We start from the raw sequence: 142,038 nt of genomic DNA on the forward strand, positions 1-142,038 counted from the left end.
CATGGTCCTGTACAGGTGTAACCGCCACCCATGTAAACCATGGTCCTGTACAGGTGTAACCGCCACCCATGTAAACCATGGTCCTGTACAGGTGTAACCGCCACCCATGTAAACCATGGTCCTGTACAGGTGTAACCGCCACCCATGTTAACCATGGTCCTGTACAGGTGTAACCGCCACCCATGTAAACCATGGTCCTGTACAGGTGTAACCGCCACCCATGTTAACCATGGCCAGGAGTCAAACGCGGGTTTCCAAGTTCACAGTGTGGTGCGATAACCACTGCACAACCACACCACCACCGCTCCCGCACCTCCCCAGCCAAGGCCACTGTTGGGAACACATCCTCTCAAGCCTGCATCCAGGAGCAGATATCTGCAAATTCATTCCCCTTGCGGCTGATTTAAACCATTAGGTTAGACTATTAATAGGTGCTGTTCTCCGGCTTGTCATGGCCAAATTGAGTTTTTCAGCTCGGAGCATGAGATGCTAAATTAATAAAGCGTGGTTACCATTCAATCGAGTCCCTGGCCAGTATATTAAAGCATGCATATTTACAAGCCAACATTAAATGTGGCACTGTGCATGAATTACCCACGTGGCGATAATATCGCACGGCACAGCTTTCCCAAGATGCAATGTCTTTCTGTGAATTACAACACCGCGGGGAAGGCTCCCAGACCTTCGCACGCGATAGGGGTTATCTGCAACAGATGTATTGGATACAAATCCCGTGTTATTCATTCAAACAAAGGCACACGCTGCCCTCCTATCTCTGATGTGCTCCCAGACCAATCTTCATCACAAGGGTGCAAGATTCTGCTTGTTTTTTTGTTTTGTTCGCATAGCATGACAGGGAATTACAATGGCATGTTCTTAGCTGATTCGGTTTCCTGATTGAAGAAAGAAAAATGGTAAATGTCCCTACCAGTTGGGGCTAATCCAAGCAAGTCATCTAATTTGTAAATCCTATTCAAACGACTCCATTTGTCATCTTTGATAATGGGTTTATGTTGAAATGTATACGTTCTGAAAAAAAGTTGTTCCACTACATATAGAAAAAAGAGGCATTCGTGAAATATCTCTATACACGTTTTTTTTTATGGCAGGGTCAATTCAAGAGGATGTTTGAATAATAAAACAAATTTACACTGCGGAAAATGCAATGTTATTGCGACAAATATTCAACGGCTGTATAATGTAGGAATGGCTATAAAAACAGATGATGACTTTTCCAAAACGAATCCTCGAGTGACCGCACAACGAGCAGTGCCACTGGAACCCTGCGTCTAATACATGTCCTCTTTCACCTGTGGCATTAAAATCCACCTTTTGAAACCATTGATCCGTTCAATGACACACTGCCGGTTTTAACCGTCAGGTTCGCATCATACGATGCTTTTGCTCAAAGCCACTTAAAAAAAAGTGACTCCACGCATCTTACCAAGTCGCTTGCCCTTTAAACGCCCGCTGAGGGGCCATGGGTGTTTTGAAGACAATAGCGACACCCCCATCAGTACCTGTTCTCAACTATGAAAGAGATAATTACATGCTCCCAGTGGGCAACACGCTGTAACTGCATGCAGCGCGTCCTCTGCTGCCAGACCGAGCTGTGGGACGTGTGTTATTGCAAGACGAAGCTGTCGAGGTGTGTTTGTCGAGTGGGGAGTGGCGTCTCTGTGGTTAGTACACTGCCCTGTGATGGTTCAATTATCGGACAATGCTGAAAACCAGTTCCCAAATGTTACCTGAACCCGGAACACACTCTCTCTGGCTCTGCATCTCTATCGTACCTTCGTCAACCCACCGCTGGATGAGAACCTATCCACGCCGTGCAGCTTTGTGGGGATTCATCTTCTTGGTTCTTTCGGTAAAGTCACGTAGAAGGGAAGTAATAAAATAATAAAAATAAAACATAATATTAATTTTTTTGTATTACTTCCCTTCTACGTGACTTTACCGAAAGAACCAAGAAGATGAATCCCTGCAGTCACGAAAGCTTTAAATCGAAATTTGTCGGGATTATCTCACCATACTTCACCACAACTGGCCATAAGATGGGGGGAGGCAAGACGCGTAGATTTGGGAGCATAAAATGCTGTTCGACAAATGCCTTTCCTGCACGTCCCTCTGCTGGCTGCCACGTGGCTCCACGACTTGTCGAGCATGGGAGTCGCCCCAATCATCACGCTGCACCCCCCCCCCCCCCACAGGCTGCATGCTGCTGAGCTTCCAAGATCTCGTGACTTCGGGCGCATTCTGGGCATCATGTGGGCATGGCCCTCATGGGTCTATTCAGCCTGCAATGAGTGTCCAATGCAGTATTTAAAATATAAATATCAGTCCGTGGGACGGGCGGGGGGGGGGGCTGCTCAAGTTGGTGTAAGGCTGAGCTGACGTGGGTTCAATGGGGACCCACTCACAGCACCAGTCCCAAGCAAGCGGCACGTGCAGGTCACGAAGATGTGTTCCCATTGTAACAGGACACACACCGAGACACAAACTTGCAGCCGTCCCTTTTGATGTCACCGCATTGACTAAAGCATGCAAGTCTGCACTTTGTAATTGTAATAAAGTGGCTGTGTCGTGAACAAACGTCCACACACAAACACGTACCCCTCTCACCCTCTGGATGTTTAAAAGCTGCGCCCTCTGAGGCCCAGAATCCATATCCAGCATGGCAGTGAAACGACCAAGGGAATGTTAAGGAGTTGCACAGGAACATCGATTATATCCGCTACAAACTGGCACCTTTTGCTTGTGATGGAAATGCAATGGCAGAGCTAAAAGGGTTTATGATAGAAAAAAAGCACGCTTGAGACATGTGATATATGTATCCGTCAGTTACATAGTATTGCGTCAGAGGACCGTATTACTGCACCGTACTCTCATCTTTACCAACCTACGCTGTCCAGCCTGGGGAAGTATGGTCAAAAAAGCCTCATTGACCGACACGGCGTGGGCAACAGGCTTTCATCCAGCAGTGGATTGACAAATGTTTGAGTTATTGTTTCTATTTCTGACCGTCTAGTGGCTCAGCGGTAGCGAGTTCAACTTTGGTTGATGGGTTGGCTTAGCCCATCATCCGTCCGCTGAGATGTTAACTCCCTCGCCTGATTGCAGGAGGACGCCTGCTGCTGTATAATTGGAGTTTGCGTGTCTCTATCCCCGTGGTTGTGTGGATTTTTCTCCGGGTCCTCCAGCTGCGAAACATTTCCACGTGATAAGCCACTTCGTTGAGCTATCGTGGTTTTGAAAGAAAAAAACCTACATAGCTCAGTGGGCCTTACCTGGTAAAATAATAAAAAATAGTTTCGTTTAGTTCACAATGGGTTCCACTTTGTGGGGAAGTTAAAAATTGTTGTGATTTGGACAGACCGACCCACGCCATAGGAATGTTGAATTGTCGACACTGTATTAGGTTGTCAACATAATAGCGCTGCTTCGATGCTCACTGCAAGAGGAAATCACTGACTTTGTTTCATTACTTCAACATGTGTATGATGTTCATTGAGTTCAGCTGAACATTGGGTTGAGCTGAATGCATCATCTGGGAATATTACTTGCATTTAAAGGAATCTAATGCACTGGAATGGTTTCTTGTATAACACATTTCAGAACACATTGCATTTTTGTTTCTGTTTTGGTATGAAGTTGTGGAGCGCGCATAATACGTATTTGAGTGTAATTATTCACAGTATATGAGTAACTAGCAAACAATCTGATTAGTGGGCACTTCTGGTAGTCACATTCTTGGCGGGTCACATGCGTGCACTGTTCAAACATATCTGTTCGAGTTGGCCTGGCCCAGCCGTGATAGCCTGTTGTTCACCATGTTTGTTCACCAGATTTTGTGTAGTGGAGTATGCTCCCAGGTCTCGATAATCTGTACTGTACTAAGATGTCCTTATCTATAGCCGACCCATGCAGTCGCACACGCACGCCAAACTCTAAAGGACGAGAATTGAAATGGAGCTGTTCAAACAATGGGTTCCGCAAATGCCAGATTCTTTTTGAATATTAGCGCCAAACAACAACAATGTGTTTGGCGCTTTCTGGCACGGCACCTTCCCAATGATGCCACGTCGCAGGGCCACCTGTAGTGCCAGTGGCAGGTGGTGAAGGCTACTTGTGTAGTGGTGGCAGGTGCCTTAATCATTAGCATATGCGATGATATCAACGCTCACGCGATTCATGGTCACCGGGCCAACTTGGGCATCATCAGTGTGTCTGAATTTCCACACTACACGACCCAGTGGTAATCAAATGTACCGTTTTGGCTCAGTAACTGGTGCAATGAGTACGCATGTTTGACATAATATATCTATTTAAATGACAAGTCCTCTTGTAAGGTCTTGTGCTTGGGAACATCGTTGATGATTACCATATTTTTTTCTACAAAGGTACGGGTTTGTTTGCAAGTCCAACGTACAATGTTGTTGTTTTCACTATTAAAATATTTCAGTGGAAATTTCACTTGAGGCGGAGCATCTCGTCTGCAAGGGTGTCCAGGACGGCTGTTGATTGACGTGTGTAGCAAATATAAAATTTCAATCTATAAATTGTACACTATGCATACGAATGATCAATCTGATTGTTACACATTTGTTTCAACCTTGGTTAAACCTTTACATGTACACTAATCGCCCAGGCTTAATACATTTTTTTACTGAACACTTACATGACAAAGGAAATCAAAGGGGAAGTCCGTGAAGGGAGAAGTGGTTATCATGGATGTACAGTGGTTTTGACACTCGGACGCCTTCAAAATCAGATGGCGCAATTTGCTGGTCATGCAGAATGCTTCTCAGAAACAGACTTGGACAAAAGGCGAAAAATGCCTCACTCGTGAGGAGCTTTTAATGGTTTTCATCACAAGTGCCTGTGAATGGGGTCATAATTGGTGACTTCATAGCACCCACCCCCCCTGCCATAATTTCCAAAATTGCAGGCTTGCTCCTTGTCTGACATGCCATGGAATATAAACAACGCCAGGAACGCCACGAGGTGGGCAGGAAATAGCAGTACAGCACCAGATTCGTACATCTGTCTGAATGGAGTATTTATCTCGAAGTGTTATCCCCTCCTAGCATTCATATCTAAGGGGCACTCCAGTTTCCTTCCACGTGTCATGTACAGCCCTCTTGTCACTCCGCTGCTGGACGAAGGCCTTTCCATAACTCCGCTGCTCTACGAGTGCTGATTCATACCGGTAGGAACCCACTGGTTCCACCAGCCCACAGGGGATTATTGTGTCCGTCCGTCGTGCAGGGAGGGGCTGGGTGGGGAGGGGCTGGGTGGAGAGGGGCTGGGTGGGGAGGGACGGGGAGGGTGGGGAGGGGCTGGGTGGGGAGGGTGGGGCTGGGTGGGGAGTGGGAGGGGTGGGGCTGGGTGGGGCTGGGAGGGGCTGGGTGGGGAGGGTGGAGAGGGGCTGGGTGGGAGGGGTGGGCTGGGTGGGGGGTGGGAGGGGTGGGGCTGGGTGGGGAGGGGCTGGTCACCCCGTGGTGCCCTTATAAAACTCAACGTTTAACCTACTCACGCCGGCTTGTGCCCGCCCTCACAGTCGGGAATATTTGCGGAATACACCACGCCGCCGTTGACCTTGGCCATTGACCGAGCAACCCAACGTTCCTACCAGCTCCCTCCGCAGGAGGAATGTTTAAATGCTGATTGTTAAAGGAACCGGTTGACACCCATCGAGGTACTGGTTTGAGTCATCAGCAGCCCACGTGTTGATATATCCACCTCATCGCGTCGCCAGCCCTCACGGACCTGAGACGCCACAATCCCGTGGTGTGAGCTGTTCTTGTCGCTCCGTCTCTCGCTGGAGGTCTTCCTCCTCCTCCCAGGCCACGTTTCCTCCTTCCACCGACAGTTCATCGCCGGCCTTGCCCAGTCCCCATTGTCCTTTCGAGCGGCGAGTCGCGCTCGAAATCACTTCGTTTTCTCAAGTCGGCGTTGTGTTTACTTTGCGATGTGTTCTCGGGCCCACGCGTCTCTCCGTCTCGGTGTAAATCACCGCCACTCATCTCCACGTGAGACCTTTCAGCTTTCACTCCATATTCTGCATCCACGTCTTGTGTGTTTTCATCACCACGTTGCATTTCCAAGAAGCACTGCATCACGCTTTCCTTTGCCCATTTATTTAACCATCTTGATGCCGGTCCCCCTTCACTTATAATTACACTAAATACGCAGCGCACGAGACGGGACAAAGACCCCCCCTCCCTGTGCAGCCTGTAACTGACTTGGGGTCAAGTGCTGTTAGCGAGCGCCTATAAAGGGCCGGCAGGGCACGATGGTGGGTGACCAGCCCCACGACGGGCCGACCGCCTTTGTCTCCCCTAGTGGCGATGTGCACGCACCACGTACTCGTTTGAGGCCGAGTCGACCTAGGGGCGGTTCAGGACACGGTTCGGATAATCGTCACTCGGTGTTGGCCGTGAGCTGGAAACGAACTTTGGTGGCCGTGTCGGTCGCTCAGCGCCACGCTCACCACTCGACACATCCACACACCACATACACACCACACCCACACACCACACACACCACCCACACACCACACACCAAATACACACCACAAACACACATCCACACCCACCACACACACCATCACACACACCCCACCTACCCCCACACCACACTCACACCACCCACACACACCACCACACACCACCTACACCACCCACACACCCCACCCACACACACACCACAAACACACCACCCACACTCACACACCACACACCACCTACACCACCCACACACCCCACCCACACACACACCACAAACACACCACCCACACTCACACACCACACACCACCCACACACACCACCCACACCACACACACTCCATTCACACACCACCCACACACCACCCACACACCACCTACACTCACCCACTCACTCACCACACACCATCCACACACCACCCACACACCACCTACACACCATCCACACACCACCTACACTCACCCACTCACCACCCACACACCACTCACCACCCACACACACCACACACTCACCACACACCACCCACTCACCACCCACACACACCACACACACACAACCACCCACACACCACTCACCACCCACACACACCACACACTCACCACACACCACCCACTCACCACCCACACACACACACCACCCACACACCGCTCTTGTCCCGGTGTGTCCGCTCCACGCCGTTCTCCCACTGCTTCAGTGACATTGTTGCACGCGACTTCATGATGATGTTGTTGTTGTTGCACGCGACTTGATGTTGTTGTTGCAGCGTCGTCGTCGTAGTTGAAAGTTGTATTTTGCTGAACCAGGTGGGCTGCTCTAGAGCAGTAGCGAGTGGCCCAGCTCACAGCCGCGAACAAAGTCAATAATCATGTTTAACACGTTGGCTGTCGCCACCAATATCATCCATGATAATAAGCCAACAATAATAACAACATTAAGGAACACAATTATGCACATATAAATCATAGCATAAAACAATAAGTGCGTGACATGTTTTCTCACAATCCCTTTTTTTAAACGACGGCACAATGTATGTACATGCAATAACAGACTCGTTACTGTAACCAACCCATTGATTGTGTTTCTAACCACAGTCGCGGTGACCGCGGCGTCTCGGAGGTGTTGACCACCTCGCCTGCTGTGCAGGGGCTCGTGGGTTCGATCACCACCCTGACAACGCCTGGTGGCTGCCGCTGCTGCTGCTGTTTGTCGTTTGCGGTATCTCTCTCGCTCTGTCTGTGTCGCCTCGTGGGTTTATCTCCGAGTTTCCCCCCCCCCCCTCCACGTCTAGACTCGACATCACGCGTTTAGAGGACTACTTGGCTGCTTAGACATTGCCACACGGTGATGATGACGTAGTGCACTAGAGGTGATGACGTAGTGCACTAGTGATAATGACGTAGTGCACTAGTGGTGATGACGTAGTGCACTAGTGATGGTGATGACGTAGTGCACTAGTGATGGTGATGACGTAGTGCACTAGTGATGGTGATGACGTAGTGCACTAGTGATGACATAGTGCACTAGTGGTGATGACGTAGTGCACTAGTGATGACGTGGTGGACTAGTGATGATGACGTAGTGCACTAGTGATGGTGATGACGTAGTGCACTAGTGATGATGACGTAGTGCACTAGTGATGATGACGTAGTGCACAAGTGATGACGTAGTGCACTAGTGATGGTGATGACGTAGTGCACTAGTGATGGTGATGACGTAGTGCACTAGTGATGACGTAGTGCACTAGTGATGATGACGTAGTGCACTAGTGATGATGACGTAGTGCACTAGTGATGATGACGTAGTGCACAAGTGATGACGTAGTGCACTAGTGATGGTGATGACGTAGTGGACTAGTGATGGTGATGACGTAGTGCACTAGTGATGATGACGTAGTGCACTAGTGATGGTGATGACGTGGTGCACTAGTGATGACGTGGTGCACTAATGATGATGACGTAGTGCACTAGTGATGGTGATGACGTAGTGCACTAGTGATGACGTGGTGCACTAATGATGATGACGTAGTGCACTAGTGATGGTGATGACGTAGTGCACTAGTGATGACGTGGTGCACTAATGATGATGACGTAGTGCACTAGTGATGGTGATGACGTAGTGCACTAGTGATGACGTGGTGCACTAATGATGATGACGTAGTGCACCAGTGATGGTGATGACGTAGTGCACTAGTGATGACGTGGTGCACTAATGATGATGACGTAGTGCACTAGTGATGGTGATGACGTAGTGCACTAGTGATGACGTGGTGCACTAATGATGATGACGTAGTGCACTAGTGATGGTGATGACGTAGTGCACTAGTGATGACGTGGTGCACTAATGATGATGACGTAGTGCACCAGTGATGGTGATGACGTAGTGCACTAGTGATGACGTGGTGCACTAATGATGATGACGTAGTGCACTAGTGATGGTGATGACGTAGTGCACAAGTGGTGATGATGAGTTATCGTTTGTGGCCGGGTCGCTTCTAAACCCTTTATCATTAGTGTAGTGTTTTAACAAGTGTAGTGTTTTAACAAGTGTAGAGTTATAACAAGTTGTTATAACAAGTTATAACAAGTGTAGTGTTATAACTAGTGTATAACAATAACAAGTTATAACTATAACAAGTTATAACAAGTTATAACTAGTGTATAACAATAACTAGTGTATAACAATAACTAGTGTATAACTAGTGTAGTGTATAACTATAACAAGTTATAACAAGTTATAGTTATAACTAGTGTATAACAAGTTATAACTAGTGTATAACAATAACAAGTTATAACTATAACAAGTTATAACAAGTTATAGTTATAACTAGTGTATAACAAGTTATAACTAGTGTATAACAATAACTAGTGTATAACTCGTGTAGTGTATAACTATAGCTAGTTATAGTTATAACTAGTGTATAACTAGAACTAGTTATATGTATATAACTATAACGAGTGTATAACAACTTATAACTATATAACTAGTGTAGTGTACAACTATATAACAAGTTATAACTATATAACTATAACGAGTGTTAGTGCCAATCACCGCCCAGGTTCAGCTCCTACCCCGGGCGGTGAGGTCGGCACTCGCCTCGCGCGCTGATTGGCCACGCGGCGGTCAACAAACGGTGACGTCACCGCGCGCGTAGCAACGCGGGTTCGTCCACCTTGGCCCTCTCCGCAGACATCCAAGGGGTGCTCAATCACAACGCGACTAAAAAACTAATTACCTACAGTAACTTTCACTGAGATGTCTAAATCCATATAGTTATAATCCGATTTAAATTCATGATTGTTGCGTAGTTCATATCGTACCACGTATTAGGATTACTTTTATTAATTAGTTTGACCACACCACCCCTACTGGAGTGAGTGGAGGTGAGGCAGGGGGGGGGGGCGCCACTTGGTATGGTCCGCCCTGGCCAGGATGGCTGTAAAGTAGTCCCGGGTCGTGCGGGCGGAGCGTTCCGCGGGGCGGCGCGGAGGGAAGCAGCGACGGAGACGTGAGCCGCCCCGGCGGCGGCAGCAGCAAAGCAACCGGCGGAGGTGGCGGCAATAACAACAAGAACCATCATCATCATCGTTGTTATTATTTGAATCCTAACAACAAAAACAACGACGACGTCGGCAACAATAGGAGACTAACGAAGGCGGTGAGGGGCGGTGAGGGGAAACCCTCGAGCCGGCCCGGTTTGGCGGCGAGCGGACCGTGAAAGGGGGGCTCTGGTGAGGGGGGCCGAGGGCTGTAACCCCGGGGGCAGCTGCGGCGGGAGCTGATCGGAGTCTCTGTCTGGCGCCGAGGGTGTCTGTCCGTGCCTCCTCCTCTGCTGCTGCTGCTTGTCGTCTTCACGGTGGGGGGGGGACACGGGCCGGCAGAGCGCCGCCGCGGACCTGGCCTCGGGCAGCTGGAGGGGACGCGGCGGCGGCGGCGGCGTGTGATGGAGTGAGGGCGGCGCGGAGCTCAGCATGGCTTCGTGCTCAAGGTAGCGTCGGGGTCGTGGTGGTGGTGGTCGTGGTGAATGTGGTGGTGATGGTGGTGGTGCTGGAGGCCGTGATTGTGTTTTGCTGGCGGTGTTTGTGGTGCTGGTGCGATGGGTGACGGTCACCTATGGTCGTGGTTATTGTGGCGGTGTGAGGGTGGTGGTGGGAGGTGAGCGTGGTTTGGTGGTGATGTGGAGGTGGTGTTGATGGATGTGGTTGATGTGAGATTGTAGTCCGTGGCACGAGAAAGTGGAGGCGACATGGTGGTGGTCAGATGATGCCGTGGAGGTAAGATGGTGGTGAAGATCGTGGTTATAAAAGGTGGAGTTATAGTGATGGTTGATAGATGGTGGTTGATGGCACTGATAATTGTAATGAAGGTGGGAGGATGGTGATGAATGATGTTAGATGGTGTTGGTTTTATTATTGGAGACAGCGGGGTGAAATGCTGGTGGTGGTTAATACTGAGGTGGTGTTTAATGGTGGATGTGGGCGTTCGAGGTACAGAGGTAATGGTCGTGAAGGCAAGGTGGTGGTGGAATTCAGATGATGGTTGTTGGTGGATGCAATATGATGGAACTGTTGGAGGTCATGTTGATGAGAGTGGAGGTGACATGGTGGAGGATAGATGTTGAACGTCGGTGGTGGAAGTCGTGGTGGTTCTTGTGATGCCAAGAGAAGATGGTACTTTTGGAGGTCCTAATGAGGAATTATGAGGTGGTGAGGGCAATTATTTTTTCATTGGCAGAAGAGTCGAGGTAGTTTTTAGGATGGTAGTGTAGGAGGCTTGCTGGTCGTGCTGATGACTGTATGGATACCATGTCAACGAGGTGGTGGCAATAATGTCAGGAGTCTTGGTTGAGGTGATAAGTGAGGTAACAGCGGTGGTGTGGAGGTTATTTAGAGGCATTGCTTTTATGATCTTCATTTCTTGTGTTGGAACTGATGTTCCTGGTGGCTATGAAATTGTGATGGTAGGTATCATGGTGGTGATGCAAACAGAAGACATTTAACAGTTCATCCTCCCTGCAATTAGATTAACTGTCACCATTTGGGGTTGCTATTCAATTTCAGAATCACATTTTTCATTTAATTGTTACTGACTTGTTGGTATTGTTTCTCACTGTTATGACCCTATAATACAGTGTTCACTCAGTTAGCCTAAATATAACGTCATAACCTTTGCAGAGCATTTGCATGAATCGGTACATGATCAATTCGAGGATAACAATCGGTTATAATCTAATTCTTTGGTAAAAGTACTTTGACAGTGGCGCGCAACACATCAACACATTCTGGCAATAACACTGCCTTGAAAGTAAACCTACACAATAGGCGACGTTTCGGACAATGGGCCATACTAGCACTATGAAGGATGTGCTATGAAGAAGCGCCATTGCCCGAAACGTCGCCTATTATGAATGTGTCCCGTTTAATCGATGCATTTGTGTATTATTAAATGCCATGTAAACCGTCTCCTTAATATAATTTTCATGCCCATGCCATTGGTATGCAATTTTTCAGAGCAGGAATTGGTACCACCAAAGGTATCAAACTTAAATTGTACCGATTAATTTACGTCTAAAAAGGTGAATTATGTTATAACACACTCATTTCAAATGGTTATAATTAACTTTTATTGGCCATATAAATAAATTGGAAAACAGCAAACTTTTGCCACCTCCAGGTGGTAACAAGTGAAATATCTTGTTTGGGGCCCATGGACTATGGGGGGTGGTGGTGTGGATAACGTTTCTACCCCTTGTGGACAAGTGTTCCTTCCTTGGCAGGGCTTTCTTTTACAAGCTTTTGGATACAATGTTAGTCCCAGCCCTGTCGAGATGGGTCAGGTGGTGGACGCCAGGCAGGTGGCACAGATGGATTGGCAACAAATAGCGGGAAGAGAGGAAGGGCCCAATAGGTGACATTAAGAGGATTGTGTGAGGGTATCCTGTTTGTTGATGTGATTGTGGGTGACTTGGCTTGTGTATACTGAGTGCGGTTGTGAAAAAGTCAACGGCAAGGGAGCCACGCATGTTGAACGCGGATGTGATGAGTGATTCGGAGAAGTGTGAAGGATTCAGAGAAGTGTGAAGGATTCAGAGAAGTGTGATGGGTGGACGGAGATGGCTTTGGTGCTCTGGCCCAAAGGTGAAGTGGTGGATTGCAAATTGAAGATTTGATGGTTGTGACAAGCCACAAGCCCCAGGATTGTAATGGGTTAGTAAGAAGAGATGAAGGGAAAGAACAATAAATGATCTGTCAGACTGGTGGTGATTGAGAGAACTGGGGTTGGTAGTAGGGGTGGGGGCTAGTTAGGACTTGTGAGACCAGGCAGAGTCATGGGAGCAATTGGATGGTGGAGGAGTTGAAAGGAAGTGGCAAAGCAGGGGGATGAGGGTGGTATGAAAGGGAAGATGGATGATGAGTGGGAGGTGAATGAGTGGAAAAGAGGAGGTTTGTGGTTAGGATGGAAGATGTCTTTGTTGGATGCTCGTAATTCTGTACATGTCTGCGGTATTCATGACAATGTTGTAGGCACATTCATGGATTTGGAAAAGCAGCCAGTGTAAGGAAGGGCACACAAAGGATTCAGATTCAATTCATGCTGTAATTCACAAATAGCAGCTTGTTGAATCGAGTTTCATCATTCTACGTTGTGCATAATAAAATAATAGCACGCGATTGTGTGTTTTCTCACCATTAGTTGAAAGCAAAGATACAAAAAACGTCGACTATCATAAATACACAATAATAGAGCCTGTTGCTCATTTGAAATACCATTGCATCTTTAATGGATTGCAACTTTTAATATGATTTCATCAGTAGTTTGAGCCATCAACTAAATGGCAGCATCCATTTTATAATTGTTATCTTGGGGACAAGGGTGCAGTGCGTTTTTTGCATTATTCTGGAAGTCCCATACATAATCTGTGACGTATCTACATAAACGTGTTGACAGCTTCTTTCTCATCGCTGTGTTCGCGTTTAATGGCTGTATATGTTGTCAAGAGAGGCTGTGCATTTTTATGTAAACTGATGTATATCCATTGGAGATGAATTTCATTTACCTCCCTTATGTGGTGGGTATTTACTGTAGAAACAGTTTTATTTCGTTGGTTTCCGATCATTGTGCTTAATTTCCAAAGGTGAGGCGTAACAGTAGATGTGTGCTTTGTGCCGGAGCTGCGTTGTGCGGTTTTCCGATCGTTGTGATCGCAGCAGAGTGTCCTGAACGGTTTGGTACGAGTTGGCTTCATTCCAACCAAAACAGAGAACATTGTTAATGTGAGAGAGTCTACTACCCATTACTTCTGGTTTTAGAGGCCAATGGACGTGAGAACTTGCTTACATACAACCACATTTTACGCAACACTCTTATAAACACAGGCCTTGCTCATTTTACATGGTTGATGTCGTATGTGCTGCTGGGGTTTTCTATCAGCTATCTGCGGTCCTTGATTTTCACATTCCCAAAAGCATTTCGACGGGAGCCAGGAGCTGCTTTGTTGCTGCTGCTGCTTTCAGCATTAAACAGTGAGATACCGGATGTGTCTGTAGGACACGCCTGCAGGAAAGAGGCCGAAGGTGACGTGACACACTGAGATATGGCCTGTGTATGTGTCCATAAAAAAACAAGAAGCAGTTCCATTCCCAGCATTGCCCTGGGAATACCGCAGGAATTCTCAAGAAAACAATATTCCCAAAATCCAAACACTGGGCTCAAAGCCAGGACAAAGTCTTCATTAATAATCCAGATTACTGCTCGACATTTAATTGTCTTAAATTATTCTGTTTTTTTCTGCATATAAGTTTGAGCCGTGCCAGAGTAAGCCAGTCTGCTTCTCTTTATTTAAACTGCCAAGAATCAATTTTCTAGATTAGTAATTCTATGTTGACTGGTGGCCTTACAGCTCCTATTGTGTAGAGTATTAATAACAATATATCTTCCACAATGTCCACCATACTGTAGTGTCTTACGCGAGGGTTATGAAAAAGGGCATATTTGTCATGTTGCTTTCTCAGTCATTGATTTAAAATAATTGTGCTATTACAAGCAACCGAGTGACTGCATGTCAGTCATGCACATGTTCTGACCATCATACAGGGTCACTTAATTCACTGAATGTTGATTGGACAAATAGCATGAATGTATGTAACTACGTTGTTATCAATTGACTTTCATGATTTTCCCAGTATAAGCAAGTCGGTAGCAATAAAACAACAATGCACATTTTTGCTTGTACATTCGTTACATTTCTGAAGCGACACGCTTTTATGTGGACAGGTGCGTTACATTTGAACTACACATTTACACTGGACACAGAAGGGTATTTTTTCCGTGTGGCAGTGCTTGCGTAACAACTGTTTACCTTAAACACTTTGACCTATAATCATTTTCTAGAAATGAAACAAAATGGCTGCTATTGCCATTGCTTTCGTTTCCCCGGCCTGCTGGATTTTCAGTACTTAAGTGCATCAAGTGTCTCCATGAAATACACGAAGAGAGGAAAAAACACACATTTTGATGATACACACAATTTACTTTGTGCAGAACGCTGTCCACTTTAGTGTAGGAATGATGAATTGCACTGCATTCATAGGACCGTAATTTTTTCCCCAAGAGCTGTGGACAAATATGTGGCGCTAATGCCAGTAATTGGATCTGGGTGTCAGGGTATCAAACCGAATACTTAAGAAGGGCTTGCCGCCAAAATGCAGTGGGTTGTTCAAAATGTCTCTCCAGGGTGCAAGTAGTGGGGTGATTGCAGTGTGGTTTCTTGGCCCCAAAAAAACGGCCGCAAAGACCTCAAGCTGCGGGGCTGCGGCTGAATGTGTAATTGCAAGATGACACCGCTGCTGTTTGAGATGCGGTAGATATTTAAACTCGGGCGCTCCGATGCTGTGGATCAGCCAGAGTCCTGGAGGTTTCACGGATGAACAGCTTGGTGTTCTTGGTGAACTTTTATGGTTTGTAAAGCTCTGTCAAGAGACTGGGAAATGCATGTGTTGTTTTTACTTGGAGGCAAGGATTTCGAGCCTAAACCCTGGCCTCTGTTCTTTTGTACTTCCAGTTGGCTACGTTTGAGGATAAACTTTTAAAACGTCACACAATACAGTGACTAACACTTTCCGGAATAATATAAACAGGCCGAGTAGCCGAGAGAACCAGTTGAGCGGTGTTTTTTTCCTCTCTGTTTGAGAATGCGCATATTGAATTTTGGTCCCCAGATTTGTGTTAGTTGCATTATCATTAATTCATTTTAAAATCCTCTTGCCCGTAGGGGCCTTTGGGCATAAACAACTCATTTACATGTCCAGTCTGGTATCAAGCTCCGCGAGACTGTGAGCTCGTCGTTACATAATCTCATTTGCATTAGAACATGGACATAAAGCCGCGGCGGAGTGATCAATCATTGAGTGTTGCGTGTCGCTCAGTGCGAGCCACTGCAAGCCAGGAGCGCTGCCGTTTGCTCTCTGGGTTGGAGTTCAGTTTCATCTTCGTCTTCGCAGTGATCACGAGGATGTGAAAGAGAAAAGAGGCCACTTACAGTAGAGTCACAATCAGGGGTGTGTTTTTCGCCTTCTCTTCTTTATTTATTTAGTTTTTCAGGCCGGACAACCCTCCCCCTTGACTGTGAAACACACACACAGATCATCAAAACAAACGGGGCAAGGCAGCCCAACAAAAAGACCTTTGTGCAATAATTGTTATAGCTGTGGAACAAGTTTGAAACCCATTTAAAAACCATTTGCATCTCATAATCAATGTTGACACATTTAAACCTTACCGTATGAAACATCTTCCACGGTCTTTATTGTTTTCTTATTCCGCGGACGTTTTTATTGTTGCACATTTTTGTCTATTGGCAGACGTAAAATAGTTGTTTACCCCAAAACACGAGTTTTGAAACCGATCCATGATGCACTTGCAAGCTTGGTGTTTGGTGGGCGGGAACCGCAGTAGGTCTCAATCGGTGGACAACAATATCCATGTCCTTGGTTCATGACAAAATAATCCCATGCGTCCTACAACGCCTCCTAAGTGGCCAGACGCGCATGGGAGATATCAGGCGAAGAACGTGTTGTTCATTGCTTCTTCTTCGTCTGTTGTTTGGGCGGCTGGCTGGCTGCATTTACAAGATGTCCAGGTGAATGCCGTAAAACAATGAAATAATTGCTCGAGTGCTCGCGGAGATTTTGGGTAAATGCTGCGTACTGTGTTTAGTCTCTTAGCCCCCCACCACCACCCAGCACACCTCTTCTGCACGCCGAAAAGTTGGCTTCAGTTGCTGCTGCTGCCACCGACTGGATGAAAATGGAGGGCAGTGAAACGAAAGTGGGGGGTGGGGAGCGATGGGAATGACACCGCCCTTAAGCCGCCTGGAGGCATCAGCGCCGTGTGCTTTATATACACGCAAGCTGCACGGTTTGGATATGACCCAGAACACAACTTCTGCAGGCTCCCCGTTGATTTCGGATACATCTTTATCATAATCGCAGCACCGAAAAGGCATGTCAACAGCAATGCATTAGTTTGAATGCATTCCGCTCAACCGTCTTATTTACGCTTGCCGCTATTTATCGACGGTCTTCTCTTTTTTTATTGAGGTTTAACCGCCGTGTGTTGTTGAGGAAGTGCAACGTGATGTCGCGAAATAAAGGTGTATGAAAGGGAAATACTTGAAATAAAATATTATTGGGTCTAATAATGGCATCATGATAAATAATGGCCTCTGAATTTGGTTGGGTTTTTCAATGCTCCGTAAAACGCTTGCCGCACGGTTAAGTGTGCTATAAATACATGACGTGAAAACATATTAAACTCAAGAATAAAACAGATTGGGTAGAGTTTGCCTTCTACAGCACAGCGCATGGCTGCTAACAGCCTTTGGAATGCGAATATGATTGGTCAAGGGCTCTTGGCAGTGCTTTTTATTGAGGTCAGTTGGGCACACAGGAACATGCTTGCACAAACCATAACAGGCCACTTATGCAGAACATTCTGTACACGTGTGTGTGTCTGTGCGAGTTGTTTTATAAAAGCCTGCCATGAAAAATACTACCCTTCGGGAATGCTTGTTCGTGGTTGCCTAGCCAATCCACGCATGCAGGGTACGTGGTAGTACAAAATAAAATGTATTAAAGAAGGCCGAGCGTCAACATCAATGGACCCTACCAATAACAGCTTGGTGTACATTTTGACAATGGCATGTTGCCGTGGTGGAATGGTCCCACCCCACTGGACTTGCAATCTCGAGGTTTGCCAGTTTGATCCGCTGGTGCAGCAGTTAAAATTAAGCGAAATTGTCCTAAATCCCACCACCACCACCACCCGGCTCGCCTCTTTCCACCCAGCAACGTAAATGTACAGCTACGGTTCGTCGATTAGCAGGGCGCGTGCGGTGGGATAAAGTGAGGGTACTCCCACTTCCAAAAGTTTGCCCAGACCCTTTGCACCAGCAGTGCTCCGAGCAAGAAATTGCAGGGCTGCACCTTTACCACCACCAAAATATAGGCAAAAATATAAGTACAAATTTTCTCCCCCAAAAAAGATTATTTTGTATTATAATGTATTTGTATTAATTTCATTCGTTTGATTAGCTGCAGCGGTTGAGTTTGCCATGTACAGTGCTGATGTATTATCTGTGGATATGTACGTAACGGCCCAAACTGATTTCCCCAGTAGTATTAGCATGTATTCGTGTGAAAGGCATTCTTTACTTATCAACAATTATGTTCACACCATACTGGTGCGGCTATTACATCTCGGCTCTTAAAGTTATTCTCCAAACTGCAACTCATGCAATTATTATACTACTTAGCCTTTAAATCATTTTAACTTTTCTTCTTGCTATGTTGGCCCCAACATTAGAAGTTGTTGTTTTACAATAATGCGGCTTTATGCTGTACAGTAACACGCAGAGGAAGTATGTTCCTCCCCCAAGCCTCTCATTTTATTCCAGCCACATCGGATAGAGCGATGCGTTTCATTAATTGATCCGTGCTAGCATGCCAACTCTTTCACTATACAACCTTAGAGCCAATGCCATGACACCACCGACATAAATATCCCTCTGCAGTCTGGCACACAAGTGGTGGGAGGGAGGGGAGGGAGAGCTCGGTGGGTGGCCAGCTACCACTCCTGCTCTCTCGCATTAGCCAAGCTCTATTTTTATTTACCTCTTCAGACTTAGCTGACCTGCAGGAAACCCTCGCCGGGTGACAGGCTGAGCCGCCACACGAGGCCATACAGCGACGGGCATAGCCTCTCCGTCACCTCCTTGACCCCTACCGTCCTCAAAAGTGTAAAGTTTACTGGTGAAATTTACTGCACAGTAAACGGCATGCCTTACGGGGCCCTGGGTAGTTTATGAAGCACTTGTTGATTGCCTGCTCTGTGCCCTTCGAGTTGTTCTTTGTGCATCCAAGCGGTGAACACCATTCCATTATCCAAGGCTAGCACATGACTGTCCTACTCAAAGGTTAAGAGGTCACTGTGGCCCAATGTTGCTGTTGATGCGAAAAAACAACGCGTCATCTCTTTCTGCTGCCGCTTCCCGCAGCTGTTGCGCAGTCGACACCCAACCTCCAAAGTCCGCTCTTAATCTCATCGGCATCACCATTTGGCTTTAGGTCTTTCCCCCTTGGTTGCCGAGCTGTTGACGCGACCTCCAATGGTGGTTGTCCTCAGTAGCCTGCCCTCCCCGTCCTGAACACGTTCCTCTTCCTGAATGCGGTCCATAGCTTCGTGTTAATTGTGATCTGTCAAGCCCGATCGGTGTAACGGGCACATGCCAATTGATATCACAAATATCCTGAATCCACTTCCGCGATGATCGGCTATGAAAGTGTAATTTATTTATTAGCTTTTCCACCCCCACTGGAGCAGTGACTTGGGGATGGTTAGAGCCCTAATTTTAAGAGCGAGAGAGCCGTTGTAAGTACTGCATTTTATGAGGTAGTGTTGTAATTTCCAGCATGGGGTTTAATTAGCCTTTACCCTGGCATCTTGTGGTGAGTGCTTGTGTTCTGCTGTCGCACCTACACGAGCAAGTCTGACAACGGACTGGGGCTCATTCCTTTCGCAAAAAAATTCATGCTGGTGGGGGTTGGCAGCGATGGTGGTGCTAAAAATAACGTCAATCCTGCCCGATGGTGTTACTTTGGTCCTCAACAAGTTCTCCGCATCAACCCTCTGGAATGATGACATCGAGGTTTAAACATATCCACCACGGCAGTGCCCTGTGACACAAAATAAAGATGCTTGAGTCGTCAAGGACATAATGTTTCAACAATTAATATTAGTTCTTACGCTCCTGATGCACGCATTAAATCACGCTTTTGGGGCAGCAGTTGGGGGCCTCAAATTTTAATGGACCCCCAAAAATAGATTATGATGCTTAGACGCAATACTTTGGCACTATAATGAATCCTACAGTGGTAATCGATATCACAACAAAACTGTGTTTTACCAGCAGTTACAGGCCAAAATTAAACTTGTATATTCATCTTGGCATTCAAATTCCTATATCACATAAAAAACTGAAAATAACCAAGGTGAATAGCAATGAGATGTTTGACATTGAGGATGGGTGGTGGTATAAAGACAGTACATGGTAAGAACTGAATATTTAAAGAGGTGCCCCAAAAACTTTAAAGTTCTGTTCACCCATCACACTTATACACCCATCACACTTATACAGCCCTGCATCTAACAATTGTTTGATAATTATAATTTACGGGAATTATGCAAACGCTACCTTTGCATTCGTGGAACGACCGAAGAGGAAAAAAAGACATGAAATATTCTTTATTAGAATCGTGAATCCGAGTCATGACGGCGAATTGAGTCACTAGTAGGGGGGGGGGGGGCGTGGGGACACATTTTTAAATTCCTGATAATTAGAAATGTGCCGTGTTATGGACTGCTGCTGTGGTGGGGGGGGGGGGTGCGCGCCAAGGCCGGCGTGCCTAGGCTGGTGTCACAAAGCAGTGCAGTGCGCGCAGAATTCGGGGCACTTCCAGCAGGGGTTAGGCTGGCGTGAGTGCCTGTGTTGGTACAGGTATGCGGGCACCGCTAATGTAACTACAGGTGCCTGCAATAGCACGCCGCGGCCAAGTGACCCTGGCGCGGCAGAGTTTGGCGTCTACGTGTACAGTTTGCCACAGGCCCTTTAGCCCGGCGATCACCGGGGTAGCTTTGCCCGCCCACCGCCTGCCTTGCCCGCCCTGCCCGCCTTGCCCTGGCCAAGCAACGTGGTGGTGGGGGGGGCATCAGTCCCGCTATGTACAGCACGACGGTGCAGTCGGATGTGCCATTGTTAGTTGCATGCCGCCATGAGCACGGCACTGTGACGTCATGCGGCGTGGCGGCCTCAATGGTCGGTGATGTAACTTTGTGATGACAACCAGAGTCGTGCTTTAGACACTCGCCTATGTTTGTTGTTTTAGCTGGTCTCAGCTGGTGGATGATACCTGTGAAATAGCATTGTTTAGTCCCTCGCACCTGCTCCACACATCTTAGCGTGGTGAAGGTGAAGGGAATTTTTAAATTTTTTAATCTGTAGCTACTTTATTGTGTAAAAACGTGCAACCATTGTATTCGGCGCATGATCATTGTTCTCTGACATCATTCTCAAGCCCACGTGGCGTCACGCGCAAGCTAATCACAAGTGCCGGCAGATGGATGGATAATTGGAGAGTTTATATATTCATGCGCATACAGCTAAACACACAGTGTGGTGATTTAAACCACGATGCAATGCAGGTGCCTATAACAATGTAAATGAAATGGATCATCTTCGGTGCCATCGCGAACGAGACGCTGTTGAAAGTCTCTCCTGGCAGTGTCGGCGCAGTCTCGTGGCCACTTTCGGACCCCAGGGAAGTCTTGACGCGGCAAAATGTAATTGCTAAGCCTCGGCCTTGATGAAGTAATAAGTAATGATACAGTGTTGCAACAATAGCAAGACTGTGATGTCATGCGTCTTCAATTGCCGTTGGCGGTGACATTGTTTAGATCGTTACGTGGTTAATTGGTTTAATGAAGGCATTGAAGTTCGCATTTGGTGCACTCGTCAAAACCACCTTGCCATCGTGGTTGTATACAGTGTGTACTGTATCAGTACAGTGTGCACTCAGTATACAGTGTGTACTGTACCAGTAGTGTGTACTGTCTGTATACAGTGTGTACTGTATCAGTACAGTGTATATCGTTTTGTATACAGTGTTTAATGTACCCGTACAGTGCATCGCGTATGTATACAGTGCGTACTGTATCAGTAGTGTGTATCTTTTTGTATACAGTGCGTACTGTATCAGTACAGTGTGTATCGTGCCTGTATACAGTGTGCACTGTATCGGTACCGCGCGTATCGTGTTTGCGTACAGTGTGTACTGTATCAGTATACACTGTATCGTGACAATAGGTTTTTTCCCCTTTTTTGGCAACAAAACAGCTGTGTTGAGATGTTAAAACACCAAACTGAGACCTTTTACAAGTAATCACGTGTGCATTCACCACAATACTTGTGGTCAGAATGCAAACAAAAAACGTACTCTGATAATAAATGCGTTGTCCTTGAAACTGATTGGTCCACACCAATGTGTGTACAGTGTCGGTGTACAGTGTGTACAGTGCGCACAGTGCCGGTGTACAGTGTGCACCTATCGGTGTACAGTGTATCGTCATTAAGCTGGCCAATCGCGAGGTAATAAACGTAGAGCGGTACTGAGTGTTCTGGTTGATGCGTAATAAACGTAGAGCAGTACTTAGTGTTCTGGTTGATGCGTAGCAGCATGCTGCAGAGTTGTGCGTGCCAGCTGGGAGCGGTATTAATAGTTATGTTTGCTTGACGCGAGGTGAGGTCAACGTATAAAGGTGCAGATGCACACACACGACAGGACGGGACGTTTGGCATCCGATCAGCGCGGTTGACTACGTATGGTGCTAAAGAAGTTCAACATCCGTACATTGTAAAATTCGACACAATTACTTTTCATTTGCATTCTTTTTTCCTGTTGGGGTTAATCTTAATTTCTGGGGTTAATCTCAATTTCTGGGGTTAGTATCTGAATACATCATTCTTACACTGTAACACAAAGATTTTACTTTGCAATCCAAAAGTAAGGCATGGAGAATGGATCCTCTGCTTGTAAAATGCATATCACCCCCTGCACAGAGCACGCTCTTTGTTATCTGTTTGCTGTGATCTTCTGTAGCACATGCAGCATAGTGTGGCTGGTGCCGTGCCACATACAGCAACTTCTAGGCAGGTGGGTTTCTTTGGGTGCTTCTCTATCACCAGCTGGTTTCAAATTATCAAAAGCACTGCCCGTGCATTCCCCTTAATCAAGAAGTTTGGTGGCCCCGTGATCCTTTTAATCTTCAATATCGGCCTCTAAGCCCGTGCTCCGTTTTATTGGCTGCAGAACGATCGTACCAAACTGCAGCATTTCTGCCGCTTAATCTTTAAATGGTGACCAGCAGTGATACAGGGGAGAATGCTTATCAATGCCATCTGGTTTGCCATTCCTTCTGCACAGTCTACGACGAACGAAGCACAGCACATCTGTTGCAGGGCCAGGTGTGCCACAGTCTGACTCGGACTCATTTTACCGTCACTGGGGATTTGAGACAATGGCATCTCCCGTGTCCCCCCCGCCACCGCCCCCCTGGCACGGTTCAACAGTTGTTGCAGCAGCGTGTGTGTGGGTCAGGTGAAAAAGATGCGCTGAGCTTCACCCCCTGAGAACAGAAGGGATGGGGCTGTTATCACGGGGCACTTTCTGTGGCCCCCCCCTTTAAATACGAGGGTGTGCGAAGTAGATTGACACTCAAAAGACAGACACGTCCTAAAACTGACGTTTGGTAACACGGAACTCCCGCGTCATGGAGCAGCGGTACCAGAATGGACTCGGACGTGCCAATGCTTTGACTGTTAAGCAGGGATACATGGCGAAATTCTGTTGGCAAGGTGCTTTCGGTAGAATGTGTATCCCTGATCACCTGGTCGTGCGTTTATATTGGCACTCCGTTCTGTTTTTGGAGTACGTTTTCGCCACAGGGTGTACGAAATCGTTGTGCAATGTTGCATTTATTTTCAGCTGCATTTTTAGATTGTTGTAAGGCTCAACATGTTTGCCAAACACCGTCTATTTGGCGGGGATTATGTTTTTAGAGTATACACTTTATATTGTTTTTTTCCAAAGCTGTAAGCTTGATAGCTTCATTAAACCACACACCGCTTGTTGTTTACACGTCGGGGGTGGGGAGGGGAGGAGTCCCGTTTGCTTTGGTTGAATATTTTCTACACGTGATTGAATTTCACTCAGCCAAACCACATCATGTTTGTAAGGCAAGTCTGCAAACAGCTTCATAGCAAAGACGCTATTGTGTCTTTATGTGGAGCCTTATTCATTGCGAATGCCTACCATGTCCACGACAGCGGCACATGACCCGCTTGACTTATCCAAAGTCACCGAAGGATTTCGTAGAGATGCATCTTATCGGCGGTTGTATGTGCGGCACATTGGGATCGCTCGGCCACTTAAGCCGAGAAACTGGCACTTTAATTTCGGGTGGCAAGTGCTTCGGGTCTCGTCCGTCGTGCCAGCTCTCAGACTTGCGTGTGCGATTTTTCTGGACCCTTTGGGATATTCAGGTTATAGCATACAGCTGTCATGTCAAGGCTGCCAGCCAATCGAAATAGTAGTACTTATATCATCTTCCCAAGGGATAAGAACCTTAAATGGAATGATGTTTCGTGTCAGACATTGTTTTGTTATGTAACATTGTCTAGCCAATCCCTTCGTTAGTTTGCCTTTCCAACTCTCCTGTTGCCTAGTTGTGTGCGAGTCGGCCACCAATTAGTCTAAGGACCCCCGCCCCCCGTGCACAATGAAGCAGTGCAGGCAGCCGTATTGCTTCCACGATGTCGACATTAAATAAATACCCCGACGGTGCACCGGAGACGGTCATTGCGAATAAAGCAAAAAGATCTGCAGTGCTGCTCGCTTTCTCGCTTGCTTCACGTTTTCAGTGATTTTATGCTGTGGAGTTTGCTTGAAAAGACTGTGAATAGGATAAATAGGTGCTACAAATGTAAGTAATAAATGTAGCATTTTAAACAACATAACCATAGCCACCTTTGATAAAAACAAAAGCATTATAGTAATAAATGTACTTAAATATTTTTTCGAATAGTAATCCGACCACGGGGCTCGGTGGTAAAGTGAGGAGTTGTTCGGAATCTGAAAGTTGTGAGTTTAAATCCTGGTTGGGGGGTTCTCTTGTGCTGAACGGTGTGACATCTTGTAAGCTCTGAAAACGCACTTAGTAATAGTCAGAGTACTAATAACTACTTATAAGAGCACTAACAATTGCAACAGCAGAGCAATTTAGGAGTGCTGGGGTATGTAGATGTCTAATATTCTTGCAGTGTATAAGCTGGTCGTTCATCCCTGAGCGACTGAACCTGGAAACACATGCAACGCACCCCCCCCAACAGGGATGGACGCGAATGGTTTGTTTATGCTGTGAGTGGAGCCACACCTGGTATGGCCCAAAGGTGTCTCACACACACAGCGTGCCCAATTGATTTAGCGTGCTTCGCCTCCGAACTCATCAATCATGCGGTGGCTGCAGTTCACTAGTGGTCATAGCAGCCAGGTGATGGACAAGTCCTGCACCTGGACATCATTGATTCATGACTCGTTCAATGTGCAGTGCCCCCTCCCGTTCCCCACCCACCCACTTTCCCCAGAACTTTCCTAACATGCTCCTGAAATATAAACAGAGGGAAGGGAGTTCACATGCTCCTTTCACCTTTGGCCCAAGTCAGCCTTTGTCAGATATTTGTAGGAGTTTTAAATATCTTTATTAGTGCATCTTTTCTCATGGAGAATATTGTCTGGCGAGGAAAGGCACGATTAAGCCAAATTAACGGTTAAACCAGTGGAAATTCCAGATTAGCATGACAGGGGAAAGTTTGTCTATAGGGGCCACTGTTGATTGAAAACACAAGTGCGGAATAATGATCCAAAACTGTCGGTGAAGTGTGGGCGTTGTGGAGTAAGCAAGGCGTGCAAAATGTACTCCCCTGCTAATTTCTGTTCTAAAAACTCCTTTAAAGTGTTGCTTTTCATGTCTCTCGCCTGCATTCGAACTGTACGTACACATGTGATAATTAAATGCAGATTCATGAGCGAGCCTGTAAATTAATAGCTTGTGCAAGTCGCAATGGACAGTGTCGCAGCACGGCTGTCTGACGCTATAATTTCGGGTTGCACGTGGAACGCATTGCAGACGTCAGTACGAGCACCGAAACGAGTTCATTATTTAAAAAAACTGAAACTTTAGTAAAGTCGAAAGCCCATGAACACTGGTGGCAGAATATTGTGAAATGAGTTGTGTGTGTTTTTAAAGCTCTCCAACGAGGCAAGGTATTGTGCCACATGATTTAAATAATGCAGTGTGCTGCCTATTACCACCGTCATGTTATTGTGAAATCTACGTGTGCGCTCTGGGGATTTGAACAATTAGATCCTTACTGCCTCTGCTAGGGTTGCGTGAATCCAAGTGAGCATAATCCTAATTCCTTACAGATTTGTTTTTGAATTCCTTGTGTGGTGTTGATGATTTACTGCCCACAGGAAAAGCTCTGCAAATTATAATTTTACTTGGCAGGGCCTCCAAGTCTACACCATCATGGCAGTTCATGTTGGCTGCAGGGCCACCAGTGGTTAGTGGCACGGTGGGGTGTTTTTGGCTCCAGGGACCCACATTTGTATAGCCCCGTAGGATGTAGATAGGCCCTTGTGCAGGGAAATGGCTTCTGAGTTTTCATTTTTCTCCAGAGCCCAGATTTTTATCTCTGCCTTCTTCCTTTGTTCACCTGGAAAGTGTTTACTTACGGTTGGCGGGCTGCTGTGTGATGGACGTACGGTGCTCATTTTGAGGTACAGATATCCATGACAGGCCACTTTGCTTATAGCCAGAATATTTAACATGAAATTCGTAAACATGAATACTAATATGAGGATAGGTTTTCCCCCTTTTTTTCTGGCAACAAAACAGGTGTTAAGATGTTAAAACACCAAACTGAAACCTTTTACAAGGAATCATGTCTGCATTAACCACATATACTTGTGGTGAAAATACAAACAAAAACATGCTCTGACAGTATATGCATTGTCTTTGAAACTGATTGGTCCACACTAATTTTCAAGTGTTTGTGCATTAATATGTGCATTCATATATGGTGTGCATGTTAAGACAAGTCAAAATTGTCTTTGCTGAAATGAGCAATGGGGTTTTCCTCATCTCTGTTGACAGTCCTCAGCTGGTGGTGACCACTGATGAATAAACAACAGTGTACTGTATATATTATGTGTTTATGTACTGGAAATGTGTAGCTGGTGTGCGTGTTTGTCAAATGTGGTCAAATATAATAGACACGATCTAATCACCATAGCCTCCTGTGTGTCATTTTAATTTAACGGGGACGGAAAGCATCAGGATGCGTGGTGAGTGAAAGTCCACGTGCACTGTATGCGAGCGTGGCCACATCTTGTTCTAACACGTGCCCTTTTGGACGCTATCTTTCTCGCCGTGGGGAAACGCACGCACGCTGGACTTGCTGGCACTTACACCAAGCGTACAATGATTATACATGAGTCATACGACACAACCACATTGACTCGAATCGTAGAGGTAAAGTGAGTTGCTAAACAATTGGAGAATGGTGTTTTGAAATTTGCGTTCTCTGAATTAGTTCACACAGCCGATGGAGCTTGTATATATGTTGTTAATGCAATGAGGTGTTTTTTGTGCTATTTATTCATGTATTTTATAAACGTATGGCTTCCTGGTCATGTATGACTTAATGTTGCCATTGTCGCTGCCTGCCTGCCTGCCTTGCAGTGAAGTGGTGTTTTGAGTAACTGTTGTGAGATTTTCTTTTTTTACATCACGTTTTTGACTTGCACGGCACCAATCTTTCGGCAGGGGTGGTCGGGTTTTGTTAACAGCGTGGTTTAAAGACGCTTGCCGGTTTGTTGCAAGGCCATGTGGGTGTGCGCTTCAGTGGGCATTGTTGTTGAAGCACTTGGAAGATAACTTCTAGACCTTTCCGTGACTTCACATTACAGAACTTGGAAGGGGCGTGCCATGGAGCCCCCCATGTCAATGTTTTCCAAATGTGTTCTGCAGTGTGCATGGTCAAGCCGTGCCACTTGGAGCTCTGGATCGACATTATAGCAACAATTATAGTTAAATACCTGCGTCAAACCTCATAATCATGCTCATTACCTGTCAAGCAAAACCTCACTTGGCAGTATGCTAATAAATTGTATACCAACTCTGCCACTCCAATCTCATATGCTTGGTTCTTTCGGTAAAGTCACGTAGATAGAAAGCAAAAATACATTTAAAATAATAAAAGCAAAAAAACGCAATAAAAATAGTAAACTAAAATAAAAAGAATTTACAAATATTAATAAATTGGTGGGCTTTTTTTATTTTTTTATTTTTTTACTGTTTTTATTGTGTTTCTTTTGATTTTATTATTTTCTATTATTTTTAGTTTTCATTATTTTTATATATATTTTATCTACGTGACTTTACCGAAAGAACCAAGCATATGAATCCCTGCAGTCACGAAAGTTTAAAGTAAAGAACGCTCCCATCTCAGTTTGTCACTGTTGACTGGGTTCATTGTTTTATGGGAAACTAATTTTAGGTCCAAACTTTTTTTGCACCCAGAGCTAAGACACAAGCATCTGTAGAGCTGATACCAGCATTCTCCAAGTCATTTTGGACAGGAGCCACCAATATAGTATTTATATTATTTTAATAGGGCCCTTGTCTCCACTACTCTACGGTGTGGTGTGCCGGTTTAGAGTTATCTGTTATTAAATATAAAAACATGTGTTTGCCATTGGAACAAGTGTTGAAGGATGATGCAGATAACCTTCATATTCTTCCCCTCCATTATTAAATGAAAATTTGACTCATCTGAGACAGATTCATTATTGACAACAGAGATAAGTGTTACTTTGCTTTGGCGTGTTGGCTACGTACGGTGCGAAAGAAGTTCATTATACGTACAACCCTTGACCGAATTTTTAAATTACTTATATGGAATCTAGCTTTGGACATAGTTAGAATTCACAAGGTGACAGGTTCAATTCCTGATCAGACGTTGACTCAATGCTTTATCCCTATGTGGATGATAAAATGAGGACCTCTTTATGGGAAGTCAACATTTTGGTTTTCTTATAGCCTGGCCCCCTTGACAGTAATGCACAATTTCCACCACTGCCTCAAGGCTGTAAGCCAATAAGCACTGCCACATGCTCTTTTTAGTCGGGGAAACATTTACTTTTTTTTGATAAATCCAAATATTTAGCAAGAGAAAATAGGTAGATATTTAGTCTACAATTATGTGTCTGCAGTATGCGTATAGCAGATGGTTAGGATAGAAATTAAAGGAACCTGATTATGGTTAAGCACAGTTTTTGTTCCACCTCATTACACGTGATTAATTAACGAAGCGCTAAAGCACACGCAACATACCTGTAAAAAAAAAAATCTAAATTGATTCTCGTTGCAATCCTGAGCCAAACGAGTACAGATGTTTCACGGTCACGCTGACCTGCCCACACACCCTGCCTCGCTGCACGAACATCGCCGTCAATGGACAATGATTGCCGCAGTCTCCCTCGCGTTAGAACGCTGGCTCCCCTTGATCCCGGCTCTCGAATGTTCTCTGGGTTTCAGACGACGATGGGTTGTGGTTCGGTTACCGAGAAAGTCCTCCGTCTTCGTAGTAATCACAAGGGTGTTTCATCGGTCATGCCATTTTTCACAAGACTTGCGCATTCTTCGTTTTTTTAAGTCTTCAAACGTAGCTGTGTTTAAGAGGGGATCTGCACCTGGGCCGTGCAGGATCAAAAGCCTCGATAGATAGGTAGGAGACACGTGACGTGTCAATCTGGTATGTTGTCATAGCCGACCTCATCGCTCTGCAAACTGCAAAGCGCGCATCCCCCATATGAGCCAGCTGCCTGTACCGATTAGCGTAAGCGGAGCCTTGGGCACGTCCCACCACGTCCGAGCACACAGGAAGGCTTCCGTGTGCACAGGGGCTCATCCATGCACTGGTTTTGGTCCTCGCATTAAAAGCTGAATTACTGACAAGCATATTTTAGTGCATCTATAGTAATATGATGTTTTGACAAATATTGTAATTCAGGCTTATGTCAATTCGTGTTTATAGCAAGCTGTCACAACCAACCAAAGCATTGAATGTGTTTTTCATGCTCTGAAGGTCAGGTTATCCTTTCAAGAAACAAACAAAATTATGAAAAGGAAATTTTCGTGCAGATTGTTGGTGTATTTCTCATCCTTTAACTTTTTTTGTTATGAAGCTCATGAAATTGACAAACATCTTCAGAAATCGATTGTATTAAATCGTCAATGTAGAATTTTTTTGTCACAACAGATCCACTAATCGTCACTGGACAATTATGTAATGCAGTGTAGATCACTCTGCTGGTGTGTACTCTACAGGGTTTATTTTGCACCATTTCGTGCTCAGCTTTGTTGTTATTTTTATATTTTCTAATCGCGCGTAAAGGTCGCGGCATCAGAGCTCGTGCCATTGGCCGATCTCCGTGATCGCCCAGAGAAGCTGCTTTATTTATTCATGAGCAAAGCCTTGCATTTCTGGCCAGTTTGCAGCAGAGTTGATGTCTCCTTAACATACCAGAGTGACATCCCACGGAGATTTTTCCTTAACTACTTCAGGTACTCTAAGCCTCACGTAATAGTGCATGGGTATAAAAGAACGAACAATGGAGCACAGGGTCAGCTGTTGACTGCTCATCCGAGCCCATTGAATGATGGCAGGGCCAAAGCAATTAATCAGCTTACAGCCAAGGCCCCTGAATGGCTTAAAAACCTAGACGTCAATTTGTAACGTTAATTTCTGTTACCAAAATCAGTTTCTTAACTCTGCGATACACCGTGCGAAAGAAGAAGTTGTACGTTGGTATGCAAAAACAGTGCTCTGGAGGAGGCTGTACATATGCTCGGTGCAGTTAGGATGAATAGCTCACCTTGCTGCATCTGCGATGGAAGACATTGCATGTCGCGCTGCCAAATAACACTCGTACCTTTTTTTATTGCAATCCAGTAGGACTGATTTAAAAATGATACATCACCAAATACACTGCACTTATTGAGAGCGTTTTTAAACGCTACGCATACAGAACAATCTACGAAGGTATTTCTGATACAATTTGACAGTTGTAATTTTATGTGGACTGAAGCCTTAAAGTCAATGTAATTGTACCTTTGAAAGGTTAATTGACAGGATTGATAGGTTATTTAAACTCAAATGGAATATTAAATTGTCAAATTCGAATTTTAGGAAGTCACATTGGCTGGAACATTTCCTTGATGTAATGCTGTTACACCTGACAGCCAAAATGTTTCATATTTGATATTCCTCTCCACATCTTTTTTTGGGCAATTTTACATTCATGTATGGGTGCGATAATGTTACATATATCTTGCATTAACTGCCAAAGCTGCTTGTAACAAGTCATACACAGGTCACTTAACCTATACTCAGTTGTTCTTCATAGGTACATAAGCAGTTGTTCCAAATTGATATCATCAGTTGCCTGCGATGAAAAGCAGTGTCGTACAATAATTGTGTTGATAATGCCCTCAATCCGTTTCATGCCTCTATAAACCTTTCGCAAAGTGGAATGCATTTCTGCGTTTTTACATAGCAATGCTTAGATACCACAGTGCTAAGTTTATTTGGGCCGTTAGTTTAACGCATTAAGTTTTTAGTAATTTTTGTATTTTGCTAGTTGTGTAAGTGCAATTTCCATGCTCATGCAAGCAATGGAGTGGCGCTCATCTCCATTGGTGGCCCTGAGACTGTGATGGAAATTCCACATTCCTCTGGTGGAAGGCGGCGAGTAAAGATTGGGGGTAAGATGGCCGCCTTGCAGCTGTGGCTGTTTCCCGCTCACAACCTCCTTGTGTTTCAGTGCTGTGGTTGCCACTGACCAACCCAAACTTTCCCTGTCATCCCCTCTTCCTCCCTGCCGCTCTTATTTATTTTTCTCCCTGACCTCATTTGTTTTTGTTGCACCCCCCACCCCTTGCTATCTCCTGACCCTTGCCTGACCTTTCTTGCACGTCCTCGCCGGTCCTCGACACCACCTCATCCCATTGTTATCTCCAAAATATTCTGCCCTCAGGGCTGCAAAGAAACTCGTCTGTGCTGCCCTGGCTGCCCCTGGGATTTGTTAGTGAAGTAACCTGGCCCTCTGAGACTGCCCTAGGACTCTTTGGTGAAGGGTCGAGGCCTTCTCAAGATCCTCGGGGACTCGTTGATGTTGCCCTGGCTGCCCCCGTGGCTTCGATGTTGATGCAGGGCACTGGTAGCTTCAACTCAGGCTGTGCCCCAATCTTGCTCTGCCTCTCTGTCCTCTCTAATCATGTTCCTCTACTCTGACTCCTCCCCCTACCCCCAACCAACTTCTACACAAATATAATATTTCCATCGTTACTTTTGTAACGAGTCTTGAGATGCGTTTGTATTTATACACTATATACATCAACATTGTTGTTGTATTCTTTATAGTAATTGTTCAATAAGGGATAAAGCTTAAGTGTGGAGCACACTCAGTCATTCTCCTTATAAGGGCTACGACACAGGACACGCAAGGCAGGTGCGTGTCATACAGGTAACGCCAGTTTTGCATGACGGTGACTCGCACGTTACTGGAATCGCTCCAGAAGGGCACGCGTGTGACGTACGCTGTCCAGAAAGGCCGGGTTGGCTCATTGCAGTTTTTTTTCTTCCCCCAACTCCGCCCTCAGAAGACGCAGTGAACCCTGGACTTGCGGATTTATTTATTTTTACAGAAGTCATAAGCAACTCTGCGTGAATTAATCTTTGTTGATTGTACTTCATAAACCGAGGTTAGAACAAGTGCTCCGTGCCAGCACAATGTTCCCAACCTGTTAAACGGTGCAGGTGTGTAAAATAAAAACTGTGCCGAGTGGGGTTTTTGAAGTTGTGCTGTTGGGTAGCTCTCGCTCCGATGTGTGTGTGTGTTTAGGTCGTACAGTGTGGGGTTGGGAAAGGATTCTGACGTTTTGCTGCACGTTGCTGCCACGAGCTTCTAAAGTGCAGTTGCTTCAGAAGCTCCCCCCAGCACTTGAAGTGAAATGCTCTCAGCATGAAAACAAAACCTGTACAATTTTTGGTCAATGGAACCTTGCCAAAGACCGAAGAGCCTTTTGCCAAATGATAGTGATGTGTGAGCCGCCTGCTTGTGACATGACTCACAGATACGTACGTTTGTTTTACGTGCACATTCGTTACCGAGTAGGAAACTATTTAAGGAAGCATCAGACACTGTACTTATCCATACATAGAACAGCAATAGTTATGGGCAAATTACAAGACACCCTTGATGCAGTTATTCATTTTATTACCCTTCAAACAAAGATTGCACATTACTTGGATTATAAGATATCTTTTACTTATCAGTAGTGACCGTGATTTTTTTTCCTAGCCCTCTCATGTGACGAGTTGGAGTGGAGAAAATGGTTTAAAATCCATTTCATGGCCAACTCAGTCTGTGCAAATGTTTCTGAATGCAATTTTGGGAGGCAGCCAATCTTTTGTGTTTATGATGTGTAGAATTGATAATGGTAGTTATTTTGTATTTGTTTTGATGGCACAAATAGGGTATTAGAGCAGCGTGTGTTTGAGTTTGTGGTTGTCTCCGACTGTAATTGTGCCCATGTATGCAGTGCTCCTTGCTTCTTGTACATTGATTACACTTTTGTAACCTCCTTTGCCAGTAGCAAAATATGATAATTGTTTTTTTTTTGCATTCTGACCGCAGGTATTGTGGTCAATGCAAACATGACTCCTTGTAAAAAACGTGTTAGTTTTGTTGCCAGATAAAAGGGTAAAAAAACAATTATTGATTACACTTGTGTTTTTTTTGTAGTCACCTCGTTTGCTTTGTCTGCCGCTCGCTGAACTCTGCACCCAGACCAAGCTAACCGGGACCCCGTTGTCTCTTGGTGCCCCTCGCAGTGTTGACAAAAAGGACCGAGCAGCCCTTCGCAGGAGAGAGTGGGAGCGTCGCAATCAAGAAACCTTGCAGGAGGAGGAGGCCCTGACGGGCTCGGAGCACCTCTTCAAGGAGCCATACAAGGTCTGTTGTCACGTCCATTTCGATGAAATCTTAGCTTGTTCCGCACAGAAAGGTTCACCCGCCCCCCTCCCACGATTCACTGAAATGTCAAGATTCCATTAAATAGTAAGTTTATAATTTTTTTTAACAAATTTTATTTTACAAAGTAAGGTGCACTGAGCTACATAGTTCTTTTATAGAAGTATCCTGGCCACAGTGAAGTTGTTTATGTGGAAATTTCTAGCACCCAAATACTCTGGATGCGCATTTCTAAATGTGGAGGGAAAAAATGGAGGACCCGGAGAAAAATCCACGTGACCACATGGAGAAAATGCAAACTCCAAATATACAGGCATCATCAGGGTCGGATCGAACCCACAACCTCCTGTATAGTTGGTAAGAATTAAGAATTAATGAATAGTGGTGAAAGTTTCTTCACTTCCAAATAAAGTATTTTACTGTTCCATTTACGAAACTTTTAAGTCTGTATTTTCCATTTCTTTTTATGCCTTGGGAATTTGGTGGTTGTTTCCTGTGTAATTGAGCCTAAGTATTTTTAAGACGATGTGGTGTCAACCCGTAGAGTAAACCTGTATTGTTCAGAAATAATTGGTGACTCAAATGATACCGTGTGTGTGTGTGTGCGCGCCCGCGTTTGTGTTGCAGACGAACAGAGGGGATGAGCTTTCGAGTCGTATTCAGAGCACACTTGGCAGCTACGACGAAATGAAAGACATCCTGAGCAACAGGTCAACCCAGAGCCGATTTGTTGGCATCCCAGCAATGTCCGTCCCCCAGACACCAAGTGAGAAAACCGAGCAGAGCTTTTTTCCCGACCAGAGAACGGCTGTGATGCAGCCGTACCAAGGGAGCAGCGGCACTGGCCGATCGTCGGGTCCCTCGTCCGCCTCCACTAGTTCGGCCACGGCCTCGGGTTCCAGCGCGGCCACGGGGTACGGCGGACCGTCGTTCAACCAGCCCAGCGGAAGCGGCAGCAAAAAGCCCGGGGCAGAGCGGTCGCGAGGAAGCGGCAGCGGCGGCGCCGGCGGTGGCGGTGGCGGACACAGTAGCTCCAGCAAGAGCCGCCACTCGTCGTCTCACGGCTACAGCCACGGGGATCACCGGCGCGGGGAGCATGGTGGCGGTGTGGACGCTCGCTCCAAGCAGCAGTCGATAAGCCCGGCGCCGACCGCGTCGTCCTCGCACTCGGGCCGCCACTCCTACTCCCGGAGCAGCGCGACCGGCGGTGAACACCACGGCGGCACGCGGGCGTCCGCAACAACTTCGTCGGCTGCCGTCGAGCAGCACCACGGACGCGACCGGCATCGCTCCAAGTCTCCGCGAGAGCCGCCCGAATTCTCTTCAAATTCGCCGGGGCCGAGCTCCTCTTCGTCTGCATCTGCGGCGGCGGCATCGTCCTCACAGATGTCCAGCCAGGCCTTCCCTTCATCGCTGCCTGTCTCGAGCAAGCAGTCGTCGCTGCAGCAGAAGCCCACGGCGTACGTGCGGCCGATGGATGGGCAGGACCAGCAGCTGTCGAGCGACTGCTCCGAGCTGCCCTCATCGTCGGGCCCTGCGGCCGTGACGGGAGACGTGGTCTACTCCTCGGGGCCGTCTGCTTACGGCGGTGCCGTGCCGGACCCCAAAGGATCGGCTGCAGCCGCCAAGGCCAAGCTAACAAAAATAACAATCCCGCCCCAGCCCTTGGAGGTGAGTGCTGCAGAAAGTTGCTGTTCATCGCTTCACTTGCAGGCAGTGCTGTTCCCCAAAATGTACAGTACAGTTGGTATCTGCAGAGAGTTCACATTGTTGGGCGATGACAAATTCCATTTTGTGGTTGACTCGGCCCATCATCTGTTTGGATTCGATAAAAAAAAGTAGCACTTTGTTATAAATTAGAACAACACACAGTGGCTGTCCGATGGAAAGACTCATCCCAACCATGAGAGTGTAGAATGTCTAACACAGGTTCGAGACCTTCAGTGTAGATGAGTTTGAACGATGCTCATTGGGTATGGGTGGGTTGGGGTGTGTTATTTAAAACACCACACCTGTTTAAATTGCACAAGTTTAATTCGTATGGCATTAAATAATTCTGGGGAAACCATCACACCAGTTGAAATCTTGTTTAAGTTTCATTGCTTTGTTTACGACAGTGCGCGTCACTGCCACGACTTTGACGGCACGACGCTTGAGTTGCAGCTGCCATGGCTCGCCAGCACGCACGCACATGTGTGATCTTGGCCACATGCGCCACGAACCCAACGTCGCGCCCACCAGCTCGCACACATTCATACTGTGGGAATGTTCCCCTAACCCGCCCACTGAACCATTTGGCTGGCATATTCTTGGTGCGCTTTGCTTGGGCAGGCGGGGAGGGGGGTGGTGTGTACACAGCAGCACCCTCCGCCCACCATACAGACCTTCCCCTCCCATTTCCTCTCCTCCTCCTCTTGGTCTTTGTTTTTTTTAAATAAGAGTGAAGGCAGCGTCACTGCCCCCACAGGCGGAATGCCTTTAAAAGGCCTGCTGTCTCGGCGAATACCAGAAAGTCACGCAGTTGCGTTTTGCGTTGGAGACCGGTGATTTCCTTATCTTTCATAACTACGTTATGAGACAGTTTGACTATGTAGAATATAAGTGTAACTGCATCTCAAGACATGGTCGCAGAATAGAGGGGCCCACACCAAGGAATTTAGTTTTGGGGCAGATTTGAGGAGGTGTGATGGGAAACGCAAATACTCAAAGGCAGTAGGAAAAGAGGGAGACCTTGTGCCTACACTGATACGGTCTCCATTGTAAATATATATATATATACTTGGTTCTCATTAGGCTGTTACCTGGTTATATCCTAAATAAAATGTATATATATGGCTTTCAAGATGAGGGAGTTGACAAAGATCCAGATGGCTGAGGTGACGGAGGAGAAAGAGCAACCACCCACTGGGCACAATCTGACTGGGGGAGTTTTGCAAAGAGGCCTTGGTTGCTGGGGCAAAGTGTACAAGTGAGGGAGTAGGGAGCGATGAGGTGGTGGGGGGGAACACACGAGCAAGACCATGGTAGGATCTTAATAAAAGATAGGTGGCAACAATCTTATAATTGAGGCTAGACGCAAAGGGGAGAAAGTGGATCGATGTGAGGATTGGGCTGCTGTAGACTACCCTGCAAGATGCTTGAAGATCATGAGTGTGTGTAGGCTACAATACAATGTGTGCATGTTGGGCCGTGGGTGTGTGTAGGCCATCATGAACTCCATTTGATTGATACGTATGACCACAATCCCTAATGCTACGACCCTTCTGGCAATTTCCATGGTTGAATTTGCCTTGAATGTTGCGGAAATGAGCTGCGGCGGAAGGAATAAATACCTGCCAGCTTAGCCGTGGCTCTCGAGTCAAGAGCAAATGGTCTTGACTGAATTGCATGGACATTATCACATTCCAAGATATTGATTCCATCCTTGAAAATTTCATTCATAATTTTGGCGCAGTTCAGACACCAATGCTTTCCGGTCTCATTTTATACACGTAGATATCTACTTTCCCATTTATTTTAACCCAGCCTAAAAAAGAGTTATTTAGATCAAATTGCATGTGCTTATCCTTGATCCATTTGGATTGTCCTCAATCTCCACTGTATTCAAATAGATGGTATCTTCATATTTACACGTTTCTTTTATGAACCATTTATTTTAGTGTTATTTGAAGTATGATTTTTAAAAATCGAGTTTACTATAAGGAGGAGGAGGGGGGGTGTGACACAGTGTGTAACGCAACCATGGCCAACATCGATTCCCAACCATGGCCAACATCAGTAGCGAATTATATCTCTACAGGTCCTTGATTTCCCCCCCCAAAAACCCTTCACCAACCAGCACGGTGTAGTATGGTCAAACAAACACCCAACAAATGGCATAACAGGGTTTACATCCGCTCGTGGATTGACAAAGGACGGTGCATTATTTTGCATTATTAGTGCGGTCCTGAAAACCTGGTGCGTGCTTTTTTCATGACACGCGCTTTTTTCATGACACGCGCACACAGCTTGTTTTCCTCATTGCTGCTTCTGCTCAGGTTTCGGCCTGGTTGGTACGCTTTTAAAGTGTGGCCCCCTTTGACACACTTAGGGCCACTGTGCCCAAGAGAGGTAGGCAACAACTCGAAGCCGCAGTTTGATGCTCTTGTTTACCATTTTCAGGATTTTCAGCTCTGCCACCACATGCCAGGTTTGAGGCCACTCCAAGAGACGCTTCGTGATGAATCGGGTTAAATTGGCAGGGCTTCCTTGATGTGATTATTCTCAATCCTGAATTGACAGTGAGGTGAGGGTGGGAGGTGGAGTATTTACATTCCATTGTTTCTATATAATGCGCGATTCGCAGTGCACTGAAATCTGCTGGAAAATTTCAGGAAAAGCCTGGGCACGTCTCGACAAGGCGTGGCACGCGTGTGCACTCGCTCACACCGTTATTATGATGCTGGAAACGATTGGCACACAGGGCAGTTTGCAGAAACATATGTTTGTGTTTAAACATGTTTAACCATATCCACTACTTACTTACCTTTTGCACTTATGTGTGTAGCTCATTGCACACACGATGTCAAAATTAAGTTATTGTGGTGAATCCATTAAAGTACCTGAAGTAGATAAACAATGTTACCCCATGTTTTGCTGGTAAGATTGTTTTCACCACAACAAGACACGTTTTGATAGTGGACGTTGCATTTTCAAATCGGACGTGCTTGTGCCGTGCTAAAAAGGTGCCTGCACACACAACTTGAATCTAATGCCTTGCCTGCGAGTGTTGAAGGCTGCGCCTGGAACGTTTATGAGCCAAACATTGATCGGTATTTTTTTAAATCTGCAAATGAGCATCTTCCAAAGTGATGTTCTGCAAAAATATGCCAAGGTATAAAGTATTTCAAGAGATTTGTTTTATATTTGGTCACCAGCATATCCATCTTTTTCTTTACTCCGGCTACTTGACAATTTCCTCCACATTGGCCTACCCTTAAAAGAGGTCATGCATCTTTTCAGACAGGAATTCGACTTTAAATCCCACAAACAACAGCAGCAGCGTTGCCTCCCGTTGGAAGGATGATGGGGGGGATTTGCGTTCGGGAACAACAGCAGTGAAGGCTTGCACGAGTGCACCACAGTTTTAAGAATCCTAATTAAAGTCGATGGCTCTTACTGCAGAAGCTGGACTGCATGTGCTTTTGTCTCGCATGAACTGAAGACCCCCCCCCTACATGCTTGCACGACGCCTGTTTTTATTTATTTTATAGCAACCGCTTGCTTCTACTCTGGTTTTGGGATTATTGCCAACAGTTAATGAACCGTAGGCCAGATTGCAGGTCACCAAGGAATACTATATGAAGATGCTATCCTGGTCTATGGGCATCCTGAACAACCAAAGGGCTAATGGTAAGGGGAACTGAGGGCAGAGCCGATAATAAGACACCGTGTATTGGCCTACTGCGCTGAAATTAAAGGAAATGTGTTAATTAGTAGCATTACTCCAAGTGATGTTAGGACAAGGAGGGGTTTACGATCTGGGGGTTGTGCAGAAGTGTGTGTTTAATCATTTGTAAACTGAATGTAAGGAATGCAAGCCAGCACGCCCTCACAAATGAATAGATTATATTTGTGAGCATGTATGATGTATAACGTGAGTGATGTAACGGCGAGCGCAATATGGTCTTGTTGCAGTGTTACTGGGTTAATTTAAAGGCAAGCATTGGAATCCCTGGGCAAGTTCCATCGTCCACCTTTGCCAGTGTCCATAAAAGTAGTGAAAACGAGCAACTTGCAGTTGCGTATTTCTCCCACTTCAGATCACCGTCGGAAGTCACAGGCTAAATTCCCACTTGGCCTGCAGCGCGGTGACCTTTGTGTGCATGGCACACCTTCGTCTTTTGTACAGTGCACGTGTACCGCTGCTGGTACGCTTTGTGCAGAGATGAGTCTGTCGGCGTGCCGCATTTTAACGAGAGGCGAGCGCGTTGAGTGATTGCAGAGCCGTGCCACAAACCCGTGACCTGCTTCTCTCTCTCTCCCCCGTCTGCCCCAGGCTGGCAACAACAATGATGGCAACTGCGTGGAGGAGATTCTGAGGGTGGGTGCAGCTGCACTCACTGTCTGTAACCCTGGCGTCTGGCGCACCACGTCTTGTTCTTGTGCAAAACACACAAGCGTAGGCAACGGCGAAGCAAAATAAAATGAACGCTGTAAATCCCGAGTGCCCCAAGGCGCGCTGGTTGCCACATGGTTGGGGGTGGGGTGATGCAGCTGTTAGCGGTGAAATAGATGCAAGTGCCCTCCCTTTAAGTTGCAGTAAAACACAATTCCATGACGTCACTTCTTTAGTGGGAGGCTATGTGCACAGTGCCCTCTTTAGGACAGTATGAAGATAACATGACAGCGCTAAGCCCATTGGCTCGTGAGTGTAAGACATGTTGTGTGTGTGTTTTTTTTCACAGGAAATGGCCTATCCCTGGCCCTCCCCTCTGACAGCAATACAGACCCCAGTTACCGCCAAACCATCCAAGTTCCCATTTCCTGGAAAGGCGCGTTAACGCACCACACACACACACGCTTGGGCTGCCGAAGCCACTTGTTGACGTAAATGCGGCCACGCACTGTCTCGCGCAAAACCACATCTACGTAGATTTCCACAAGGAAGGCTTTGACCTTTATGCTTGCATTGAACACAGCCGGTACAAGCACATGTCTAAATAATTCAGCGGAAAATTCGTTTTTTTTCTCTGAGCCTTAAATAAAGTACCTTTTAAATTATGCATTGGAAAATTAACAGCAGTGGACTTTGTATTGTAGCTTGTATTGTAGCTCTTGGTATGGTATGCCATGAGTGAAGGTAGGATTTCATCTACTCAAGTGAACATTTGCTTTAATTGCTTGATGAATTGTGTCTGTGCCTTTAATACGACGTAATTTTACTCATGGACGTTGTATTCGTGCTTTACAGGACTCCCAGCATGTGAACACGTCGTTTCCAGGGACAAGTAAGTTTTAAGTGGTCCCCTTTTTGTTGTGTGTTTCTGCTTGTGTACTGTAATTTATATCCAGAAAGGTCGTAAAGAGTGTAGGTGCATGCCACCTTGTTGGCGCCACCTGCATCAATGTGCCCCACACAGGTGTATCGTGCTCGTGCGGGACTTGAAAGGGAACCGCGTGCGTTGTGAAAGCGCACTGATAACGCGTCTGCCATCCGTGCAGAAATCACGCGTGCCAGCAAAGATTTGTTTTTTTAAAACCTCTTAATGGACTTTGGCTTTTGCCAATGTCAATAGCAATTTATAAAGTTTTAACAGCTCTCTCTGCACAAAGAGACTGTGGATTGTACAATGTGATGTCCTGCCTCCATACGATTGTCTGCGTTAATCGCAGACCTTGGGTGAAAAGCGTCGCCTATCGCGTTTTGCTCACGGAGACCATTACACGTTGCCTGGTGTGCGAGCGTTGGTCATGACAGAGCTAGTAACAGTGAAGGCTGGACCTTGACTGCTTTAAACCCGTGGATACTGCCTTCGACCGCATTGGATAAAGCTCGCGTAGTGAACTGAACTTTGTCCTTTTCTACCTCGCCCTTGTCAGAGCGCGGTGATGCCTCTTCAAAGAGCGCCACAAACACCTTGGCGGATAATTCGTAAGTATTTACTTTTGTTACGTTTTTTTTCGTGTTTAAATCGACTCTGGTATGACATGTCAGCAACAAGGCCAACACCTCTTATTCAGCAGCTGTTTGATGCAGGTTTTACATAAATGAAGGCGTTAACATGTGTACGTGCCCAAAGGGCTCTGTTAAACTTTATTGGCAGCAGTGTAAGATGACAATCTCCGTTTCTGATTTGATACAATCGGGCAAGATGCTGGTGCTGCACGGTAGGGCTGTTTCAATGTCAATGCTTTATGTTCTGCAGAAGAACGCATAACGATTGACGAGATGAGAATATTGATTATTTAATGCGTTAATCGCGCTATGTTCCTGCGTCTCAGTGAGGTTACGCGAGGGTGATAGCGCCAGGGGTTTGTAGCAAAGGAGTTCACTGTTAAGTGCAGTCTTTGCATCGTTGTTTTGTGCATCTGTGAATACTTGAGCAGGAAAGGTAAATATTTAGACCCTGTAAACGCTACTTGTGTGGTGGGCCACATTAGAATTTAGCAAACATAGCTTACTAAAATATGAATGTCTTGCCATCGCTAATAAAGGATGACAATTTCCTAAAATCACAACAAATGCCCGGGATAGACTAGTAAACGCAACAGAAAGTTACGGAAGGTTGCAAAACGCATTGGAAGGCATTGTGAAGGATGGGAAAGAATTGAGAGGTCTTAGAATACCTAGGAAAGACTAGAGAGACACTTGCGGGCTATGGAAGCCGGGAACGGTTACAAAAGGCTATATAAATCTGGCAAAATGATGGGCCATTCGAGTGGTTGAGGAATGGAAAATGTTGTGGTAAGTGATTATAATGGGGGGGGGGGGGGGGCGGCATGCATTTGCTGAAGCAGGCTGGGAAGTGCTGGGAACGACTGGGAGAAGGCTAGGGTCCTTCAAACAACTCCAACCTCCCTTCCACACAAAGCAAAGCAATTTTAAAACTGCAAGTTCCATGACCTTCACAACCTCACTCACCACGTGTATCCACAATGCTTTGTCGTCTAGGATGCTGGAAGATGACCTGAAATTGAGCAGTGATGAGAGCGATGTTGAACTGGTAAACTACGCATTAAGATCTCCATTTTAATTGTTTGTAGTTCTTTCTAGATGACATTAATTAGAATCCGCTGTTACAGTCACACCATTTTGCCATGTAATAATTCACAGCTTAACACATTTACTCCATGTCGGTAATGTGTGTACTGTCTGCAGTGCATCACAGTTAAAAGTGACTGAGAACATGAATAATAATTTTTAGGTTAATTATAAATGGCTTGTATTGCAATGAATCCATTTACATACATTAACAATTTACATTTTAACCAGCGTCGGCTCCAGACTTCGTTTATATGGCAATGGAGTGATCTATGGCAGGTCTTTAAAATCCCTGCACCACGTGTGGCCAATAAAGGGAAGTGATGACGGGTCTTGTACCTGTGCATTCAATTACATCTGTTAGCCCCCTGGGCAAGGCATTTTAAAAACCTGTAGTGGATCACACTCTTGCTGGCAGTCTTAAGGCTGGGGCTGCAAGTGTCTCATTGGAGCCAATTAAGCAAATTATACAGTAGTGTGTTATTTTCCATACAGCAAGACTGTCCTGTCATGCCTCATGAATGCACCCAATGTGTTTCCCCAGTTTGCGGATAAGTCTGTCCTGAACAAGGCCATAATTCCTGTCAGGTATGTACACTCACAATAACATGTCACAGGTTTTCTCTCTGTGATGGCACACTTCCCTCTAGTCCACCATTGGTGTTGTTGCATCACATGGATTTGTGAAACTATAAACAACCTGCTCTGAGGTGGCGGCTAAATCTCAGGACAGCAAATACTTTCTTGAACCTGACCGTACGGACCTTTTTTAAAGCGTTATTCCCTCGTTCATGGGTTTTCGTTGGCTAATCTGGCCATTCCTATATGCAATCAAACTCCTTACAAATATAATGGCCAAACATCCCAATGCAGAACACTCCTTAAAACATATTGTGACTCTTCCCTGAATTAATAATTGGCAGTAGTTCTATTTATATGAACCATTGTATTTTACTTTACCGCCATTAATAATTAATATCCTTATAATTCAATTTGAATAATGTTATACAGCTAAGAATGACCATTTCATAACTCGAGAATCACATCATCTCAATGAATGGCCCCAGAAGATGATGCCAATAGATATAATTTCCCGCCGCTTCATTATGTAGCTCAGGTCAAACTGGACGGTGAACCATAATGCTTTGTACATAAAACAATGTTTGTTTTTATACTACGAAGGGAGTGGCGCATAAGGACAAATAACAACAGAACTCAACACATTTGTCAACTAGCTTGTTAGCCCGTCGTCGGAAGGAAGCTGTAATATTTAACACGGTCATAAAAATAAAAGATGTATAATAGGTGACGTTCCTGGCAATGTCCCTTCACAACACAATGAGACACCAGAGAGGTCGAGTGTTATTGATGCGTACAGTTTTTTTTTTCACGATAGTCATGCTTTGTATGGCAATTCTTTACCGCTGGTGGGTGATAAAACTTCATTCTCATGGCTGGTCCAGACCAAATAATGTGGAAAATCAAATTTACAACAGGTGCCTGCGTTTGTGTACAGCCGATGATAACTTGGCTGAGAAACAACAAGATTGTTTATTCTCCTGGTGTCCTGCCACCGCGGTCATTAGTTTCTTCATTATCAGGCACGTGATGGCATAGTCGTGTGTTCAGCCGGATCGCAGGTTCAAAGAATCTGACCGGGCCGTGACGTCAACACTCGTGCCACAGCCCCCGGCGCGATGACCTTGATCTGGTTTCATCATCATTGGCCTTTCAAATTCAAACTCGGCATCTCATTAATGCTGGCTCGGTGTTCTGCCACATATTCGTCCCTGGATAGAGATGGGTTATGGAACCTATCTGTGCTGAGCTTTGAGCTTTACCCTGTTGCATTTGTGAGATTTATCCAAGTTCTTTGTGGTTTCTCACACATGCCAAATACTCATGAAATTGGTCAAAGAGCCCAATTCAGAGATGTATCTCTATCCTAATGTTAGGTTTCACGATGTTAAATGCCTTGATTGTATTGTCTATATATGTATGGGGTGGAGGATGGTACTGCAGCGTAGTAATTAGCTGCAGCTAATGTAGTAGCAAATATCTGAACTGGTCAAGGGCCTCCTTTAATTTAACACCGTCTTAAATGAGTACGTGGTGCAGTGTATAAACATCAGCACTGGGGAGACCACCACCTCATGTACTGTTCCAGCCTGAATAGATACTGGCTCACTGCCACTTGCCCCAGCAACCCCTCTAGGCTATACAGGAGCTGTTGGTCTGTATACATCGATATAAATGTACACAGGATGTGAAATTAAAAACAACTGTTTCTTTTCTTTCCGGTCACTGAAGAAGGTCAGTCTGCTGAAACAGTCTTATTTTTAACGTACCCGTTAATCTGTTAACATTTGTGTAATTTCACCGAACCAGCAGCTTTAAGACATGTAGTTATTAGTTCATCTCATCGTCGGTGTTGCTCCTGTGTGTCCTCCGTGTGTGCAGCGTGCCGGTGGCAGAGAGCGGGGATGCCCCTCGCTCCAGCGCCGAGTCGGGCTCCTCCAGCGAGTCGGAGAGCAGTTCTGAGTCGGACTCTGAGAGCGAGACGAGCTCCAGCGACAGCGAGGCCCAAAACCAGTCCGTCAACGCCGCCTCTCCCCAGGTGAGGCGCTCACTCGTCTGCGTTAGCCATGGGTCCAGCCCGGCTATTACTTGAATGGGAGACTGCTTTGTAAACTCCAGGTGTTGTAGGCTTGGGCTGCAAACATGGCCAGGAGGAAGCATTACAACGATGGGTTATTGAATCGATCTGTGCTGAGATTTGAGCTCTACCCTGTTGCATTTGTGAGATTTATTCAAGTTCTTTTTGGTTTCTCACACATGCCAAATACTCATGAAATTGGTCAAAGAGCCCAATTCAGGACCCTTCTGAAAAGTGTTATCGCTCAGTGAGGCTTTCTTGAGTAAAGTACATTATTATTATTGTTGTTGTTGTGGGAGCTGTGCCCCAGAGCTTAGTGGACTCCACGATTAACCTCGCCACCCGAGTTTGATTCTTGGCCAAAACGAACATGAGTGGCGAGTGATATCTGAATCGGTCTTGGATCCCCATCCACCTTCACCAACGTGCAGTGACAATCCTAGCAAAGTATGGTCAAACAACCCCCATGACTGACAATACATGGGGAGGCCTTCATCTAGCAGTGGATTGACAAAGGGCTACAAGTTATGCTTTTAAAAATGTATTATTGTGTGCCCGTGCGGCTGAGTGCTATTGGTGGCTTGTGGTCAGTCAGCGTCTTCAAAGGCAGCGCCCTAGCATCTTGCTATGTATCAACGGCTAACGCCATTCAACAACAAGGCCAGAACACATGACCCCATAGCATTAGTCACTTGCACATCCCCCAGTAAGCAGTACATCCACAATAAGTTCAGCCACAATGTGCCCGTCAATCTCTTTAGGACAGTGCATTCCTACTCGGTCAATAACTGATACAGTTGTGTGTATTTACTGTATTCTGCTCTTTCCTTATCAAAGACTTTGGAGACTTGAGTACATAGAGTCAAGAGTCAATGCTGCCCTGCTCAAATGGGCATGGGGATAACACTGTCCTGAGCCAGTGGTGCAGGCCAGCCTTTCCACATGACAACTGAACGGGACACTATATACAGAATAGGAATCTTGCACTGCGCATTGGTTTGTCTTAGTTAAAGTTTAACTTTTTATTGGAGCCTCAAGGTAGTTTTTCAAGCCGACATTGATTGGGTTGTTTGGCTAGTTCCTATATTTGAGGTTATTTCTGGGTGGGATGAAACTGAAGTGCTGGGAGAATACCCACGCATGTTAGGGGATAACACTCTTAACCCCCATCACACAGATGGGGTGACATTCTCACTTTATGAATAACGTGATCTAGGCTCTGCTTCCAAGTTCACCTACGCATCGCTATTTGCTCACTTTGCGTGCATTTCTTTACTCTTGCAGCCCGAGCCACCGCCCACCAACAAGTGGAAGCTAGACAACTGGCTGCCCAAGGTGAACCTGAACACCAACAAGTCGGCAACTCCGCAGGCTGACACGGGAAACGCAAAGGTGCAAGGGCACGAGTACCCGCGCGGCGGCGATGGTGGCGCTGGCGGCAGCGGTGTTGGTGGAGGCGGCGGTGGAAGCGGCGGGGCCCAGGACAAGGAGCGGCCGAATGTCGCTGCCAGTCAGGCCGACGCCAAGGAGAAGCTGCGGAGCCCCGCGCGAGAGCGGGGCAAGGGTCGCAGCGGGCAGCGGCATGCGGAGAGCAAGGGCGGCGGTGGGCGGCAGAAGTCGCCGGCGCAGCCCGACGTTTTGTCTCAGCGTCGCAGCATCGGCCGCAAGCAACCCAAAAAGCTGGAGAAGCCGGCGCCAAGCCCCGAAGAGCCGGACTATGGGTACGAGCCCCCGAAGGCATCGCCCACGGTGGTGGAGAGTAGTGGCGGCGGTGGAGGCAGCGGCGTGGCTGCAGTGCGGCGTAGCGTCGGCAGGAAGCAGCCCAAGCGGACCGAGAAGCCGTTGAGCCCAGAGGATCCTGACTGGACCAAGCCGGAGTACGCGTTTGGTGTCCACAAGTCACCGGCCCAACCTGAAGTCTCAGTGCAGCAGCAGCAGCAGCAGCCACAACGTAGGAGTGTTGGCCGCAAGCAGCCACGCAGGATAGAGAAGCCAGCTAGCCCTGATGTGGAAAACTGTCCCAAGTCAGAGTTCACACTAGCACAAGAGAGTTCGCAGAAGCACAAGGCAGGTACGGGCGCTCTGTCGGGCACCAACCACGAGCAGCCAAAGAGCAAGCCCAAAGGCGGCACCGGCCGGAAGCCTGCCGTAAAGAAGGAGACGCAGCCGGCACCACAGTGCACGGCCGAGGCCAAGAAGCAGCGTGTGCCAGGCAAGTCGATGCGCAAGGGCCGCGAGAAGGTGTACTCAGACACCTCCTCGTCCTCGTCGTCACCTTCGTCCGACTCTGAGTCGGAGCCGGACGAGAGCCCGGCGGGCAAAGCGGACTCGCCGGCTCCGTCCGGCGCCGCCAAGTCGTCCGGCTCGGACGCGCCCTGCGACTCGCCGCAGCACTCTGACGAGGGCGCTCCCGGCTCCGCGCCGCCCGCGCCGCCCGCGCCGCAGCCGCCGCTGCTGAGCCGCAAGGAGCAGATACTGTCGCCGCTGCACGTGGCGGGCGGTGAGCTGCTGTCGCCCATCCACGACTACGACGAGGTGCGATCGCTCGTGGTGAAGATCGACCTGAGCCTTCTTGCCCGCGTGCCGGGCCGCGGCGAGACTCGGGGCGGCGGAGGCCAGGGACAGCAGCAGCAGCAGCCACCGTCGGTGTCCGAGAGGGCGGGCTCTCACCGGCAGCAGAGCACATCCAGAGAAAGATCACCACCGCCTCCAACCACAGCGTTAGGAGAGAAATCCAAACGCAAGCGGCAGGTAAGCGGAGCGCACGTGGGCACAATCGGCACAAACAGCGCAGACGGTGGTGCGTGGCCCGAGAAGCTTGTGATTCTGGCCATGTCAGAACTGTCGCAATAACTAAGCGGGGCAATTTGATGGGTTTACCGGAGTGCCATTTGGTTTGCTGACACAATTTGGATTCTGTTCACTTGGTTGACAATACAGCAAAGTAATATTGTTAACATTATACATCATGGTGTAGTTGTAAATGGGCTGTTCCATAATTACTATGTACATGTTCGTCGTGCAACCTGTACTTTTTAGAGCAGTGCGGATTACATTGTTACTCACCTCCATATGTAAATAGACGCACGCCGTATTATTTATAATGCTCCGTAACCTACTGTGCTAATTAATTACGTTTAATCTAATGTTAAACCAATAATTGCAATGATGCGTAATATTGTCAACATAAAACCTGGTGCCTTTTGCATTGCCTTGTTTGTACGCAAAACATTTGGCTGCCGGGTTAAAAATTAACAAATGAATTAAACATGAGTTCGATGTTCCATTACATGGGTGCGCATGTACCTAAATCCTCCAGCCCGTGATGTTAATTGATTAACTCGCCTGTTGGTTGTTAAAGACCCCTGGCCATGTTTGTCAGTGCAATTAAGGGGCCGCGCTTCGCATTAACATTTCCAGCAGACAGATCCGGCGTTTTGTCTCGGCCCGTAGCCGTGCACTGCCGGTGCACGCAATTTCCCATCGGTGTGTACAATGAATGCGCGGTGCTGGAGAGAAATTATAAAAAACTACTTAGGCACCATGAACATGAACTCATAGCATAGATGCATTATCTGCGTTATCGATCTTGGTCGACAAACAGAGCTTACCCGACGCTTTCACTTGCACCGTCGATATGGGGTCACAAGCAAGGCGCCACTGCACCCGAGCATTCAGATGAGGCAAGGCCAGGACTTCCACGTGCTCATTGTGGACGATTGTCGTGGATTTCTGCTTTGTTCTCGTGGGAAGGATCGAGCTATTTCTTTCATTTGTTGGCCACCGCTTTACTTTAGACTTTTGCAAGGGTGCACTTCAAATATCTCTTAACAAAATAAATAAGCAGATAATGCACCTCCCACACATCGGTCCCTGCAAAGTCTTTCTTTACAATTACTGTCAGCCACATGGACTTTTGGGGGTGCATAATTTCAGCAATTTTAATTCAATACTAGCAGTTGCAACTCTGTCTCATCAGCAGTCATGCTTAGTTGATAGCTGGCTCACTTGAATATTACCAATCCATGTGCACAGTGTGCCAAGGAAATGTTTGAAAAGTTCAGGCGTGGTACAAGCCTGTGAGCATTGTTTATGTTAGTGGCTGCTTCCACATGGAAAGAAATGATTCGCAACATCCACTCTCCTCCCCCACAGCGATATGGCGAATTTAATTGATTATTTTTTACAACACATTTTTTTTATCATGGCAGTGAACAGCAGCGTCATGAGTGACACAAACTCATTACACGCATACACACATAAAAACATTGATCTCTACTTTTTGTGTCATCCATCTCTACTTTCCGTGTTATTTTTCACGACTGTGGTCGAGAGAACAAGACACACAGGCACACACACAAACAAAGAGTACTGCTTGGGTTATTGCCGGCAAACACTACACCTTGGTGTAAAGGCATTGGATGCGGCAGTGGTGAGTGTGAGCGGGGCAGTGTAGATGCAGTGAGGGCTGCCAGCCAGTGAGGAATGTGAGCTCTGGCTACTCGTGGTTGACCCTCGGGAGACATGGCCGACCAGTGTGTGCCAACATTCCTGCACCCAGCCCCTCGCAATGTGGCGCAACCTTCTGACCAACTCATTGGCTGTGGCGTTTAATTATTTATATTTGCCATGTCAACTCCAATAGGTTCGCATTGATCTGAAATGAGTGAACGAATAAGGAGTTTGTGTTGTGATGGTTTAAAAAAAAAAGTGATTTCCCCCCTCCCCCCCTAATTTGCAAACGCATTGCACATTTAATGCAGCTGGGCTTAGGGAAAGTTGTGTCCAAGCGAGGTGACAGAATTCTTGCTTATGTAAAATTACTGCTTTGGAAACCAACAGCATGTGACTTACTAATGAATACGAAATAAGCAGTATTTTTTTTCGTGGGCAAATGTAGCGTTGTTCGTTATCTATCATGGGTGTGTCGAACTTCCACGAGATGACACACTATGCAGTGGACGGCGTGAAATGTGAGCCAGTCGGTGTGCTATTTATAAAATGCTAAAATGACACCCAGAGGTAACCCATCACTCTTGCCCTACTGTCAGTTTGAAATGAAAATGGAGTGTGAAATAAATAGAACACTCTGTCCAAACTTTGTATCATGACTAATCCTGTACAGTATTGCAGCAATGCATATCTGTTTTGAAGCGATGTACAGATAGTGCTTTTATCTAAGTCGGCGATGATAAAAGTGGGCCATGTTGTTCACCAAGGGCATGTGGTGAAGTGCGCTCAGTGGTTTAGGGAGATTCTGGTAAGAATGCCTCTGTGGTTTAGTTCAGGGGTCGGAAACCTACGGCTCCAGAGCCGCATGCGGCGCTTTAAGGACTGCTTTGTGACCTTACTTATTTAAGGACCGTCACATTAACATGCATTGCGGCTCTTGAATTGTTGAGTTTTATTACCGAATTTGTTATTGTTGCCAACCGCTGGTTTAGTTAGACTGAGCTTGTGCTGTTTGGCAAGGGTCTGCGGTAAATGCGTGCAACGTGGGGGTTGGGTAAGCGTTCGTGGTAAGGAGTGCTCATATTCGGTTCGGTAACGATGTGTTTCCCAGTGGTTTGGTAAGGGTATGGCTGTAAGTGTTTACCCGTGTGGTTCACCAGGGCGACAGCGAGGACATTCACAGCGAGAGGAAGAGGGGGAAGGTGGAGAAGGACGCTACGCCACACTCTGCGCACAAGGCAGCCGCCACCAAAGAGTGAGTTGTCGCAGCTGCTGTGCGGGGCATGGTACAGTCACTGCACCACGGCTTTCCCATTGCCCCCCCCCCCCCCGGTAATGCTCAGCAGCACCTGCAGTTGTCCTCTTCAGAGGTTTACAGAGGTGCTAGAAGGGGAGGTGAGAGAAGGCCTTGTAAACATTTAAATGCAGAATCCTTTAAATGTAATTAAAGCCTTTTATTTATTTAACAGACTTTAAATTCTCCGGTAAAACAACATTGTTTTGTATGCAGTAATCGGAAGTTAGAATTTGAGTGAAGATTGGAAAATTATTTATTTATTAAAGCCTCGTTGACACTTTTTGAGGACTGAGATGGTTGCAAATTAGTTTGTTTCGCATGTCGAATTAAACTGGGTAAACCATTGAAAAAAGTTTACACTCAAATCTATACAAATAAGTCATTGGGCGTATTTATTGTACTGCCATTCACTGGCCCACTTGGCCCTATTGAGAGTTTTGTGTACACAAGTTGTATTTGCTTTAAGTAAAAAGATAGCATTGGACATGAGTCAGCAGTCAGTGGTGTATTATTTGTTCACAAGGGTAGAGAGCAGCATCTTATGGGCTGTTGAAGAATTGCAGAGTGATTTTGCCAACAAACCACCACCTAGTTTTCTGAACACTACGTAAAATAATTTACTTTATTTAACTTCTGAATTTAGCGTACGCTTTGGCACTCTCTCTGTTGTTAGCACGCTCATTCCTCGCGAGTGACAGCCCTTAACATCGTAGTGTTCCGCTGTGACTGATGGGCAGCAGAGCCTGGCGTCGTCGTACCGACATTACCCAGTGACCGCATCGCACCCCTCCCCCCCCATCCTAACTTCTCGCCCTTTGCCTCTCTGTCGCTCTCACTTGCACTCGCAGCGATCGCAAAAAGATCAAGGTCAAGACAGAGACCCCATCTCATTCCAGCTACAAGCCCCCTGTCAACAAGGAGTAAGTCGAACGTGCAAACACACGGTGCACTCAACGGGGCTCCCAAGAGCAAGTCCGCAGCTGCTGCTGCTGCTGCCGCCGCGTAGCCCGGGTCACGTAGAGGCGGGTGCCAGGCCAAGGCTGCTGGCGGGTCCCGCCAGAGCCTCTGCAAACACGACGAAGCTGAAGGAAGGGTCGGCCCGGTGCGCGCTCGGCTCCTCCGCCGACAAGACGGCGGAAGGCTTCGTCGTGTCAGCGGACTAACTAAATTGCTTGTTGTCCTCCTCCCCCCCCCCCGCCCCGCACCTACCGATTGGCACGGTTAGCTACGTACGGTTCGAAAGAAGTTCAACATTTACACGTGTCAACACACAATGGTCGGGTCACTGTTATTCGCCCCCCCCCCCCCCCACAGACGCGTCACTGCGTAGTTTTAAAAATGCCTCAATTTATTTTATTCTTTAGGTGGCGTTTGACCACATGGCTTGATAATAAATGCCATTGGGAGTCTGTGCCGATTTCTGCCGTTTGGTTTGCCGGGTTCTCTTCTGAAAGTTGATATATTCGTGTATGTTTTACACAAATGTTAAAATAGCGATTTACTTAGATTTACTGTATGTACTTATCGCTGTCTATTAAACTACCAAGTGATGCCTTGCTGCAGTTTTCACTTATTGATCAACCTAAATGGAGAGAGTGTGTGTGTTTGGCAAGTATTCAATCAGAGGAAAATGGGGCACGTAATAATTGTTAGTTATTTACTGATGTAAAATTCAGTCGAACATTACCCACAACACTGCAATGTCAGCAAGAGCATCCTTTGAAGACGCTGTTATAGGAGGTCACATGACTGGTGCGACTGTTCTTTTCTGACTATTTAGTCATGGTTAGTTCTGTTGTCGCCAACTAAAAATGCCATTTTTATATCTCTTTTATACGCTCTAGCAACATTTTTCTAAAATTCATTACCATTTTAAGTCTGGAAAATTTGATTATACCTCAATACAATCAATAAAAAATAAATCCAAACACAACCGGACGCATACGTAAAACAACAAAAGGAACATTTCAATATCCATATATATCAGCCTTATACAGAACCTATATAAAACCAAAATAAAATCAATCCTCATTTATTTTTTCCAAAATGTTCTTGGCAATTTGGAAAAAAAAATCTTCCTTGTTAGCTAATGCATGAGTGCATCTGCATTTAGTATTTTCCAAAGTGTTAGGTTGTTAGGTTTCTGTTTGTGAAACCAGTAAATACCCTCACTTGTTCAGTGCACTGATTAGCTGAGCGCTCAGGATTTATCCATCTAAACACTGCGCCGCTCATAAAAGTGAGTCAGGCAGAACCGGTTAACTGGGATTATGGTAATTTATTTTCACGAGTACCCTTAATGAAATGGGAAAGGTCTCCTCCACGCATGGCGTGGCTCCAAGGAGCATGTGTTAAACCAGAGCAAAGTGACACTTGCCACATGACATTAAACCCGAACTAGACGAATGGAGCCTTTAATCATGCCGGTTCGTCGTTCAGTCCCTGCCCGGCCACAGCGCCGTTACGTGGACGCTTGCGAGTGGCGTGCGGGAACACGCGCGTGACTGCGCTGCCGACCTGTTTGCCTGCCTTTGCGCGAGGCTGTGTCTCACGGTTCAGATGTCAAGCGGCTCAAAGGAGGAATGAGCTTGTTGGCATAGATCTCGTTGGATCACGTAAAACCATAAAAGCTGAACTTTAAGAGCGATGCACCTCGAAGCAAAGCACTCGCAAAGGGCCCTGCAAGCAGCCCCCAGGCAAAAATGGGCAGAAATGGGCACTGAAATCATAGATTACTCGGATTATTTGTAATGTACATTCAGATTACCAATTCACCGTGTCTCCTGCAATTTACATACAAATTACCAATTTGAGGTGTGCAACATGGCAATTACAAATGCCATCTCGTTGATGACATGTGCTCGCGTCCCTTCCATGCTACCCCCCCCCCACTCCCGCCCAGGTCGGGCAAGCACACGGTGGATAATAAGAAGAAGGTCGCCCCGCCAGCGTCGCCGCTCTCCAAGTCGACGGCTGCGCCTGAGCGCAAGCGGCGCAACAGCGAGAGCAGCACGTCGAGCCGCGTGTCGACCGTGAGCGAGGCCGGCAAGTCGAGCAAGAAAGGGAATCCAGCGGGAGGCGCCGCTGCCTCCCAGTCCTCGGGCAAACACCGCAAACTGGATGGCAAGACGGCAGGCAGCGCCAAAATGGCGAACCGGGTACGGCTCCGCACTGTGACCGAGCGTCGCGCGCCGCCATGCCTACAGATCGGACGGCACTCACGGGGGACTACTTCCTCCTGCTGCTGTTGATTCTAAACTAAATTCATTTTATTTTTCCAGGTAAGGCCCACTGAGCTGTATAGCGCTTCTTCAGAGGCGACCTAGCTACAAATGATACCTCAACGAAGTGGCTTATCGTGTGGGAAGTTATAGCCGCCAAATACTCTAAACGCACGTTTCTAAATGTGGAGGGAGAAACCGGAGGACCCGGATAAAAATCCACGCAACCACGGGGTAACCATGCAAACTCCAAATATACAGGCGTCAGGGTTGGGATCTAACCCATGAGCTGTGTACCAGGCGAGGTAGTTAACATCTCGCCACTCCGGCGACTGGGTGCCACTGCACCGAGGCCAGGAAGCCTTCATCGCATTGATCGGCACTGTGCGTGCACTGCTGGCTTTCATCGTAATTTGGAAATATGAGTTGATGTCAAGAATACTGTTGAAATATAGAAAGTCAAATGACCTGTGTCCTGGAGAAAGTGGTGGGGTAGGTAGCCAACTGGCTTAGGAGGTTAGGATGGTATCACAAGAGCATTGAGCCAGCACTGTTGAGACGTTGGGTACAAATTCTGGGCATCCGCACAGGATTAAACTGGGGACTCTCCATTGCAGAAAGTTGATGGTCTCCGCCCAATCACTCACAACTGCACAAACTGTCAATAAATGTGGTCTTTCATATAATTGTAATTATACATCACTGTGTGATTGGCATGTGATTAACTTTTCTTTGAAGGACACGTAAAGAGTATGCCCTGATTATAGATACATTCCTCTTGAAGTGATATCAGAATGTAGTTCTTTTGGAACTGATCTCTGACGCATGGTACCATGCTGTAAGACTTATGAATCAAAATCCCGTCACTTCGTGGCAAGGTGCACAAGTTATATAGTGGTAGGTGGGGGAAAAGTTATGGGAATTTCTAATGCAATGAATAAGTCCATTCAAAGAAGCACAAAGTAGTGCTCATTTAACCATAATGCATTGACATTGCCGAGACAAGTGTCAACTGAAGGACAGCGTGGATTTTTTCTCACGATTCCTTGGTGAGACACTTGCCAACTCCCAAACATGATTGGTCCGCTTGTTGTAGTCGCGCCAGGCTGCTGGAGCTTCACGCCCGTGGCTGTGTGTGTGTGTTTTAGGAGGAAAGCGTCGCGGACGACAGACAGGTGTCCGAGGCCCTCTTCACCAAGCCTGGGCTGTGCGCCGTCTCTCCCACCCTACTGAGGCCCCGGCTTGTGTTCGACGACAAGTGAGTGCGCGCTATTTCAGTGTGTGGGCGTGGCGTTTTAAGCCTGGGTTGAGGGTGCCGATCCCGCGCACAACCCAGATGTGTTTAGGAAACCTGAGTAGCGGTGGCTCTTAGATGATGATAAATAGCCACGGTCAAGAGGTCGTATTTGCCAGTGCTGCTGATGCCATCACATCTTGCCATTGATTTCTTTCGTCAAATCGGCAACTGTTGCACAGTTGACATCTGACCTTGGAGGTTTACTTTTAGACCATCCAACCATCTGGCTTTAGGTACACGTACAAAACACAGTGCAGGACCCTGCTGAGAGAGTCCTGCGTATCATCAAGCCTTTCTTTGATAAATAAATTACATTATTATCATCATCCATTTCCCCTTTGGTTGGCAACCTCTGGTTTGCCCGAACTAATGTCTTCCGTTATATATCGGGGTCAGGAAAACAAATTTGCGACGGACATGAGTTGGAATGCTCCTGATGTCGCCTGCTATGCATCCGTGTCTTCAATGCTCGTACGCGCTCCCCTTTGTTCACTGCTTGCCCCGCTCTCTATTCCACGTGAACTGTCGTGTGCTCAGACCCCAGTCGGTGGATTTCCACATGCAAGAGGCCAAGAAGCTGAAACACATGGCAGATGGCATGGTAAGGCTGCGTCCAGCACAGAAATACCATTCTAGCAATGGTGTTGAACCTCAAAAAGTTGGAAATAATCACTGCCCTGAAGGACCATTACTCAAAATTGTTATCTTGGTCAAAATAATATAAACATATATTGCACATATGATGGTAAGAAACTACATTACTGTAATTACATCTTTGATTGATTTGACATTGTTAGGACCCATGCCCTCAGCATTACTGCAATCATTTAACATTCCTATACAACGTGCACAATTTTTTCCATTTCCTATGACTGAAACTATATGCATACTTAAAAAAGTGGGCCTTTTTGCAAGCCAGTTTCAATGAACTTCCTCATCTAACTTATGCAACTACATTAGCAGAAGTGTCGCGTCAATTCAAAGGCTGCAAAGTCACCTCTGCCCTGTGTGGTCAGTAGCAGCACTGTACACGGCCGTGTAATTGAATGTATAGTGTGCGTCAGAAGCCAGGAACCGTGCATCTATACAGAAAATCATAGCAGATGCTCGCTCTCTACACCGTTTATTTGGACACGCATCTCAGTCCATTTGACACGGGGTGCCTGAACATTCCTCAACACATCCACGTTGATCTTGGCGCACTCGGCTCGCATTTTCGACGAGGGCAGCGCCAATATCGTTCTGGTTCCTGGCCTTTTGCCGCACCCTTCCAGTAACGAGTTTACGTTTCTCTCTCAACGGCCCTTCTCAGCAACGGGCCCCTGCAGAGGTGCAGGGCGATCCATTTATAGAGTCCCTGCTCACTTCTCGTGACTCTTACTTCTCAACACGTGATTTAATTGTTGTGAAAGCGACGGCGCCATATTTGACGGTGGTGAAATATCTCGTAAGTGAATTAGAGATTGGTAGTCTGAGACGTGTGGAGGTGATGGAAATTATGTAGGTTTTTTTAATTCTCTTCTACAATTTATTCACGTAATTTTAGTGGGTATCTATAACCTGGTGCCATTGTGAAGTACAAATAAAACGACCGTGCCATGTTGCTGTATTTGTCTGTATTGTATTGATTCTGATTCTAAATATTGTGTTGCTGCCACCACTCGCAGTCGGACAAGCTGGGAAAGGCGATCAACTACACAGACGCAGGCCTCTCCTTCATCGAGTGCGGCAACGCCATGGAGCAGAACCCTCTCGAGGCCAAGTCCCCGTACACCATGTACTCGGAGACCACCGACCTCGTCAAGTGAGTTTTGCCGCCATGCTGCCCCGGCTCCGGCCATCGACAGTAAGGACCACCGGCAGGCCACTGGGCGACCCACGAGAAGCGCAGCCTCTAACCCCTTGTTGATAATAATTTACACTTGGCTTGTAAGGCGCCTTCCACCGATGTCTCAAGGCCTCTTGAAGATTTACATCCAACGTTTGAGGTGGCCCGGTAGCTCAGAGGTCAGAGCACTCGGCTGGCACTGCTGAGTACCCGGCGACTTTGAATCCATGCATTTGCCGGTGATTAAAGTGTCGTGAGTTGATGGTCTCAACCTAGTTATGAATCACTGCACGACAAAAAAAATCCTTATCGCATTTCACGTACGTTCTGCATTTAATGGAGCCAAATTCCATCTCGGAGAATATTACATTTCAATTTCACTCTCCTGTGGTGAACGTTCATTTCAAATGCAGCGCATGAGGAAAAGTTCTGCCCTCTACCGCGTGGACCAGCAGGGGTCTCAGAGGTAGCTCCGTGATATCTACTTTCATCGGCTGTTTTCAAATTAACGCGAAGAAGGGTTGCACTGATCTGCGAGAATTTCGAATGGATACTTTGCGTCTCTTGACATTGTACAATTTGTTGAATATAATACATTCGAATTTATACGTTTTCTAAATTTGCATCTCAAGATGTTGTACACTGGGAGAACATGTACATCATAAGATTTTGGGGAGGATACATTTTATTGTTAGGGAGAATTGGAATTTGAGGAGAGTATAGATGGAAGAGGAATTCTAATATAAGTCACTTGAATAGCCATCGACAGAGAAGATGAAAGGCTTAAGCTTGAACAGGGAGACAGTCCCCCCCCCCAGCGAATAACCAGAGAGAGGACATTCTAGACCAGCAGCAGAAGCGGAACCAACCTCCCATTGAGCCAGGCTATCTGGGGATTTTGATCAGTGTCCTGGTTGCTGAAACAAAGGGTATGTTAACCTTCAGGATTGTTCTTTTCTATTTAGTCTAACATAAAAATGGAAACAAGGAACACACAACTGTTTAATATATTTTCACTACCAGCAAATATATGAAAGAACTGCATCATTAACAGGTGAATGAAATGTGCCGTCAAGCACTCACGTGTGCTTGTTCAGTGTTTGAGTTGAATACCTTAAAAGTTTCAAGCATGAACAGAGCCAACACGCGGTTAAGTAAAGGCGCTTCTTTGATACGGCAGGTACGCCATGAAGTTGAAAAGCCACTCTGCTCCAGATTCGACCCCGGCCGACAAAAAGCTTGGGGTGTTCAGGTACTCACTCAATGCACTCCTTACATAACCGCTGTATGCTCGTTAAACTATGTACACGTGCTCATGCCACACTAACAACGCTGTTGGTTTTAAAAGTCTCCCCCTGTGCATACTTCCCACAACGCTGACGGTGCGGGTCTCTACTCTTTCCAGGAACATTTGGCCTCAAATGTTTCCACATTGGCCAGTCGTATGGAAAGTGTCTTGTGGCATGTCCGACAGCCTGTGGAAATCTGTGGCTCGGTGGTTAGCGCCACTGCGTTACAAACATGGCTACGTGGGTTTGATTTGCTGGCCATGAATAACATCAGTGGTATCGGAACCTTGGCATCTAAAAAGCTGGCTAAAGCCTTAAATTAGTATATTTAGCAGTTTGTGAACATCAGCACTTGAGAGACAGGCAACCAAGTGTGGCGTTGCCCACATCTACCCGCTTGTGCCATTGTCATCCTTAATCATGTATCCTATTCGTCAGTGATGAGGGCTAAATCCATTTTCACCACGTATCTCTAGCTAGTATTACCGCCTCATTCGATCTCACTCCCTGTATTCAAGATTTCCTACTCCATCTTTGCATCTGGCTCTGTCTGCATCTTCATTTGCTCCCGTTTCCTTCTGCTTGTGTGTGTGTAGCATCGCTAAGTTTGGGATTCTGTTCTTGTAATGTGTCCGAGCCACTGTAGTCTCCTTTCCTTAACTTTGTCTAATAAGTTGTCCATCCAGAATAGGTCCCCACTAGCAGCAGTCAGAATAACAATGCAGAAGGTCAATTGATTCTGACTTCCTGGATGGAGTGTGACGTTGACTTTCTGGATCCTGTCCTGATGATGTTTGACAATTTCAAACTCCGCTTCATATATCTAAATCTTGACTTAAAGCTTTCGTGACTGCAGGAATTCATATTCTTTGGGTCTTTCGGTAAAGTTATGTAGATAGGTTCAAAGAAAATAACCAGAAACTACTACGTTTCGATCGCAACACAAGCGGTCGTCATCAGGAAAAGGGGGTTAGCTTCTAAAGGCAGTTGCCGCCCACCACTGCCATTCACATTCGCTGCCCCGCCCATGCTGCTGACACTTGGGCTACCCCCATTTCAAACCTTTATAAACAGTTTGCCTTTAGAAGCTAGCCCCCTTTTCCTGATGACGAACGCTTGTGTTGCGATTGAAACATCGTAGTTTTTTGTTATTTTCTTTGAACCTATCTACGTGACTTTACTGAAAGACCCAAAGAATATTCATGTATCTAATTTCTACATTTGGTTGTGAGGATTGCTCGTCATCTTACCGGTGAGCTGAAACAATTATTGACACGATAAGCGCCTCTACACATGACAATTTGTTTGGCCGTGTCGGGTGGTGTAGGGTTCCTAATGGCAGATTTGGTGAGGTCATTAAATGGTCTAACCTAAAAATATTATTACGAATCATATTGGTTGCAAAAACCGACGTGTTAAGTTTGTAATTTCTCCGTGACAGCCTCCGCTGCCTGGCGCTGCTCTACCTGAGGATGTTCAAGCTGAAAAAGGACAGCGCCATGAAATATTCCAAGTCTCTCCTGGAGCATTTCAAGGTATTGCCAGTTGTTGGCATTGTTAAGTGTTTCATCATGACGATAATTGTCACGTAAATCACATTGATCGTGCTTGTAATTACTTAGAAAGGAGAGACGATATATATTGTGTTAGAGGATTGATGTTTGAAATGAAGTTGCCATGATATGGCGAAGCTATGATCAATTGTACAATGTAAGGGCCACGATAATTGTATTGCTTTTTGCACTATATCGTCAGTGTTTGTTGTTAATCATTTAATTTTACTTAACATGTCTTACTTCCCGACAAAATATATTCACAAAATTACTGAATAATCACAATTCTATATAAATAGCCATTATTCATCAAGTGAATGCTTTGCGAAAAAAATTAATTGAGCCATTAACAGCATGGCAATTTTAAGATTTAATTTTTGTAATTCAAGTAACGTATTTTTCGTGTGACAACAGCAAATGTTACAGATGTCAGAGTTCTAAAGATTAGAATAGTAATGCTAGGCTCATTTTGAGTGAACTGCCGTTGAACAACATTACAGGATTTTATTTATTCATCATAGACGTACAGCACATTACAGAGAAGATGTGATTTACAATATTACGTGAAACTGATATGAACTGAAACTGATTACTATTCGTATTGTATCGTGAAAAGTTCTATCGCGGCAACTATTGTGAAACCCCAAACACAAGTGGACTTGAGCGGGGCCATGTCACCAACAGAGATGGCAAACTGGATGCATCTGTCAGTAGGGAATGCTCACAAGGGAATGACCAAAGTGCAGATGGAGAAATTAAATGAGAGCACAGTTGGGAGTCAAATGGATTGCATCTGTGCAGGTTGAGTGTTTTCGCCATCATCTAACAGCGGATTGAGAGTGGACGAAAACGTAAATGATGGCAGCTATGTTAGTGACCTAATTTAATAAGTCAGATTTATATTGCATGGCAAGACTTGTAGTCCATATGCCCCCTTGTGCCTAACACATGATGAACACATGAATACATTTAAATACCCAGAACAAGTATGTGACGAAAGAGAAGAGAAAAACAAATCTGATATAAATAAACGTAAAGAGTGAGCAGCTGAAATTCCCGCTACAGAGAACGGGGGGAGGGCGGGGGGCGGACAGATGGCTGGGCCATATGGTCAGCAATGAAAGGCAGCGAATTCTCCAAAAAGCCTCTCCGCTGCTCAGCACGGAATCCGAAACTCCGGCCCGCCGGCCTTGATGCAAGTGCAGCTGAATTGGCGTGTTCACGCAAAGCGTTGGGACAGGTCGGGCTAAATGACAGGTTAGCGTGTGGATTAATCATGTGCTGTAATGGAGAATGGTGCACAGTGGGGCTAGCGCATAAACAGCAGCCCGCCGTTCACGCTGGTGTTTGCTCGCAAGCGCCGAGTGCGTTAAATAAATAAATAACACCAGATGGCTCCTTTATGCAAGGGGTGATTTGAATATGGTAAGCGAGGCTGCCTTTTGCAAACACGGGCGGCCTCTGAGGTCGAAGACCCCCATTTTGAGGTTGGCCGAGAGACTTTGTGAAAACTATAAAGGCAGATTTACATTTTGTGTAAGATTGGATGCCAAATGACGAAAAAAGTGACTACCATCATGGTAGTTTATGATTCACACAAGTACTGCTGCCATCCCAAGAGGTCCATTGTTGCTAAACGGCACACATGCCATTACACAACATGCCACACCAACATTCCTGCATGTCAGAGACTTTTTAAAATTGTGCTTTAGGATTTTGGCACATTTTCACTACCGACATCCAAAAAACTTAAACTGCACCAACATTTTTTTAACTTTGATTAACTGGCAGTCACTCATTCTATTTGATTCGTAGTGCGTCAATATTTATGAGCGCTGAGCGCCATGAGTCTTACTTAGGCGCACTGCAAGCGTGATTAGAGAAGTTGTTAATGCTGTGGGGTTTTTTTTGACTAATGGTTATTCGTTCATAATTAGATTTTTTTTTGCTTAGATTGCAAAAGAAGCTCGTACGGAATATTGGTCGTAGAAACCTAACGTGTAAAACTAATGGTTTTTAGTGTCTACTGCCGACATTGCAAGGTGTGTTTGTGCTTTGTGTTTCTTTTTCAGAATGCCTCAAAGATGTCGCAGACACCACCTTGGACCGGAAGGTATGTCTATACGTCTTTATATGTGTACACACAAGTGAACTCACAAGTAAACACGTGTCTCAGGACATACCCCATGCACTCCATGTACTGAGACACAAGTAAACACACGGATTTGCATGAGCCCAACAGGTTTTGGCTTTGAGAGTAGTTCCTCACACATTATTTGCTGGTTAACTATTATTTTTATTTCAAGGTCAGAGTTTGCTAAATATGATGGTGATAAAATATATTGGTAATTGTGCCTTTACACCAGTGCAGCAGCCTCATTTTTATATTTCTAACTGAAATCCTGTAATCACAACTAATAAATCAATCTTCTATTACAATTGGATGACATAGACACAGTCATTTGGTTTATGCTGCAACAACTTGATGTGCTATGAAAATCCAGTTCACAGACATTGGTCTGTTCTCAGTTTGTTTAATCTTACCAGCCAATGTCCACGTGCTTAAACACATCTATAAAAAAAATTCTTATAACGTTTCAATTTTGCTCGTGCTGCTTGGACAAGCTTTATAAACACACTTTAAACAATGTTTAAAAAAAAAAATTAAGCATCTTAATCGCCGCACTTGGACATGGGAGGAGAGAGTGACCCAAACCTTCGGAGGGGCGGGGGGGGGGAGAGGGCAGCTTTGTGCATTGTAAGACTGTGCCACAGTCTAGCCCTGAACACTTGCACAAAAACGGACAAAGATCCAACCCACATACAGCCCTGCTGCAGGCTGTTGGGGCAAGTGCTATATTCGCGAGCGCATATTAAGGCAGGTACGGCACACAAGGGGGTCGTGTGGCCTGCACCACATCTGGCCGCCTTTGTCTCCCCAGTGCTGATGTTTACACATCGCACCAGGTACTTGTTTAAGACTTAGTCGACCTAAGACTGGTTTTAGATTTTCGCCTCCAGTGTCAACCGTGGCAGGGAATCAAATGCGGGTTCTGGGTTAGTAGCGCACGGCGCTAACTGTTGCACCGCCACTCCCCGCTGGTGCACACACACATGCACCTGGATACAAACACATCCCATCATAAAACTTTACCCAAAATAACGGTGACTTTATTTTGTTTTAACTTGCAACATTGTTTATTAATGTTTAAAAGTTGAGTAAATGTGGTTTATTTGTGTATAAAATTACATTTTCACATTGTCATAGCACAAGACATTGCCCATAATTTGCCAGATTGTTTAAAAATTGCTTCTTTTGTAGAAGAGGCCAACAATTGGAAAAAACACTTGGACTCATTAACACCTGTGTCACCAACCGCATAACACAACGCATCATAACAAAGGTATATTTATTAACCACTGCTCCATCGCATCGCCCCATACGTACACTCGCACTCTGGCACGCGCACATGCAGGGGCAACGGCACGCCGTCTCCCATGTCTCCCACGCCGTCGCCGGCGGGCTCGGTGGGCTCGCAGGGCAGTGCCAACACGGCGGCGCCGTCCTCGTCACCCGTGGCCACGGTCACCATCCCGCAGCGCATCCACCAGATGGCGGCGAGCCACGTGAACATCACCAACCACTTCCTGTACGGCTACGACCACTGGGAGCAGGCCGAGCTGCTGGCCAAGGAGAACCACGGTACGTGGGCGGTGGCGCGTTCGCCGCTAGTTACAGAGGCTCGCCGTTTGATTCCGGCAGGCCGCCCTGGTTGTTACTGCAGATGTATCGACTGTAAAATACGTCTTCCGGTTCATATTGGACACTGCCGTCCACCGACATCTATTTGAAATCAGTAGGCCGTTGTGTGCCAGTGTCATGGTCCATATATTATAAATAAATAAAAATTGCCGGAGAAAATTACTCTTCGGATTACACATAGCAATCATCCTCGACTGGCAAACGAATGCCCATTTGTAGCCCAAGTACTGGGTCACCTTGTGCCGTACGGGGACAGCCGTTGCCACTGGGGGTGCCGTTTCAAATGTAAGTCTCTTATCACGTGGAAAGCGCTTCGAGACGTCCCGGCGTTAAGGGTGCTTTCTTTATCAAATACAAATCATTATTACAGATTACATGCTCCACGTGCCTCTCCCAGTCACCGTCGAGTGTCTTAGCAGTTCATCTGACCGCTTCTGCTCGTCCATGTAAAGGGTAGTGTTTGTCAGCACTGAACGTTTACCTGGGGGCTGTTGTATAGAGGTGTGGGTGAATTTATTGGATGGCTAATGCCTTGCATGCTGAATTAAAGAGAAGCCCATGGGCACTGTTATTGGTATACAATTCATGTATAGCTTTAGCTGAATAATGTTTCCTGTGCTAAAGGGTTCGTGGTTCAATTGCCCATTGCACTGTGGCACAGTTTTTTTTCTAATCTTAAAAAAACCAGATGGGATTTACCAACATTAACGATTAGAACTTGATTGAGCATGTGTGTTTGTGTGGTTATTCTAACCGCTATTGTGTGTAATTAGAAGGGTAGGGAAATGCTTAACATCACTGCATTATTATGCGGGCCCATCTAGGTTCTATTCATGGCCATGCACAACAGGAGCAATTGATAAATAAACTTTGTATGGGTCTCCCCTCGAGACAGCGCTGGGGAGTAAAGTGAGCGCCTGGACTCTGGGCGCTGCTGTGACCACCCATTTGTGTACCATGCATGCCTTGAAAATGCCTACTTATAACATCACTTGCTCCGACTGTATGTCTAAACAATTATCCGTTGTCTCTGTGTGTGCGCACTCCCCCGCAGAGTTCTTCCGTGACCTGGACCAGCTGATGGGGGCACTGACTCTCAACAGCAGCATGACGGAGCTGGTGCGCTACACTCGCCAAGGACTCCACTGGCTTCGCTTTGAGGGGCAACTGCTGTGATGTGCAGTGAACCGAGGAGGGGAAGGGGGAGAGCCAGGGACTGCCACGATGGAATGCGACGAAGCTTTACCGGCTTTAATTCCGGCCACCGCCTGAGCCTTTCACGACCGCCACAAGACGGGTCATGCAGACAGTCCCGCATCGATTGACAATTTTTATCGTCTGTGACCGTTTGGAAGGTTCAACCTCTCGGGGAGTTGAGATCAAGCTTCTTCAGTGGCATGCTTCTTAATGACATCGTGCAAACGTTTTTTTTTTAAGACGGCAAGCAGCACCCCCCCCCCACCCAACCTTCTGGCTGCATTTTTTGACAGCACATCACACCAAGGGCGATCAGTTGCCTTTGAGTAAACTTTGTGACGGTTTGGAGAACGCAGAATGCCGGGCCTGCGAGGGAACCAGCCGCCCTCCTGACTTGCCTGTTGGTCGAAGAGCAAGCCCCCCCCCCCCCTCGGCTGCGCGTACGGCAGCAGTGCAAACTCATATTTTGTAATTAATTTAACGTATTTATTCATGTACGTCTTTAGTTTGATGCACAGCTCACAATTACTGTGCACGTGAACTGCCATGACTGTCTGCTTCTCGGTGTGTCTGCTTCTCTTGTAAGTGATTATAGGATGTTAGGTTTTTTGGGGGTCAATGACAAGAATTTGCTGTCATTTGAAAGGTGAGCGTGTTTTTGCTAATCTTTCAAAAGTTGCATTTCTTGCTCTAATTGATTACCTATTTGTCCTTTCACTCCCCCCTTTAATCGTGAGTAATATATTAATCAGACATGCCTAAAACTTCCACTTAAAAGCATTATGGGGAAAACACTTCAAACGTCGGTGGTCAATGCATGATTGTGAGTCATTTTATACACAATTACAAACAAAACGTCTTGGCTAACATTTAACATACGTTTTTTTCATTTTTCTCTGGCAGATCAATGTTGTTTGTGCAGACTGCTGTTATTTTCACAAATGTTGTTCCAATGTCACACCGTTATATGGCGAGTCCTTCCAGTTGGTACTATTTGGAATTTTATGGAAAAAAATTACATTTAACCAACTGTTACAAACTTTATTTCGCTCATCGATTTTATAAATTATTTGTCAAGGAAATCCAAGGTCCCATTTTTATATTTTCATGTTTTTTTCCCATCGCACATTGGTTGGCGTATAAGCATCCATTTGATCAGTTAGTGTTAGATATATTTTTTAGGGTTTCTTTGTTAGAGGATGGAATGTTCAAGGTTGGAAGGCACTGGGGGCTGTTGACAACAATTTATGTTGTCGATGAATCCTTGTGTAAAACACCACAGGAATTAATTATTGGTTGTTTGTTTTATCATTCGTGGGCCCATTAATCTATTCTGTGGTAACATTGAAAACAGTTCAATATTTTGCATCTTCCTATATATTACTCTTTGGTTCTTTTGGTAAAGTCACGTAGAAAGAAAATAAATTAAATAATAGAATACGACGTTTCCTATATATTGTTCTCCATTGTATGACAATTAAGCTCTATTTTCATTATTCAAAGCTTGTCTTGATGTTTGGCTGAAACACTAACATAAAACTTAACACAAAAGCCAAAGAGGACAGTGCAGAGATTTTCTGTCCAGGAATTATAATTGGCTTGAGTTTGTCATTTTTTCCCACATTTTTTCATTTCCTGTTCCTTGTGGCAGCTTGGTGTAGTGAGTCCGCCAGAATAGATCTTCAGTTTTGTGTTTCCTAAAATTAACGAAATCCCCATCCTGTTATACACAAATTAAATGTCTGTGGATCATGTCAGTTTGAAATTTAAAAGTGCCACAGTGAGAAGAGTGAACAAGTTTTGATTTAAAAAAGACCCAGCAATAATTGTCGTATTGAGTGAGAGCCCATATGGAAGAATGGACATTCCTTCGCCCTCATTATACATTGGTGATTCACTGACTGCAGCAGAGCGAGGCACCAAATAGAATACAGATGTGACAAATTTACTTGAGCATAACCGTGCTGAATAGAGTTTTCAGTGGGTACATTTCCCGCTTGCGAAGTGCTTGAAGGGAAGATTGTTTGCACGGTGACCGCGAGACGTTGGAAGGTTAAACCCTGAGTGCCCTGCCTTGTGGCTCGAATTTTATTTCTGCAATAATATCTCAATGTTCTAGAACAGGTTCAATAGTTTGAATTTACTTTTACAATACTGGAAAATGTGGATATCACCTTTGGTATTATAGTCACTTGGGTACAGCACAAAAGGAGTGTTTGCAATGTCAATTTTGATTATGTTACTTGGAAATGGGAAACCCTTTAACACGTTTTGACTGTACCTGTTCTAATTTAAAATATACATTTTTTTTTCCTCTCTCAAACCTGGCAAGATGCTGAAAACAATACAAAGAGTCGTTTGTCGTTTAACTTGAACTCTGAAGTGACTTTCCCATTCTGATTTTTCCAATGTTGCAAAACACTAATCTGGATACATGCGAGTGCGAGTGAGTCTAGCACATTGTGGATATAGATTTTTTTTCCAGCTGTAATGATGTGAAATGATTATTGCACATTCATTATAAATGCTTCACTTGATTAATTCTGCTGGAGATGTATCCAAGCTCCAACTCTGAACACTGGTTTTGATGTGTACGTTGTGGTGTAGCGGTCACAGATCTGAGCATTATTCTTGATAACATTTCCTTGAGCTTGGTGGAAATGTGTGGCTTGCCAAAGATGTATAGGACACGGTGCTCACACTTATCCCAAGCGCTAAGAACTCTGGGAAACGTAGCTTGCAATGTGGTGACCCATTAGCGTGTTGCTGTCGTTTGGAAAGCTGAGCATCTCACCCCTTTGTCTCGCACAGCCACCATGACCCAATTTGCAAATTAAGCACATGTGGAGCGTTGCTTTGTATGTGTGTGTAATTTCTCTGGTTTATGGCATCACCACGGCACCATCTTATTTGGCCAGAGTGGCGAGTGAATCGTCACAGCGTTGTTGATTCTGGCACGGCAATGTTTCCAAGCTTCTCTTGCCTCTTCAGATCTTGACTCATAATTCATTTGGAGCGTTTCCTCGCCAATTTTATGACATTTATATTTTAATTTTTTTCGTGTCACTTGTAGATTACTTTTAGTGTTCTTGGTTACATCTCAGGAGTGACCATCACTGAGTGCCCACGTGCTAAGGATACCTACCTAACCCCTGAACCAAGGAGGCCAGCCCTGCTGATTCAATTCAGTGTATACGTGTTTCAAATGCCCAGGCCACACGAGTCACGCTACATAAAACTGCCCATTTGCAAACTTCGCAAAGAGCAGTGCATGAATGAACACTGCTCTTCTTGTTAGCCCAGAATCACTGATTTCCACAATTTATTCTCAATGTTTGTGTACAGCACCGGTACCTAGTAATGGTCATTGCGGAGTATTAACTATTCGTGGGTAAGAAATTCAATTAAAAGTATATACAAGTATAAGTATAGATATAACGTATATACACAAATATATGTATTTAAGTGTGTGTGTATATATATTTTTAAATGCAGTGATACGTTGCCTGTGCAAGCAGTACAAGTACTGTAATTTATTCAGCTGTCAAATAATGCAAGGACACGTGACTGACGTGACGCTCCACCAACCACTGAGCTCTCGAGCCCGTCTTACGGCGTTAGAATGTCTCTCATTGCAGTACTCCACGCTCGCCTTGTCTCTTTGCATCTTCCCTTCTAATGTTTGTATTTTTTTTACCTCCCGATAAACTTATAGGATGATTTTTTAAGTGTCATTTTTTGTTGTTGCAATTTTATTTAGTCCACCGGTGTAAATGTGAAAGTTAATTTTTTATTTTTAAACAGGCCTTTTTTAAAGATAATTTGCAATCACTATCATGAGCATTGCTCGCTTTGGTTTAACACAGTGGTCTCATGGAGCCCCCGGATTGTGCAGGGAATGCAGAACTTGTAAGTGCAAACCAGAACCATAGTTTCGACCGTCTCTGGAAGAACAATGTGTTTTTTACGATGACATTTTGAAGCGTGAAAAGATTTCAACATTTGCTCGCATTATATCAACGGCACAAAAATCCTCACAAATAGAATCGCTTTTAGAGTGTTCTTTTTACACCGATGAAAATAATACGAGTGTTTAATCTCGACCAACGTTGCACGACTTTTGAAACGATAGCTCTGCTCAAGTCTGCCCTCTGAGACCACCGTTTTGTTGACGTGGATGTGTATGTTACATTTATTTCACATAAACTACAGTTAAATCTTCATTTTTGGAGCTTTCGTGACTGCAGGAATTATTCTTTGGTTCTTTCGGTTAAGTCACGTCTAAAGATAACCGAAAGAACCAAAGAATAAAACTACAGTTACTTTGGCATGCAACACTTTTGCATCCTTTTTTACTGGGTCGGGAGTGTACCGTCACTTTTTGTATTTAACCGTGTGCGCCGTCTTTGTGTTTGTATTACGCCGAAGTATTTTTGGGACCAATGTTAGCGTCGATCATCGTGCGTCCAAAGTTGAACGCTGCATGTGAAAGTGGCAATAGTTGTAAATAATGTGTTCATGCTGCCTGGCAGTGCTCGATTAACTAATACACCGTAGGCGTGATACACTGTAATCATCGTGCCCATAATAATTCAGTCTCGGTTCTGTGAATTCATCTTATCGGATGCATTTACAGAATCGTTAACTGTCGTAAGAGTCCAAAGTATGGAGGGATACTATGTACAACTAAAACGCTTGACGTCTGATAAATTTATGTTCAAGGTTGAAATCTTGTACACGAATCAACAATTGCCCCTGTTTGCAGGTCGCTGGAGCAAACGTCAGGTAAAGCTGATCAGTGGAAATCTTGTGACCAGTTAGTGTCTTCCTCCACCTCCGCCAACCTGCCTGGCGTGGGTGAAAGCTCAATAAATGTCGCCGCTTCAGGGCCTCTGACTGCACTGACGACGCATGTATGCAGGGTAACCCGTTACCTTGAAATACCATGGAACTAATGTTGATCCATGATGTTTGGATGCATGTAAGTTTTGTATGAGATAAGTGTGTTGCTTCCATTACGAGATTAATTTGAATACCCGAAGTGGGTGGTGGAGTCGGTGGTGGAGTCGTAGTAAACTTGTTTGAGTTGAGGGAACACAATTTTTAAAATTAGTTTGCCCCCGTCTAAGTTAATAGTTTTACTGCAGTGTTACTCATTTTATGAGTTTGCATTGAACACATAAAAATCAAGGAGTGTACATGTTAAGTTATTGTATTTAACCAGGCGAAAACTTTGTTGAACCAGGTGAGACCAGGATGGTCTGGTTTGCAAGTGACCTGAGTATACGTATGTGCCCAACAGCTCTACGTGTCTACTGCATCAGCCAAGACGAGAACACGGAACCCGCCCTATTGCGATACGAAACCTGCTTTCCATTGCCGAGGTCAAATTTGGTTGGCCCTTGTGGGACGCAGCGATGTTTCCGGCACCAGTTGTGGTCCTCTCACAGAGTGAAAGTACTTGCAGCAGGGGACGACGTCTCATGTCCATCATTGTCGAGGGGTCGCGGGTTTTTTTTAAAGGTCCTTCTGGCGCGGATTGCTTTCGCGTTTGTGATGAGCTCGCGGGTAATAGATGAACAGGCCATATTTTACAGTGTATTCACGCCTCTGGCTGCAGATATGGAGCCGAGTAAAGACAGCCTTTGCACAGTTCACTTTCAAGATGCACAACACTGTAAAGCAAAGCAATTGGTGGTTGTCGTGCTTGTTTTTGGAGACAATGTTATGCAACATCTGCAATTTTAAGCAATTTCAGTGACAACACAAATTGCCACTGGGAGGTGAAAATTTCATAAGCTTATGATGGGAGCCATATCATCCATCATTTATGCAAAGCTATTATTTTTTGTTACGTTCCTTGGCATTGGGAGAACGCCATGCTACAGGCCATTGGACGTCGTGTTTTGTTTTTATATCGGCGTTGCACATTCATGAAATAATCGTGTACTGTGGGAAGGTTTGCAAAGGGGCTTGCTGTGTGTCTTGCATCACGAGCCCTGCCAGGGATGCACACTTTGACGATGGCCGCGAACTCACGCGTCTGCTACAGGCCGTGACGTTGGGTCAACCTTGTCCCATTTCTCATCTGCCAGTGGGCCCACACGTCGTCGGTTTGGTGTTTCCAGAAACACATCTATTGTCTACGTGTACAGTTTCCATTTAATAGCGTCCCATGTTTTCATGTTTTAGCACTGGTGCAGATAAGTTTCTAGAGCGTATACGAGCTATTATTAGAATACCCATGCAGTCGACCTTTGAATACTTTCTTGCAAAAATTATTTTGCTGCTACTTTTGATTGGTGATATGGCCTTCTCTGATGCCAGTGCTTTGCAGCAGCTGTCTTGATTAATTCGTCCGAATTCTAACATTGGTTTCAGACATTGTTTCATATGCTTGTTGTTATTCATATTGTTCATGTTTGGTACTTCTAATGCAGACGATGTTTTGAGATAGTGCGTTAATGACGGGCATGCATTTAACGTTTAGTTCTGTCTCGTATGTGCGCGTGTGCGTAGTTGTAGATGTAAGGAAAGCTTGCTGTTTATTTATGGGTATTTATAATCGTGCTTTAGGCTGGGCAGAGTAGGTTTGTTACCAGTGTGCGATAATCAGTTATTTATTACGGGCCTGCGGCAGACTGCCGGATTCGCCATTTTAAATAATTTGTACGTGGAATTTTACAAAAGAGGTGATTTTATAAAACTATGGTCAGTGTGTGTGTGCATGTGAGTGTATGTCATTGTTCAAGTGATGACTTCTCCTTTGTGTGCAAGTGTGGAGACTCCACATTCGATCGACTCACATTTAAGATGTTGCTTGTAAGATTGCTACAAATACAGAGCTCTTCCAATACGTGTGGGTGGGATGGCCCTCTACGCAGTGTAGAGAAGGGCGCCCTGGGACAATCCCCATGAACTGCATCTGCTAAAGCTGTATCACGACCTCTTGGTCCTTCAACGCTGTCCTATGAACACATCTCGCTTTTCGTGCAGTCATGATTTTTTTTTACACGCAAATGTAATATTTTTACGTCTTTTTTTTGTAATAGCCATGTTCCTAAAATGTGTACAGATGAACTACACAGCAGTTGCAGCTTTCACGCATCTTATGAAATATTTGAACTTGTCTGATGCAAAGGATGAGCAAAGACCCGATCCCAAAATGTGCAGTCGCTTCTTGTGTGCCAGTTATCTTACAGGGTTTGTAGTCGACGAATGTGTACAGTGGGTGATGGGTTCACCGATGGATTGTGACCTTTTAAAACGAGTTTTCAAAACATATTCTGCCTGTCCGGGAAAGCACAGGGTTTGTTTTATTTTAATTTAGTTTAAACTGTAAAAAAATGCTTTGTTTAAATGACTAACTATTTGTTGTATTTAGCAAAAAAAAGTATATGTTATGGCTGTTGTTCAAGTCACTGCTGTAATAATATTTGAAGTGTAAAAAATGCCCAAGTAAAGCGAGTTGCTGTAAAGACCATTTTCTACCGAACAGAATCGTCTAAGTGTGGTCTCGACAAGTACACGTGTCAATCTGCTCTGTTCTTCTGAAAATGGTACAGTGTCCTCTTTAGAAAGCTTTTAATACTTAAACCAGCATCATTCTCGTCACGAACTACAGCTGTGTTTTGTTGGCGTCGATTTCTAAAATGGGCAGGCTGTCCACTGCATCGGGAAACGGTGGTTTTAGCTTCAAGGAAATGATCGGTTTTACAGCAACTGTCGTATCCGTGTGTGCAAGTAGGAGAGCTAATATCCATGTATATGCTTCATATATGTGAATTTTTTTATTACTGTCTGTTCATTTCCCATTAATTCATTAAATGCTTTCTTGTCCAACTATTCTGTTCGATTTATGATTTAAGAGAACGGTGATAATCTTGGTTGGCTTCACTTGGCGTGTAAAACATTAAATCTACAATTAAATTTTTGACACATTGAACCCTGAAGTCCTTGCGTTTGTATTGCAATGTGACGAAAGCATCCAAAGTGTCAAATCTTCACTTATACATCTAGGCAGCGCTCCACCCGCTCGTCTGATTAAAGTGTAATTATTCACGAAAATCACATTGCGTGTTATTGATTGCAAGACAGCTTTGTTCCTGCCCACATTGTCCTGTATTATCATGGCCACGCTACTCATTGCAGCCAACTCAATCCTTGCACGGTCCAAGCGAGCATTTTTCACCTGATTGCTTTCGTCTGCAGTACACCGCCTGGAGCGTGTGTGCAGTTCGCAAATACAATAAACATGCGGCTCTCACATGAGCGTGACGGATCTGTAATTGCAGATTGTCGACTGGGCAGAAACGAGTCGAGCAGTGGGAAGGGAGGGGGCTCGGGGAATGTTAACAACGATGTCTCTTCACATTTGCAGTCTACAGAGACGAGGGGACGTTTTGGTAACTAAACTCAGTGTGTTCCCAATTTCATTTGTTTTGCTTTCATAAGCACACTGTCTTCGCATGCAACAAAGGTTCTGAAAACCTGTAGGGTTGATCTCCTCGTTATCTGCCCAATGGAAGCCCTTTGGCACCAACTCTCCATCCTGTCTGATCTTGAGTTTATTTCACTGCATGTGGCGCCTTCCTTCAAGTCATCAAGCAGAAGTATTTTTTTCTGCCTCTTGGCGTCTTTCCCAACGTCCTTTTTATCGCCACTTCCTTTAACCAGTTTTTGCCTCCGAGTGTGGCCAATCCACATCTTGGATTCATCAGACTACAGCATTTTAACAGCATCGCACGAGCAACCGGAACATATCTATCCTCATTTTTATCCTCCAAGACATTTGCTTACAATAATTTCTCCTACTGATACAAATGGAAACTCCGTGCTATTGTAATGTGTAATTTAGCGAGCCTGCTTAAATAATCCACACTGTGTTTCCATTTATATCGGCACAATTTGTATCCACAATACATTAGACACAGGACATTAACGTGATCCAGTGGGACTGGACACCTGAGCTCTGCCCAACATCCGTGGATTCATCAAACACGTTGTTAGTTTGTCACTCATTCTCCTTTTCAGTCGAAGTACACCGATTACAACACCCCTCTCGTTTTAGGCGCCGTGACATGTGACTCGTCCTCACCCCACTGCACGGTGGGCAAGGCACGGGTTGTTGACTGCCACGGTAGACAAGGCACAGGTTGTTGACTGCCACGGTAGACAAGGCACGGGTTGTTGACTGCCACCGTAGACAGGGCACGGGTTGTTGACTGCCACGGTAGACAAGGCACGGGTTGTTGACTGCCACGGTAGACAAGGCACGGGTTGTTGACTGCCACGGTAGACAGGGCACGGGTTGTTGACTGCCACCGTAGACAGGGCACGGGTTGTTGACTGCCACGGTAGACAAGGCACGGGTTGTTGACTGCCACGGTAGACAGGGCACGGGTTGACTGCCACGGGAGGCAGGGCACGGGTTGTTGACTGCCACGGTAGACAAGGCACGGGTTGTTGACTGCCACGGTAGACAGGGCACGGGTTGTTGACTGCCACGGTAGACAGAGCACGGGTTGTTGACTGCCACGGTAGACAAGGCACGGGTTGTTGACTGCCACGGTAGACAGGGCACGGGTTGTTGACTGCCACGGTAGACAAGGCACGGGTTGTTGACTGCCACGGTAGACAGAGCACGGGTTGTTGACTGCCACGGTAGACAAGGCACGGGTTGTTGACTGCCACGGTAGACAGAGCACGGGTTGTTGACTGCCACGGTAGACAAGGCACGGGTTGTTGACTGCCACGGTAGACAAGGCACGGGTTGTTGACTGCCACGGTAGACAAGGCACGGGTTGTTGACTGCCACGGTAGACAAGGCACGGGTTGTTGACTGCCACGGTAGACAAGGCACGGGTTGTTGACTGCCACGGTAGACAGGGCACGGGTTGTTGACTGCCACGGTAGACAAGGCACGGGTTGTTGACTGCCACGGTAGACAAGGCACGGGTTGTTGACTGCCACGGTAGACAAGGCACGGGTTGTTGACTGCCACGGTAGACAAGGCACGGGTTGTTGACTGCCACGGTAGACAAGGCACGGGTTGTTGACTGCCACGGTAGACAGGGCACGGGTTGTTGACTGCCACGGTAGACAAGGCACGGGTTGTTGACTGCCACGGTAGACAAGGCACGGGTTGTTGACTGCCACGGTAGACAAGGCACGGGTTGTTGACTGCCACGGTAGACAAGGCACGGGTTGTTGACTGCCACGGTAGACAGGGCACGGGTTGTTGACTGCCACGGTAGACAAGGCACGGGTTGTTGACTGCCACGGTAGACAAGGCACGGGTTGTTGACTGCCACGGTAGACAAGGCACGGGTTGTTGACTGCCACGGTAGACAAGGCACGGGTTGTTGACTGCCACGGTAGACAAGGCACGGGTTGTTGACTGCCACGGTAGACAGGGCACGGGTTGTTGACTGCCACGGTAGACAAGGCACGGGTTGTTGACTGCCACGGTAGACAAGGCACGGGTTGTTGACTGCCACGGTAGACAGGGCACGGGTTGTTGACTGCCACGGTAGACAAGGCACGGGTTGTTGACTGCCACGGTAGACAGGGCACGGGTTGTTGACTGCCACGGTAGACAAGGCACGGGTTGTTGACTGCCACGGTAGACAAGGCACGGGTTGTTGACTGCCACGGTAGACAGGGCACGGGTTGTTGACTGCCACGGTAGACAAGGCACGGGTTGTTGACTGCCACGCCACGCAGTGGCCACGAGGCGGCGCTCGCAGGCCGTGGACGCGTTCCCCAGCGTGGCCACGCGACTCGCCGCTCCACCCGTGGCGTGATTTGCATTTATGAAGAGGAGCATTTACAAAAGGAATTGTGACGAGTCTGTATATTTCATAATGTAAATATGCCGACAGTTCTTATGACAGAAATGATTGGCATTCATTGATGTCGGGGGAAGCTCTAACGCTGGACGATGCCGTTGGACCACCCCCAATATTTTTGGAGTGCACTTTTTTGTTCAGATGTTATTTTTAAACTACTGTATTTCACCTGGAAAATCCCTTGAAATGGGGCATCTCGTTTGCAATGCTGCCCACGTTACCAACGGACGCATACATCGCAAACACGTATTGACATATGTACACGCAACTTCTAAATCTGTAAATTATACATTATGCACTCGTGAAAATCGATATGCGTGGGAGGAAACTGGAACTTCGTTCTCCACCGTCCCGTACTTAACCTGGAATTTCACCGTATTCCGACTGAATCGGCACATATGTGACCAGCGTTAACGCCACATTACACATGCTGTATAGTCCCTAGATGTAATAGAAACTATTTAAATATTTTTCGCGCATAAGCAATACCTGGCGCAGGTAAACATGGCGCGAGCCTCATCAAATGGATACGGAACCAGGTTTCCGAAAGAACGACTCGCCCCCGTCATGGAAATGTGGAATTTCCAACTCTAGGTCAAGGCCATAACCAGGAAGAGCGCATTTCCACGCTGGTTTATTCGTGAGCGAGAAACCCGGCCCCGATCGACGTTTTACCTCGCAGAAGCCAAGCAGACAATGGGCCTGGGGTAGTAGTGCCCGCATGGAGCCAGCCGCACGAATCGCGAGGGGGTCATCGACTGCGGAGCTGCGGAGTGACGCAACAAACGGCAGTGCCGCACATTCCACTCGGAAAAAAACGAGTTTCTGGAGTGGCACTTTAACGTGGTTGTTGTTTTAATATGAAAAAGATCAATCGTCTTCATCATTCGGCTTATTGTGATCTTATATAACAGAATGCTGCACTCTAGACGTGGACGAGCTCGTGTAAGCAAGACGAAGCAATGAGACCACCACGAGGAATGGCATTGTCATTGTCCAGCATTGAAAGACAACGGAAATCTCACAGCTCTCATTCACACAGAACCAGTCCTGCCTGGGCCACCGCTCCGCCACCAACCCATACTGACCAGCGAGGTGAAATATGGTCAAACAACAACCACCACCCCCACTCCACGCTGTGGAATGAAGACTCATCCGAGCAAAAGCATTGGCAAATTAGCCTTGAGATGTGTAATCAATAACAGGGATTACCCTTTCTGGCAATAAAACAGGCGATAAGATGTTCAAGCACCAAACACAGAGTGCAATGTGTCACAAAGACAAAAAGCAGTTTCAAAAATACAACCCTGGTGGCTGCAGAGGAAGATGTTTCGCCGCTCCTGGGCGTATCTTCGTGTCCCAATTAAAGCTAAATACGAAAAACTCACCAGACGATCAAATATGGGGGAACGTGAATTCGATTCAACAATTGTAGTCCTGTCCTCCAGCTGGGTAGTGGGTGCGTACCGTGTGCGTGAACACAGCCGAGTGGACAGACGCGTTCACCACGACAGACGCGTTCACCACTCAGGCACTGGGCCATCGGCTTGACGGTGCAGTATCGCTTATTACCTCCAACGGCGTTCGGGACTTTATTGGGAGTGCCCTTGCCAATAACATTGGGTAACCCTGCATCATTTAACAAGCCCGACAAATGGAAGCCGGTCCATAATTTGTTTGCTTAAACAAATTCTGCTTGGGTGATATGGGTATGGCATTAAGGCAATAACGGTATCGATTGACGGTTCGATCCCTGCGTCAGTGAACATTCAAATTCATGCGAGATTACGATTTGCGAATTCGAATGATCATTGTGTGCAGGTATCAAATACACAATTATTCCCAGTTTGACTCTCAATGCCCCATTAAGGACGCCAATCATTCCATCATCAACGTTTGGACCTATTGTTACAATTGACTAATCATGCGCAACGACTCATTATTAATCAAATAAGGGCACGTGCTGAACCATTTAAATAACATATCAATGCAATTAACGCAATTAAATACTCAGACAAGGAAACAACTGGGACATGGTGGCTGTGTGGGGCACGCGTGGGTTGGTGTGGATGCCAGGAGCCACACATGCCCTATTTGGGTAATGGGAACTTTAATGGGCGTGGCCAATCGATATGGGCGTGGTCAATAAACCAATGAGCGAATCACAGGTGGCTAATGGGCGGGTCCAGCTAGAAATGGGCGTGGTCAATATGTTAATGAGGGCCTGGAAGAAAAGGCGTGGTCAACTTAATGGGTTCAATGCATTAATGAATAACACGGTGGTTTTAAAACAATACAATACATAAGCGACGTTTCAGATAATGGCCCTTTAGATCACATCAGTCTTCAAAGAACATTGTTATACATTTTACATGAAGAAGGGCCATTGACCGAAACGTCGCCTATTACATCCATATATGTTTATCTCTCTCCCATTTAAGGCCACGCACAGTTGTATTGATGAATGCGTCGAGTTATTTTCTGTGTGTTGCGGTATTTGCGTTTGTCCACCAACACAAACACCGGTCTGCCAACGTAGCAGCAGCAGCAACAACATCAACATTACCACCACCACCATAGAAAATGAAATAATAAAATTAAAAATAATAAATTGAGGCTTGCCCCCTCGTTTCTCTCCGCCTGATGAAGACCGCTTGTGTTGCGATCGAAACGTCGTGGGGTTTTTTCTTTTATTATTTTAAATGTATTATTTTTTTATATTAATTAATTTTATTATTTTAAATGTATTATTTTTATATTAATTAATTTTATTATTTGGATATAATTTTTTATCGACGTGACTTGACAAAGTGAAATATTTACTGTGAGCGTGGCTAACCGGCGATGGGCGTGGCTTAGCCCGGTGGCGGGCGTGACTAACCAGGCGATGGGCGTGGCCAGACGGATGTGGGCGTGGTCAGGGCGAGCCCACGTGACCGCGGGCCGTGTATAAAAGAGGGCGCTCTGTAGGCGGAGTCGCACTGCAGCGAGGAATCCGGGAGGTCGTGGCTGTGTTGAGCGTCCCAAGTGAGTAACCCCCCTCCCCTCTCGCCCGGCTTTTTCTTTGTTTCGCTTCAAGCCACGTTACTCTCGAGTGTAATTGCTCGTATAATTATTTCCCCAACCCCTCCCACGTTAAATCTGTAACGGTGGAGATGTTTACGCTATTCGCTATATGTTATATATTTTTAATAACTATATTGATGCCCGTATTTGCGCACAGCGGCGCTGTTGGCTTGTAGCAAAAAATTTAACAAGAATTTGCCCTGCCCTTTTGAGGATTTAATGTCTCCTTTTTCGCCAATAATGTTTGCTTTTATTAGCAGGTACGTGGGAGGATCAAACGGGCGGGCGGATGTTTTATTGCAAGGTTCTCCCCCACGTCTGTGGCTTTAAAGCAACTTGCCAAATTTTAACATTTATCCAAATACGCCATTAAGCATTTCTCCTTTAAAAAATATATAGAATCCATGTGGGCCTTCTAAGCGTGTACAGAATGTTAATATAACAAATCTGTGACCAATGTGGCGGTGCTATTCAGCAGGGAGGTGTGTGCAGAGGGGCATGTGGCACATCTCGGCGATGACAAGTGGGTGGGAAGGAGGGGAGAGTCCGTGCCCCTTTGTGCTGTGAGATTGCTGCTCGTTCGGGGAGGGGGGCCCCTCTGACTATCCCACTGCCAAGTCGTGGCCCCGATCCTCTCCGCAGACGAACAATGGCGACCCACGTTGAGTGGGGCGTGGTCCCCCAGCCCCTCACCATTGTGCCCCAGAAGCTCGTCATTCATTCATTCGCAGCCCTCTCGAGCACGGCCTAGGCCACCATAAGTTTATAATTTTAATGCCATCATGGCACACGATTTAGATGTTGAATACATTTTTGTGGGATTCTGTTTTTCCCGAAAATATTCAACTTGAAGAAGAATGGTTGCGTTGGTGTAGACGGTGTAGGAGCGGTGAGGGTCATTTACGTGTTGCTACTGCAAATATTTAGCCGTCTGTGGGTGTAATTGCTGTTGCTTGTTGAGCCCAGACTGAAGGTAATACAATAATTTATTTTACGAAACAAATGTGAGTTGGCGTCTTTGTGTAAAGGGATGACCCACGCCCATTTGTCAACAAAGGGGGGCTTTGAGACTGTAGAAATAAAATGTCGAGCAATTGACCCCGTGCAATAATGGCACACTTGGCTTTACAGGAGGGGGGGGGGGCACATTCTTAATTGGTGAATAAATTAAGTCCTTCCCGTGTAAATGATAAATGTAACGCCTCAACACTGTTACCATCCACGGTGTGACTTTAAAGTGTATAAACTAAGCTATTGGACAGATGTCTGCAATTGAGGTTGTAAATTGAGCCATTGGAATGTCCCAAGAGCCATCGAAGGCTGCTGCTGATGGGTGGGTGTGGTCGTGTAAACTTGTTGAATGGGAGACCGTCAATTGGAAAGATAAATACATTTTGCAGGTTATTTGCGAGGCTTCGTACGGCTTGCTTGGTCAAATGTAGCCTCGTTCTTGCTGTAATCTGATAACCGGCGCATTGGTTCTAATCAGATGAACGCCAGGCAAATTGCCTCTCAAAATAACTTGAGCTTTTGCCGGCCCACCGATGCCAATTCGCAATGCGGCAGTAGCCTCGGATGACATCTTAGATGGTGGCGTGCGTCTGTGCTAATGTGTAATGGTGTTGTTCGTGTGTCAGCAACTCTGCAGCAACATGGCAGATAAACCAGACCTGAGTTCTATTGAGAAGTTCGACAAGTCGAAGCTGAAGAAAGCGGAGACCACTGAGAAGAACACCCTGCCCACGAAGGAGAGTGAGTACCCCCCCCCCTCCTTTCACTACCCTCGCCCTCCCCCCTCCTTGCCCGACTGCTGCATTCCACCCATCCACAAATGCCTTGATGCCCCTCGCTTTCATTTCCGCACGACTACACCCCTGCTTCCGATTAGCATGCAGTGTGCAAGAAGTTCAACATGCATCCATCCATCCCTCGCCACCTTTGCAGAAGTGCACGTTTTATTATTCATTGTGACATTTCTGAATTAATATTGATTTATACTGAAATAATTTGAGCTATAGAGCTCTTCAATGTAGGTGTCCAGCATTTTGATGGGACGTAGAGCTTTTGTTCTGCACTTATCGGTGGAAATTCATTTGCATCCAAAAAAATTTCTGATAAGATATTAATAATGGAGGCTTTGCCCCACGAGATGGAAATAAAATGTTTCTTGTCAAATGTACATCTAATTTATTTTCAAAGCTAAGATTTATAGTTAAAAGTGACCACAGCATGTGGCCATGAATATTTGAGCAGTGGCGGAACATTGAAGTCTCTGGGTGGTCGTTAGGCAGATGCATCGGCCTGTCGCCCTTGGGTGCTCTGTCAGGTGTTGCTGGTGTCTGCCTCTGCTGCACGGCTGTGACGCCTCTTTTTGAAGGCCACTTAGTCTGCTTCATCATTAAAAATGTATCTGGCTGTAGGGCAGGTGCCCCTTTCCGTGCCCAAGTCAAGTCGACCTGAGGTTAAATTTAATGACATCCCTTTCATGCTCCTGTAATGCATTGTTTTAATCGGTCTGCTAAGGAGTCTTTAATTGTTCTATCGAAGATGGAGAGGCCATTTAAAACTTTAATATTTATGAATATTCGGACAGAATGTACCCAAAACTCCATAATTGAGTATTTTTGACTAAATGAATCGGCTCATCGGTGACTCAAAATGTTGCCCCGTTCCACGTGTGCATTTGTTCAGAACCAGTTCCTTCTGTAGAAAGTAATTGTTCCCTCCACCACGTTTGTCCTTGCAGCGATTGACCAGGAGAAGAGTCAGCCAGACGCGTGAGGTGTTCAGGAGCTGCCGTGCCCTCAACATGCATCCCGTCCATGGCTCAAGAGGGGGGGGGGAGATACTTCCCTGTGAATTGTGGTGGTCTTAGTTTTTTTACGTGAAATAATTTTCTGTTGTAAAGCAATTTACTTTTCCCCCCTCCCCTTGCTACCAGTATGGGGACCAAACGGTTGGTTAACCTGTGGTATATGGGCTTTGTGTTAATGCCCCTCTAAAATGCCATTGGTCTGTTGGGAGCACGCTGTGCAACAAGCTTATTTGTAATGTGCACTTACTATGAACATTAAACAAACAAACCGATGAAAACTCTACTGCTGTGGTGATGGAGGTTCTTTCTGTTGCGTATATGAACATCATTAAAATGTTGAATAGTGACTTGCAGATTAAGATGCTCGTTTCATACTGGCATTCATAAACCATTTAAGATGCAAGCAACTCGTAATCTGTCGTGGCATTTTGACGTTCATGGAAACGTTAACCCTCCGTTTTATACCTTGCAGAATGTTAAGTTTGCCATTTTTGCTTTGGATGCACAGTAATTTACGCAAGCCAATTGTTCTGAGTCTAATTTGTCAGGAAAGTGAATTAAGTTTTGATTATTGAGCAAAAAGGAGTTTGGAGACTGAGCGTGAACTTATTTGCAGAACAGCGCCAGGTTCTGTTCTTGTAAAATAGTCGGGAGTTTTCCATCGACCCAAATTGTATGCAATACAATCCTGGGATATTTGTTTGGATTGCCCGCATTGTATTGTGAAACACAAACAATCTAGGCGCAGGGTATCGAGCAAAAACCTCGGCTTTATAATTCAAAACCGATGCTTGGTCTTGTTTAGGGATTGCCTGATTGCAGTCTGAAGCTTCGGCAAAGCTAGTAACACATTTTAGATTTGTATTAGATTGCAGCCTCATGGTTTTGTAATGACTGGTCGTCTTTTAGTAGCTTGCCTGTTATTTTCATGATATTGCAATGGCCTACTTGGATTTTTGGTGCAAGAATCGCTAGCTCGTAGCAGGCCACCTCTTGAGCGATTTGCCCTGCTGCAAACTTGGGTATTTTTCCAACTGCCTTGACTCAATTCGGTGCTGCATCTTGCCCTTGTGGCCTCCAGTTTATGGCAGGCCGGGTGTGACGAGTGGCCCCCGAAAAGAATGTGCTTGGTGGTACTCGTAGATTGTGGGACATTGTTATCGGTGACTTAAGATGGGCTGCTGGAGGTTGTCCCTCGTGGATTTTGGAATGGTGACGGCACCAGCTGTCTGCAGGCGTGTGCGTAATTGCTCGTTGCTGAGATGGCACTCCTAGGGAGTGACGAGTTGATAAACGAGTCCGTTTTCCAGAAAAGCCTTTCGACGCTAGCTGCATGCAGTGGAAAAATGCATCGATTTAAGTGGATGCCGTATAAACTGCAATCCATACGAATCCTTGCATGCTTTCGTCATGACGGCAATGTCGCATCAGCCATGACCAGTCAACTGCTGGAGGAAGGCTTCCTTGGCTATCACCACCACCACCTCGTGGTTGTGTTGTGAAACAATTCGCCTTAACTGCACAGTCGCCGACGTGGTTGCTTATAAGCAATAACCAATGGACACTCGTCTTCTTGGTTCTTTCGGTAAAGTCACGTAGAAGGGAAATAATAAAAATACAACAATAAAATAAAAATTCTCACGACGTTTCGGCCACAACACAAGCAGCCGTCCTCGGGTGAAGAAACAGCTGTTGGAAAGACAGCGTCCAAATGATGGACACTGTTTTTTTAGCGGATTTACACCTTGGAAAATCTCGTAACTTGGTTTTCTAATTATTTTAATTGTCATGCTATCCTAGTGGACAATAAAAATGAGGGCTCTGGATAGATTATGGTTAGATTCACCCGGTAATGTGCTAACGTGCTCACGGGCTTTGTATAAGCCTTCCGAGCGATGGAGGCACGTACCAAGTTGCAGACGTGGGAGGGGGGGGGGTGTGACGTTACAGATTATGCAGCGTTTTCCATAGAAATACTCGGCTCTGGAGAGAATACTGCGGGTACGATTAATCGACCCACTAACGTCAGTGGCGAGTGCCATGAACTGGTCCTGGGCTTCCTTTAAACCTGCCCCGGCAGTCAATCCACTGCTGGATGAAGGGCTCGCAAAGCTACCACCACCATCATCACCTCTCGCGATTCTTAAATACAACCACTCGGCACGGCAAGTACGCACAACTCCTTCGGCAACATCCTCGAGGATGGGCGCTGTTTCCTGGCTGCCACTCCGTTATCGTTCTTGAACATCGACTTATCTTGAACATTGACATCCCTTATAGCCACGTGTCCTACCCAAGTGCACTTTTCTTCATAGTTTGGATGCTACAATTTACCTACATGCTATACGTTATCCGACCCATGTAATTTTAAGCGCGCATTTATCTCCATGCTTCCTTGCGCACTTTTAAGTTTTTTGTAATTTTACTTAACGACTGTTACTGATCCATGCATCATGGATGGAGGATTCTATTCTTGCGTATGGCAATAAGTTCAGGAGCTCCATGCCAATGTCGAGATCTGCTAGGCGCAGCGAGAGGGCTTCTGGAGAGAGAGTCTCTTGTTTTGCTGCTCCTCCACTAAAAGAGCGCAGACTCAAGTGGTTTACGACGGCAGAACGTGGCCCATATTGTGGCGTGCATGGCCACAATCACACGGGTCCGCCTTCACGTCCCATTTACGAAAGAGGAGTGCGAATAGCGTTTGTTCTTATTTAGGTGCATTGGTATGTTGTCATTATCTAAGTTTAGCTTTCGAAAGTACTCCAGCCTACTCTCTTCCACCTCATGTGTCATATATATAAGTAACTTTGTCACAGAAATAATTTACATTTCTCGGTGTACAGAGGCAGAGGGATAGACACAACTACTTGGCCATGCCACTGCCGCACTCGGATACCCAGCCGGTGATCGTCTCCGGATTGCAAGTCCCAGTGTCCTGCCCAGAACAGCGCAGCAACAGAACGAACTAAAACCCTGATCTGGCCACAAACACGTGAAGGTGGAAGGGTTGATTCAATGGGCACGGTGAGCAGCCGTAGCATGGGTGTTGTGGCGCGTCAAACAGCTCATCATAGGAAGGGCTGTGCATATCGCTGGGCCTTTAAACTGAGACGCGGCTTGAACCACCGCAATCACTTGGAATGCCATCAATCTCCTACCGTGCTCTCTATACTCTTTGGGTCTTTCGGTAAAGTCACGTAGGTATAAAATAAAATAAACCGTGTTCTCCTCTGGCAAGGCACGATCATTGACATCGTTTAGAGTTTGTGCCGGTTTTGTAAGCTCTATGTATTTTATGATGGATCAAATAATATTATTTAATTTCTCCATTTTGTGAGATCCGCTTGTTTTGTTGTTGGTGCTGCTTGTTACGATGCTGTGCGTGCGACTTGAAGGTCGTTCTGTTTGCGGCAGGAGTGGGGGAAGCTTTTCCTCCCTGCGAGCCTAATTGGACTTTGATATACACGTACCCTTTGGCAGGCAGCCACACATTAACACGCGCGTCAGTCACTTTTGAGTGACATTAGCTGTCAAAGCAATGACAAATATATTGAGGACTGTCTTAGGAGGGAGCAATACTCACAAAAGCCTACGTGTTAAACAATACTCACATATACAGTGTATTATTAGTCCATATTAATTCTATCTAATTTAAACCACAGAGCTGTGTTAATTATCCATATTTTTAAATTATATTTTTTCTTGTAGATATCACGTAAGAAGTCATGAAAACCGAGTTGTATGGAACTCAGTGGAGCTGCTATCAAAGCAAATGATGGGGGCCCTTCTTAATGCCGCATTTCTATGCCCACTGAGAGCTGACGTGGCCTGGGGCATCTCACGGAGCCGAACCCGAGGCGCCATGATCCCATGGCAGGCCTGAGCCGAACCAACCCCAACAACCGAACCCTCTCGGCTTTCCTCGGGGAACGAAATGGGATGACTTCTGGTCAATGTGGGGTGAGATAAAGACGCTGTGACGGGGACTCCGCAAGTTCAACTTCCCAGCTGTAAAACACATGGCATAACGTTGAAGGAAAAAAAACAAATTTAGCCTAAATTAGCCTCAACTGACCCATGCAGACATTTTTTTGTTTAAATATAAAAAAAATCGAGATCTTATCCTGTCTAGGTTTCAGAGGGGGGGGGGGGTGTAGGGGAAGGAGTGGGAGGCATCACGGCAGCAGAACCTCACGGCTCGCCAAATGCGGAGAGTCAGACCCCGGGCCCTCCCTGCCTCTGGGAGTCAGACCCCGTGGGCCCTCCCTGTGGGAGTCAGACCCTGGGGCCCTCCCTGTGGGAGTCAGACCCTGTGGGCCCTCCCTGCCTCTGGGAGTCAGACCCCGTGGGCCCTCCCTGCCTCTGGGAGTCAGACCCTGGGGCCTTCCCTGCCTGTGGGAGTCAGACCCTGTGGGTCCTGCCTGTGGGAGTCAGACCCCAGGGCCCTCCCTGCCTCTGGGAGTCAGACCCTGGGGCCCTCCCTGCCTGTGTGAGTCAGACCCCGTGGGCCCTCCCTGCCTCTGGGAGTCAGACCCTGGGGCCCTCCCTGCCTGTGGGAGTCAGACCCCGTGGGCCCTCCCTGCCTCTGGGAGTCAGACCCCAGGGCCCTCCCTGCCTCTGGGAGTCAGACCCCAGGGCCCTGCCTGTGTGAGTCAGACCCTGGGGTCCTCCCTGCCTCTGGGAGTCAGACCCTGGGGCCCTCCCTGCCTCTGGGAGTCAGACCCCAGGGCCCTGCCTGTGTGAGTTAGACCCCGTGGGCCCTCCCTTCCTGTGGTGCCTGAGGCAGAACCGGGCACTTCATGGGCCAGCTCGGCCTGCTTTCGAGAGACCGTGGAGACGGGGAAATAGAAAGCACGATCTTTTCTATATGGCTTAACAATATTTTCTATATGGCTTAACAATATTTATATATGTCTTAAAAGTATTTCTATATGGCTTAACAATTATTTGATATGGCTTAACTTTTTCAGCCCATCTCGTGAGCAGCGAATAACCAAATATTTTAGGAATCAGCAAAAAAGTGTGATCTCATATCCAATCACCCAGTGGAGATGGTGCAAACTGCCATTAATTTATTAATTGACTATATTGTAATCTGCTACAAGTTTACGCGTGCTTAAAAAAAAAACTGCAGTGGCTTTGTGTAAAATCGCTATTAATGGAAATCTCATCGATGAACTCTGTATTTCCAGTAACACATTTACAGAAAAATGTCTTAGTGAACATCACTCTTATACTATCACCTCACAACTATCATCTCCCACACGCACTTGGCCCCTCCATAGCGGTGGTGGCAGGCCTTTGGCTGTGGAACCACAGACCCATGAAGAAGTCTGCTCCGCACCGCTACACACGGTGTGGGCTCTTTTTTTCTTCGCTCCTGGGTTGGCTGCATCCACCCACCACCACCTCCCATGACCTCCCTTTCAATAAAAATGTTCCCACCACCGCCCCCTCCGCCCTTGTCGAGTCACAGCTTCCCCCCTGGCCTGATCTCACCCACTCAGATCTCACCCACTCCCATCTCACCCACTCCCATCTCACCCACTCCCATCTCACCCACTCCCATCTCACCCACTCCCATCTCACCCACTCAGATCTCACCCACTCAGATCTCACCCACTCAGATCTCACCCACTCAGATCTCACCCACTCAGATCTCACCCACTCAGATCTCACCCACTCCCATCTCACACACTCCCATCTCACCCACTCCCATCTCACCCACTCCCATCTCACCCACTCAGATCTCACGCACTCCGATCTCACCCACTCAGATCTCACCCACTCAGATCTCACACACTCCCATCTCACCCACTCCCATCTCACCCACTCCCATCTCACCCACTCAGATCTCATCCACTCAGATCTCACCCACTCAGATCTCATCCACTCAGATCTCACCCACTCAGATCTCACCCACTCAGATCTCACCCACTCCCATCTCACCCACTCAGATCTCACCCACTCCCATCTCACACACTCCCATCTCACCCACTCCCATCTCACACACTCCTATCTCACCCACTCAGATCTCACCCACTCAGATCTCACCCACTCAGATCTCACCCACTCAGATCTCACCCACTCAGATCTCACCCACGACTACTGCTGCATGTGCAATTACAGCACACAGCACGGTCACGTGGCACAGAGTGGTGGGCGCCACGGTGGCGAGATGTTAACTACCTCGCCTGGTATACAGGAGGTCGTGGGTCGATACCGCCTCTGATGTTTGCATGTCTCTCTTCCTATGGTAGCATGGATTTTTCTCCAGGCCCTCCGGTATTTCCCTCCACATTTAGAATCAACGTGCATTTAAAGTATTTGGCTGCTGCTATATATTTCCACGTGCTCAGCCACTTCGTTGAGCTATCATTTGTGGCCAGGTCGTTTCTGAAAAAGAGCTACATAGTAGCTTGGTGGGCCTCGCCTGGCAAAATAAAATAATAAATACATCAAGATTATACTGATTTACCCTCCTGCTCGGGTGACTTGTGAGTGGAGTTATCCATCCAACATCTAGTGCCATCTCGAGTCGGGTTTAAACCGTTGTCACGTCAGACTCGTGGAGACTGCAGTGTGCTAAACTAATTCCACGTTCCTATGTCCGATTAAATGTGCGGCATTTCAATTGCATATTGACGCCGCTGCTGGTGGAATTGGTCCCTCTCGAGAGAGTGTTTTGCCTACTTTCCCACGCTGGTGTGGGAGTGCCCACCATTGACACCACCCCACGCGACCTGCCAATCAACCACCATTGATGTACCCTTTACCATTTACACGACATTTAAATGAACCAGACTGGACCGATATACGTTACCACAACTGTCTACAAAGTGTGTATTCCTGCTTCCGTGTAAGTGTGGGCCTCGGTATGGTAGGGAACCACCATCTGGTTAAATATAATTAGCTCGAATGTGGACCACTGGGAGTTGCATGAGGAATGTTCAGGAATGTACGAGAAGTCCATTATAGTGAACGGGGCTGCTTTTTTGCATAGGTTCAGCACAGAGGCAAAGATCCCCCGTGCAGCCTCCGCAGGCTGTTGGGGCAAGTGCTGTTAGTGAGCACCTGCTCAGTGCAGGCAAGGTACAGGAGGGGGTGGAGTGGGCAGCAACCACGGTGTTGTTTACTCACTGCACCAGGTACTCATGTTGGGCTGAGTGGACCTAGGGGAAGCCCAGGATAGGTTCCAATATCATTAATCACCATGATTAGCAATCGAACCCAGGTAAGTGGATTCGTAGAGCAGTGTGCTCATCAGTATGCTACTGCTCCCTTGTGGCATACTGACGACCACATGCACACATCGAATACAAGTTGATTTTTGTATAAACGCTGCCCATAATGAAGGTTATTTTTACATTTTGTTTTGACTGGCAACTTTATTGCAAATTGGAATATTTTTGCAATTTCAAATATAAATTGTTATATATTTTTAAACGTGTAGTTATTACACTGTCAGAGACATGAGGCATGGCCTGTAAATTCTGGGATAGTTCTTAAATTGCTTTCTTTCATGTAGAGGCGGGCAACAACTGAAAACGATTACGCTTGTCAAATCTTTATTCCCCACACCGCTTTCGGAGTGTTTGTAACCAAACACCCTGCATGTGGCAAGCAGGGGGAGGAATTAGCGAATCAAAAACATGTGATGGGAAGGGTTTAGGAGATAAATCAAGCATGTGCCAGTCGGACATCTATAAAGCTCCAGTTTTATTGCGGTTGTCTCTGTGTGCAAAAGAATCAAGAACACGATTTACAAGGCCAATCCGTGTACTGGTTATTTTTCAAACGCCACATGAGAGCGTGGTTTCGGCTGCAAGCGATGTCAATAGTTTGCTTTTGTTTCGTGTGGCTTGATGGACAAGTTTTGCAATCACACGTGAGCATTTTTGACCTCAGTTAAACTCAGGGATATTTAAAGTAATTAGCACCGTCATGCTGCAGGATACATTGTGGTTTTAATGATAACAATAATAATGGTGGAGCACCAGTCGTTAAATACAACTTCATATGAGTGGATCATGCTACTCTCTGCTGGGGATCTTATATCGTGCAGTAGATATACTCATCATTATCATCAGCAGCCATGGCCACTGCTGAATGAAGGCGTGACCAATTCACCCCCATCCCTCTTGCACGATCCTGCGATGTCGCACTGCACCGAGCACCTGCACACGAACTGATTTCATTTGCTCCCATCTCGTCAGCGGATGCAAATACATCCACAGCAAGTCCATTTTGTCTTAAGAGGCGGCGTGGTTGGCATCGTTAGATTATAACGCCGATGGTGAAGCCCGTTTGGTTTGTGATTCCACGCCGCTGACAAAGCTGTCCCCGAAATGTTATTGGAATTCGTATTTCATGGCGTATTACCCTTCTTGTATAAGTGAGCCGTGTTTATTCATTTCAGGTGTCAATTGTTAAACGAGTATTGCTTCTATCAATCACCCTGGTTGGTAAGGTGGATACATTACGGTTTCTGGAAAATAACTTTTCTTTGATATTGGGACTCCCTCAAAGCGAGTCTCACGGCAAGCACAAAGCTCGCCTTCCCACATTCAACCAAATTGGCGTCATTCACTCACGAATTACATAATGAGCATCGCATGCTCCCTCTTCATTGATTGACATTGAAAGACGGACTGTGGCCCAGCCAATAAGACCTGCGCTCACCACTGCTGCCGTCTGTGAGCCTCAAAGAATGGCAGAAGCTCAATATTGTCTGTGAGCAGCAAAGACAGACAGTGCGAGAGCATGACACGTGGTAGCGATTTGCGTATAAAGATCCCTTGACATCGCTGCTTGTGTTTATTAATCCAAAGTCCAATGTATTATAAATACAAAAATACCAATAAATCCTGTCTTAGGGTAGCAATTACGAGAGCTTCCATTAATAAGTAGAATAAATAACTTGCCTTGTTTTAAATAAAAATGGTACCATTTTACAAAATGGTATGATGCTGCTTGCAGCAGACGTTCTGCCGAATTCTTACATCATTTTGGGCCATAACTGGCAATGTGCTGTAAATAATGATGGTTTTTTTTGCAATTGCCTCCTCATTGTAACTGTGGCTGGATGGAATCAGTCACATGTAGATGATTTTACTGCAACATGTATTCACTACATCCTAAAGGCACATATTTGACAAAATATAACAGTTAAGTACGTAATAATCTAGATTACGTGTTATCCTGTTTGTGAGCAGGACACATTTTTCCTGGCAGGACGTTTAAAGGACGTTAACATTCTTATACATCCTCTAGATTTTCCAAACAATTTTAAACGGCGTACTCTTCTATTTCAATGAAAATATTCAGTACAAACCATGCAAAGGGGCAGAAGGAAATTGTTTACAATTCTGCTCGTTTACAGACTGAAGCAATTTGACCCAGTGTTTACATAACGTTTGTTTGCACATTCATATTTTTGTAAATGTTCGCCCTGGCACGGGCACAGGGAGCGCAGCAGACGGCATCTGTTGAGTCGAGACAGTGGCGGGGTGTGAATACTAAACGAGGTGGAAGCAATCGATGGCTGCAGCAGACATCCGCACTCCGCCCTGCACAGCAACCACCGCTCGCCCAAACTCGCAGCTGCCATTCTCACGGCTGCGTCCAGCGAGGGAGGATCGGGGGCTCACGGCCAACTCCCGTGACGAATATCTGAATCGTTCGTGGGCCTCCCCTAGATCGACTTAGCCTGAAATGAGTTCCTGGTGCGGTGTGTAAACATCACCACTGGGGAGACAAAGGTGGCCAGGCGTGGTGTTGGCCACCCCCCACCCCCTCGTGTGCCACAGTGCCGGCCTCCATGGGTGCTACTCGCTAGCAGCACTTGCCCCAACAGTGTGGCCAAGCTATACAGGGGATCTTTGTCTGAAGTGGAAGTGTTGTGGTTAGCGCGCTCCACGATTAACCAGGGCGACCCGAGTTCGATTCGCCCTCAAGGCCAACAGCAGCAGCAGTGGTGATTATCTGAACCGGTCCTGGGTCTCCCCTACGTCGACTCAGCCTGAAATTAGTACCTGGTGCGGTGTGTAGTAAACATCGCCACTGGGAAGACAAAGCAGCCTGGTGTGGTGCTGGCCACCCACCCCCTCGTGCGCTGTGCCGGCCTTCATGGGTGCTACTCGCTAACAGCACTTGCCCCACAAGTCCGTAGAGGCTGTACGGGGGATCTTTGTCTTGGGGGCGAGGCGGGAGACTGCAGGGTGATTTGGGCTGCCAGCATGGCGCTTAGCGCAGTGCGCTGTGATGATACACAATGTATAGCACGTGCTCTTTGTTACTGGGTAGTAAGTGTTATTGCCTAATTGCTTATGCCTCAAAAGTACAGAAAATTGCTATTATTCCCCACAAACTTTGCTTTTGTGACCAGGACAGTGACATTTTTAAATTGACCAATTTTCAATGAGAAAACGCGGTGTGCATTTGTGTCATTCCTTCACGTAAAGTCCTGGTCAGAACAGCAAAGTTTGTGGGGAATAATATCCATTTTCTATACTTTTTAGGCATAAGCAATAAAACATAACACTTAGTACCCAGGAACAAAAATGGTGTTACATCGTGTTATCGCTCACGGCTAACATCGGGGGCGAATATCTGAATCGATCCTGGGTCTCCAATAAGTTGACCGCCGAGCCTTAAATCTGAGCCAATCCTGGGCCTCCCATTGGTCGACTCAGTTTTAAATGAGTACCTGGTGCAGTGTGTAAAAAACATCGGTGTCAATATATCCATTAATTAAAAAAGCACAATTCACAACGTGTATCAAAAGCGCTGCACGCAAAAAATAAAATAAGATTTTAAATGTAATTTGTATTGAAATACATCGCCTTAGCTAAACATTAATTACTACCCAGAAACAAAGTACAGGATGAATAGGTGGCGAGACAAAGGCGGACGGGCGGGCGGGCGGGCGGGCGTGGTGCTGACAATGGCACTCCCTCCTGCGCTGTGGCCAGCCTCAATAGCTGCTCGCTCACAGGAGCTGCTCCCACGGGATCTGTGTCGTTCGGGGCGGGGTGGGATGATAGAGCTCAGGAGGAGGCGATCAAAATCACCGCGAGAGCCTTTTTGTTAAATTTCAATCGTAAAAAAAAGAAGAACCCTCAATATTTCCAGATCCGCAATGCACCGTCCACAACGTCAAGAGCCAGTCGTGAAAGAGCCGCATGCGGCTCGTGGCTTCCCTGAGCCGCAGGTTGCTGAGCCTGATCGGGCTCCAGTTTGTGGCAAGGGATGTGGCTCACGCTCCCAACCCCGCGGCTGGGACACGCGGCTCAGTCCGAGGCTGCTCCACGACGTGCAACGGCGCCCCTTGCCAGGGCGGAGTGGCTGCGTTAAGAAACACGAAAACCACTTCTCGGTGTTGGGGATAGGAAGCATTCTTCTTTTATTACACGCTTTTATTTAATTCACTGTCTGCTGTTGTTATTGTCGTTGGTGTTGTATCCTCAAATCTTGTAAGTCAATTTTAACCTACTTCCCAATGTGGTATCGACTGCAAACTTATGTCATACTGATGACAATACTATATTCTATCATAAAATATATATATTTTTTTAAACATCATTTTTGATATGTTATGTTTCGGCTTGGGTCTAATTGTCCACGCTCAACTGACGTTGGCTGTACATCACCACGTCCCTTACGTTATGGCAAGCTTCGGGGTCACTTCCTGGAGTCGTGGAGTTCTTCCATTACTCGTTGGGTACATTTAATTAAAGCGTGTTTTTATAAAAGTTTTTTAAATATTACTTTTTTTGTCTGCTTACTATTTCCACCCTGCCGATATCACGCAGTGGGGTAGCCTAACGGGTTCACTTAGCCTGCTGTGCGTGGAATACGTACTTTACAAAAACAATGTTTAACCAACGATAGCTTTGAATATAAACCACGAGGTGGTGCGTCGGGAAGGAAGTGATGTTTGGGTAGAGACGAGTGGACGGCGCAGAGGTTTGAATCGGGCAGGCTGCCCTGGTTATTCCTGCAGGGTAATATCCGTGCAGAGACACAGTGGCGGTTAGAGACCATCTGACGAGGTCATTTGAAAACGACGTAAGCTGTTGTGTGCCGGCGTCAGGGTCTACATTATCCAATTTTGAAGAAAACATAAATACCCGCACATTAGTCAATTTGCATTGCACACACAGCAGCGTCGTTTAAACTGGCAACCGATACCCGCCTGTGAAACGTAGCGCGTTCGTGATAGCCCTGCACTGTAAGAACGGCACACATATCGACAGTAGCAATTGCTCTTGCAAATACAGTAATGTCTCCCCCATCCTTCCCGCTGCCACTCCCCACCATCTCGACCTCTCATGGGTGTTGCTTAACCCAACCCACCCGCGCCTGAGTCTACCCAGCAACATCAATCTTTGGTGTGTGTGCCAACATCGCCCTGAATAAAGTAAGCATCAGTGGACATTACAATGGCTACGCCACAGTTAGGAGGGTAAAGTGTGCGTGCTCCCCACCTCTACCAAGGCGCCTGGCCAATGTGGAAGAGTAGGCCGAACACCCGCTAGAGCGGGCTCTCCAGAGTGGAGGATGTCCGCCCGTCGTGTTGTGAGCCAGCGATGGCTGCAGGTTTACCTTCACGTGAGGCTCGTGTGTGTGGGGATGCCAGGGTGTGTGGGGATGCCAGGGTGTGCATTGCCCTTTTCATGTTGACTGTCCATGAATTGTTGACTTAGGCAGCTTTGGAAACGCTCACAATAGAACCATCAATGCAATTGCAATCTCAACAATGCAACTGCTATTCACTGTGAGGGTACCACGCTGCGCACAGCACATTAATTAAAGAGATTGCTTGTAAAATGTCGGCTCCCTCGGTCATTCGCGTCATGAAAAGGGCTCCATCCATCAACAGAATCCATTGCCCGCGTGTGTATATTTTTATGTTAATTCTCCCCTGTCCATTGTGCACATCTGCTGCGCCGCTGCGGAGACAATTGTATTTTGTAGTGGGGGAATTCATCACACGCACGTCTCTGAATGCTGTCGTGATAACTGATGGTGGCAGACAACGAGTACCCCAGCTAGCGAGCTTGCACCATGTGCGTGAGAAGGCAACAGTGAGGCCTTCTTCAGAAAGAAAGAGACTGGTCCCTTGACACAGGAATGTCGAAGGACTCCCAGTGGAGATGAGTCGGAGTGAAACTGTTCAAGGATCCAGAGGGGTTTTGTTTGAACTTTGCGGTGGAGATCATCTCCAGTGGCTGCACGGGAGATGTGAACCCACACCCGCACCTCCGATTAGCGCGGTCGGCTGCGTACGGTGCGAAAGAAGTTCAACTTACGGGCATACATCACTGTACAAGGTGAAGGTGCAGCCCTGCAATTGCTTGTTCACGCCACTGCGAGCCGGATGGCCTTCCACTCCAGGGAGCTGTTTAGAGCTTTCTCTAGAGGGTGTTTGGCCTACTCATCCACGCTAGCCGGATGTCTTGGAAGAGGTGAGAGCTCCGACGCTTTACCCCCCAAAACACGTGTGTAAGCATTGTTGTGAGCATGAGAATCGATGATAATTAAGCAATGTCGTCGTTCTAGACCAAGACATAAAAACTGCATGGTGCTCATTGGAGGCATTTCGATGTTTGACTTCAGAGACCCGGCGATGGCAGGGCGCTGTCTGGTTGAGAGCAGAGAGGGAAATGAGTCAAGGGCCGCAGCGTTATTTATGTTTTATATTTTATACGCTTTTATTTAACTCACTCTGTTGTTGTTGTCGTATCCTCAAATATTGTAACTCGATTTTAACCCACTTCCCAATGTGGTATCGACTGCAAACTTGGTATACTTATGTCATACTGATGACACTGCTATATTCTATCATAAAAAAATATATATATTTTTTAACATTCCTTTTTATATGTTATGTTTCGGCTTGGGTCTAATTGTCCACGCTCAACTGACGTTGGCTGTAAATGACCACGGCCTCTTACGTTGTGGCAAGCCTCGGGGCCACTTCTTGGAGTCGTGGAGTTCTGCCATTACGAGTACGGTACATTTCATTAAAGCGTGTTTAAAAACAAGTATTTTTAAATATTACTTATTGGACGTAAAAGTCAACTCAGAGTGTGTCTGTGCTCCAGTGAGCAGTCGAAAAGTTGGTGGCTCTATCCACGGCTTGCCGCATGAAGAACAACTCACCGTATTTTTGTATTAAATGCAATTTTTGCATCCAGGAAAGCCTCCTCTGAATCTTCACGACTTTTTTTCCCAGGAGATCCTGCTACATTGAGATGTTTGGGAAATTATATTCGCTTCATGAGCGTCGAGCAGCGTGTGGGAGGATACCAGAGAGGCAGAGAAAATCAGCGTGCTGCCTACGATGCACTTTTAATGAAAAAATGTCCCCGCTGAAATAGTGAAACTGCACGAATTACACCGGTCCTTTGTTACAGTAACAAGTTTAATAATAAGATGAAAAAAATATTCCGAGTGTTTTAAATGCAATTTACTCACTAGAGATTACACAAATCGCAGCAAGTAATTGCCCTCGACTGGCAGCAGAGACTCATGCCCGTTTGCAGGCCAGTCACCTTGTGTCGACCCGGGGCAGCTGCCCCTGGGGGTGCCCTTTAAAACGTGCTGAGAAGACACGCAATGTAGAGTGTTCTCTCTCTCTCTCAAATACGCGTATAGGGGGGGGGGTCTCTATATATAAATGAAGCCCATCATTATCATGATTAGCTTATCCTCATGAACAGGGAACCCACATGCAGCTGATATCTGATATGATCGCGCCGAGGCAGGCAGAGTTCGGAGTCTGAATTGCAGAGGCAGATGTGTATCAGCTGAAGGGCCACGTGCTGTGGCTTGGGCGTACAGTGCTGAGCGAGTCTCAGTCTTTGTGCCAAGGGGACCGACTGGGCTAGGGACCATGGCCAATCCACTGCCGGATGCGGGCCTCCCCATGTCATCCGGGTCGTTTGACCACCATACCTCACCATCCCCGTTATTGCCGGTGGGTGAAGCCGCGGGATCATTGAGACAAGGGAGAACGATGCAGTACAACAATGGATGTTGCTGTACCATCCTATAACACCTGTTATGCACGGCGGGCGCCCATGCAAGCCACTAGCCATGCTCCACCTCGCTCATCGTCCGAGATGCGATGAGTGTAAGTGCATGCCGGATGGTTTGGTAGTTGGCCGTGCATTCACACATCGAGTAACAGACACATTAGCTACGAATGTATTTACATGGTGCTGCTAGGCACGAGCACATTAGAATGCGTGCCTTCAAACACGGGGCAGGGCAGACTAAGCAAAAGCTCAGAGACAAAGGTGTTCGAACATACCTTTGTAAATTATTACCAGACAGCCTCGAAATCCAATTGATGTTAAACGACAAGGGACGTTTCCTGAAACTATGAATTCACGTAAACGATTGCAGTGTTTCTGCATTCTCACACCTTCCCGAAATGCACCGAAACCACGCTGCATGAAGTCTATATCGAGTATTCTCAGCATTCTTTTCAGTGTAAATTTAAATGTTGCCCTAACCCCACTAACAACTTCGAGCTCGGAAACATCAGTGTCCGCTTGCCTCAATGAGGCTGGCATTGAGCGCATCTCCTATGGCAGCCCTGAGCCAGTGTTAACAAAAAATATCAACATTCCGTTTAACACGTAGGGGGATTTCGCGATAAAGAATATACATAAGAGAAGTTGTTTGGGTTAGATCGCGTAAATATACATGTGTCGTTAAACCCGCCACCACCCGACACAGCCAATTAGTAAGGGTTGTCACGTAAACAAAAAATGCTAATTCAGAACACCGGTGTGTTGGAGAGTAAACCCACAACATTTACAATTCGAGTACGACGTTTCACCAGTAATTACAACGAGCATCATCAGGCGACAGCCAGCCGGAGGGCCTCCAGAGATGAAGTGAAAAGTTGTTTAATTTGTGAATGCTGAATTTTATTTGTTGTCAGCCTTGTAAAAATAAGTTAGATGTTTCTTTAGCTTTGTTTCCTTTTGAAAATATCACTGGGGGCCTCACAGTACCTGTAGCCCAGGGGCCTACACAATCTTAATCCGGCCCTGGTCGTAGCACATCCATTTTAAAACTATCCGCAAGGTGTTACTCATTCATTGGCTGAAAACTTTTAAACATTAAACGAGAGCCATAAGACTCAGTGTGGCTTTCCTGGGTGAATAAGTAAAACAACATTGAGAACTCTAAACACTTATACTACCTGACTGAACAACCAAACCGCTAAAACGTTATCACTAACTACGCCCACAGCAGCGGGCTTTTATCGCCGTCTTACAACCGCAGCCATGTACACAGGAAGTCGTCTGTACACAGTGTAGATTAGCAACTCTGCGTGCTCACTTTGCTCAAACGAGCCTTGTTTGGTACATGCTCAATGCTGTATCTCGTGCTCTGCGACTCGCTGATGGCAATGAGGCAGCGGGCTACTGAGCTGGTAGTTCTCCCCGTGAAATGTACCACCCCCCACCGCCACCTTACTCGGCCTGGCCACAGCACCATCTCAAGAAGGAAGTGCGCACTTCGTCGAGGGGATCATTCTCTAGTTCATTGTTCATCGTTGTTCTGCTCTTGGTTCTCGAATTAAAAGCAGAATGGCCGACGAAGAAACGTCTGTCAAAACAGTACTACCAGTAAGATTATGATGTTTCTGATATATATCAACATCTTCTTGGTTCTATTGGTAAAGTCACGTAGAAGGAAAATAATAAAAATAAAACATAGTAAAATAATTCTCACGACGTTTCGGCCACAACGCAAGCAGCCGTTTTCAGGTGGAGAACAGGTCTGTCGAGAATGTTTTATTTTTATTATTTTCCTTCTACGTGACTTTACCGAAAGAACCAAGAAGACGAATCCTTGCAGTCACGAAAGCTTTAAATCGAAATATATCAACATGTTGAACAGATTGTGCTTAAATGTGAATTTAACAGAAGGGTGGAGCAGTGGATTAGTGGTGCTGTGCTCTGAACCCAGCGACTGGCTAACATCAGCGGCGAGGGATATCCAGACGGTTCATGTCCTCACCAACCCGCAGTGACCAGCCACGATGCAGACAGGATTGTATCCATTTGGTGGGTTGAATAGGCCTCGATTATATTAAGTTACTTTATATTTAATGTGATATGACATATGTGTGCGTTGGAAAAAAATGTGTTGCATGGTCAACATTTCTCATCTCAAATTTGCAAAGATTCAGGGTGAATATACAGCATATGTAAATTGTAAACATCTGCACAGAATTTGCACTTCGGAATTTAAACACAATATCGTAGGTTATTCAAACACATCGTATCACAAATCAAGGTCACTCAGAGGCAATATTAGCATAATATCGTTTTTTCAAGATCTGTATTTAATCAGAGGATTAATATTCAAGTCCTTGGTCATCTCATCCATCACAGATTGATATAATTGCAATGAAATTAAACAGTGCACATTTTTCATGGGCCTGAAATTAAATTAGTAATCCAGGGTAAATTATTGGAATGCTTGATGAATGGAAATAGACTGAAACTACAAAAGTATTCAACTGTTTAAACTACAACTATTTTGTTTTTATTTTACCAGGTGAGGCCCACTGGGATAAATAGCCCTTTTTCAGAAGCGACCAATCCACAAACAAGAGCTTAACGAAGTGGCTTATCACGTGGAAATTTATAGCAGCAGCACACTTATAAATGTGGAGGGAAACCAGGATGACCCGGAGAAAAATCCACGCGACCACGGGGAGAACACGCAAACTCCATATCGGCAGGCATCAGGATCGGGATCGAACCCACGACCTCCTGCATAGCAGGCGAGGTAGCTAACATCTAGCCACCGTGGCACCCTGTGCCATCCCTCATCTCAGATTGGAAACCTTGCACAGCCCACGCCAGCCAACAACAGCAGCAGCAGCAGCGTCTGTGCCACAGCAGAGCCTCAGAAACACCAAGTTTGGGCAATTCTATTGGGGTTCTGTTGTGTTCACATATTTGTGTTTGAGTCGAGTGCGTGATTTCTGTATATATAGTAACGTGACGTCGAAATGTGAAACGGAGACTGATTGCAGTCGTTGAAATGTAATTGTACGATGCATTTGTAGTTTATAAACTCCTGACAAAGGGTGAAGGTGCAGCCCTCCAACTGCTTTGCTCACGTCCCTGCTAGTGGAAGGGGAGTGAGAGCGGCGGTTGTGGTCTAGATGTCTTGTGACCCCCATCCCATTCTCCAAAACGTAATATGTTTACAGTAAGGTTTATTTAAAATATTCATCAATATGCAAAGGAAAACACAGATGTCACAAGACATCTGGAGCACCCTGTATAATTGTGTTTTGGCCTACTCTTAAACGCTGGCCAAACACCGTGAGAAACGGTGGCAGTACCCACACTTTATCCCACCGCAGGCGATCTGCAGACCGGCTGTGCTGTATCGATGTTGTCCCCATCGATACGGCTGCGTGGACTGAGGCGAGGGCCGTGGAAGAAGCGCGCACCGCTGTTGACACTGCCGTGCAGGGAGCAGGAACAGGTCACCCCCGGGATCTGTAAGTCCGCTGTGCTCGCCATTGCACACCGTGGCAGCCTCGTCAACGGTGTGGCCACTTCATCGACGTACGTTTCACAATCAGAATCTGTATTTATAGCGGATGAATCCGACGAGAGCTTTATCGTCACAGGTGCCCACTGGGGGCGCGTCAGAACGTTACAACAACAAACACCATCGGTGTGCAAAGTTTAGGGAAGGTGAGCAAATCACTTAAACAAATTTAAAATAGACTTTTTTATTTTACCAGGTAAAGCTTCTTTTTCAGAAACGATCTGACCACAAATGATAGCTCAACGAAGTGGCTTATCGTGTGGAAATAAATAGCAGCCAAAGTGAAACAACCGGAGGACCAGGAGGGAAAAATCCACGCGACCACGAAGAGAGAGACACGCAAACTCCAAATATACAGCAGGCGCCAGGGTCGGGATTGGGATCGAACCCCCTAACCTCCTGCATACCAGGCGAAGAAGATAACATCACGCCACCGTAGGACCCCTTAAATAAAGCGGCGTATCCAGCCAATACATTTACACCGGTGTAATCCAGCCAACAAATTTATCTATCGCAGCAGGGCTCTGAAATTCCCTTATCTGTAACCTCGCCTAAAACTTGTAATCAGGGATGAGGTTTCAAAAAAAAAGTCTCCCACAGTGCATTTGCTGAACTTTAAATAAAACCCATGAGCAGTGCTGTTTGCTTTAAGCTATCGAACTGTTTTAGTGCCAAGGAGAAAAACAGCAGTTCCCAAAACCATGACGCATACTTGCGATGCACTGTATTTCTTCCCTTTGCTACAACGACTTATTGAAGGGTGTCATGTCCATTTAAACTCCCACTTGTCACTGGGCGTCAGTTTCTGCGGTCCTGTGATGACCTACTTTGAGGTTCAGGCCTTTCCTCTGTGACTTATTCAGGGCGCACAGCCATCTACTACGCCTGGCATGTTTAACAAACCTAGTAAAGAGCAACCATACTCTACAGGGTGGTCCAGATAGATGTCGTGTGACTCCCATTTAATCCTCTAAAGTTTATATATTAGGGGTAAATTAATTGGGGGGTCACAAGACATCCAGGCCACTCCGCAGTTGAACGTTCACAAAATAAATATTCACCAGATAGAGTGGTACATTAGCTAATTAAATTCCAGCTGTTCACACAAGTGGGGGGCGGTGGGGGGATAGTAACAGCACAGTAGTGTACAGGACTTATATGTCCACGTGTCAGCCAATCAGTCTCCTTTCCATCATCAATAGTGCCCGTCACATGCCGTCGGTGGCAAGGTGGACACCTGGCGACTGAGCACGGGGGAGCAGACTGCTCTACCTCGTCTGTCACCGCCCCTGCCACTTTACCGCGTGGGGCGTTTTAAATTGAGGGTTGTTTGGACGAGAGAGTCACTTTGCTGGAGCAGAGATAGGATTGCCACCTCTGAGGTTACAAAAAAACCGACTGGGATATATAATGGCAAGAATAATACAGCATCTCACAAAACCAAAAGAGGGGATAACTGCGTGTAAATCCATTGTCTGGAGTGGTGCTTTAGTAGGCAACTGACTCAAACCAGCAATTTGGACATCCTGGGAAGACTTACACATTTTCCCAGGACGGCTAAACGAACAAAAGGATGATCCTGGGAGATCCAGTACAGGTGGCAACTCTCAGTGAGGATGTTGTGTTGATATGAAGTGGCATTTTGAACAATTGATAAAGAAATATCCATTTCTTGATTCAACATCAGCCCCAGTTATTCAATGAATTGTATTGAGTCAGAAGCATAAAGCAATGCGAGGATTGTGTAACTTTATTATCTAATTTGTATTTTCAGTATGGTTTGTTATTCTAGTTCTTTCTGCCTCGTTCCATGGTCTCGTAATTCACAGTGAGTGAGTAATCAGCTTCTCGTTTGATGCGAATTGCGAACGACTGATGCTGACGCAATTCGATGCAACTATGTTGGGCGCAATCATCGGTGTGAGATGAAGCAGCGTTACACGGGTAGCGAACAACCCTCCTCAGAAGCAGTGGATGTCCACTGAGTGGTGGGAGCCGTGGTGCCAACCATAGCGGTGACGACTCTACCGACCGGTCTCTAACATCGCTTCCTTGTTTAACTACAATTTGGGTGCTAAGGGCTGCAGGGTTCCTGTCGGATACAAACTAAGGTGTGCGGCTGGTTGTGAGATGTTGACTACCTCGCCTGGTATGCAGGAGGTCGTGGGTTTGATCTTGACCCTGACGCCTGCTGCTGTATATTTGGACTTCGCGTGTCTCTCTCCCCATGGTCGCGTGGATTTTTTTCCGGGTCCTCCGGTTTTCCCTCCGCATTTAGAATAAACATCACGCGTTTAGAGTATTTTCCTGCTATAAATGTCCACATGGTAAGCCACTAAGTTGAGCTCTCATTTGTGGTAGCCAGGTCGCTTCTGAAATAGAGCTCAGTGAGCCTTACCTGGTAAAATACAAAATAAAACAGTTTAATAGTTTAGATCAGGGGTCGGCAACCAAAATAACAAGAAGAGCCATTTCTTTCCAATTCGGTACAAAATTCAGTATTTCAAGAGCCGCAATGCATCTATGTACATACGTACATATCGTCAAGAAGCAGCCCGTAAAGAGCCGCATGCGGCTCCGGAGCCGTAGGTTGCCGACCCCTGGTTTAGATGAAACGCGTGTTACATGACCCTGCAGTCTTACAAAGAAAGATCAGCAGAGCTCGAGGCAGACACCGACACGGGCGCAATGAAAATCAACGATACGCAAATGAAACGGTGACCGTGAGGCGATGCAATTCACGACACAAAGCCCCCTGTAGACACGGCTGCTGGACGTCATTTTGCCGTGAAAGCCACTACCCTCGAGTCAATTTTTTGCCCGCAGTCTTTCCACAAAATGAAGCATTCAGCGACCCTTGCCAACACAAAAGTGCATCTCGCTCCCACACGGGTGACCCAAAGTGGCATTACAGCCCCAATCTCCTGCGAGCCACATTTATCACTCGGCCCCACAAAGCAGATGAATCCTAATAGGCGATGCCGTGCACTTTGACCCCAGAAAGTGATCCGTCCCCCCACATCACTCCCCCTCCAGACGCCAGCGGCCTTGATGATTCACTGTGTTGATGAGTCACCGTGTTGATGATTCACTGTGTTAACGATTCACTGTGTTGATGAGTCACCGTGTTGATGATTCACTGTGTTGACGAGTCACTGTGTTGATGATTCACTGTGTTGATGATTCACCGTGTTGATGATTCACTGTGTTGATGGTTCACTGTGTTGATGATTCACTGTGTTAATGATTCACTGTGTTGATGGTTCACTGTGTTGATGATTCACTGTGTTAATGATTCACTGTGTTGATGAGTCACTGTGTTGATGATTCACTGTGTTGATGATTCACTGTGTTGATGAGTCACTGTGTTGATGACTCACCGTGTTGCCAAACCCCCATTGTAACCTTGCGCAAATCTCACGCCAGCACCGATCTGTCTAACACAGCAATCATCAGCTCGCCCTGTCCTGCAGACTGAGTGACCTTTGAGATGTGATGTAATGCACTCTGAGTTACTGCGACATTTAAGCATCATATAAATGCAAAGATTTTGATGATTATTATGACAGTACCATAAAATGCTAGCTGACTACAACAAAACAATGTTTTTTTTCATCAACTTGTGTTTCCGTCCAAGTTCATTGAAGCAGGTTTTTAGTTGATGTTTATACTTACCGTATATCAAAGACAAAGAACACCCATACAGTCTTAATAGACTGTTGGGGCAAGTGCTGTTAGCGAGCACCTATCAATGCTGTGCCGGCATTGATATGGTGGGTGGCCAGCACCACGCCCGGCCGCCTTTGTCTCCCCAGTGGCGATGTTTTACACACCCCACCAGAAACTCATTTGAGGCTGAGTCGACCCAGGGGAGGCCCAGGACCGATTCAGATAATCGTTAGAAGGTGCTGAGCACAGTCACAAAGAACCAAACATCAAGCGGCGGCAGGGAGTTTGTCACGAATGTTGTACTGTACTCTCTTGTACTCTCTCGCAGCGTGTACTGTGGTGTGGTTTTGCGTGCACCGCACATTTTACACTTCTGGTGCTGCCTTGAACAGTGCCGTCGACTCCTGTTGCCACTGTTGGTGTCTTCACGCCCCGGCTGTCGTCTGTGCCCCGCGTTGTTCGTCTCGTTCAGCCTCCATCACGTTGCCCACCCTCCCCGTGCGAATACGAACGATCACACACATATTTGCATCGTGTCATTTTCGCACCGTAATTTAAACCACCGGATTCTTAGACAAGTCACTCGTTGCACGCAGGCCTTCATTTGGTGCTTAGGGAGAAGTGGGTGAGTGGGGGGGGGGGTCTGTGGGTTGGGGGTCTGGCAATGAAGATCGAAAGTTCAGGAACGTGCACACGATTTGGTTCACGCATTGATTCTCATTGGCACATCGATGCGTCGTGGGAGTGTGGAGTCCTGTACCGTCATCTGCCTGGGTCGCACTGCGACATCGTGAGCAACCACTGGACATCTGTGAAGAGGAGCTCATCGGATTCCTCCTCCGGTACAAATAAATGTTCTCATTCTGAACTCAAAGTCGGCAGTAGGAATGTCGCGAACCCCCTAATCCCAGTTGGGGTCGACTTAGTCCATCGTAAATACAACAGTGCAACCGCGATTGTCCTATATTATACTCTGCCATAGGAATGTGGAATTTCCACCACTGTCTCAGGGCTGCCAATGGAGATGAGCACGATCTCGTGCTTGTTTGTTTGGGTGAAAGTGAAACACTTTTTTTTATTTGACTTGGTAAGGAAGCGAACACTGCTGCACGGTTATAATGTGCCTCGCGTCTAGTCTATTGATTTGGCCTCAGCCAAGTTGTCAAGGTTTTCTGGCTACGGGACGTAGCCTGCTGATCACTGGTTAATTAAACAGGAAAAAAACCTGCAATTACTTTGTTGCGTCATTTTCCAAATAATGGTCCTCTGGTTTCTCTGGCCGAGTAAAACATGTTTTCATTATTTAATTGACCGAGCAAATGCAAGTACAATTTGGGGAGATAAATGGATCAACTCCACTAAAACGTGCCATATTGGTCACAGCGAGCTGGCAGACAGTGCTGTGTGTGTAGAGATATACACAGCAGAGGTATTTCTTTAGACCCACTCCAACGTCGTAAGGAAAAGGCAGAAACACCTCCTGGAAATTGGTCCTTCTTTTACTGGTAGGAACCCACTGGTTCCACCAGCCCACAGGGGATTATTGTGTCCGTCCGTCCGTCGTGTAGGGAGGGGTTGGGTGGGGAGGGAGGGGCTGGGTGAGGAGTAGCTGGGTGGGGAGGGTGGGACGGGGTGGGGAGGGGAGGGTGGGGAGGGGCTGGGTGGGGATGGGAGGGGTGGGGCTGGGTGGGGAGGGGCTGGTCACCCCGTGGTGCCCTTATAAAACTCAACGTTTAACCTACTCACGCCGGCTTGTGCCCGCTCTCGCAGTCGGGCATATTTGCGGAATACACCACGCCGCCGTTGACCCTGGCCATTGACCGAGCAACCCAACGTTCCTACCAGCTCCCTCCGCAGCAGGACAATGTGTTTATTTAGACCCACTCCACCATTTGCCCACAAGGTGAATCTGGCCCACAGTGTCTGAGGAATCCGAGCGCTGGGATAGGTGCGTCGTGTACACATTTACAACAAAACAGACTTCTTATGTAACAATTCTCTTGGTGTTATGCAAAACGGAAAACTGAGAGTTGTATTGTACACGAATCTTGAATGTAATTCAGTCCTCCAGTTACATCCTCTCACATACGGCTCTACGACGGTTGTAAGATTATATGAAATTGGAAATCAGTAATCAGTGCTCGTTTATTTTATGAAAGAACATTCAAAACAATACTCCGTCAATTCGAATTAAATGACATTGATTATATAACCGTCTGCCAGGGGTGGTGGAGTTATATCATTCACCGCACTTGTCTCAGTGTGTGTCAGTGAAGGTTCAGCTATCACCACTGACGGTGGCCGTCACCTGCGTCAACCACTGCGCCACCGCTCCACGCGCAGCCCGTTGTTGTCGATCCCCTGCTCGATGGGACGTCTCTTCACGCTCCGCAAGCTGTGGATGACTACGGGGCTTTGCTTTCACCACACAAGGCCAGTGCTGGGTGATGGCATCCGCTTGTACGTAGAGTACAGGGCCGTAAGTGCGTAACGTGCAACGCTTACGGTAGCCTCATAACGACATACATACGGCACGTCAACCATATTGTGCGTTTCGTCTTGACTTGAAGCTTTCGTGACTGCACGAATCCATGCTCTTTGGTTCTGTTCGTAAAGTCAAGCAGTTGCTTTCCCACCTGATGACGCTTGTGCTGCGCCCCAAACGTCGTGATTTATTGTATTTTATACCTACGTGACTTTACCGAAAGAACCAAAGAGTATATATTGTGCGTTATAGAAAAAAGTAAGTACATGTGTAGAAGTATATTGGCACAGGACAAAGGAACGTGGAAGCAAACGACGCCATGTGCAGTGGACAACGACGGGCTCTCTGCCCTTGGATCGTGATGAGAGGTGATGGACGTACGAGACTTGAGCAATCATCAGTTCTACATTGGTACGGCAGCACGTGCTGTGCTTGGCCCGCTGTTTGTTTACTGACGTCCATCGGGGGGTTCGGGGTTGCAGCACATGTGGCTCCAATTGAAATAGACAAACACAAACTCCCCCAGAGTTCACCGCGCGCGGCATGCACAGCCCAGAGCCCACCAGAGCCTGACATTCACACGCTTCGATTCTCACGGAGGCTGCATTTCAGTCTATTTACATAAAAACCATGAAAGATACACGTCCTCCCCAACCCCTAAATCCACCAGCATGGCCCTCAGATCCGCCACCAGCGCAACGAGTCCTGGGTGCTCACGGGTCGACCGCGTCAATGGTGACTGCACAACAATCAACAAAAAGCACGTCCTTTCAAAGAGGACGCATGTATAGCATCAGCTTAACTCAATTACTCTTTGGTCCTTTCGGTAAAGTCACGAAGGTATAAAAGTAATACCTACGTGACTTTATCGAAAGAACCAAAGAGTATGGTTTCCTGCAGTCACGAAAGTTTCAAATCAAGACTTAGCTCAATTCTTTGTATCCCCTTGTGTGTAAATACAGTTAAGATGCGTTGCAATCCATCGGCCCCCATTGGCTTTCCAAACCATTATCATCAAGTGAAAATGTGTTTTAAGCACGCACACTCCAGACCGGTTTCGAGCTTCTGGTGCGACACGTTTAGATGGATATATATAGATTGTATGTATATATGCAGGCACCGAACGGAGAGCCGCTTATGTAAGATGTTTTACCCATCATGCTCCACAGGAACGCACGATGGCTGCGTCCTTACAGAGTGTGTCTGCCAGGCGTTCTCGTGGCATTGGGCATGCGGTGGCTGGGCATGCGGGCTACATCACCCAGCCAACGCAGCCTTGCCTGCAGGAGGAGCTCACTGATGGGAATGTGTCCACATCTTTCAAGGATTTGTGAGCTCACACAATTCAGCCTGGTTAAACCCAGGATGGATCGTCGGCATGCCAGCCTGAACGTTTCTAACCGGCGCAGATGTTCTATTAGAGGGGTCCACGTTTCACCAGCATAGAGAACGGAGGGCAGGACTGTGGCCGAGAAGACCCGAAGCTTCGTTCGGAGCGACAGGCCAGGTAACTTCCACACAGCATTGCACAGCCGATGAAAAGATGCCACCCGACTGATTCGGAGTGAGACTTCTGCTGTCAAACCGGAGCTGGTCATAAGCACACTGCCCACGATGGGAAACTCTCCACTCTCTCCACAACTGCTCGATCATGAATGGGGAGCTGAGGGGGTGGAGTGTTTGGTGGCACAAAATACCCAGGCAGGTGCTTAGTTTTGGTGGGACTAATGGTAAGACCCCACCTCTTTGTGGCACACTCCAGGTTCAGCAGCAGCGCCTCCAACTCCTTCTCTGAGCAGCAATCACCAGATCATCAGCATACACAACATCGTTGACCAATAGGAAGCCATCCCTCGACCGCACCCGGGCATCGATCAGCCCCCCCCCCCTGTTGTAGCTGTACCAGTTGCAAATTCCTCCAGTACAGCCATGAAAAACTTCTGGAACTACCTGATCAAAGATAATGTTAAATAATGTGGGGGACAAAGGACATCCCTGTCGCACCCCAAGGTGAACAGGGAATGCCTCCGACTCCTGGCCACGGAGCTTTACCCGGGCTCCCCACCATCATGAAGTATCTTAATGATTGTGAGCAGAGAGTCAGGAACTCCAAAAGCACGAAGAACGGCCTACATCCCTGATCTGTTGATGGTATCATATGCCTTGACCAGGTGAATAAATCAGAGATGTAGGTCTTGTTGGAATTCCCTACACCTCTGCTGTTGCAGGCGGACAGAGAATGTGGCATCCGTGCAGGACCGCGCTGGTCTGAAATACATTCGTTACCCACATTAATAGTACACAAAATAATGTTTATGCAGCTATACGTTTTTTTTTAGGTCGGGGGGGGGGGGGGGCATTTAAATCATAGGGTCAGGGTAGTTTAACTGGGTTAGTTTACCTAACTTCATTTTTTGCATTAAATAAAGTGAAATACTAATGAATGTCCGAAACAAAAGGTTAACGTTGGTCATTACGTTAAGGCTCAACCTGCATTTGCATCAGCAACCCCGCGGGCCCCACGTGGTGGACCGTCGCGGGCCACCGCTGGTGGTTCCAGGGAGCGTCGCTCACTCCGAGAGGCGCTGCTCGAGCCGCCCAGCGCTGATGCTGAGCCGGTGGCACGGGAGGGCTGCATGGGCCGCCCAGCGCTGATGCTGAGCCGGTGGCACGGGAGGGCTGCATGGGCCGCCCAGCGCTGATGCTGAGCCGGTGGCACGGGAGGGCTGCATGGGCCGCCCAGCGCTGATGCTGAGCCGGTGGCACGGGAGGGCTGCATGGGCCGCCCAGCGCTGATGCTGAGCCGGTGGCACGGGAGGGCTGCATGGGCCGCCCAGCGCTGATGCTGAGCCGGTGGCACGGGAGGGCTGCATGTCCCGGCAGCTGTGCCGGGAGGTTGTCCTTCGTAGCGCGAGAACGACCCCCAACCCCTCTCCTCTCCCCCCCAAACCTCATCCCCCTCCTTCCTTTGTGCCCCGAGTTTGGCTACGGGACACGAGAAAACGTTCGGAGCTTTATTTAAATGTGTTCTGGTGGCAGAGATGATGAGTGCGTCGTGGGGTGGCACAAGTCTTGCGATGGAACGACGTCGCGTGCATGTTGCAGATATGTGCAGCGCTGCGGCTAAATGTGGGGATTCTTGAATGGTAAATAACTTTTTTTTTACCTTAAAACGTGTGTTTCTGTCGGCAATACAATGCGCATTGTTTACTTTTGCGTGAGCTCACTTGTTCGGTTTATGACAACGAGGAAACAATTGGCATCAAACGGCTGACATGGCCTAACCCAAAAGCAAACACGCAACATTTGTTCTTGCCAGAAATCGTAGCCTTATATGAGAGGGGAAAAAGGTTCCGAGTTGTGATGTCCACACACCACACCCACGTGATGATTACGTAAGGTTGAGTCGACATCGGAGAGGCCTCGAGCCAAGATCACGACCTTTGTAACCACGATTGTAAATAAGATCTGTACTGTATAACGCCAGTACCGTCGCAGGATGCCCATGAAAAGAACCTCAGAGCTTATTAAGTAAGCCCTTGCTGCTGAAACTAAACACCATCTATCCAGTGGCGTAGTGACTACGTTGTTAGCCCAGGGGGTGCGGCAAATCGATCAGATGGGGGTCCAACAATGTTGAAACCAAATCTCACGGTGGTCGTCATGGGGGCCCTCAACTCGTAGCTTTGGTTTGCGGGGGGGGGGGTAAGGCTCTCCCTGCCCCCACCTTAGTTACGCTACTGCATCTCTCTCTCTATATATATAGAGCACGTTCCGGTAATATTGCCATGTAGGGTTATGTGCTGCTGCTGCTGGAATAAGCTTCCAGCAGCACGCGGAATGAAGCATCCGACGTCATGCGCAGCCAGACGGGCTTACAACGGGATAACGCATCGCAGAGCGAAGTAATCATTGACATCGTGCAGGCACAGATATGATGGAGGGGTATGTGGGGACATGTCGTATATGGGAAGGAGGCTTATTATCTGGTTATAATCCACAGGAACGCGAATGGCCAGGATTCAAATATTTTGTCACTGGAATTGTTCAGTACCGGAGATTATTGGCTGATATAACCACGAGCCCGCATGTATATATACACGAGTATTTGTACAAGTACAAGATACACAAAATAAGTTGAGTTTTTGCAGACACACACGAGTACACGTAAACATATTTGCTCTTTTTCAGATACAAATATCCTCGTAAAGCCTTAACAGAACGTGTGGGCAAGTGTTGTTAGCGAGTAGCACCTATGAAGGTCGGCACGGCATACAAGGGTGGCCAACACCACGCCCGGCCGCCTTTGTCTTCCCAGTGGCGATGTTTAGACACCATACCAGGTCCTCATTTGAGGCTGAGTCTACCTTGGGGAGGCCCAGGACCGGTTCAGAAAATCGTCACTGATGGTCGTGAGCGGGAATCGAACTCGTGTCGCCGGGTTCGTAGTGCAGCCCGTGAACCGCTACACTACCACTCCCCACAACAGATGAACACACACATTCGCCCAGATGAACACACACACATTCCCCCAGACAATGCATTCTTTCATCTATTCACTTTTGTGCTGCAATGCAAATGAGCCAGAGCCATACTCAAAGCCCCATGTCACACAAAGCAGAACAGCTGCTGCTGCTTTGGGACTTAAGAATCCATGTGAACTTCCTGTTGTTGCTATAACTTGTCTACACTATGAACATAACCACGTGATCGTGGTTGTTGCTGTTGTCCACCCTTTGGACATTGCTCCTTCAAATAATCACACATTCAACTTTGGAAGGTGATGTCAAGTTCTAGTACTCGAGACTAAAAACGGTGCCAAGATGAATGCTTGGAATTAAAGTGCGAGAGAGGAAGAGGGACACATGTGTAGAGATGTAATATCAAAGATAATTGGGTAATGATGGGGCTGGCTGGTAGTCTGCATAATGGTCAACGGGTGTAGAGGTACAGTAATACCCCGAATTACGTCTCCCCCTTTCACGTCGTTTGGCAAAGACGTCGTCACTTTATTAATACCGCTACCCCGATTTGCGTCGTCTCAACCCCACACTTACGTCGCTGACAGCATCATCGTCCGTGCTTTCTCGTATCCGTCGTCTCTCAGCCTTCCCCACCATCACCACCACCGCCGTACCCTGTAAATTGACTTTGATTGACGCCGTTTCGATGAGTCGTCGCGCCTTCCAGGAACGTATCCTCCGACGTGAACCAGGGAGCTCCAGAAAGACGGAGAGGGCTTCTCATGCCGGGGCTGCAGCTGTCGTGGCCGAATGTTGTTTATGGTGGTTGAAATAAATAATACGTAGTCTACAATCTCGACTCGGTGAGGTCCAGAATTAGAATGTCTTTATACTGTAGGAGCAATCCGATGAGCTGTAAAGCTCTTGTTCATAGATGTCCACTCGTGGCGGGCCAGAACGCTACAACAACAAACAGGGCAAACACACGGCAGGAGTGCAACGTCTAGGAAAGGTGAACAAATCACTTAAAATATATATATCTAAATACATCTAAACTATTTAAAATATATATACTATCCTTTCACGTGTATCGAGCAACGTACGCAGTTTGAAGACATCATTCACACTTAAGCAAAGTTCGTGTGGCCTTGGGCAGGACGCCGTTGCTAGACGGGATTATGTAGTTGACGGTGAAGATTCGTGACGGAGTGACAGCCAAATAATGTAGCGCACCCGCCAGCCGAGGAGATGGAGCGATGGTATCGACCCGTGAAAAGGTACGGAACCATAAGGGATCGTGTTGACTTTGGCAGACCATCATCCAGCAGGGGATGGTTCACAGCTGATGATGATTATTAGCTAACTGCCAGTGTTGTTGTTGTTAAGTGTCCTCGGTGACAGCCCGGCAGAATGCCCTTCTTAATCAATGTGTGCTATTAACCAGCACGAGCGAGCATTGCCAGGCAATTGTGGGCATTCAGGGGAACACGAGCCAACAGCACAAGTTGCTGTACATGGCGCGGTGTAGAGCGAGACGATGGAAGCGTGTTCAAGGGAAAGGCACAACTGAGCAACTTGGGGATTATATGCAGGCAGCAAAATATAATAATGCGGTGAATTCATGACCGTGCACACGGCGTGTACGAGATGAAGACCATCCGTCGCTTGCAGCGTGGTTCACTGCTGTTAGCCAGCACCTACTGAGGCAGGCACAGCACGAAGTGATGGTGGTGAGGTTATCGCCACACAAAACCACCGCGGCCACCCCAGGATTGATGTGTCCACACCACACCAGATGTTCTTGTAATGCTGGGTTGATCTCGAGGAGGCCAAGGATCCTGGTCAGATGTCAATCCCCTCTGATATTAGCCATGACCGGCAGTGGAACGCAAGCCACTGAAATCATCGTGCAGCGAGCTAACAACTACTACACTTCATACAAACACAATGGCCCCCCCACCCCCCCTACAGCCTAGGGCAGTGCTTCGTCATGGAACCCCTGGTCGCCTTTAGCAGGGTCCCTTGTGGCCTTTAGCAGGGCCCCTGGTGGTCTTTAGCAGGGCCCCTGGTGGTCTTATCAGGGCCCCTGGTGGTCTTATCAGGGCCCCTGGTGGTCTTTAGCAGGGCCCCTGGTGGTCTTAGCAGGGCCCCTGGTGGCCTTTAGCAGGGCCCCTGGTGGTCTTAGCAGGGCCCCTGGTGGCCTTTAGCAGGGCCCCTGGTGGTCTTAGCAGGGCCCCTGGTGGTCTTAGCAGGGCCCCTGGTGGTCTTAGCAGGGCCCCTGGTGGTCTTAGCAGGGCCCCTGGTGGTCTTAGCAGGGCCCCTGGTGGTCTTAGCAGGGCCCCTGGCGTGCACCCCCCCCCCCCCCGACAGCACACAGCGAGTGACAACGCCACTCGCACGCCGAGTAGCGCTCCTCGCACTGGTGACGTCTTCTCAGCGAAAGTGCCCCCCTCTGAAAATCAGCGAAGACCACTGGGCTACACAATGCTGTGTAAACTGTTGAGGGCAGGTGTTGATCGCCAGTTATTAACCAGCACATACCAAGGCCTGCCTGCATGATGCATAAGAACGTGGGTACAGTCAGCACCACGCCCGGCTACCTTTGTAAGCGGTGCAGGTATTACTCATCCCAGCCATGGCTACGAGCTGAACTCACGTGACCGGGCGTGTAGTGCAGTGTGCTAATCACGGTGCCAAAGCTCCCCACAAATATTCAATTTCAACGCATCGGCACACACGAGCACACACACACACAAATACACGTAACAATGAAATCACACACACACAACAACACGCGGACAAAAGCTATATTCAGCAGTGGGAGGTTTTCATTTCTGTTAGTGATCACGAGTATGAACTAAGTGAGCCATCCTAGCTGTTAAAACTCAACACACTATGTACACGTACAGCACCTTTGTCAATCCACTGCTGGATGAGAGCTCCTTCACAGCCAGCACGGCATGGGAAGCTCTCATCCAGCAGTGAAGTGACAAACACAGGCGGTACGTGTACACCTAACTCTTATAATATACGAAGTATTGCGAGCCGCTGTGAAAGCTGATCACTTTAAATGTCGGAGCACACAAGTGGGTGATTTGTGTTTGGATATTACATCAGACCACACAAAGCCTCGCGATTAAACCATTGCACTGCCTTCATACACTGTAAATGCCAGCGCAGGAAATGTATCAAATGTCAAAGAAGCGTCGTGTCTCTTTACTTCTTCAGCACGCTGCTTGTTCAGTGCGGTTTGCCGAAGGGCGAGAGAGTAGATGTGGGACCATAGATGTGCATTACAACTGTCGTGTGCTGCTGCACTGCCCTCTGCTGCCCACCACGTAGCCCCGCGGTCTCTTACGCCCGTTGTGCACTGTGGTCGCACATTGAAGACGGATCCAGGCTCCAACCTGCTTAGCTTTCGACAAGAAGCGGATGTATTCCGGTTGAAATTGTCAGAAGCAATTATAATATACGAAGTATTGCGCACGCAGAATGGCTTACTAATTGGCTCAATGATTTACATCAAAATAATAACTTGCAGATTTAAATAGAGCCATCCGTACCATATATCAATATCTGTAATTGATTCATAAAATCAAAACATTCAAATGTACAAATGGTAATTGCATGAGAGTGGTATTTAAATGTCTCGTTAGTGGCCTGCCGTGCTTGCAACACAGCATTCGTGGCTGGGTTATGTGTTTTTTTGGGCTGGGTCACACAAAGCCGAGATTCTGCTGCATGACCTCTGAACCGAGCCCACCGCCAGCATCTCGCGTGTGCTGCCGCTGCTGTGGCTCTCTCTCGAGGATGAGCAGTGGCGGCACGAGCCATAAGCAAGCCGAACAAAAGCATCGGGTTTCAAGCAGCTCAATGGACCCACATTCATATCCTAAAGATACATAAACAGCCAATTAACACAATAGTTATATCTCTCATCTCGTCTGCATCTCTCTTTTCTCATCTCACTTAATTTATGTTTTTGTCTACATTTCTCTTATCTCACTACATCTCATCTCTTCCGTCAGTTCACTAAGACGCTATCCATTGAAAGGGGGAATCCACCCAAAACCTAACCTCTGCTTTGGGGCCTCAATTGTCGAGCAACCACCACTGTGGGTGCGCGCACATGGCGTGGCTTTATCGGAAGGGAAGAAAAGCACAAAACGTCTTAGATTTCGTGGAGTGGTATAATGCCTCTGGCAGGTGCTCAGCCAGCCAGCTTGAATTCTGTCCCTTCCCGAGCCGTCTGCTCTCTAATGAGGTCAGCTCGGCGGGTAGCCTTCCCGAGGGGACGACTGGAAATGCCTCTTGCAAGGCCGCGGATCTCGAAACAAGGTCTCACAATCTGTCGCCGTGCACAAGGACGCGGCACACACACACACGCGCCCGTTGCATTGTTCAGGTGGCACAGTTTGAAACCCGCGACATCATCTCATCGCCGCCGTGCAGCGATAGCAAGACCATTTTCCATCGTAGCACATGAAACGATCATGTTTGCCTACGTGACTTTACCGAAAAAACCTAAGAGTATGCAACGATCACTGGAGGATATTAAACGTCACTGCGTTACACGCTGGTTTTTGGTTTGTTAAATCAACCCTTGTTGAAATGTATCACTGTCTATGGCCTCAAGCTTGTTCTTTGAATGAACGTATGAGCCAAGCCTGTAAAGGCTGAGCACTTTGTTTTACTGCTGCCTGGACTATGAGCTCGTGCGGGGTTTATCACTGCAGTACATGGCACTTGTGTTGACTTCGGTCAAGCTATGCTATGGTAATCTTCTGCAATTCTCATTATTAAATTTCTCACTTGTAATTACAAAGCATTCTAACATTAGCACTGACATTCAGAGTTGAGGTTAAACATGTTTGTTTTTATAAATAGCATGATGGCTTTGTACACATTTACTTATTCCTTTCTTATATTTAGAAACACGGTTGTCATATTGTATTGATGAAGAAATAAACCAACCTCTGTTCTGTATTTTAAGTAGTAAATTGGTCTTGTGGCCTGTCAGCAACATTCGTTTATTAAACTTTTGACTAAATTCTTTGGTATAGAATGTTTTATAAAAGTTGGGTGTCGTCATTCGTCAGACTCGCTTAACAAATACTTGTCATTCACAAGATGTTACTGTTAAGAGCACTCCCTCTAAATTGTGGGGCTCTGTCGGCACACGAACACAATATTGTACTGCAATGTGCATCGGCATACACATCGCAGCAAACGCAAGTAAAGGTGTCATGGAAATAAAAGTGGAATTGCACGGCTGATTAAACAAATGCAGTTGCTTGTTTGCTTCTGCGTGGACACATTTTTAATGAACGCAACACAATTCTGCTTCATTATAGCAAAGCAACGTGTGTGTAACGTTGCCAAGTGAGACAAAGCAGAACAAGGGGGGGGGGGGGCAGGGGGGGGGTGTGCACAGTCAACCAGACGTCCTGTAATCACGCACGGCGTGATCGCCTACGGCCCGCTTCTCTCGGCAGGGCAATCGCTGCGGGTACATTATTTACAATTTACTGCCACCCTCCTCTCGCCCTATCAAAACTGCTTCGCGTTGACAGTGGACGGTCTTCCGTGGCATGCCCTTCCCGTGCTCTCGTTTCAACCCACTCACGCCGATGCCCTCTCTGTGCACGGAGCCATTCCCCCCCCACCCCGCGTGTCCGCTTGGCTGCTTTTCAATGCACGTTTACGGTTTTTTGTTTTAAACTTTCATTACTCTGTTGCACATTTTTTTCTCACTCCGGCAGGCTTCAATGCTTCGCAGAGAGATAAGCCAGCCAACAAGGGGCTTTTTACCCCTTAGAAAATCCACCCAATAAGCTTTCGCTCCGTAGCGGCCAGCCAATGAGGGCCCAGGATGTGACATTTTTCCATTTGGCCTCCGACTCGTGCACTGGCGGGAAAGCTGAGCTCATTGTAAAGGAAGATAAACAAAATGAGCGAATCAGGCTTCACCATGTTATCTCAGCCAATGGGACTTGGTCTGGAGAGATGCCGCGGCTGTGGTGTCACGGCGCAGTGTTCCACGACTTTTTAAGGATTGTGTTGACAGTGAAGTGCATCTTCTACGCACGTAACAATGCATCAAGTCATCAAATTAAAGTAAATTTCCATGCTTATGACAGATGCAATGCATCGTGGATGTGAGTCAGTTACGAGTTATACAAACGATATGGTTATGTTACAATCAGCCTAATGGGACAAACACAATTATGCAAATGAGCCAGAACAAAAGGAATTAACACGAACGAGAGGGTCAAAACACGACATAAATACATATTATTGAATCGAATCACAAGCGCATGTCATAACAATTCATTAAGCTGCTGTGGTGGGCGAATCGTTGCATCCTGAATATCATCTCAAAGCAAATGCTGTTTCATTTTGCAGGTGGCGTTTGGTTTTTCTTTTATATTAACGCTGTATAGACATACTGAGACAATTCATGTCATTTATAAGAATGCTCAGCTCCCAGTAGGGGAAGACATTTGTATTCATTATTTGTCAGGAGTGGGTAATTTTCTCATTATCACAGCTGTTCTGTGGCAATCCTTTATTGTGGGCCACCTCTTGCAAGTGATGTCCCGTGCTGGGTCTGTAACTTCCTTTATTTGGCATGCAAATTGCTTTGGTAATGATGTGTGGTCAGTCTTTTAAAAGCCAAATAACACGGCTTAGGTTATAATTGCGGGGAGCACTTGCTATGGCATTATATTTGCCTGTGAGCAATTCACCCGGAATGTTGCCGGATCTGGTCAGATCTCGGTGTAGTGGCGCATGGGATGACGCTTGGATAAGGTGACATAAATGCATGACAGGCGTTACCAAGATGCCGGGATACATTGCAGGACGACAGAGGGCAATGCAGGGAAATCCATTGTTGTACCGTATTCAAATGCTCCCATATCTCTTTTCTAACATTCAGCAAACCCGCACTGACCAGGGTGGTGAAATATGGTGAAGCGAACGTCACGACTCGCACGGCACGTGGGCGCGCTCATCTAGCAGGGGGCTGGCACAGCGGCTGCACTGTACTTTTATTTCTACGTGTTTACTTCTTGGTGAAGAATGCTTTTTGATTGCGCTTCAGCAGAGGCTGTATAGGAATGTAGCAGCAAAGGGGAGACATTTCATAATGTGGCGTGAGCGGTTGCCCATGGCATGTGTATGTTGTCTCTGAGTGTGTTGGTTTCCTCACACGTGCACAATCGCTCATTATTGGCCAAACTTTCCAAACAAAAAAGGCTGAGGCTTGCTTTGTTCATGATTTCGTAAATTGCTTCCTATGACAACTACACATTCTCACTATTCACTGACATTTTTGTAACTGTACTTTTCGCTGACATGTTTAACGGAAGCATATTTAACCGTTATTTTTCTTTTAGAGATAACAAGCAGCAATGTACGCCATGGTTGTTGAAAATATATTTTTTAATTCACCCAAAAAAATAAACAAACCCTGCCCCTAGCCTTCGGGGAGAGCAAAACAAAACTTCCCATCGTGGGGTACGGGTTGTGGCAGAGAGCACGCTCGTTCGTGGGCCATTAGTGAACGCTTGGGGCTAAGAGTCTGGGCCAAAGGAAGCAGTGACAACAGGGGGGGGGGCAGTAGAAGCAGTTCACATAGCTACATCTCCACTGCGTGCCCCCAAAGATGTGGCTGGTGTGTGTGCCGCAGCCTCATAGCACACTGCCAATACAAAACTTTACACGCCGCTCGACATGATGACGCCCGATGCATCGGGTGCTTAAAGCAAGTACGGCCGTGTGCTGCTGTGTGCCTCGAGTCCAAGTGGTGCCCAGCTCACAATGCATGGGGGATGGTGCTCATGGCAGTTGCCACCTCCTGGGGTACAAATAAAACGGGGGCATATCATGGGAAGAACAATTGAAATCCCACAATGCCAGAAGAGGGGATGATAACCTCGTCTCCGTACACCAATCGTATCCATTCATATTCAATTCGCATGACAGGGATCCTGCCGTGGTGTGATGGTCAGCACAGCGGACGCGCATTTCAGAGGCCGCCGGTTCCACTACGATTTCCCGTCACGGCAGTTGTAACAATTCACACTTTTATTCAATCCTCCCGCTTCTATCCACCCAGCACAGCCGGTCAGCAGGTCGCGTGTGGTGAGCTAGAGTGTGGGCACTCTCACCTTTTCAAGAGTTCTAGCAGGCAACAAAGAGTCGTCCAAATACCCTCCTAGACGACTTTAGTTCAGAGCTGCCTCGAGTGGAAGGCCTTCTGCTGGCAGCGGCGCCAACAAAGCAATTCAACTCAACTATGTATATATTCTTTACCAGGGAAGGCCCACTGAGCTATGTAGCTCTTTTCAGAAGCGACCTGGCCATAAATTATAGCTCAACGAAGTGGCTTATTACGTGGACACTTATAGCAGCCAAATACTCTAAACACATGTTGATTGTAAATGTGGACGGACGAACTGGAGAACCCGGAGAAAAAAAATCCACGCGATCACGGGGAGAGAGAGAGAGACACGCAAACTCCAAATATACAGCAGGCGTCAGGGTCTGGGTTGAACCCATGGGCTCCTGCATACCAGGCGAGGTAGTCAACATCTCACCACCATGGCGCCTATTGCAGGACTGGACCCATTTTGCCTCTTCTTAGCACCACACCTGGCTGCAGGTGTGTTAAACAAGGGGTTTACACAAGTTGCCCGTCCATTGATTGCTACACACATCAGTTGCACAGCGCATGCTTGTTGCGAAACTAACCGCAGCGAACAGGAAAATAAGATGTGAATGGTAAGAGGAAATGTATTATCCATTGTTCAGGCACAGATGTCCACTGTGGAAAAATGCCCCAAAACAAAGTTACTCTTTATGCATTAATAATATAATAACGTGCAGCTCGTTATCGTGCCACTGCTGAAGGAAGACCCCTAAACATATTTTGGTCATGGGGGTCGTTTGACCATACTTCACCATGCTGCTCCAGTGTAGGCTGCTCAGGAGGGCACCCATAGGCCGTGTCACATCTACAGTGACCGCCTTGTCACCATCTGTTATCATCTGTCGCGTTCAGGGATGTATTTAGTGCGATGGAGATGGAGCGCTGCAGCGGGGTTGTCAGTCGCAAATGTACGTGATTTAAATGCACCACGTGACTGCAGTGACTAAATAACACATAGCAAAGCTCCATTAAATATCTAACATTGCTAACTTGCACTCACTAGTGTCTGCATTTAATTTCTCTTAAAAGCTTCAGGTTTTTATTATTCTTTCCCACGGAGCTCTGGCACAATTTCAGTGAGCAAAAAAAGCCATTTGGCCTACCAGAGTTGAGTATTGTTCTTCCAAGCCTTGCGCTTAACATTCTTCTATTTTTGTATTTACTTCACGAACAAATGAAAACAGAAGATAAAACCGCACAAAAGCACCGACTTTGCAGAAACAAAAATGTTATTTGGCGCGCCACGCACTTGCTGAGCTTCACGACTTTGTTCGCTTGAGAGGAAGATGCCTTGGGGGTGGGTGGTGGAGGAGCGTCCACGTGTCTGAGCGAATTGGCAACAGATGTTGACCCCCGGTGACCTGCACTCTCACGCTCGCATCAGATGCACACTCTCGTGGCGGGTCATCTTCTTGTTGTTGTGGAGGAGGAAATGGCAACGCAGTCGCAGCACTAAATCCTCCTCGTCCATTCCTCGACGCACTGATGGAAGGATGGCCTCCTCATGTCCACGCATGCTGCTGCTGCTGATGATGTTGTGCAAATACGTTTGAATACTGTAATGGCACGGCAAGTAATTATTGTGTGATTACACACAGCCCTATTTTAAATAATTAATACCCAGGAAAGGCTTCCGAGATGTATTTTCTGATGGCTCCTTTTTAGGATGTTTGGCCTCAAGAGGACGGAGCATTTTTTGCGTCGTCTTTGTGATGTGGGTGGAGTGGTTGGGGCAGTGGTGACATCGCTGCCCTATGAACTCACGAGCCTGAGTTAGATTCCCAGCTACGACCAACACTGCTGGCGATATCTAAACAGTCCCCCCTTTACCAACTCGCACCGACCAGCTTGGTGAAGTATGGTCAAACAACCCCCATCACCGATCACGATTTGTTATTATTGTGATGCCGGACACTTTTGTCTCGCGGCAACTTCGGTGAGATGGACCAACCTACGTTGCTATGCGGCAGCCAATCGCGTGCGTGTTTCCATGGCAACGGCGATCTTCCTGAGCCTGCTGCCATGGTAACACCTATCCCATTGGCAGGGGGGCGGGGTATGAGGGGGAGGGGTATGAGGGGGAGGGGTATGAGGGGGAGGGGTATGAGGGGGAGGGGTATGAGGGGCATGAGAGGGAGGGGAGGGGGATGAGGGGGAGGGGTATGAGGGGGAGGGGGCGGGGCATGAGGGGGAGGGGGCGGGGCATGAGGGGGAGGGGAGGGGGATGAGGGGAGGGGAAGGGGTATGAGGGGGAGGGGTATGAGGGGGGGGAGGGGTATGAGGGGGAGGGGCATGAGGGTTAGGGGGGTTAGGGGACGTATTTGCTGTTGTCCCAAAATGCCCCTTTCATTTGCCTCCTAGACTGCCTCACATTTTCACAGTCTGCGGCTTAGCCTCTCTCTGTTCTGCAGTGGAGGCTTAATGTTTAACCTAATAAGTGTGGTTTTTTCTAGGGTACAGTGCTGGTGATGTCATGGTCCCAATGGAATTTGCATCTCTCTCTGGCAGAAACCACAAGTCTGCTTTTCCTCTCCGTGTGGCTAACTCGAGATGCATTTACATATTTGTAGTGTATTGAATTTCACGCTTGTGCAGGCGTTCAAAAAGTCACAAACGCAGTGTTGCAGAGGCAGTAAGCGATGATGATAATTTTGTTATTTTAAAAAATCAAATATTAACTTCCAACAATGATTACTCCTCGTTGATTTACTACCTTTGCTTGTAACTTGTGACTGGGGATAGTTGAGCTCTACAAAGCAGTAGCCGAAAATGAACACTGCCATACATTGCATTTACGACGTACGTAAAGTTAGTCTGCGGTGTTCAGAAACATGGGAGACCCCCCCCACCCCCCCGTTTCAAACTCCACTGAGTCTGAAACGGGGAGAGTTTTCATGGCAAATTATCCTGGCAGGGAATGTGACAGGCACAGTGGTCCGCTACAAAGCACAGTCCTTTCCGGGTGTGGAAAAGTCAGCTCGCTGTGGGTGCTGCAAGGAAGTTAGTGTAAGCACATTTGATATTCGCATCATTCCTACAGCACAATAGGTAGGCTATCTATCACAAAAGGCACCGAAAGTGATCACGCAACATTCTCGACTTATTAAGAACCCACAGGGACGCCGCAGTGGTGGGCTCTTGCCATGCCACAATTTACTCCTACAGAAAATTACAAGTGCCTGGCCACTCTCTTACATTGTGTTTTCACTTTGGATGCTCATGGAACTAATGAAATTTCGGCTCTGGAGCTATAAAATGTGGAGACATGAATTGCATACTTGTGTTTTTTTTTGTGGATTCCCACAAATTAATTCTCTACGCCTTCTTTTCCCATCAGGTGGAAATGAAACTAACTGTGCTGAGTTACACTAATACATTTGGTTAAGCAGCTGCATTGGCAGTGGTGCACCACCATAAAAACTCAACACATTTGGCAAGAGCACAAACAACTAAACTCTAAGCTTTTTACTTGCCAGGTAAGGCCCACTGAGCTATATTTGAGCTCAACGAAGTGGCTTATTACGTGGACATTTATAGCAGCCAAATACTCTAAACACATGTTGATTGTAAATGGGGACGGAAGAACCGGAGGACCCGGAGAAAAAAAAATCCACGCGATCACGGGGAGAGAGAGACACGCAAACTCCAGATATACAGCAGGCGTCAGGGCCGGGGTTGAACCCATGCCTTCTCTGCGTACCAGGCGAGGTAGTTAATTGCTCGCCACTACACTGTGGCTTTAAAGGGGAAAAATAAGGGACGTTGGGGACAATGGCCCTTCTGAACAACATTGAGTTGATTTTCATAGCACTATCATCATCATTCTTGTTGTATATTTGTATTTTCAACACAGCATCTAGGTAACAAAAGATCACCGTGTCCAGCATAAACGAGTGGCTCTACAGAGGAACCCAGTTGTGATCTAAGCCGGGGATGAGAAGCAGGGCAAATAGAATGAAGAGTGAAGGAGAAAGAAAGAAACAAGACGGGGGTGATGCAAACTGTTAGCGGCATTTAGAATGACCAAACATTGGCACGTGCAAATTTCCCACTGTGGTACACATCACGAACGTAGACCGTTACGCAAGAGCAGTGCAATATATGTATTATTAATGCTTCAGAGTGGATTTCAAATAATAGCTTAAATACACAACATCGTAGTACATATGTCGGAGAAAGGGCGATTCAATTATTAATGGACCGTAAAGAAGTACAGGATATCTTTATTGGTAAACACTAAAGAGCCATTTATAATTTGTGTTTTAACATAGAAGGCACTACTTTTTGTAGCTTTAGGATTTACAGAAACTACGACAAGATGATAAACAGGCCAATTGAGTTTTGGATTCAAAGGAATAGGTGAGGTCAGGAAATAATATATTTTTGTTATTAACATACATTTATCATGAATTACAATACGGTAAACAGATATTTATAGAGATGGAACAGCTACACTGAAATTGCATGAAGAAAGTAATAAATGTAATTCGGGAGTCGGCAAAGGAGATATGTTCTCTCTAAGGCTAGTCATAGCAACACAATTAAGACCTAAACATAGTTTTAGGGATGCTGACAGTTTAGGGAGGCCTTCATCAAGTAGTAGATAGCTCAGGGCTGCTGCTGATGATACAGATCTGGTTTAAAAAATAACTGAAGCACCTGGAGATATATTCTAAGAATGACAGGCTTGTGTGCGCAATGTCATTAATATGATCTGCAACATTTTTTTACGTAAGTTTTTACATTTGAAATTCAGTTAACAAGTTATTAATCACAGTATCATGGTCGAATTTATTTTTATATCCGTGTCATTTTGTGGTGAGGTAATATCAAGCTGCAGCAGAATATTAATCACACAATTCTGAATTAAAAAAAATGGTTTAAAAAAATCTTGCTGCAAATTCAAATGATTAAGGTAATGCTGATAATATCAAGCAGTCCGTGTCTCTGCATGACTTCTCACATTAAACCCTTTGGTGGTCGGGTTGAAACAGTCTCTAGAATAGATTATAACTGTTTTCTTTTCACATTTCACCAGCACCTTGTTTTCTTTAATATGTTGCAGCATAATTTATCTGATACAGGAACCATACAGCGAAAGAAGATTTTATATAAACTATTAAAACACTTACAAACTACATATAACTAGTGTCTTGTAATGGGCGTTGTTCTATCGGCTTTATTGTCACAATCAATAGGAGGTTAAAAGCATAAATAAGCAAATCTAAAACTTTAGGCTAAAATAAATAAACCATAGTTTTAGGTGACTACATTTCAAAAATCTTTCTTTCTATAAGTACAATTAACGTGACTGTGACAGGTTCAACTGTCTCGCCCTTTTGGAAAATCATTCGAATGTTGAGGCGTCAATCACTTACCACCATCAATATGTATCACAAATGAAATTCTGGAATCTGCACTGAAATCCGTCATTTCGTTTTGTTCTAAGACGTCTTGACAATGATGGGTCACTTGGACTGTCATATCTGCATACAGTACGCGCACCTTGTTTTCACTGGAATTTTCCATTCACCTCATGGGTGCGGTATAGATGCAGACATCCACTGTTTGTGGAATTGTATGTTGAACTTCTTTAACGCCATACGTAGCCAACCGTGCTAATCGGAGGTGCGGGAATTGGCACAGCCCCACCAGACACGCAATGCAAGATTGCCAGTCCCATAAACCAAAACATGCAAACGTTGCAACTGATAATAATTAATTTTAGATTTGATGCTTTCGTGACTGCAAGAATTAATATTTTTAGGTTTTTTCGGTAAAGTCACGTAGGTAAAAAAATAAAATTAATAAAAGTAAAATAAAAATAAAATAAAAATCACGACGTTTCGGAGGCAACACAAGCTTCCGTCTTCAGGCGGAACCGTCACAGCACGATTGCTGTATCAAGTACTTGATACAGCAATCGAGTACTTGACATCAAGTACTTGATACAGCAATCGTGCTGTGACGGTTCCACCTGAAGACGGAAGCTTGTGTTGCCTCCGAAACGTCGTGATTTTTATTTTATTTTTATTTTACTTTCATTAATTTTAATTTTAATTTTTTACCTACGTGACTTTACCGAAAAAACCTAAAAATATGATAATAATTATTTCTGTAATCCCACATTAACTGGTGCGAGGCATTACCTGCCACAATTAACACGTCACGCTTGTTAGTTGAAGTTCATCCCGCATCAAGTGTCACGAGGAAGGCTGCCCTGAATACACTGATGTGAAAGAAGGATTTATTTTTATACCAGGAGCGTCCTTGATCTTAAACAGTTCTCTCTCAAATGGCCTTGGAAGCTGATGTTTACTGGGCCTTGGCCTGATTTAAAACAGAGCATTGATTACATAAAAATTGGAAATTGAAGTTTAACTGAAAAAAGCACCATCATCAATCATCAACAATGACTGAGCCACTGCTGGATGAAGGCATATCAGAGTGCACATACCTAATGTGGTTATTGAAGGTGGATTCGGATGAACATGGTGTTATAAAGAGGCAGATGAGAACAGGTTGGCTTACTTTTGGAAAACTGAGCTTAATAATGAAAAGCAGCACACCATTTGGCCTATAGCAGAACAAGTTTGGTCACTGTATATTACCCACTAGTGATGTATGGATCAGAAGCATGAACATTGACAAAGAAAATGAAAAACAAGGTGAAAACTGTGCAAAGAATCATAGCTAGATGCATGCTGGGAAATGCACTGAGAGAAATAAGTGTACGTCACATGATATTGATTGTTAAGAGAGTAAGTGAGCTTGCGCAGGCCACGTCAATAGAAAGGATTAATGGCTGGTGATCGAGACGAACAATGGAATAACAGCCAAAGAAGGAATCCTGCCCATCAGGACACCTCCGATTAGCACGGTTGGCTGTGTATGGTGCAAAAGAAGGTCAACGTACATACATACATCGTGGTGAAATGAGTGAGACCGTGAGAGATGGTAACAGCTTGGAAAAATTGTATAATAAAATACCTGCCATGTTTAAAACTATCACCTTGAGTAGCAGCCCTTGTGTGCATTGTGTTCTAGCAGCGAGAGAATGTCACATCTTTGAGCACTGTGACTTGGCAGCGAGTATATGCGTCACTATTTATCCTGAGGATGTGATGTAAACTGGAAGATGTGTCGGGTGATTCAATTGCCTATGTGGCTGGTCGTAATCCCCTATTTTAAAACGACCTTCTCATCATTATGCTAACCATGCATCGCTCAGGTATGTTAATCCGCCTCATTAAGTCTGCAGTCAACAAGGCAGTGGAAGGCATTGGAAAGGCCAATATCTTTGAGGAATGGCTCGGAGACTTGCTGTATGTGGCTGCTTGTCTATGGCAAAGTGTCTTGAGCACTGCGATACAAACCCCACCACCTCGGTTCGACTCAAGCCACGGATAAAATCGGTAACAAGTGGTATCTAGACATGTTTTGGGCCTCATTTATGATAATTTTGCCTAAAATTAATAGTGTAGCTGGTTTAGTATGTAAACATTAAGCACTGGGGTGACAAAGGTGGCCAATTATGGTGCTGGCCAGAATTTATACAAAATGTGCTGTGCGCATAAGTGTACAATACCGATTGGCAACACCACAAACTTCGCTGATCTCATGCAGAAAAAAAGAACCTTTACTCGTATAAAGCAGGAAGTGTTTAAATAATTAATCAGCTGCAAATGTCTACATTTTATATATATAGAAATGGTTTATTTATTAACAAAAATAAACGGGCTGTTTTTTGTCGTGATTTTCCTTGGCCATAACTCCTGGTCGAGTTCGCCCGTTTGTGGCACAAATTTCACGGTACCAATCCAGCAGCCCGGCCCTGACTGCGTGTGCATCAACCATGACAACAACAAACAACAACAAAATACACGCCATCTACTTCACAGCAGACGTTAAAAGGTCATGTGACTTCGTCCACAAAAGTAGGCCGTTGCGTGCTGCTATCATGGTACACATTCCCATATCTAACAAAAAATAGTCACCCACAAATTACTAAATTGGGATTAATACATTGTGTCGCCACCCCAACTGCGACAACTGAGGAGCCTATTGGAAAACAGTCATGAGGCTCAGTGAGGATTCCCTCGGTAGATAATAATAAATAATAATCAGATTTTTAAAAATTCACATTTCAAGATTCTATGTGTTGCTGCTTAAATCCTGGATACTTTAATTGAATTATAAGATTAATTTAAGTGCTGAATGTTAAGTGTCACTCACATTAATTAGTTTACCATCTAATGTTCACTGACATGCTTGCCTTAAATTACCAGTTGTCTTTAACTTTTTTAGATTCTGTTCTGATGCTCAGAAATATAAACTTGCCTTCCTTAACACTTTCTCATTGGGATTTGTCAAATGTAGAATGTCCTTTTGGCTAAATGCAAAAAGTTCATTTTTTTTTATCGAAAGTGAATCGTAACATGACATGGCTTTTGTCATGTCCTGCATCTTTACTCTTTTCTTTAAATAAAATTCCATTCGTAAACGATATATGCAACTCAACCAAAAAAAATATTCAGGACATGACAAAAAACCCATTCACTGATGTTTCTCCATGCAGTTGGTTAAAAAGAAGCCATTTTCTTCTCGTGCCGACGAGTGACCAACATTTTGTAAAGAGTCGTCACGTGTCTCACGGGTGGCGGGAGTGAGTCAGAGCGAGGGGACCGCATTAGGAAGGAGCCTATTGTTGTTGTGTGGAATGTGGCCTTAAAAAGCTCATGGCAGGCCCACTGAGGATTCACAATCACTCTGCCGATCCCACAGCCGCTTTGCATGATGTTAAACAAAATGAAGACTTTATTTTATATTTTTCGTGCAATGTAAGGGTGGCTTTCATTAGCGACTTTTCTAAATCCATGCTGTATATATTTGTAAAAATTACCTATTTGTAAGAAAATACCCATTTCCTTGCATTTAAATATCCATTCACCAGTATCAGTCTATGCAATTCGGACTGCTGATATATCAAATGTGAATATTTATCTGGAATGTTGATGGTGATATACCAATGCCGCTGAAAAGATGCACTCCCCAGAAGACTACTGCTAATGTGATGTGTAAAGACACTTTACTTGAGTTTTTCATGTAGAGAGACACATTTCGTAAGGAGGCGTTATTTATATTTGCTTATTTTGTTACTTATATTCTCCACAAAGACATTACTGTAAATTATTGACGTGCATTTGTTGAATATATAATTCTTTATCCATAATTCTGTTGGCTGCCACACGCACAGATGACCGCAGTAAATGTGTCTTAACTATCTGATCACTCTTTTATTTTCTCGAGCACAATTGCGGGCTCAATTTGGCTTCGAGCGCATTCACGGTTTTTATTTCCACTTTTTGCTACCCGAAGGGAAGTATCGGCATCTGGTTTTTGGTTCGCCGCACTGCAGGCCCTGATAGCCTCAAAGTCCTTTCCTGTTCCACATTTTTGTAAGTTTTTGCATACTGTACGGTGCTGCAATGTTTTACACTCCCTCGCCAAATAAGGAATGGTCCGTAGCTAATTTGTAAGTCTCCTCACACCACAGCTGCCCACCCTGAGACCACAGTTGACTGAGGAGGGATGGATTTTGCCTTTTCTTCTGGGGGTGCTTTTAGTTTTGAAAATGTCATTCCAGAGGCTTCCTAAAAGTGGCCAAATTGCATCCTGCCTGTGCCACCGTTTCACGTTTATATCGGTCCTCCTCCAATGATCCTTAGACAACAGCTCTTCTCCGCTTGGCAAGTCAGCATTTTAAACTGCAGCACTAGAGAAGACGACTAAGCAGTGGCCGCGGTGCACACGTGAAGCACACTCGGTCTCCCGGCATGGGAACGTGAGAAATAAGTTCAGCATACATAGAGTGTGGTGCTAGTTTGTTAAATCTCCTGCTGTGTCAATTCAGCCGGCGATATGGGTACAGACCCCGCGGTCGCGTGTGGAGGGGTAACGCGTGGGCACTCCGCATCTCTTTAGAGACATCTGGCCACGAGCTCCTCGTACTGGGAGTCTCTCTCAGCGGGCAGCAGTGGCCGTGTGTTGTTTACCAGGAACGTAACAAGAGAAACGTGAAAATGGAGCCCCATGCGAGGATTAAGATGGTGTGACCGTTACGTTTCTTGGCCGAGTGTGGGTCTGACTTCCCCTGGGGTGTCACCACTTCCCATGTGGAGGCGTGCTCCGGTCTGGGGCGCAGTGGCGCAGCCGAGTTCGATTCCCTCGCTCACGAACCAAATAGCAGTGAGCCAATATCTGACTCGGTCCTGGGTCCTCCGTAGGTCGACTCGGTATGGACTGAGTACCCGGGGTGATGTGTGAACATGGGCACTGGGGAGACAGCCGGTAGGTGGGACGTGCTGTTGGCCACCCGTGTGCCGTGCGAACGCAAAGGGCGAACATCAGTCCAGTGCTTTGTGTGCGTAGCAAGCTCACTGGCCATGCTATGCCTCGTACACAGCACAGATATGCATATTCAGTTGAAAAAACAACAACCCACATCGCCTGCTACGCAGTTCTGAACAAAGGAACAACGTGAATCAAAACACCGACACATTTTGCGCAATTGTCCTTGAGAGATAACCCAGACAAGTCACACAATGACACATTCCATGGATCGAAGTCATGCGCGTTTTGCTGGTGCGTTATAGTGGACAAGGTGGGGAGGGGGGGGGAATGAGCAGAATTATTAAATGATTTTTTTGTATTTCCTTTGTGGCGTTTACAGTATTTCTCGTTTCCCCATTGCGGGTTCTTTCCCTCAACGATTGTGGCCCTTTGGTGCAGTGGCGCCACCTGGCGACCTGAATGCCGCTCTGCGATGCCACGCCGACTGATGGAGGCCCACAGGACATTCGTGAATACGTTTGGCAAGCAAAGGCAACATCAGACAACGATCCCCAGCACAGCCTTGAACAGACTGTTAGGTCAAACGCAGTTAGCGAGCACCTATCAAGCAACTGGATATGGATACACAGACCGCAATCAATGTTGTCACTGCAAGCGGTCACTTGAAGCAATCTCGGAGGTAGCTCTCTGGTATCTGCTTCCGTGGGCCGTTTTCTTAACACGAAATGTCGCACGTCTCTATGTGAGATCTGAAATCATACGTGGGTCTCAAAAATAGTGGAAAAGGTTACAAATAAATTAGAAATAGTGGACGTGTGCTGACTCAATGTTGCCATTATTAATGCCTTAACAGCGGGTTCCTCCTGAGCCCACAGGCAGTTTCCACAGGAGGCATGGAGTGTGTGGAATGATCTCCACCGTTAGAAACACTGGCGTCTGCAGTTCGAAGATAAGAAGTTGTAAAAGTCTCCCGTGGAATGTTCTTAGATACGTCGACAGAGTTGCTTTTAAAACGAAGCACCGCACGCAATATTCATCCTGTGGTGGTGCAGAATTATGTTATGTTAAAGATGATGTATTAGTGAATACCACTTAAGCAGTTTATGTATTTATCCCTCCAACCAAAACAGCATTTCACTTGTAGACATTTCAGCTGCGCTGGTTCTGTGCTGTTCTGCACAGAGTGGCCCTGCAACTTGCTCTTTTACCGCGTGTCGTTCGGCATGGTTGTCCGACGCTTCAATTGAAGTGCTGGGACCTTATTCAGGAACCGACTTTCCCCAATCGCCCGGCTCCCACACCGTCAAGCCGATCACCTTGCGGCCACAACCCGAGAACACACACAGGAGATCGAAACGTTACCGTCGTGCACAACTCCAGAGGGAAGTTGCAGTGAATGATTTCAGATGGTTGGGTGACGGTAGGAAGAGCTGATATCTCGAACGGATTCACAAGTTGACACGTCTGAAAATGCAAGTCCAGGGAAACAACAAGCATGCAGCCTTTTTCTGCGGCACAGTGGAATGAGGGTAGTATTCTAAACACAGCTGCTGCTGTAGGATAAGCACACCCTTAGACAAAACAGTTCTTGCATTCATTTGTATCATTTGTAGCGTTCAAGGAATCTGGAGTTCGTGAGTGGGTCACCAGGAGGGCTTTCATGCCGGTCCACTGGGAGGAAACCGATGCAGGGAGACTTCAATGGCCAAGGCCTCTGCGAGAATTCCTGAGGCTGCTTGTTCCTGCCCTGTGCACGGTGGGGAGCTTCAGTCCTCACTGTGTGTGTGTAGTCATCACTGTGTGTGTAGTACACACTGTGTGTGTGTGTAGTTCTCACTGTATGTAGTACACACTGTGTGTGTGTGGTGCACACTGTGTGTGTGTGTAGTTCACACTGTGTGTGTAGTACACACTGTGTGTGTGTACTACACAGACTGTGTGTGTGTTGTTCACACTGTGTGTGTGTAGTTGTCACTGTGTGTGTGTAGTTGTCACTGTATGTGTGTAGTTGTCACACTGTGTGTGTGTAGTTCACACTGTGTGTAGTTGTCACTGTGTGTGTATGACACTGTGTGTGTAGTTCACACTGTGTGTGTGTGTAGTGCACACTGTGTGTGTGTGTGTAGTCATCACTGTGTGTGTGTAGTTCACACTGTGTGTAGTTGTCACTGTGTGTGTAGTACACACTGTGTGTAGTTGTCACTGTGTGTGTAGTACACTGTGTGTGTAGTTCACACTGTGTGTGTGTAGTTCACACTGTGTGTGTGTGTAGTTCACACTGTGTGTAGTTGTCACTGTGTGTGTAGTACACACTGTGTGTAGTTGTCACTGTGTGTGTAGTACACTGTGTGTGTAGTGCACACTGTGTGTGTGTGTAGTTCACACTGTGTGTGTGTGTAGTTCACACTGTGTGTGTGTGTAGTTCACACTGTGTGTGTGTGTAGTTCACACTGTGTGTGTGTGTAGTTCACACTGTGTGTGTAGTTCACACTGTGTGTGTGTGTAGTTCACACTGTGTGTGTGTGTAGTTCACACTGTGTGTGTGTGTAGTGCACACTGTGTGTGTGTGTAGTTCACACTGTGTGTGTGTGTAGTGCACACTGTGTGTGTGTGTAGTTCACACTGTGTGTGTGTGTAGTTCACACTGTGTGTGTGTGTAGTTCACACTGTGTGTGTGTGTAGTTCACACTGTGTGTAGTTGTCACTGTGTGTGTAGTACACTGTGTGTGTGTGTAGTTCACACTGTGTGTGTGTGTAGTTCAAACTGTGTGTGTGTGTAGTTCACACTGTGTGTGTGTGTAGTTCACACTGTGTGTGTAGTTCACACTGTGTGTGTGTGTAGTTCACACTGTGTGTGTGTGTAGTTCACACTGTGTGTGTAGTTCACACTGTGTGTGTAGTTCACACTGTGTGTGTAGTTCACACTGTGTGTGTGTGTAGTGCACACTGTGTGTGTGTGTAGTTCACACTGTGTGTGTAGTTCACACTGTGTGTGTGTGTAGTTCACACTGTGTGTGTGTGTAGTTCACACTGTGTGTGTGTGTAGTGCACACTGTGTGTGTAGTTCACACTGTGTGTGTGTGTAGTTCACACTGTGTGTGTGTGTAGTGCACATTGTGTGTGTGTAGTTCACACTGTGTGTAGTTCACACTGTGTGTGTAGTTCACACTGTGTGTGTGTAGTTCACACTGTGTGTGTGTGTAGTGCACACTGTGTGTGTGTAGTTCACACTGTGTGTGTGTAGTTCACACTGTGTGTGTGTGTAGTGCACACTGTGTGTGTGTAGTGCACACTGTGTGTGTGTGTAGTGCACACTGTGTGTGTGTGTAGTTCACACTGTGTGTGTGTGTAGTTCACACTGTGTGTGTGTGTAGTTCACACTGTGTGTGTGTAGTTCACACTGTGTGTGTGTGTAGTTCACACTGTGTGTGTGTGTAGTACACACTGTGTGTGTGTGTAGTTGTCACTGTGTGTGTAGTACACTGTGTGTGTAGTACACACTGTGTGTGTGTGTAGTTCACACTGTGTGTGTGTGTAGTGCACACTGTGTGTGTGTGTAGTTCACACTGTGTGTGTGTGTAGTACACACACTGTGTGTGTGTACTACACACTGTGTGTGTGTGTAGTTCACACTGTGTGTGTGTGTAGTGCACACTGTGTGTGTGTGTAGTGCACACTGTGTGTGTGTACTACACACACTGTGTGTGTGTAGTACACACACTGTGTGTGTGTAGTGCACACTGTGTGTGTGTGTAGTGCACACTGTGTGTGTGTGTAGTACACACTGTGTGTGTACTACACACACTGTGTGTGTGTAGTACACACACTGTGTGTGTGTACTACACACTGTGTGTGTAGTTCACACTGTGTGTGTGTGTAGTTCACACTGTGTGTGTGTGTAGTGCACACTGTGTGTGTGTAGTACACACTGTGTGTGTACTACACACACAGTGTGTGTGTAGTACACACACTGTGTGTGTGTACTACACACTGTGTGTGTGTGTAGTTCACACTGTGTGTGTGTGTAGTGCACACTGTGTGTGTGTGTAGTGCACACTGTGTGTGTGTACTACACACACTGTGTGTGTGTAGTACACACACTGTGTGTGTGTAGTACACACTGTGTGTGTGTGTAGTGCACACTGTGTGTGTGTAGTACACACTGTGTGTGTGTGTAGTGCACACTGTGTGTGTGTGTAGTTCACACTGTGTGTGTGTGTAGTACACACACTGTGTGTGTGTACTACACACTGTGTGTGTGTGTAGTTCACACTGTGTGTGTGTGTAGTGCACACTGTGTGTGTGTAGTGCACACTGTGTGTGTGTGTAGTGCACACTGTGTGTGTGTGTAGTTCACACTGTGACCTCTGCATTGCTCCGTGTTGAGAGCAGCGCGTGGCAGCGCCGTGTAATCGAAGGGCCGCAAATGAAACAAAAATCACGAGGTCGGTAAACTTCCCACTCACGGGTGCCACATATCACGAACGCACGCGAGTGTATCGCTGGCGTGGTCATGGCAAACGGATCTAATTTTAAGCAGGATTTTGGTTTGTTCGTGTGTTTGTGTGTTCGCATGCGGCGCTACAACACGTGTCGGCGTCGTGAGCGTGTGACAGATGAAGACGAGGGGAGGTTAATCGCCGTGAAGTGTTAATTGGGTCCCAAATGCGCATGCAATTGATTTAGACGACTTCAACGTGATTGCTGTATTTGCGTGGCGTTATCTGTGCCTTTTGTTCTGAGTTTCCATTATTTTAGTTCCCGTAGAAGTGATTCTATAACTGTGTTCATCGCTGTCATTTTTTCTCTTGCAGGGTCTCTTCCCTCGTTGATTTATAAATGTATTAAACAAATGGTTATGATGTTGTTTTATTGTTTGTAAAGATGCACGCTACTATGCCACAGCCTCACATCCAAAATAATTTGCTAGTGATTTGCATTTAGAAAATATCGTTTAAAAGCATTCATTTAGTTTTTAAAGATCTGTATAGGCACCGACGTATTTTTTTCTTATTGATGAATTGTAATTAAACGTTAAGAGCACGAAGAGCACGGCGAGGTGTACACTGGGAATTACATTCAGAGACAGAAAGTGGAGCATGTGGCCTCGAGAGCACTGCACTGTGAGTGCAGGTCAACCACAGGGGTCAACCACAGGGGTCAACCACAGGGGTCAACCACAGGGGTCAAACACAGGGGTCAGACCGGTCGGCACGTGAGTCTTGAGCAGGACACAGCGGCAGCGGGGATTGACGGCCGCTGATAACGAATATCGACACAGGGGCAGCCTAGACATGGAACGCGTCTCAGGACCACGTCCACCGTGGAGATGGAGCGATGGAATAAGTTGAGATCAGTTCGTCGGGTGCAGCGGCTCAATGGATTAGTTTCGCTGCAGGATCACCAGAGAGAGAGAGAGTGGCAGATTGGGGAAGATTTAATTCAGCAGTGGATTGAGCATGGCTGATGATGAAGTGAACTTGAAAATTTACTTTACATTTAGATGCAGTAAAGAGCCGTGGAGTGAAATTACTCTTTAGGATGCTACAAGTTAACAGAGTAATTTCCAATTTTAGTAGCTAGCAATACAGCGCACTTGTTATGGTTATTACCAATTAATGGTTGCTTATAATTCGTGTTAATTACCTACTGTGTGTTCAATTCGATAAACTCATCTCCATTGCCTTAACGTGCCAAATCATTTATTCTCGAGTCTTCTCACCACATTAATAATCACCATCAGGCCAAATCGAGTGAGGTCAGTAGAATGAATCACGCAGCAGAGCTGACACTTCATTAGCGGAAATGAGTCACGCCCACAGGGTAGGAGGGCAAAACCATTCCCTTCATTTTGTTCAGTAGCCATCATTTTACCAGCCGAGAGCCCATTGAGGCAATGCCTTTTGTTTATGATGAAGGGACATGGATACTGTACATATAAAGAACGCTTATGGATTTCGATTTAAAGCTTTCGTGACTGCAGGGATTCATCTTCTTGGTTCTTTCGGTAAAGTCGCGTAGAATGGAAATAATAAAATAATGAAAATAAAACATAATAAAATAATTCTCACGACGTTTCGGCCACAACGCAAGCAGCCGTCCTCAGGTGGAGAACAGGTCTGTCGAGACTATGTCTCCTCGAAAGAACCAAGAAAACGCTGATGGAGTTAAAGCGTGAGAGACCCATTCCGCCAGAGGAGCAACAGAGGAGAGGGTGCGACCTGCAGTCCCAGGGCTCGGAAATGGAGGGTAGATCTCTGCTTGCTCGCCCGCTGGGAGGCAATGAGTGAGGCTGGGAGCAGAGGGAATTGAGATGAGGCGTGCCGAGTTGGAGAGAGGCCGAGAAGGACTTTAAAGACAATGGGAGAGAGATTGTATCGCTAATGCGCCGATAAAGCCCTGCCAGCTGAGACGCTGCTTTGTGTGTTGCGTTAGTCCTGTTCAGTTTCTGTGTGTGTGCTGCACAGCTGTGAAGACGCAGCGATGCAATTGTAGTGTTGTAAAGGACGGACTTCTAAACTTCTTTATGGCACACACTGTTTATTATCTTAATACACAGTCCCTATCACACAAAGGGGGTAATATGGTCCCCTCACCCGTTACCCTGAGAAGGTACAGCCTCCGGACCTTGCAGGCTATCTAATCTCCCTGCTATCCCAGCGTCCTCTGGCTGGACCTAGGGGATCTCTCCCCGACCTCTGGTTACATTGAACCCTAGCCCTGACAAGGGCAGGAGGGCTTGGTCCAGGGTCCTAGATGTTTTTGGCCGACTTGGGTCTTCGTGTAGCAGAACTGGCCAAGAGCTCTCAGCGCTCCGGCTTTTATACCTGTTCGTGGCCGAGTTGTCCAATCCCCGGCCACCTTGTGGGACCCTCCGATTGGTCCTTCCCAATCTGGCGTTTGGATCCTACCTCACCCCCTTTGACCCTGACCGTTTGATTGAGCGGGAAAACCTTGTTTACGATCGGCTCTCTCACAGTTTGCGAACAGCGAGTAGTTAACACCACTACACAACGACTGCTGCATGTTACACATCCACAGGGTGGGGTTGATGTGCGTCCTGCCATTTCCTTGGCTGTTATTGTCCTCGCAACGGTGGGCTTCTGATCATAAAATGATCAAATCTACCATTTTGACGCATTAATAAACTGTAATTATTTTAGCTTTCCGTATTATAGTTAACGTTATGTTATCTATAAACAGGTTATCCGGCGTATTTAGTTTATTTCTGTTTATCATGTGACAATTCAAGGAAACATCATCTGTAAGAGTAATCTGGGATCACCAACATTTTCAAAGTGATATCAAACAAAACAATATACCGCTAAGAAGTAAAGCAATCGGAACCAAAATAAAAGCGCTAACACGTGCCGTATCGAAGATTAGCAGTGCCTAAGAAAATTAATAGACGGAATATATTTTCGCAAATGCTGCTTTATCAGCTGCATCTCAACTTGTCCAGGTTCAGTCACTTGGTGCTCACGTCACCTCAAATGTGCCTGCAAGTAAACCTTGTAACTTTGACGAGCAATACAAACACATGGCACTGTTAACATCTTCACCCTCATCATTCTATATAGGTTGGCAATACAGTTCGTGTTTTACAGCCACTTTTATATCTCCCCGGATAATGGAAGGTTGACTGTGGACGCGTTTACTTTGTTGTTGCTGCTGTAATAAGGCATCGACTTTTCTGGTGTCCCCACGGCTCTCCCTTCACCCCACCAGTGACACGCGAACAAGACGTTGCCATCTGCAATGGGAAGGAGCTCCGAGGGGGCAGCACAGGACATGGGCCTCGTGGTCGATAACCTTGCCCAAAGAGGTGTGCAGAACGTGGTGTGGTGCTAACCCGAGATTCGAGTTTACCAGACCCCCATCCACACTACAACCAAACTCCAATGTCTTCCCTCGTGTGATCATTGGTACATGATCAACTTTTCTGGGGTTATTTTGTCCCCCAAAAAAGTATGAAGTGCGTACATGATCGATTACGTCAATCCACTGCTGGACGAAGGCCTGGGCATGGGTAGCGTCGGTCATGGGAATGTGTTTGAGCGTCGTGAACCGGTTGAGGTATCGTTAACCAGTGATGTTCTCGGTGTCCGAGAATTAAAACTCGACGGGTTCATAGTGCAACGCGCTAACCAATGCGCTACCGCTGCCCCTCTCATCCTTAAACATCAGAAGCAATCCTGGGTACCATACATTGATTATGAAAACTGCCATCACCTCAAATGAATCTCAGACTTTCTCTTTCAGGAGAGTCCCGCTCGCGTGCAGTTTTGAGTGTGAATTTCGTTTGCCATTTGTTGGAGTCCGATTGTAGTGCATTTCCATATCGGTGTGTGGGCAGCACAGATGTAAATATGTGAGCGTTCTATCATCTGCACCGCTGACCGCTGCACATTTCAACTCGAATGGACCCTATAAAATGATCGAGTGACACTGCTCTCTTAGTCTGGTGATTCATCTTTTTCTGAAAATATGAAAAAAATCCCTTCCGTTCAACGAGACGTGGCAGAATTCCAGCCGCATCTTCTAATGCGGCACTTTGCATTTCAAATGGCCTCCGTTACCCAGATCTTCCCATACTCGCCAACCCTGCTGATTTCAGTGATAGGCTGCTGGTTTCTAAAGTCTTTCAAACCCTTTACTGACTTTCAAAACTTACCATACCGAACAAAGTACAGTATATACATTTTGGGGATTTTTTCTTTGAATGTTTTAGTTTGTTTGCAGTATAAGGGTGTATACATGTGGCAACCACACACGTGTGTGGGTGCTAGGTGGATTATTCCATCGCAGGAACGTGAGAGATGGCGATGGCTTGGGGAGGCCTTCATCCAGCAGTAGATGAAGCGTGGCTGCTGCTGTTGACAATAACAGATGAATGCGTGCACATCGCAGAAGTGCCATGCAGCAGCACTCACCAATTTATTACTGCCGTTAGAGTGAATAGGAGGTAATCTGTTGTTAATTATACTGCATCACTGCCGTAGCTTCTCATTCATCTAATTAGCAAGCAGGGCATGATAACACTCAAGCACGTTTTTTATTTTAACGTGAATTCTCAGCTTCAATTGCTGACTTCTTTCTCATGACAATAACCAAAGTGCACCGTGACCTCGATTTTTCAATCTACCTGTAGTAAAAAAAACATATTACCCCCATAAAAATACGTACTGTACACTGATGTGGATTGAGACGAAATTAATTGTGAAATCTCTGGCGTCGCAATTTTTTTTCCCTTAACAGTTCCAGGAAGGTCTGAGACGTGCAATCAATAATCGTTAACATTTCAGATGAGCGCTGTGTGTGTGTGTGGCAGCAGCCCGCTTCACTTGCCACAGACCGTCTAAATTAGCATTGTGATGACCCTTTGAAGCGACTGTGGCCCACATACAAAGATCGCAATGTAACGTTTTCACGAGGGTCCCTTTATTTTTGTGCGACATTCAATCTTCTTGTAAGATTATAGTTGTAAAGTCCAAAAGATAACACTGGAACAAATATAGAGCTATTAAAGCAGGCGGTGCAGTGCATTTGTACAAAGTGTGCCGCGCACATCTTGATAAATTATTTAAAGATTTTACACATTTTTCTTCCCCCCACTGCAGGTCTTCATTTATATTTCATGTTGAAACATCAATGCTTTCATTTCTGTGGAAAAAATAAATCTCCGTGCATGGTTAGTGGAATTGCTGCAATTATATATGCACAGTGTACGCCATATATGCATACGATACACTATACATTTGATAAATTCGGAGTACTGTATTGATATGTACAGTACATGTAGCACAATTCACACTGTGATTTCTCCCTCAAATGAGCATTCAGGCCGTGCTCAGCTCCTGTTTAAAGCCGTGAGCCAGTGGTGGAAATTCCACAACACGATGGCAGAGGTGAGTTTCTCCATAGGACGACCACTGTTGACCTCCCAAAAGAGTGGTACAAATTTTATTGACCCGAGAGGGATGATGGGCTGAGTCAACCCACCCTCCCCCACAACCATAATTTGAACTCGCAACCTTCTGGATGTAAGCTGCCCGCTGTACTGCTGAGCCATCTGGCCGAACTTTCCATCCAGCATCATAACAAAGTGTGCCAAAGCTGTCAAGCTGACGTTGTCTTGCTGACGGAGCCATAAACGAGGCCTGGGAGAATTCGAACTCTCCTCTTAAGGACAGACATTTACTGAGAAACCTTAAAAGGTACAACGTCAGCATTGGTGGTCTCGTTAAAATCCCCAGCGATTATCCAGCATCAACTGTGCATTAAAAGGCCCGGAAAAAAATCTATTGAGTGCGTCTCAGCGTCATAGCACAAAAACTGTTTCATGCGAGAGATCTAATGGGCAGCGAGGTAGTTTCTGTGTTCGTGGATCTTTATGGAGACTTCAGGAAACATGACGGCGCCTGAATAGTTACGTGGATGGTAATTCACACGTCCTGACAGTTGAGCTACTTGCTAAGTGGCGCTAAATGACACAATGAGATTTCCAGCGTGACTTCACAGGAATAAATACGCCGGGGGCACAATTTTGCAGTGTTATTGTAAATAATCTATGCGTGCATTATTAATGCATGGAGATTTACACTTCTTATATACCAAATGTAAAATAAAGCTGTAAATTCCACTGCCTCAGTCTTTAACTCTTGCTTATGCCGGTTAACTTGCTGCTTTTTTGTTTTCAATCCACCCAGCGGTTATTTATCGTTTGCACAAAATAACACGGATCATTAAACTCTCTTTTTAAATCGACGGCTGCCAGCTGCTTTTAATTTTGTCTCCATTGATCTCCACTGGCACGGAAGTGTAAACGGGCTGGTGTTTATGGGAACGACGCGAGCAGCAGCAGCGGGGTGGTGCGTTTCGAAGGAGTTGAACGACGAGCCACAGGGCGACACTCGGGTTGCCAGGCTGGAGCTGGGGCGTTTGGGTCGTTTCACCCTCCAGCAGACCCTGTGCAGAGGCAAGGGTTGTCTGAAGCAATAGCCGAGCCTCAAGTGATGTGCATGGCTGCGCTGGGCAGTCTACTCCAGTGTGAAACAACATCGTCAAGCGGGGCTGGCCTCGGTGCTATGAGGGCCAGAGGTTGCTTCAGAGAGAGAGGCCCTCTCCGTATTTGAAGTTGCGTTTAGAGCATTTGGATGCTATAAATATCCACCCGATAAGCCACTCCACTAGGCTATCATTTGTGGGCAGGTTGCTTCTGAAAAAGAGCTGTGTAGCTTAGTGGGCCTTGACCTGGTAAAAATACAAAATATTTCAAAATCAGAATATGTATTTAGACTGCAGGAGGAATCCGATGAGCAATAAAGCTCTTGCTCACAGATGTCCAGTCGGGGCGGGTCAGAACGTTAAAACAAACATAACATGATCGGAGTGTGAAGTATAAGAAAGGTAAAGTCAATCACTTACATCCTCCTTAACTGTGTTTTTTTTACCATCATCAGACGTTCACAATGCAATCTCAAAAACAGGGAAACCAGGACAGGTGGAACCCAAGTAGGTACCTGAAGCAAATTCTGATCATCACGTTGGGCTGCCAACAATTGGACTGAGTCAGCAATGTTCGCCGCGGGTTCTGCGTGAGTCAAATCGCGAGTTTTGCTCTGCCGCGTCTTGAGCTGTCAGGCCGAGAATGGGGCACGCACAAATAACGTGGTTGCATTTACAGGGATGATCTATTTAGCAATTGACTCTGCTGAGGGCGTGTTTCATTCCTGCTGCTCCGTGCCCCCTGTATGTATTGAGAATGTCTGTATATTGAACTTCGTTTGCACCGTTCGTAGCCACCCGTGCCAATCGGAGGAGCCGGGGAAGGACAACAAACTAAACACACAAACAGAAAACAGTTCAAAAAGGTTGTAACGTGCACTGATGCCTACATTATCGCGGGCCATATTGACACTTAAAATAATGATTGACACGTTGGCTTTCGCGACCAATATCATCCATAAGAGTTGCTTTTGGGGTTAGATCACGTAAATATATAAATGTGTCGTTAAACCCGCCACGTTCTGTTTACGTGACAATCCTTACTAGCTGGCTGTATCGGGTGGTGGCGAGTTTAACGACACATTTATATATTTACGCGATCTAACCCCAGAAGCACCTCTATGATGAAGGATTGAGTGACAGGAAGCAGCGGAAGGTCGTGGTGCCTCCTGCTGGTGGCCATGGCACCAACACCCACCGCCTTGGCACTGGACCCTGCTGAGGGACAAGTCAGCTCCTGCAGGTCTTCTCCCATAGCGACGCAGTCCTGCAGCGGCTTCCCGACAAGATATTTGCGGAACACCAAAAGCAGAATTCAGCGATTGAAGTGGTAAATAATCAGGTAATTCTCATCGACTTCATGCTTTTGCAAAGTATTTCCCTGGGTCGTTGATGCGTGCGTGGTGGGTGTGACCTCAATGTTGGTACGGTGCTGTAGTT

At 46.4% G+C, this 142,038-nt stretch overlaps 2 protein-coding genes and 1 long non-coding RNA gene across 4 annotated transcripts; all 3 read left to right on the top strand.

The window, feature by feature from the left end:
- The first annotated feature begins 9,979 nt into the window (after nt 1–9,979).
- LOC144724141 (AF4/FMR2 family member 4-like) lies at nt 9,980–73,017 on the top strand. 2 transcript variants are annotated; one of them, XM_078603048.1, is made up of 22 exons: nt 9,980–10,495; nt 33,638–33,758; nt 34,404–35,447; nt 39,814–39,858; nt 40,223–40,309; nt 40,729–40,765; nt 41,358–41,409; nt 42,430–42,481; nt 43,064–43,107; nt 44,980–45,136; nt 46,460–47,926; nt 50,788–50,882; nt 51,773–51,844; nt 53,827–54,082; nt 55,294–55,403; nt 55,980–56,043; nt 57,110–57,246; nt 58,451–58,522; nt 60,001–60,094; nt 62,185–62,225; nt 63,589–63,815; nt 64,930–73,017. In XM_078603048.1, exons 1-22 carry the CDS (start codon nt 10,479–10,481, stop codon nt 65,049–65,051), a joined length of 4,413 nt encoding a protein of 1,470 aa, XP_078459174.1. In that variant the 5' UTR covers nt 9,980–10,478; the 3' UTR covers nt 65,052–73,017. The 2 variants fall into 2 exon arrangements, with proteins under 2 accessions (XP_078459174.1, XP_078459175.1); XM_078603049.1 differs by lacking the exon at nt 9,980–10,495 and adding an exon at nt 31,368–31,506.
- Nucleotides 73,018–78,865: 5,848 nt separating this feature from the next.
- Nucleotides 78,866–82,086, top strand: LOC144724142 (thymosin beta-10-like). Its single transcript, XM_078603050.1, has 3 exons — nt 78,866–78,949; nt 80,626–80,740; nt 81,735–82,086. The coding sequence occupies exons 2-3, from the start codon at nt 80,641–80,643 to the stop codon at nt 81,767–81,769; spliced, it is 135 nt and encodes a 44-aa protein (XP_078459176.1). The 5' UTR covers nt 78,866–78,949; nt 80,626–80,640; the 3' UTR covers nt 81,770–82,086.
- Nucleotides 82,087–94,441: 12,355 nt separating this feature from the next.
- On the top strand, nt 94,442–111,876 carry LOC144724143 (uncharacterized). The gene is made up of 2 exons (XR_013586443.1): nt 94,442–100,353; nt 106,337–111,876. It is a non-coding gene; the product is annotated as an uncharacterized LOC144724143 (long non-coding RNA).
- The last annotated feature ends 30,162 nt before the right edge of the window (nt 111,877–142,038 follow it).

The sequence above is a fragment of the Lampetra planeri genome, chromosome 19 (genome assembly GCF_965212315.1).
Source record: "Lampetra planeri chromosome 19, kcLamPlan1.2.h2, whole genome shotgun sequence".
NCBI lineage: Eukaryota > Metazoa > Chordata > Hyperoartia > Petromyzontiformes > Petromyzontidae > Lampetra > Lampetra planeri.

Bases quoted from the DNA above. Each gene is read 5' to 3' on its own strand.
- LOC144724141 (XM_078603048.1), top strand. The intron at 39,859-40,222 runs GTGGGTGCAGCT...TTTTTTTCACAG, and splicing joins GCGTGGAGGAGATTCTGAGG to GAAATGGCCTATCCCTGGCC. The intron at 40,310-40,728 runs GCGCGTTAACGC...CGTGCTTTACAG, and splicing joins AGTTCCCATTTCCTGGAAAG to GACTCCCAGCATGTGAACAC.
- LOC144724142 (XM_078603050.1), top strand. From the start codon at position 80,641: ATGGCAGATAAACCAGACCTGAGTTCTATTGAGAAGTTCGACAAGTCG. The intron at 80,741-81,734 runs GTGAGTACCCCC...TTGTCCTTGCAG, and splicing joins CACCCTGCCCACGAAGGAGA to CGATTGACCAGGAGAAGAGT.